The sequence below is a fragment of the Rhinoraja longicauda genome, chromosome 32 (assembly GCF_053455715.1).
Source record: "Rhinoraja longicauda isolate Sanriku21f chromosome 32, sRhiLon1.1, whole genome shotgun sequence".
In the NCBI taxonomy this organism is placed as follows: domain Eukaryota; kingdom Metazoa; phylum Chordata; class Chondrichthyes; order Rajiformes; family Arhynchobatidae; genus Rhinoraja; species Rhinoraja longicauda.
In genome coordinates, this window is record NC_135984.1 from 2676454 (window position 1) to 2820632 (window position 144179).

General features: G+C 43.3%; 1 long non-coding RNA gene across 1 annotated transcript; it reads right to left on the minus strand.

The window, feature by feature from the left end:
- Positions 1 to 14243: 14243 nt before the first annotated feature.
- Positions 14244 to 117208, minus strand: LOC144608731 (uncharacterized). Its single transcript, XR_013549231.1, has 6 exons — positions 117093 to 117208; positions 67866 to 67944; positions 66279 to 66410; positions 64954 to 65049; positions 56748 to 56800; positions 14244 to 14391 (listed from the first exon to the last, which is right to left on the minus strand). It is a non-coding gene; the product is annotated as an uncharacterized LOC144608731 (long non-coding RNA).
- Between the last annotated feature and the right edge of the window lie 26971 nt (positions 117209 to 144179).

Below are 144179 nucleotides of genomic sequence, written 5' to 3' on the forward strand. Positions count from 1 at the left end.
ATACTGGTGTTTTGTTCATGCATCACCTTTCCATTGTTTCTTTTCACCCTGTTAGCATCACTTTAAAAAGGATGCAGATTTGGTATAGATTTACAGAAGTTACAAGTGATGGGGCAGTTAGATAATGAGCAGAGGGTTGTAAAGTTAGAACTATTCTCCTTGGAACCTAGAAGATGAAGAGATGATTTAGTAGAGGATTTCAAGACGATTGGAGGTTAGACAATGGATAGATGATCCGTCACGTGAATCGGTCAGCAAGCAAAGGTCATGAAATTAAAATCATTGGAGGGGAGATGAGGTGAAATGTTTTTACCTGGTGAGTAACTAAGAATGTTTTGTTCCAACTGAAAAGTTAGTAGAAGATGACAATGAAAGTCCAAAATGGAGTTGGACATGAACCTACAATATTACAAAGAAATAGAGGGATATCAAGCAAGGCATAACAGTTGCATTAGAATATAGAGATATGGGCTGAGTGGCCACCATCTATACTGATGGTTTCTTAATCACTGATGCACTTTATTCCTTTTGGTTTCATATATGCATCAGGCTTCTTTCCAAATATAATAATGCTATTCACCTCAATCGGTTCCTGTGGCAGCGAGTTTGACTTTCTAATCACTGTGTCTATCCAATGTGATATTGCCCCAGTACAGAACTGAGACGATGGCAATCTCAACTCAACACAGCATCTCATCCTTCAACCGGTTACACCACAGCCCTCAGGACTCACTAAACTAAAGCTTGGTCTCTATCCTAGCACAGAAGTTCCATTTGGTCTGCTCACCATACTTCTTCTCTGCATCTTTAAATACACTTAATTTCTAACATTATAATGGAAAGTCATTGTGCCAAAACGTTAACTGTTTCCCTCTCCACATGTTTCCTCAGCTGCTGAGTGGTTGCAGCATTTCCCGTTTTATTAGTTTCAATTAAAACTGGTTGACGAGCTAATTTCTTGGTAAACCCATGGGATTTCAAGTAGTTCAATGCTGAGTCTTGAGTATGAAACTGTGTTCCTGGAATCTTCAGGACTTGAATACACTTGCCTACCATTGAAATTGTTCCATCATTTACTACTTTGCATAGAATCTATCACAACTCGACAGCTATGTCTATGAAGCTGCCGGGAGAGGTAGTCCTTGACCAACGGCAGAGCCTGGGCAAGTTGTGACCTGCCTACTCTGGTTCTAACTTTGTGCCTCAGTGTTGTCTACATTCAGAAACGCCCCACTGATTACTTTGGATGGATGTTGGGTGTCATCATGTGATCTCACTGGCTTCACATTCTCAATCTTGGCCCATTCTTGTTGCACCCCATCTTCCCAAAGCCAATCATAACGTGTTCTCTTCATTATCCAATTAGGTATTTTCTCACCCCTAACAAGTAATAAATATTTTTTCATTAAACTTAATAATCATTTTTACCAACCAGATATTAAAACAGGAGATAAAGCTAGAGGGGAAACAAAACTTGTCTTGGTTGACTGGTGTGTGGTTCTATGCTCCCAATTGCCATCTGCTGGTTTAAAGCAGTAAGTACCTTCTGATCAAGGTGACAGCGATGCAAGACTATCTTGCTCATCTGTTGTATTGCCTTTTGATGAAAGGAAGGATGTGGCATTGGAGCAGTATTGATCCCAGGACGGAGACCCTCAGATCAATGTGCAGTTGACATCCTCCTGCTCAGACCACTGTTGGTCTGCAGATTGACGACCAGTCTGATCAGGCCTCTGGGGCTAGAGCGAATTCTAACAAAAGCAAGAAAATGGTCTTTGGCAAATGGTCTCTCTGATCCTTTATTCTCCACTGTCAGGTCCGATTGCCTGAACATGCTGGCAAGATGGTTTGCAGGAGCAGGGAATATGCATACAGGATGGAGCCCATTAATCAAGGTGCAACTGGAAATGGGGTTTTAGAAGCACCATCCCTCTCAATTGTGGGAATGAATCAGATGACTGAGTGTGAGCTGTTCTCAGTGTTGGTCCATGTCTCTCACCGTGTCTGCTGCAGTCTAATCAGCTAGAGGTGAAAAATGGCAATTGAGGGCGACACTGATTACACTTCTCCCCGACTCACTGGAAATTAATAGGTTCCATTTTTCGTTGCATTCCCTCACTGCTCCAAACCATATTGCCAGCATTTCCAGGTAATCAAACCTATGTGTCGACGTTTTACCTGCCCTCATTGTTAAGGAGATTCTGGCCACATTGCAGTAGGTTGTTCCTTTCAGCTGGACTATGCAGTACCACCTGTCCCTCGCACAGCAGTTTGTGCAGAAGCACACATGGTCTGCCAGTCAATCAGACAGTGTTCTGTGTGGAATATCCCTGAGGGAAAAGGAGATGGTGGATGCTATTTCGTGGGTTCCCAAATGGACTGTTAAAGTCACTTGGCAGAAACTTTCATCAGTAGAAGTTTCAAACAAGGACCGTGATATTGCCCTTCCTCTCAGATCCTTCCTGCTCATTGGTCTCAAACACAGGTTGTGGTGGAGATGAGATGATCATCTATCTCACATCCGGAATCTTGGAATCATCTTTGATCAAACCCTCTCCTTCGACAAACACATCAAACACATCACAAAGACAGCCTTCTTCCACCTCAAAAACATTGCCCGTCTCCGTCCATCCCTCTCCTCCACAGCTGCAGAAACCCTCATCCACGCCTTCATCACCTCCCGTCTGGACTACTGCAACAGCCTCCTCTATGGCGCACCCTCAAAAATCATCAGTAAACTTCAATACATTCAAAACTCCGCTGCCCGTCTACTCACCCACACCCCGATCCGTGACCATATCACCCCCGTCCTTTACAAACTCCACTGGCTCCCCATCCCCCAGAGAATCCAGGACAAAATCCTCCTCATAACCTACAAAGCCCTCCATAACCTGGCCCCATCCTACCTGACCGACCTCCTCCACAGGCACACTCCCACCTGCACCCTCCGCTCTGCTGCTGCCAATCTCCTATCCCCCCACATCCGGACCAAACTCAGATCCTGGGGGGACAGGGCTTTCTCCATCGCTGCTCCCACCCTATGGAACTCACTACCCCAAACCGTTAGAGACTCCTCCACACTCACCACATTCAAAACATCGCTGAAGTCTCACCTGTTCAGTACTGCCTTCAACCACTGAAGGTCACCTCACCTTCTGTCTCCTTTCTCTGTTCGTTTACTTATTTACTTATTTATCTATTTATTCATTTCCCTATGTTCTCTAAATCTCTGTAAAGCGTCTTTGAGTATATGAAAAGCGCTATATAAATAAAATGCATTATTATTATTATTATTATTATCTCCTTCCAGATTATGGATTTGTCAAAAAGATCTGGAAAGGGATTTAGTGGTCTGTCAAGATTCATCCCACACAGCTCCATCACGTGACAGTTTGTGCTCTGTGGACTGCTGCAAGAAAGTTAATCAACTTGGTGAATGGTGCATCTTACTGTCTGAAACCTGGCGGCATTTCAAGGCAGGCAGCTGTCTGCAACCAAATGTTGCGAGAAGTCTAGTGCAATGTACTGAGGGACGCACTGAAGCTTGGTACAGTCTTTGCGAAGGCCTCACAATGAAAAGTTTAAGGCTTAGTACTTTTCTGTCATTGCAAACTGAAGAGCTGTGCAAGACCCTGTGCACGAACCTCTCAGGCGTACACCCATGGAATGTAGGTGAAAGAAAAAATAATGTCCTAATGATAAACTGTAAATCTTATAAGGAAATAGAATACATCTTCTATTGTGAATGTTTACATATGAACGTAGAGTATTTTGCAAATTGTATATATTTTGGGGGTAAAAATACAACAAAAATATGCATCCGAGATAAATGTTAATCACTGTGTTTAGAGCAGTCCTTTCACATATAATTCACTAGTAATACGTCAAAGAGGTTCTTACATAGGCTCCTGCCCTTCAGTTTTCAATGATGGAAGTGTTCTAATCCTTAAGCCTATCCTCATGGAGCTAGTACAATAGCTTCATCATGCTTCCATGTGTAATTCAGTGCATAGTCCCACACCTTGGGCTATATTAGTCTGACATGTTTGGTTGCAGACAGATGTTCCGTGCCATGGAACATCAGTTTTAGTGGAAACATCCATTTTGCGTCATTAGTAAAGAGGAACGCAGATAAAAGTGAGAGAGAAAAACATGAGTCAAAGAACGTTGAAGCCAGATGACAATCAAGCGTATTTTAAAAGCCTATAGATTGGAAAAGGATAGAGATGCAGAAAAACATTAAAAAATGCATTTTTAATATGAAGGCATGGATAGTGATTCAATTTTTAGATTCATAATATTATCACCTAGACTACTAATAATGCAGGGACTTCAAGTCTCACGATGACATCCAGTTTAAATCCATTTGTGAGGACAATATACCTTCACGACATTGTTGCAAAAACAAACATGTTCACTAACACTGTCCAGGGAGGTAAACCCATCATCCTAACACAGTCAGACCTACGTCTGATTCCCTTCCCAACAACTTGCTTCATGTTTTTCCTTTTCTTGGGGCCATGATAGATAGGATAGGTTTAGGGGGATATGGACCAAATGCAGGCAGGTGGGACTAGTGTAGTTGGGACATGTTGGCCAGTGTGGTCAAGTTGGGCTGAAGGGCCTGTTTCCACAACGTATCACTCTATGACTCTATGAGGGATGGTGAATAAATGGTGTGTAAAATTAAATGTGTCAATATTGAAAGTAAAACAGAGTTAAACAGTTCAGTTGTTTCTTTGCTAAAATGCGAGTGAACCCACATTTTTGTTCTTGGTAAAAGCACACAATACTCCCAGATTAGATCAAAGCTCAGTCCACTTCAAACCTTTGATTCGAGGAGAAAACGACTCCAGATCAAGGCTTTGCAAAGTACTAAACTTGCATTAAAAATGGTAGCAAGTGAAAATCCTGCAATTTCTTCCCACTTTGTATTTTCGGTTTTGTCAGCTGATTCCAAAACCAAGCTTTAGCTGGAATGCTTATGGAGCAGTGACCAAACCAGCCTGCAAAGCCCAAGTAACCTGATCCTACTTGTGAAATTATTTCTTACTCACTGATTTGTCCTGAATCAAATTTCTTGGCTGGAGATTTGGAACGAAACTGTTCCTATTACTGTAGCATCTCTGGTGAATCAGATCAGAGGAAGACTGTTGGTGGAAATAAAAAAAGGCATCAGCATGCAGGTGGCCTGGTGACACACTAGCATCCAGGAAGATCTAACCATGACAGACATGCATCTCAACAACATCTCCATGACCTCAGACATGCCAAAGTGCTTTAAAGCCAGTAAAGTATTATTAAGTGTTAACTCCCATTATAATGGAGGGGATATAACAGATAAACTATACTCAGCGAGCTCCCACTGGCAGCATGCAGAGAATGGCAAAGGGATATTGGTAAAAGGGTATTGATCGGCCAGAACACCATGCAGAGCTTCCTACTTTACTTCAAAAGAATGCTATGGGATATTTCACATCCACCCGAGAAGACAGACTGTACCTCAGCTGAAGGTCTGATCTTTAAGCTGGCACTATTGACAGGGAGCACGTACTCCTTACATGGTGGTATGTTCGTCTGAATCATATCTGCAAATATGTGCGCTGGAGCCAGCTACCTTACAATGTGGAAGTTAATGGGGATATGGAATGAAACAACATGTAGCTCAGAGACTACATGGAGTCCATGGAGACCAGAGCATTCTGCTTTAAATAAACACCTTTATGTCTTAAAACCATTGTTCTGTCTCTAGTGATTTTGAAACAAGGAAAGACTGTTCTACATTAACCTTATATTTTTGGTTTAAAATTAATGAGGGTGTAGAATGTTTCTTTGGGGTGAACTGTCATATTAATATTCTTTCAAAACGGCTGTGATTCCCTCTGGCTAATAGCTCTGTTCAGTCATCGTGATGTGGGCCCTGTTCTATACTTTCCACTAAGCCCAATGTACAAAAATAAATGGACAGGGCAGTTGATTAATGTTTGACTCTCTGCAAAATGCTAATCTGTTAATTGATCCTTTTTAACAGCTCCATTTAGCTCCTCATCACTCACCCAGTACTCAGACTAAAACACTGCATCCAAACATCCAAGGGATTTAAAGGCACAGTCTCATCTAATGAAGATTTGGGACTTTCACTACGGAGGCAATATATTCACTGATTATTCCCGTTCAACTCTATATCAGGGATCAGGTTATTGATCAATGGCGGGTGAAGAACACTCTGGTTTAGTCCTTATGGGATTCTTGTATTTGAGTCAAAGATTGTGTGTTAATGCCACAATCCCATGATGCAGTACTGGACCGCTACAATATTGGAGGAGCCGTATGGAATCGTATGGCATTTCAAAGAGGAGCAGAGGTATTCACACAGTGCCAAACATTGATCCTACAAACGCCATCCCCAAAATAAGAGGCTGCTTATTTCTACATCTAATTATGCATCACATGTTAGCTCCTGAGTGTTTCAAAGAACCTCTGCCAATGGTGCAGTAAAGCTACTCCACTTCCCCTGCTCTGGCTGAGAGCTGTAAAGAAACTGGCATGGTAGTTGGTTTATACAAATGCCACAAGGGGCGACCGAAGTAGCGGGTATGAAGGATCACACTCTGCCTGGCTGGCTGAGTCAGTGTGGTGCACCACTCACTGTGGCTGAAGTTCCCATCTGAAGGAGGACGAAGGGACAATCAGGGAATGGGAAAGAAAGTGGAAAGTCCCTTGCATTTATTTTGCACTTTTCGCAGTGCCACTGCACATTTTAAAGTATGTCTAAAGTGTTAATGTGGACGCACATTATACATATGTATAGAGATGTAAATATTCTCAGATAATCGATTTTGCAATGCGTTCTTTTGTTTCAGGGGGTTATCCAGTGTGTCAGGGATAAAAATCCTGCCCTTCTAAAAGGCCAGCTCGAAGAATGCACTCACTCCAAATAGACAATAAACAATAGGTGCAGGAGGAGGCCATTCGGCCCTTCGTGCCAGCACCGCCATTCAATGTGATCATGGCTGATCATTCTCAATCAGTACCCCGTTCCTGCCTTCTCCCCATACCCCCTGACTCCGCTATCCTTAAGAGCTCTATCTAGCTCTCTCTTGAATGTATTCAGAGAATTGGCCTCCACTGCCTTCTGAGGCAGAGAATTCCACAGATTCACAACTCTCTGACTGAAAAAGTTTTTCTTCATGTCAGTTCTAAATGGCCTACCCCTTATTCTTAAACTGTGGCCCCTTGTTCTGGACTCCCCCAACATTGGGAACATGTTTCCTGCCTCTAACGTGTCCAACCCCTTAATAATCTTATACGTTTCGATAAGATCTCCTCTCATCCTTCTAAATTCCAGTGTATACAAATAGTGCCTAGATTTTCCTGGTCAATCTGTCCGATGCAAGTTGCTGCCTTAATCATTCCTCACCTTTTAATTACTCAAGGACAACTCTGTAAATTAAAAATAATTCCTTCTGCTAATTCAGTTTTGTTAAGCAAGTCGTGCATTTATTTTTCTCTACGTTCTTTTAGTTCTGGTCACTGCTGCATCCCTGCTCCCTTCACCACATCAGCGAAGGCTTTGCCTCAGCTGTCCACAACACTATCCCTGGCATTTGCCCACTACACCTTTCCAACGCTCTCATTCTCCCCTTAAAACCACTGCCTTTCGACTGATCCTTGGGTCATTTGCCCTGACTCACTGGCCTTTTGCCTGTCCTTGTTCCAGTGGTGCAGCATTACATGCCTTATTAAACCAAAGCTGCTCCACAAATGAATGAGAGTATTGGGTGAAGGAAGATCCATAGAAATGGATGAATAATCCTCTCATCTCATAGCATCCTCTCATTAACACACTTAAAGAAAAATCCAACCTTTATTTCATTGCTTATAGGATCTTTCTGTGTCCTGGTGGCCTGTTATCTTATGAAACAATAATTGCTATATTTGATAAACAAGTAATTAGTTGTGAAGTACTTTGAGATATTCTGAAGGAATGAAGGGTCTATACGTTTCTTTTTCTCTTTACCTTTGATCAACACAAACAGAACATAAAAGCATTAAACTACATATGCTGGAAATCTGAAATTGAACACAAAATGCTGGTAATACTATAATTGCAGCATTATGAAAACATAAGTGACTCACAAAATACTGCCATCAAAGGCTCATTTTCTAGGATGCCTTCCATAGATTGTGTGGAGTTTAGTATCTGGAATTAACCTCACTGTTCATCCAAATGCTCCGCCAAGAATCTCAGCAGCGGGAGTATTTTGCATGGATGGATTATGAGGAGTCAGTATTTCTAACAGAGACTTTGTTAAGCACCAGCCATCTCCTGACTTGCAACATGCAATTTAACAGATTTCACTAAATGTGGATTTACTGGTTCAATTTCCATCTGAGAACATTAAATGGATACCACAAAGGATCTGTCTAACCTAAGTGGAGAGCTTTTTTTTAATTTGCATCCATCAGGAAATGTGAAAGAGGTCTTCTAAACTCTTTTTACCTCTTCATACGGTGGAGTTAATTCGGAGTTGAGTCATGATCTCAGTTCATGGCAGGACAAGCTCACCAAGTCTAAAGAAGGGTCTCGACCCGAACCGTTACCCATTCCTTCTCTCCTGAGATGCTGCCTGAGCTGCTGAGTTACTCCAGCATTTTGTGAATAAATAAGGTCAAATAGTCTGCTCATCTACCAATGTATTTTCCATTCTTTCATCTGTCACTTTGGATTCTTGTCCTACAGGGAACATTGCTCTCTCAGAACAATCCTGGCACTAAGACGTCTTTCCGAGTTGTTTTCTCACCTTATAACCACTATTGCCAATCTAACCTCCAATCAAACTGATCCAATTAAGTGAAGTTAAATATTGTACAATTATCCTGCTGAGTTGCACCAGCTTTTTCTGTCTCTCTTTGGTTTAAACTAGCATCCGCAGTTCCTTCTTACACATTGTGCCATAACCATTTTTTAATTTAGTTATTCTGTGCCAATTTAAGCTCATATTCCTTTACATTTAATGGACTGAGTCGTTAAAAACTCTGAACAGGGGTGGAAGATGGACAATGGCAAATTAGCAGCTGATTATGTGGCCCACAACATCGTCCCTTCTGTACATACATGTCAACGGAGAGGAAAAGCAAACACTTTGCATAATATGTGGCGAGAAATGGAAGCAAAGTTGTGGCCCAACCCATTGCATCTGGTCCACCATCCAATACATCACAGCTGATCTTTCAACTCAACTTGATTTTCCTGTTCTATTTCCATTTTGTTTGATTTCTTTTAGTGCCCAAAAATTATATCTTTCATACGCTTGAATATACTCAACAACTCAGCATCTCAGCCTTGAATAGACACAACAACTGACAAATGTCTATCAGACTGATGCACCACGCATTGCATCATGGTCTTGCCTAGCCATCGTTGCAAACACTCCAAAACCTCATTTCAGAAGGATGGAGAAGTAATGAGAAGGAAATTGATTTAGTACTGCCTTCCACAGCTTTCATTGGTTGCAGATCCATGAAGCTTCAACTACTGGTACTATTTTATCAGCATGGATTCAAGCAGATTTCTATTTACTACTGGGATACATGTACCACTGGACAACATATTTGTCCATCCTCTGAGTTATAAGGAAATGTTGGGCAGGTTAGGACTATATTCCCTGGAACATAGGAGGATGAGGGGTGTTAGAGGTATATAAGATCATAAGGGGAATAGATAGGGTGAATGCACAGAGTATTTTGCCCAGAGTAGGGAAATTAAGACTTAGAGGAGATAGGTTTAAGGTGAAAGGGGAAAGATGTAATAGGAACCTGAGATGCAACTTTCTTCACACAGAGGGTGGTGGGTATATGGAATGAGCTGCCAGAGGAGGTAGTTGAGGCAAGTACTATAGCAACATTTAAAAGATATTTGGACAGGTATATTGATAGGAAAGGTATAGAAAGATATGGGCAAAATGCAGGCAGGTGGGACTAACGGAGTATCTTGCTCGGCAAGGGAAATTTGGAGTAAAGGGTCTATTTCCATGCTACGACTCTAGTGTTTTGCTACTTCAAAGGATCGTTCAAGGACTAGTAGAATCATATAGTATGGGCCATCTTGTCCATGCATGGGTGCTCTTCTTAGACATCACCAAGAATTTCCAATAATTTATAACAATTACTTGGTCTTCAGGGTTACCAGGGATTTCAGTCCCACGTGGTCTCGTGGGAGCACAAACTCAAACCTCCCTGGCTGCAAGGTTCAAAAGACACATGCGCACACCAGCCAAAGGCCACAGTACGCAGGCCAGTTGGAGGTTGCAGTCCATGGCTTAAAAGATCTCAATGTCTTCTCCATGAGAAAGCTCCCAGGGCAGGTAAGGGTCAACTCCACATTGGTGCAGACCTGCCGTTATATGTAGGTCTTGACTGGTTCTATTTCTTGAAGAACATCAGTGACTCAGTTTGTTTTTTTATACGACGATGCAAAGTTTTGTACCTCAGCGGGGGTGCCTGGCCCACTCAGTTACCCCAGCTTTTTGTGTCTGTCTTCGGTTTAAACAAGCATCTGCAGTTCCTCCCGAAGCAACAATTTTGTAGCTACTTTTACACCAGCTATTTACTCAAAGAGTCTTTTAAAGACTTTCTTAATTAAATTAAAATTGTCAAACAACCATGATCATATTAGACTTTACCTTGTGGAGAAACAAAAATACATCTGAAACTAACAAAGGAAATACTGGAAATATTCAACAGAGCCGCTGCATCGATGGTGATGGAAACAAATTCTACTGATCTGAGGTGTATTTACAGCAATTTCTTTATTGCTATTTTTGAATTCACTTTGTCAGCTGACGGGTATGGGATATATAACAACAGCTCCTTGAACACGTTTGAAGTATATTTAACATTTCACCTACTAGGTAGAGTTGAAAACCAATGAACAAGATGGACCTTGTGAGAGACACCTGGCCAGTATCTTGATTCAGTTTTGAGGTTCATGCAAACACAGCAAGCCAGTTTTTCTCCCACCCTGACTCCTGTTCCACTTCTCTCACCTGAACACACTGTAAACTCCTCTAACCCTCCAAGAATAATGTAGTAGGCTCCATCTCTGACCCCTTGCACACTCCTGATTTCTGTCATTCTATCGAATCATGTTCAAGCCGTCAGCTGCCCTCGTGCTAAACTTTGGAACACCTTCCTTTAAACCTTGCTGTCTCTCCACTTTGGTTCCTTCCAGTAAATCATGGTTTTAAATCTATCTCTCACCTGTCCCTTGATGCAGGTTTTGTGTTGATGATGCTCATCAGATTGGATAATCCTCTCCAGCACAATACGTTAACACAGATCATGTCTCAGATCATGTCAACCTGGGCACTGCCTCTTCTCCCCTCTCCCATCAGGCATGAGGCACAGAAGTGTGAAAACACACACCTCCAGGTTCAGGGACAGCTTCTTCCCAGCTGTTATCAGGCAACTGAACCATTCTATCAACAACGAGAGTGCGGTCCTGAGTTACCCTCGACCTCATTGGAGTCGCATTGGAGACTTTCGGATTATCTTTAATTGGACTTTACTGGACTTTAACTTGCACTAAACGTTATTCCCTTTATCCTGCATCTGTACACTGTGGACGGCTTGATTGTGTTCATGCACAGTCTTTTCACTGACTGGATAGCAAGCACCAAAAAAGCTTTTCACTGTACCTCGGTACAATAACAAAAAACTAAACTAAACTAAACTAGATTGTGGAATTTCAATTGAATTATTGGATAGCAATCAATAGTGCAACTCTAGTTATTGTTCCTAACTTCCATTGCCAAGAAGGCAGACTCCAATTGAAGGCACGCTGTGAATATCTTTGATTTAAGTCTCTATAATTCAGCACACATTGAGGTTCAGACCGATCACAAAACGTTTGGTTTCTTGGTCTGCAGGATTACTGGCTTGGACCATATGAATTGCACAAAGAGCAAAGTAGTCTGCCAATATAATGCAGCTCTGTTTGAAAATGAATCACTGGACAAAGAGACCTGCAGGGAACAAAGGGTTATCACGATCATCTTAAACATCGCCATCTTTCTCAATAAAAAATATGACTTTTGCGAAATATGTTTGCGCCCGTTATCGTTACAGAGGATACTTATAGCTACATTAGAGTGGGCTTCAACCACTGGTAGAAGATCAAAAAGCTTACCATTTTCTGAGTTACATCGTTGTATTTTTCTCTTTGTTTTGACGGTCTGTGCGTAGATCCCCGCTGTTGTTAAATGCATGCCCCAGGGAAAGCTAGGAGGTTGTACAGTTATCTCCCTTGGTATAATTCTAAACTATACAACCTACTACCTCAGCCTGGGCTCACACAGTCCTTGGCCCCATCAACTACGGTTGGGTTGAGGAGGAAGTAGCAGTGAGAGAAGGTCAGGGATAGGTCAGGGTGGCGTGGGATGAGGAAGCAAGGGGAAGTTATTGGCCCAATGTCTGGACTTACCGTACATATAGGGTTGCCAACTTCCTCACTCCCAAATACGGGACAAGGTGACCAATGGTGGAGCGGGAGCACGTGGCCGCTGGCTGGGTGAGGTCACGTGGGGCGGTGACGTCATCCTTTGTCCCGTATTTGGGAGGGAGGAAGTTGGCAACCGTACTAATACGGGACAAGGGCGGACCCGTACAGGACAAACTGATTTAGCCCAAAATACGGGATGTCCCGGCTAAAACGGGACAGTTGGCGACCCTACCTACATACCAACACTTTCTAACCGCATGGCTGCATGACGCCCATATACCCTGGGTTAGAGATACATGGAGAAATCCACAGACAGGACATTGTTACACACCGATTAGCAACACATATGGCTTACTAGCACACACACACACACCCTCATCAACGCAGGCATACCACACGTAACTCATACATGTGTCACACTCGCCAAACCAACACATACATCTGCACACGCATAGACCAGTCTGAAGAAGGCTAAATCTTTTTGTGTCTATCTTTGGTACTCAACAAATTCAGTTCAAATTTTAAGAAAAATAGTCATTGACAAACATAGCCATTAATGATCAGAAGTCTCCATGTTAATCACGTAAGTGCTTCTCACCCTTCCCACCTCCCCTGCCGCCCCACCTAATGGACACCTCGTACCCTCACTGATGTTCAGTGGGGGTTATTGTGCAGCCAGCTCTCGGAACCTGCCATGGGCAAGGTGTGGCTCTCACAGCGAATCTGCAAGAGTCGTTTTCACAGTCGTTCCGCTTCTGATTAAACAGCTATCCTAAATTGTGTTTCTCATATGTCCCCATTCATGGCTAATCCCAGATAGAAACCACATTTCACATTGATTCATTAAACTCTATCAAGGGAATTACAGTGTCATTAACCTGAAGCTTTTCAGGATACTCTTTCCGGAGGCAGGAGGGAATGACTGGGTGAAATGGTTAATCTTGGCGGGGAGTTGCCAGCTGGGAGGTCCACATCATCACTGACTCATGGATTGGGACTTCCATAACCCTCGCCCCACCCTGCTGCAAAAAGCTTCATGATTTAAAGTTGGCCCAACTCGCTTCAGATTTGGGGAGGTTTGTCTGGAGCACTAAACCGGTTAGGCAAAATGACCTGTCAACTATAATGTCGTTTTATTTTAACGATCATCATCAAAGGTTGCAACCCATTCCCTCTCCACAAAAATCTCCAACATGCTCTCGTAGAGCTAATGGTGACCAGCACCCTTAACCCCTCGACCCCGCAGGAGAGCTCGGTTACAATATCTAATGTTGACCCGGGGCTCATGTCGATAGCTGGTTGGTTCTTTACCATGTAGACACAGACCTATAGATACGAGCTTGGGAGAGACTTGAAACACAAGTTCGGATCTACGGGTTAGTGGCAGCTGGCTCTGCAATCTCCAGTCCTCCTGGCTTCTCCTCATTCTCTTTCCGACGCCACTCATCTTCTTTCCCTGATCACTGACACCAACCCTCTGCCCATCTTCCACCTCCCTCCGTTTCCTTTTCTCTAATTCGCCTTCCCCCCCCCCCCCCCCCCCCAATTTGTTTCGGCAAAGAAAATACACCTCAGCAATAAATTCCGAAAGCTTAATGTTGAGGTAAACGTACCGTAATCTAGCGTTTTCGTTTCACGTCATGCAATTTTAAATTTACACGTCTCCATATCTCTCAGATGAAAGCAGACCAAAAAAGGACAAAGGAAAAACTTTTGATAGTAAGTATAAAAATACCATTAAACCCAAAACACCAACATTGCAATCTGGCTGCTCTTGTATGTATGCAGGGACGTCTGTTGGCTTCCAGCTTCAGTTCCTGGCATTGGGCGGCGATGCCTCAGGAGATGGCGTGTTGCCTTTCAAGGCCAAACCTCTGGAGTTTGTGGTCCTATGGTATAAGTAACAACAAAAAAAAATTGTAAAAAGGCTTTAATAATAATTGACTGTTTAACTTCCAGGATCAATAACTTGGTATAATTCAGTGCTACAATCCTTCGCGATTTCTAAAACGCAAGTATAAAAAATATCTAATCCTCTGATCTTTGAGATCGAACATTAGATGGCCGTGTGTTTGTATGCAGACAAAATGAAGCTTCTTATTTAAAATTGGTTAAAGCTGAGAGATGAAGCCGCAGAATTAAGTGAAAAGTATGTCCTCATCTGAGTGCAACTGTTATTGGGAGAATTCTGGAGTGTTTGCTTTGTACCAGAGCAGGCTCCTTGGCTGGCTATCCAAGCTCCTTCTGTCTGCCAAGCCTGGACACAGGCTTTGTCTTGCTGTTTTTCACTCTCTCTCACTCTCGCTTTCTCTCTCTCTCTCTCTCTCTCTCTCTCTCTCTCTCTCTCTCTCTCTCTCTCTCTCTCTCTCTCTCTCTCTCTCTCTCTCTCTCTCTCTCTCTCTCTCTTTCTTCTCGCTCTTCCCTCTCTCACTTTCACTCTCTTTCTACCCCTCTCTCTCTCCCCCTCACTTCCCCTCACCCCCGCCTTCATTCTTAGTCCCAGAAAGAAAGAACTTGGATTAAATTTTACCGGAGGTTTTCAGTTTAAGTCTCGCAAACAGACAGACGCCCACTGAATGCAAAATTCCGAAAGGGATCTGAAATGTCCCGCCCGGACGTGGCTGTGACCACTCCCACCCCACCCCACCCCACCCCCACCCCACCCCACCCCACCCCACCACATCTTCGATGGTGAAGCCATGCTCGGAAAACACTCCGTTGAACGCAGAGACAATCGCCTCACCTTTATCCTCGCTTTCCGCCGCGAGGATGTAACGAATGACAATAATACAATCTAATTCACTTCCACAAAATCCAAACACTGGACAACTGTGTGAGAGGAGGGAAGGGATTCAAACAGACGTTCACCACAGCCCTTCGCACTCCCATCTCCCCCCCACCTCCCATTTCTTCAGCAGACGTCCTGCCTCATTGTAAAGCATGCTGCCGTTTGTGACAAGGCCTACCCTGCGACACGGAGAAACACAACCAATGTTGGACGCAGCACTGCCATCGTGCGCCCATACGTCCGCGCATGGGCACACACATGCATGTGCGCAGTCACACACATATGCAAACATATCCACACGCAAGCGTGCTCCAATGTAATTCCACATTGCAGAAAAGAGGGAGGAGAAACAGAGACACAAGCATTGGAGGGTGGTGTGGAGGGGGGAGCAAGGAACTGCTGGAATCCATTCTGTAATCCATAAAGGTCACCCAATAGACTTTTATCCTACGCATGGAATCGGTTTCCCTTGTAATTGAATTCACTGACTTCATAAGCCAGCTGTTTCTTCTTTCCAACTAAAAAAAAAATGGCACTTACAATTATTTTTCCTGCCTGACTGAGGATTAGAACGAGGATGTTTGCCATGGTCTTTCGACAAAAGGTAGCAAAACAAAGAGGAGTAAGAATTGTCATATGATATTGAGGTTAGACATGGACCCCATCCATTCCGATGCTGCCCCAAGCAAGGACCGCAGGCACCAGGCAATGCCTAGGCTCTGCATGTTCTTACGCAAATCAGTGACAGAATCACGGTTAATAGACACCCGGCGGCAGATTGAGCAAAAGATTTGCCGCCTCACAAAGGCTGGAGAATACGCGTACTCTCTCATGCGCGCACACATACACACACATACACCCGCACACCCAAATGCACACACGTACGCACCGACTTTGCTACACGATTATATGTAAACTCTTCTCTCCCTCCAGATCTTAAGCTGTAAATAAGGACGAAAGGTTGGATAGAAAGGAGGTAGAGAGCAAGAGTGAGAGAGCGAGAGTGAGAGAACGAGAGAGCGAGAGAGCAAGAGAGCACGCAAAGGGCTTATTGTGGATCTTGGCACAAATCGTGAAGCTGAACAATCTGAATTTCAAAATCAGATGGTACCCTGTGAATCTTGAATGCAAAGAGAGGACAAAACTGCTTTGAAATGCAGTTCTGGTGCCAAGTAATTTTAACACTTTCGAGTCAAGAGGCCCAGGTTAGGAAAGCAAAAACGATAGGGTGATCAGAGTCTATCATGTTTGCATGCTAGCACCGTGTCAGAGGCAGACAATATGAAGTAACTCTCGTTCTGTAAAGATATTAACAGTTGTCCCGATTTGCACCCATTACTTATCCGTTCAAAACGGAGACTTTCGTCGAGCCTTAAAAATCGAGATCTCCATTCACAGTGTTCACTGCCGTTTTAATAAAACAATGGCGACGGAATACAAAGGGGAAAATGTTTGAAAACGGAAGCGAAAACGAATAGAAATAAACCCTTTGCCCCCCAAAAATATGACCTGGGCACTCTGTGTCCGAGGCACGATTGTCTTTAACTCACCAGGAACGTCCAAACATTCCCAATATTGTTTTACGCTGCACAGTGGGGTGAGAAGCTGGGGTCTTTTTGGAAGAAGGGCCAAGGATTCATTCAGCGATTGTCCAGTCGTGGTCGATGCAAACAGAATAAAAAAGAAGGCTTCTTTACACCAAAATAAATAAGTAAATAAAGCGGATATAGTGAGCCCACACCTTTGAGAAGAAAAAAAAATTTAAATTTGTTTTTTAACGCCAACTGAAACTAACCTTCCCACCCCTCACACCTAAAAGCAAAACCCCCCAAAAAGTCGTCTAGCGTCCCAGAACTGTTGTTCTGGTGTCTGGTTTAACTGCGCATCAAGAGGCAACATCTGTTTGTAAAATCGCCAACACTGAGCCTTTCGATTTTTCTTGGCATGCGTTTTAGAAGCACAGAGCCATGACAGGGAGGAGAGAGTGTACAAGCAGCTCAACAGCACCACAACGCATTTCATAATCCCATTTTTTTCTCAGTCGTTCAGGTTTAACAAGCGGCCTCTTCCTATGAATTAACAGCTGGATTGGAGGCACAGAGATCCAACATACCTTCACCCAGTAAGGACAAGGCAGTTCCTGAAGGAGCTCTTTCTCCCCCTCTCTCTTGCGATGTCAACGACTAATTTTTATTGTATGTGTGTACGCACGGAAGGGGGTGGGGGAGTGTTTGGGTGCGGGGGGGGGGGGAGGGGGGGGTTGTGGCACAGTGGAAGACTGATGCTTCTTTGCACAATCTTTTCGGTACCAACTGAGGAAAAAAAAGGGTGTTTGTGGGGTGCGGCTTGGGGGCGGATAAGGACAGCACAGAATGACTGAAAACTGAAGAGGCTTGCCAACTCTGTGGCCAGAAGCGGGTTGAGATCAAGAGAGGACAATGTGCAACGATAGGAAGAAAGAAAGAGAGAGAGAGAGAGAGAGAGAGAGAGTGGGAGAGGAAAGTGAGGGACCATGATGACATGATAGAGGCAGAGATCGAGCTGGGGAGAGAGAGAGAGCGAGAGAGGGAGTGCGAGAGAGCGAGAGAGGGAGTGCGAGAGAGCGAGAGAGGGAGTGCGAGAGAGGGAGGGAGAGAGAGAGAGAGGGAGAGAGAGAGAGAGAGAGAGAGAGAGAGAGAGAGAGAGAGAGAGAGAGAGAGAGAGAGAGAGAGAGAGAGAGAGAGAGAGAGAGAGAGAGAGAGAGAGAGAGAGAGAGAGAGAGAGAAAGAGAGAGAGTGAGAGAGAGATAAAGAGAAAAAGAAAGAGAGAGAGAAAAGGACGGAGAGAGAAACGAGACTGGGAGATTGAAAGCAACAGAGGGAAAATGGAGAGGTTGTTAGGGAGAAGGAAAGGGGAGAGAGCAGGACAGCAAGGGGAAGATAGGGAGAGAGAGAATGTGAAAAAGCAATGAAGAGATAAATGATGAGGAAAGAGGGTGCAATAGCGAGAGGTAGAGAGAAAAGATGATAATATGAGAGACAATGAAAGGAAGGGCAAGAAAAAACAAAAAAATACATGCGGTGTGCATCAGAGACGGCTTCAATTATTTAAAAAAATACTGGGGAATATTTTTCAATAGATAAAGAAGGATACAGCATATAATTAGACATAAAATATTCTGGGTAAATGAATATCTACTCCTAAAATGCCCTCACACAGAACAAATGCGTACAGAATAACCAGGCATGTTACTATGGAGACTTGTGTAAACTCTTGAGCACAGGCATGAATCTTGGCCTTTCCCCCATTTCCCATCTTGCATTCTGCTCACGGAATACTGCGGCAGCGTTACACCAATCATGGACATTAATCTCCAGCTTCAAATGTGCTGACTGGGAAGGAAGCAGCTCGGGATCATTTTTCAAACTGAAAACCTAATTTGCAGCTTCGCACTGGCAGACAGACAGACAGACAGACACATACACAGTGTTCAAGAAAGTAAATCAAAATAAAGGGCTGTTTAGGCAAAGGGAGAATTCAAATGGAGTACAGTGTGAGACGCACCACCTTTCTCCCTCTCCCCTGCCTTGCCCTCTTCTCCACATATCTGTCTGACTTATCACCTGCGCTCTCTCACCTAATCTTCCAACGCCCAAGTCTGGTGCCAGGCAGATGAGATGTCAGAAGAGCCACCCACCGGCTCTCTTGTAAGAGTGGTGAACATTTTAACAGGCAGGGACAATGGATTGTTCATACCCTTATGGTTTGGTCAGTGGTTTGAAGGCAGCAACAAATCTGAAGGCAACATCAGCCAAGCAAAACCCCAGGCCGAGCAGGATAAGCAAGCTTCAATTAGGTTTTTTTTTCAAGAGAAGACACAGAAACTAGTACTTTCAATTTTGTAGATGCCGTGATTTTGTTTACATTTTCCGTACATTCTTTGCCATCGTCCACATCCCGTGGTGCTTCCAACAGCGTGATTAGCGGAAGGCATTAACATGTTCAGATATCCAATTAAACTTTGCCCACATTATTAGTGATGGGGGTAAATTGAGTATTACTGTTGTGCTCGTGCTAGTGCCAGGGAACGATTCCAGCCTTGAAAACATTGGAACATTCAGAGTAAAATAATACAGGGAAATATTGTCCTTCCTCGTCCTCAACCCATTCCTTCTTCAGTAAACGGAGTACGCTCAAAGATCAAGAATACAATATTGGCCTTGCAACAATTTGGGGTCACTCTGGCCCCCAACTGTGTCTTCCCTCGCCCCATTTAGATTTGCATGTTAGATTAATCTTCATGGTACACAAAAATCGCATCTTTCTCGTTCTGGGATACACAATGCAAGCGCACACATCTATTTCTGAGCAGCCATTCCGTGATTCTGGCCTCAGATCCTGTATTCTGATATCTCCATGCAAAACTGCCTGAAATGGGTTAAAAAAATTTTTTGAAAAGAGAGAAAAAAAAAAGTTGTCTGGAACCGAACTCTTGCCTTCTGTGATTTAACAGCGAAGAGCACAAGACAAGCTGGCTGCATAGCAACCTTAGATTGGCAGGCAGCCAACTCATTTCACTAGCAATTGATTGTGGCACTTAGCCATCAGACCAGGGCCTCAAAGACCAGTACCATCATGCATCTGACATTCACAGCCTGGCCCTCTGCCAAAGATAAATTCTCTATTAAAAGAGAGAGAGAGAGAGAGAGAGAGAGAGAGAGGGAGAACAAGAGATGGAGAGCTGCTAAATGCTGATTTAAAATGAAAGATAATACCTGGCCAGGCAGCATCGAGAGGTCTGCGCTGTCTCTCTCTACATGACTGTATCTTTCGCTTTTCACTTGTCAGCCTGCTTCACATGACTTCAGTTTTGTCAGTATGTACCCTGGCAAATAAACCACGAGACTAAGCATTCGACGGCGCTCTGCTATTCACTGTTCCCTAACCTTAGTTAACTCTCCACCCACTTTTCTGGCTCAAGCCCTTTGCAAGCCAGAGGAAGCAGGGTGCTGAGTGCAAATGCTGATCACCTACGGCACATAGTGGCCTCTGAACTTTCCTCCCCGCTCATTAAATGGATTTTTTAAAGCTGCATTAGTACTTCTAGTTGATTCTCCGATTGGGGAACCTGATTAAGGTCCGATTCTCTTGTGAGCGTAGAGTTTCTGATTCAAAATATAAATCTCCAGTTTAGATTTACAATGAAATCAATCAACGCAGTCATATTTCCACACCTTCTTGCATGTTTTAACAGATGGTTAATCCTGTTAGCCATGTCATTGATCCTTTCATTAATTCACATTTTGTTGCCCCTACATCATTAACATTTAGTAAATTTATATCCTCTTCTCTAATAATCTTTTCAAAAGGGGCAGCTTTGTTGCGTGTAAAGAGGTATTTGCTTCACTAACAATGTTTCTTCTCAAACACAAAGGCAGTTGTAATCAGTCACCATGTCCTTGCACTGTCATTGTTGGCAACTCTTCTTTCTCCAAAACCAAAATCACTCTCCCATAATCAGGTGTAGGAAAATAACTGCAGGTGCTGCTTCAAATTGAAGGTAGACACAAAATGCTGGAGTAACTCAGCGGGTCAGGCAGCATCTCGGGAGAGAAGGAATGGGTGACGTTTCGGGACCCAAAATGTCACCCATTCCTTCTCTCCCGAGATGCTGCCTGACCCGCTGAGTTACTCCAGCATTTTGTGTCTACCTCCCATAATTAGTGTCCCTTCAAATAAAAAAGGAAAAAAGTCAGCAGAACGTAGTTATATATTGATGTGAGTGCGAGCCTGATTGGGAATCACAGTGAGTGTGACAGTGTGCTTGTCTGTGTGTAATCTGAATGTAAAAGTAAGCGTGACGTAGGTCAGAGTGAGCCCAGTATGTGGGTGAGCTGAGTCTGCAAGTGATCACGATGCGGTCAGTGTGAGTGTTGCGTGTGGCAGTCTGGGATGAGTGAGCACAAGCTGATTGTGAGAATAATTCTGACATGGGTGTGAGCTGAGTGTGTGCGATTCAGTGTTTGCTTGTGTGTGTGGGAACCTAAAATACAGGATAAACGTCAATGGATGCACTTAATGTGGATCGTCAGAAAGCATTTGATAATTCCAGTCCGTCAGTTTTAAAAAGATCCCGGAAATGCAGGAAAATGAGTGAATTGGGGTCGTAGGAAAAGAATAGGCCGTGACTATGACCATGTGCAAAGGTCAGCTTTGGGCCAACTTCTCAATGCAATAATTAAAGGACAAAAAAAATAAAAAAATTGCTTGTGTACTGACAAAACCAAAGCAAATAGGTTGCATTTCCATTTGGAATAAGACAAAGACCATTCTAAATGGTGGAAAGTTAGAACCCATGGAGGTTCAAAGAAACCAGAGGGTCTCTTACAAGAATCACCAGTATCAGCAGAAAATATTGAGTAAGACTAAATTATTCCATCTTGCAGATTGAAGTACATGTGGGTAGGTCATGATACCGTTTTATGAAGATTGGGCAAGACACCTTAAGAAGGGCAAAAAGTCCTTGAAGATGTTGCCTAGGGGTAACAGATAACCTGGGATCCATGGGCTAAATTACAAGCAGAAATTACAGAAGCTAAGTTGATTTCCCTCGAATTTAGTAAACTGAGGCATCATTTGATTCAAATTTTCAACATCTTAATGACAAAAGGTGGGGTCAATGGAAATAAACTATCTCCAACAGTTGCTGTGGCTGGAACTAAGGAGATTTAAACCAAAATTAGAACCACACTTTACAGAAGTGATATTTGAAAATACTTCAATATACAGAGATGAGGGGAGCAGAGAATTGGAACTTTCTTCTGCAAATAGCAAATTATACCAGCTCATCGGTATGCAAAAGCCCCGTGGAAACACTTTGAAGACAGGTCAGAAGGGGTGATGGATTCTTCTTGGTATCCCCGGGACAAATATTGGTCCCTCAAAACAATCATTGTTATTTTTCTGACCATGAGCCATGATCACATTGAATGGCGGTGCAGGCTCGAAGGGCCGAATGCACCTATTTTCTATGTTTCTATGAGAGCTGGCTACCGCAACTAGATGATTGAGGTCAGTAGAGGTATGGGAACTTCACAAACTACTTTTCCCTCTGAGTCACTTATCATCCAGACCTAGACAGATACTGCCGAACATCTCAGGGTCACAATTCTGAGTCTTCCTACCTGCCAGCACAGTGAGATGACTTTCACCACGCGGGCCACAGTTGTTTATGAATAAGAACCCCAACCTTCCCATTGCTAAGCAAGGAAGAGCAATAAATATTGGACCTTGCCTTTGATAACTACATCTCATGTCAGCGGTGGACTCTGATGCATAAAACCTTAGGTCAATAGGAATCATCAACTAATGGAGAGCACTGGGATAAACGTAACATTGACGAATAGGTAGGTCTGGTTTTCATTTCACAACTATTGATTCCTGTGAGTACAAAAAAGCTCCATGTGGGATGATATATTGAGGGAATACTGCATTGTTGGGATTCCAGGGGTAAAAAATCCATCTTCAGTCACATACATTTAAATGTGTAAGAAGGAACTGCAGATGCTGGTTTAAACCGAAGATAGACACAAAAAGCTGGAGTAACTCAGCGGGACAGGCAGCATCTCTGGAGAGAAGAAACGAGTGAACGTTTCGGGTCAAGACCCTTCTTCAGATTTAAATGTTCTGCACAGGAGCAAATGGAGCTAGATTAAGGCCAAATTTATACCCACTGTAATTTAACTTCCCTCTACTTGATAGGTGTATGCAAAAACCACATGGGACCATTTTGAAGACAGGACAGAGGGATTGATAGATTCTGCTTGGTATTCTTGGAACAAATATTGATCCTCAAAACAATAAATTATCCCATCATTGTCATTTTGTTATCCATGGGTTTTGGCTGGTGCATTTTTATCAGTGAGTGCACATCTAAGTACTTAATAGACTGAAAATTACCTTGACGTGATCTGACATTGACAAAAGTGTTACATAAACAGAAACTGTGCTTTTATTATAAAAGGATAACAATTATGACTGTGACCCACTACAAAATTGTTTCATTTTAGCATACATTGTGATATGACAGTCCCTCATGGACAGCTAATCCAGAGGATTAAAATGTTTGGGATGCACAGTGAGTTGGTTTAGATTCACAACTGGTTTGTACATTGAAGACAGAGGATTGCGGTGGAAGGGTGTTATTCCGGTTGGAGGTTTGTGACCAGTGGTGTTCCACAAAGATCAGTACTGGGATATCTGTTTGTGATTTATATATAATGATTTAGACAAAATTGTAAATGGTTGCTTAGTAAGTTTGTAGATAAAGATCATTTACTGACGTGGATGGAGCAATGGCAGATGGAGTTTAATCTGAGCAAGTGTGAGGTGTTGCAATTTGGGAGGGGAAATGTCAGGGGAAAATAGACAGTTAATAACAAGACCCTGAATAGCTTTGATATTCCAAGGGATCATGCAGTCCAAGCTTATAGCTCCCTGAATGTAGCAACACAAGTAGGTAGAGTGGTAAAGAAGGCATATGTATACTTGGCTTCATCGTTCAGGACATTGATTATAAGAGTCAGGAAGTCACATTGCATTTTCATAAAGCTTTTGGAGCATTGAATGCAATTCTGGCCATCCCATTACAGAAAGGACATAGAGGCTCTGGAGAGGGTGCAGATGTCATTTACCAGGATGCTGCCTGGATTAGAGGGTATTAACTATGTCGAGGTTGGATAAATTTGGACTGTTTTTCTCTATAGCACTGGAGGTTGAGGGGATTCACACTGATAGAAGAATAATAAAAGTAAGAGAGACATAGACAGTCAGAGCTTTTTCCCCAGGGTGAGAATGGCAAAGGCTCAAGGGCATAGTTTTAAAGTCAGGGGGGAACATTTACGGATGTGCGGGGCAAATGTTTTGCTTGGTGGATGGTGAATGGATAGAGCTCTTAAGGATAGCGGAGTCAGGGGGTATGGGGAGAAGGCAGGAACGGGGTACTGATTGAGAATGATCAGCCACGATCACATTGAATGGCGGTGCTGGCTCGAAGGGCCGAATAGCCTCCTCCTGCACCTATTGTCTATTGTCTATTGGTGGATGCCTGCAACACTTTGCCAGGGTGGTGGTGGAAGCTGATAGGATAGTAATGCTTAAGAGGCTGGCACTTGAATATGCAGGGAATGAAGGGGTATAGATCACGAGCAGGCAGAATGTATTAGTTTAATTTGGCATTGTGTTGGGCACATATATCATAGACCGAATGGCTGTTTCCAAAGTGTACTGTTTTATATTCCATGTGTGACTTGCTTTATTATTAGTTTAAACCTTAAACATCCATGTGGATCCTTCTTCATGCATTTTAAAGAATGAAATGAAGATTCACATTTCTACAGGTTAATGCACTGTACTGCATTGGGAATGTTGACCTTGGGCTATGTACTGAAGTTTCTAAAGTGTGACTTGAGCCCCAAATCTCCTCAACTTGAAGAGGAAGTATGGCCCACTGAGCCACAATGACACAATGATGGTTTCATTAATGGATTGGAGGAGGGCCATGGTGAGGTGTAGAGATGGCATCGAATATCTTTGATCCTCACGGCCTCTGGAATCCTTTCCGGCTCCATTCACCCGTGTGGGACTCAATCAAAAAGATTGAACAATACCGCAAACTGTACTCATGAAGCAATGATTAAAAGCAGTTGCAGAATCCAAAAGCTGGATTAGTGCCCTCCCAGAATCCATCTGGTCTGGTTTAATGCACTGAAAAAGCTCTCCAGAACATCGCTAATGTGCTACATTGGTTTACGACTTCATGTTTCTGGACATGAAGAGCAACAGATAGAATGATGGGGTGCAGAGAATGAGATTTCCAATGATGCTCCTCCAAGGGCGGCACGGTAGCGCAGCGGTAGAGTTGCTGCTTTACAGCGAATGCAGCGCCGGAGACTCAGGTTCGATCCTGACTACGGGTGCTGCACTGTAAGGAGTTTGTACGTTCTCCCCGTGACCTGCGTGGGTTTTCTCCGAGATCTTCAGTTTCCTCCCACACTCCAAAGACGTGCAGGTATGTAGGTTAATTGGCTGGGCAAATGTAAAAATTGTCCCTAGTAGGTGTAGGATAGTGTTAATGTGCGGGGATCGCTGGGCGGCACGGACTTGGAGGGCCGAAAAGGCCTGTTTCCGGCTGTATATATATGATATGATATGATATATGATCTCAAATATCTGTGCAAGCAGTGAAGGAGCAGAACAACACTGGACCTCATGGTTGCTGGGCTGTGCTCAAAAGACAAGCAGAAGGATAGTCATCCAGGAATTATTGTAATATGCCCTAGTTTGAGATCTAGTACCTCATCTCAGACCCCTCGGCTGTCATACAGTCTTACAGTGTGGAAACAGGCCTTTCGGCCCAACTTGCCCACACAATCAGTCATTGTAAATTGGACAAGAATCTGCCCTTCATTCGTGACCGTACCATGGCCACTGAGGCCTGTGGATGTCGATCCAAAGAAAGGTAATTCACCTAAATCTTCCATTTGGAATCAATGCCTAATAAAAGGTTGTGGTTGATCCATGCACATTTGTCAATTCTAAAACTGTCAGCTCTTTGTTGTCCAATTTATTCCAACAATTTCCAAGAACTTGGCAGGTTAACTCTGCAAAGTCTCTTCAAAGACAATCAGAAAACACTCATGTGGAATTTGATGGGACCATTCTTGACACACGTCTCAGTGCCAACCTGTGCACACGGTAGACCCTCACTACTTAGCTGGAGCCCATTCAATCCATCAAACCTCGGCCAGCTCTTTGAGAAAGCTGTCTCAGCATCTCTCCATCTTTCACCTGCCCCCAAGAAAAGCTACCTTCTGGGTTAAGTTTTTCCTCATCCATCATAATATAGACAATAGGTGCAGGAGGAGGCCATTTGGCCCTTCGAGCCAGCACCGCCATTCAATGTGATCATGGCTGATCATTCTCAATCAGTACCCCGTTCCTGCCTTCTCCCCATACCCCTGACTCCGCTGTCCTTAAGAGCTCTATCTACCTCTCTCTTGAATGCATTCAGAGAATTGGCCTCCACTGCCTTCTGAGGCAGAGAATTCCACAGATTCACAACTCTCTGACTGAAAAAGTTTTTCCTCATCTCCGTTCTAAATGGCCTACCCCTTATTCTTAAACTGTGGCCCCTTGTTCTGGATTCCCCCAACATTGGGAACATGTTTCCTGCCTCTAACGTGTCCAACCCCTTAATAATCTTATACGTTTCGATAAGATCTCCTCTCATCCTTCTAAATTCCAGTGTATACAAGCCTAGTCGCTCCAGTCTTTCAACATATGATAATCCCGCCATTCCGGGAATATCTTCTCATATGGCGTACAATTATTGCTGAAATGCACTCCAATTAAGTTCTTTGGTATGCTTACCGCGATACAGGACATTTATAATGCAATCTACATTTGCTTTATTTCTTCCTAAAATGTAACTTTTCATCCTAAGATAAACAGAAATAAATTTTGAAAATTACAACATTTTAAATGACGACCATTCCTACTTTCACCCATTGGTTTCTGGTAGGAGAGAGAACAGGGCTTATATCTCATCTACTTCACGAGCTAACTCGTGCTATTGCCACAAACCCTCATGAGAGTGTGGCGAAACCCCTGGAATTCTCATTACCTGCAAAACAAACAGTGCATTTGGGAGAGGAGGAAAACATTAAAGCGCAGTAATTAATGATGACTCCAAGTACCTTTTTGCTGTCCTCCTTACCCTAGATGGAGTAATAATACGGGCCTGTAGCGTCCATGGCCAAATGGAAGTGTCAGGTTGCGTTGAGATTCTTTACACCATCAACACTCCAGCCTAAGTCAGAAAGCTCAGCAGGTCAGCATATGATCCTATCTGACACTTCATCACAGTGATGAAGAGATTTGGAGGGAAGCCCAGTTCATAATTTAAGTGAAGTGTTAAGCCATGTCTTTTCATACTATACAGATGGTGCAAAGGATGCCACCACACAAAGTCTCCAAGAGTTCTAGTTTGCATTTACCCCTCAAGCTGGATGACCTGCTCCTTTAGTCCACCACTTATTGTGGAATCTTGCTTTGTGCAACCAATTACATTTCCCACGATGCAATATGGACCATTCTTCAAAAGTACTTCATTGCCTGTTAAATACTTTGACACATTCTAAAGCTATGGAAATGCTCGTTTTCCCATTTGATATCCGCTTGCTTCATTCTGAGACTGATACCATGCGAAACACCAATTAATAACTTGCAGGAACTTTAATTTCCTGGTGATAAATTATCAACTACAAAATCCGCAGGAGTTAGAACGTTTAGCACGGAGAAATGGAGAAATCATTCTGTGTTTCTTTTGTCTCACCCTGACCTGTACGATCTTCTAAAATCCCAGAAGAAAAGAGCTGGAAACTATCATCTTCATTTTTCACGTTAATTCGTTTGAATGTGTAAATCATGTATTAGGAAAGTTCAACACAAAACACACATACCCCTAGTAATTCAGGGACAGTTTAATTACAATGCTGCATTAACCAGCATGATATAATTTGTGGGCATCACAGTGGTGCAGCTGGTAAAGCTGCTGCCTCCCAGTGACAGAGACTCGGTTCGATCCTGACCTCGGGTACTACCTATGTGAAGTTTACACGTTCCCCCCTGTGACTAGGTGGGTTTCCTCCAGGTGCTCTGGTTTCATCTTTCATCCCAATGAGGTGCAGGTTTGTAGGTCAAATGACCTCTGTAAAATTGCCCCTAATGTGTGGGGAGTGGTTAACATAGAGCTGGTGAGAACGGGGATCGATGGTCAGCGAGACTTGGTGGACGGAAGAGCCTGTTTCCAATGCCGAATCTCTAAATTAAACTAAACTCAACAGACAGAAATTAAAATCAGCATCCATAAATGGGCTGAATGATAATGGTCTGAAGAAGGGGCTCGACCCGAAACGTCAGTCTGAAGAAGGGGCTCGACCCAAGACGTCAGTCTGAAGTAGGGTCTCGACCCGAAACGTCGCCCATTCCTTCTATCCAGAGATGCTGCCTGGCCCGCTGACTTACTCCAGCATTTTGTGTCTATCTTAAAAGATAATGGCAACGGTAATGGAATAATGCAACAAAGGATGAAATTCCATTCAACTTCTTGTACCTTTTTAAAGGATTTTCTAACAGGCAGCAAAATGGCTTCTCCAGGAAAGGAGAGGCCATTTTCAGGCATAGGGGACAATGAATGAATGGTCAGTGGCTGATCCACACCTTGGGCCAAATTTGATTTCTGAGATTATCAGGAGTTTGGGAATTCAGACATTCATTTCAGTATCATTGAGCCAAACGGCATAATAAAAAATATCCAAACTTCCCATTCATGATCGCTATTGCGTAACCTGGAAATATTATTGATCTTTTGTCCTCTGCCACATGTTCACTGCCCAGTTCTCTTGGAATGAGGGTAAGATGCCACATGACAAGACAAACCAGTATGCTTTGAAATAACAACGCACATTTTTACGACACTTTAACAGTGTAAAAAGTCACCAAGGCACTTCAAAGCAACAGAATCAGACAAAAATTTACACCGAATTACATAAGAATATAATAGGGCAGATGATCAAAAGTTTGATCAAAGGGGCAGGGTTTAAGGAGTGTCTCGGAGTGGCATGGAAACCGAAAGGTTTAAGAAGGGATTTTCAGAGCACAGGGTGGTAGCAGCTGCAGGCACGACAGGGGAAGAGATAAACTGAAAGATAGAAAGGAAAGCAGAGTTTGTGGGGGTTAACCCCCCCTTGCCCCCAACCCCCCATCACCCAAGCCTATTCTTTCATGTTCGCAAAAATTGAAAGGAGTACAAAGCTGACACGAACTGTCTGTTACCATGAGCAGCCAGAATCGTGGCACCTTCAGGATTAGTGACTGCATTCATGGTTACACAAAGCTAATGTAAAAAGTGCATGATATATGGATTGGTGTCTGGGGGAAATTTTCCGCGAATTCCAATCTCGGTAGGTGGAGATCAAAGTGGGAAAGCATTCACCACACTATCCTTCTGAAACTGGCTGTCTTTCTTCTCGATTTTCTTACTTCCCACACTTTGCTGATAATGCAGGAGGACTTTAGTTCTTTACGGTATTTCTCTTCAGTTCATGTACACCCCCCCACTAACTCTTCCTCCTTCCTCCCTACATTTACTGCCCACACTCTTGCCTATTCAGTCCCAACCACTAGAATGTGTGGGTGTTCTTATATCACAGCAACCTTTCCCTCCCTCCCACTGATTGCAGATGCTTCATTTCAAGAACACTGGCATTTAACTGCTTCTGCACTACTTGCTGTCTTCCACACAGTCCAATATTCTCCCCTTTGCATTAAGTTGCAGCTGTTGGAGCATTATTCTGCACCCAACGCTGCTACTTGGTAGAGCATGACGTTCAACTGTCTTGAGTAGGAAGGAACTGCAGATGCCGGTTTACACTGAAGATGGACACAAAATGCTGAAGTATCTTAGCGGGACAGGCAGCATCTCTGGAGAGAAGGAATGGGTGATGTTTCGGGTCAAGACCCTTCCTCGGACGGTCTTCACAGGTTATAGATGCCAAGGCATTGTTGTGAAGAACCTTGGGCTTTTGTCCAAGGGAAATAGCCTGGCCATTATGTCTGAGGTACGAAACCTCTTTAACCTGAGAGGGGTGAATTGTGTTAAAGCTGTACTCCAGAGGGCCACGGATGCTTGATCATTGAGTATATTCAAGGTAAGGAACAATAGTTCTTTGGACACCATGCGGATTAAGTGGGAATGTGAAGAGAATCGCAGATAAGCCAAAGTCATATTGAATATTAGTAAGGCTTCCGGGGCCTTCGCCTGCTTCTATTCTTTTTTGTTCTAAATTGCGAGTTTTTCCTCATGTTCTAACCAATATGTATTCTCCAACCAACATCATTAAAAAATTGTTCGTTGATAATTACTCCATTTATGGTTCTGGGAGCTTGCTGCAAATTGTCTGCTTCGTTTCCCCTTTTACAACAATAAATCTAATTCAAAATGTACTTTGTGGGTTATAAAGGACTTACAACACTCTGACTTTGCAAAACATAAGCTTTGAAGTCTTTCCAGCGTCTCTTTGTTGTATATAATCTACCCACTGATACTGGGTTTGGGTTTTGCTCGGGTTTTCCACGTGACTCTGGACCGCACATACAAGTCCCCGACCTGTACACTATTTCAAAGAATCCGTGTCAGTGCAAAGATTTGTCCTGCGTTATGGTATTTGTCCAGTGGTTTAATTCAGGTTAGTTTTGGGGACAGAGCATTGAAATAGGCCCTTCAACGCACTGAATCCACATGGACCGTCCAGGCCCACTCACGTTAGTTCATTATTATTCCTCATATTTACAAGATTGTTAGACGATTCTATTCTCCTCTCTGTCCCTACATCTTTCTGGGAAGAAAAGATGACTGAGGTGAGAATGGGAATGGGAATGGAAATGGACAGATGAATGGATTGGGATAGAAAAGTTGGGAAAGAAGAATCATATTATCAGTGAAGAGAGCAATGATGGAGGTGATTTGGTGCATTGTCTCTGTGGGATAGCACTTTGAACGAACAATTCAATTGGTACCACAGACCTTGCTCTCTCTTTACATCCCTGCACATTTTTACCTTTGTCCAATGTTTTTACATTGATCATACTTCCATTACCCTCACAATAAACACATCTCCTTGGGTTCTTTTACCAATAAATTAAATCTGCATTTTGTGATCTGCAACCAGAAGCTAGAGGGATGAGATGGCACTGGCTGGGATTGAGGTTAAGGAGAAATTCAAGATATGGCACAGAGAAAGATGGAAAAAATGTTGAAGCAGGAAGGGTTGAGCGGGAACAGAAAGGGAAAAGCAAAAGCATTAGTCACACAAAATATATGATTAATCATTTGGTCATCAGGCCCAAAATATTGAAAAATAAATTTTTATTCAATGAAGAATGGTTTCTATGGTCAGCTTATTTCGTAACAATTATGAAAAAATAATTGCACTCAATTTGAAGCACAATTATCTTTTAACATTTCACTCCATGTTTTGCATTAATTGTGTTCCCTGGTATTACTGCAAATTCTCCTGGTATTGGGTTTCAGCTTAGAACAATCTGCTGTGTGTTCTCCTCCAAAGCCACAAGATTAGAGGCTCACTCATCAATGGTGGCTTTTTCTCAACGTCAGTGAAGGGTCAGCAGTGGCTAATTCTGTGGAAAACGAGTCAACCTTACTCCAGCAAATGAAAACTTCCAATACCGTTGCTCTATTTGTCTTTCCAAAGCTAATATTTGATGATTTTCCTCTCTTCTTCCATTGATTTATTACATCAGATCTTTAAATATTACTAGTTAGGTCCCATTGTGTTCAATTGTGGGCACTACATGGCAGGGAGATGCAAGGGGTTAGAGAAGGCATCTGCAAATGTTAAGGGGGAATTCTGGGGTGATGGATTTCAGAAACAGAGAGGCTGATGATGGAGGGAAAACAGGCCCTTCAGCCCAACATGCCCACGCCGGCCACAATGTCCCATCTACACTTCCCGTCACACCTGCCTGCAATTGGCCCATAACCCTCTAAATCGCTCCTATCCATATACATGTCTAAACCTTTCATAATCATTGTGATCGTACCTGCCTCAACTAACTCCTCCAGCAGCTTGTTCCATACACCTACCTCCCTTTGTGTTAAAAAGTTGCCCTCAGGGTCCTATTAAATCTCCCCCCCCCCCCCCCCCCCATCACCTTAAACCTATGTCCTCCTATTCTCGATTCCCCCGCTCTGGTAAAAGACTGTGCATTTACCCTACCTATTCCTCTCATTATCATGTACACCTCTATAATGTCACCCCTCATCCTCCTGTGCTCCAAGGAATAAAGTCCTAGCCTGCTCAACCTCTCTCTAAAATTCTCCGAAGAAAAGTTGATATTAAGAAGAGATCTAATAGTCTCCAAAGTTATGAAGGGTTTTGCCAAAAAAAAGAGAAACTGTTTCCAGCAAGTAGTCACAGACATGAAGTTAATGTAACCAGTACAAGTATATACAACCAGCACAGGTAGCGTTTGCTAAGTTCCTTCCCCTGCTGTATGGTTCAAGATCTTCTCTATTGAATTTGAAGCCTTGTGCAGGAGTCGATACATGAGCACCAGATGTGTTTTAGTCTTTTGCCTGTACTTAATGCTTAGAGTCATGGAATCTTGAGTGGTGAAATGTTAAAAATTTATGGCACAGAGGGATATCTGTATCCACATTGGCTACAAAAGAGCTATTGAGACTAATGCGCTTTCCAGCTCTCAGTCCAAAACCTTGTAGGTTATGGGGTTATGGCATGGAAACCTCTATAACCTACAAGGCCTGGCACAGCATTTCGTGGTCACGATCTAAAAAGAGACTGATGGAGAAAGTCACTGGTTGGAGGGGCATTTGCAGGTGAAAAGGAATTGTCTCCTCAAATCCATTGCCCTGCACACCATGCCAGAACACCATCGGCTGCTCAATCAGGAGCAGACCGCAGGGCCAAAAGAAAACACAAACTCCAGCCCGAACACCCATTATTGGAACTCAAACAAAATCAGCAATGCTTTAATTTGCTAATTACAGGTTTGTTAATTCAGTTTGGAAAAAACCCAGCTGAAAAACAAAAGCTCCAAAAATGTTGAGTTTGATAAGCTGAGCTTGTTGGTTTGAGGAGCAACCCTGACCTCCCATTTCCTTACCTACAAACGCCACAGGGCACAGCGGTTTGGTTGCAAGGGATTCATGTCGCAAGTGATTCAGAGATGACTAATGCATTCAAATCATTTTTCCTGAAGCTCCAGCCAAGCGTGAAAGAATTTATTTCTTTAGCTTTTTTTTCTATTGCCTCAGCCTGTTTAATTTGAGTCAAATCTCTGCTGCCAACTACCCATTACACATTTTCTTCATTCACGAGCCATCTGAACAATAAGCTGAATGAGCTGTTACATTAACTGCAGCACAATCAATGCGGAAACCTCTGGGGTTTGAAACCCGTCCCCCTTGCACGAAGAGGAGAAATAGCTGTTCCACCACAACTTAGAAAATAAACGATAGAGTAATTTGACGAAGAGTTACGCATAAGAAATTTGACCAATTTTATCAAATGGTTCTATCCTCTGAATGAAAAATAATTCCATGCACAACTTCCTCTGGTCAAACCAGATTGAATCGGTGGATCAAACCAATTTTTTTCAGTGTTATTCAATGCAACGCTAGAAAGCAGATCAATAAAGCATTATCGGACTTGGATCATTTTCTAACCAAATAGTTTACGGAAATAATTCAAAGTTATACTACTTCCCCGACTCTGGCACTCTGAAGTGTTTTACAACCAATAAAATGCCATTGTAGTGTTGTCACGGTTATAACAAGTGGAAATGGATGCCCATCCCATGCACAGCAAAGTCCTGTAAGCAGCAACTTCATAATTGTATTAATATTAGCTGAGAGATAAATATTGGCCGGGGCACCAGGAAGACCTTCCCTGCTCTCTTCAAAATAAGCCCATACACCGTGTGCATAAGCTTGAGAAGGTTTAACGCTTCATATGAAATGCAGCATCTCTGACAGCATAATACGTCTTTGGTATTGCTGAGCTCTGTAACTTCCCCTCTGCAGGTCTAAAATCACCAGTTTTTTTACTGCTGTGAAGTAAAAGACAATAGACAATAGGTGCAGGAGTAGGCCATTCGGCCCTTCGAGCCAGCACCGCCATTCAATGTGATCATGGCTGATCATTCTCAATCAGTACCCCGTTCCTGCTTTCTCCCCATACCCCCTGACTCCACTATCCTTAAGAGCTCTATCTAGCTCTCTCTTGAATGTATTCAGAGAATTGGCCTCCACTGCCCTCTGAGGCAGAGAATTCCACAGATTCACAACTCTCTGACTAAAAAAGTTTTTCCTCATCTCTGTTCTAAATGGCCTACCCCTTATTCTTAAACTGTGGCCCCTGGTTCTGGACTCCCCCAACATTGGGAACATGTTTCCTGCCTTTAACATGTCCAACCCCTTAATAATCTTTCTTAAGATTTCTGAAGAAATTGTTAAAAGACTTGAATTTAAAAGTGTGAAAACGATTTGATCGTTTCATTGCTTTTTAATAGTTTATGAAAGTTTTTAATGTCTCCAAATGTCAGGGTTTGTGTTTTTTGCCTGTCATCTACGCTCCTCTCCTCTGATTGATGAGTGAGGTTAAATCTGGCTGACCAATTGTGGCAATAATGTCAGACAAGGTCTCGTCACCACGCAAGGCCTTGCTATTTAAAAATGGGTGACTGTGGACTATGGCAGACCCAATAAACTGAAGTCCTTTACACACCACGTAAATCAGCAGAGAGCTGGGGACTGACAGTAAGTCCTGGACCAGCGGAGGAAGTGAGTGGGCAAAACTGTGGTCAATGGTTTCAATTTAATCAAACATGTGATCATCCTCTTTAGATCTGAAAAGGATACAACAAAGTCCTTTCTGGATGATGAAGTAGGAGAGGTTCAAAGAGACCAAGGCATTTTTAGTCTTGAAATCTCATGGTCGTTGAAATTTCAAAAGACAGGCTAATGATATGCTGGATTTATATCATTGGGTCCAGAATACAAGTGAGTAGAAGAGATGCTTCAGCTACACTCAACCCAATTTGACCACACTTGGAGTATCATAAACAGTTGGGCACTTTGGCCTTAAGAACACACCATGTATTTTCCAGAATAGATCCCAAGAGTTAAGTTGCCAAGAGACATTACACAAATTAAATTTGTATCGCTGGAATTTAGGTTAAGGGTCATTTAATTAAGGTTGGCCTTTTAATTAATGGCAACAGATAGTGTTGAACTCGAGGAAAACGTTCCATCGATTCTGGAATCTGGACCTGGAGAGCATTGGCTAATAATTAGAGTTAGGCTTTTGGGGAGAGGTTAGAAAATACCCAAATCGCAGTGGGAAGAACGCATTTAGAACTCTTTTCCACATGTGTTGGCATTTAATTGCCAGACTTGTGAGATTGACAGACTTTTGTTAATAAAAGTTAAAGGATTTGGAGCAAATGTGGGATTATGGAGTGAGACTACAAAACAGTCACGATGCCACTCAATGTTGAAACGGGTTTAAGGATGGAAAGAATCTACTCAGGGTCCTCGGCTCCTTTGGTAATTCTGACCTTTCTATTTTTCCTCTGATTTATAATTAGTAGAACCAGTGATGCCTTCAATTTGCATGGGGAATCAGCTGCTGACTTGCATGACAGAACCTTTGAAAATAATACAGGAAATCATGCAAAGGGAATGATGTACATCTTACAGCTACAACAATTTGGATTTCAATACGTCCCCTATCCTTGCTAAAGAAGTCAGGAGTCATTGAGTCATCGTGTTTTACGGAACAAAAAGAGGCACTGTAACCCAACTTGCCCATGCCGAAGGTACTTCACAATTCTGTTAGGAGACAAAAACTGACTCAGAGACAAGATGGTGTAAGAATCCTTTGGGAACTGTACCAAAAGAAACTTATGGCTATAATGCAGAACACTGTACCTTTAGGTACTGTACTCTAATAGCCTGTGCAATCAGGAATAATAACCCAACACACTCTAGCTCACACTCTAGGAATCGCGCCCTACTGACGATCTGTGATATATGTCACTGTGTCCTGCCAATCTATGCCTTCAGAAACAGAATCCCTTTGAGGCACAAAGCCTTAGGGGGGGGGGGGGGAGTATTGGGAAGGAAAACAAACATATCTTCAATTTGAAAACCACACAAATCTGGGAAAATTTGAGAGGTGCTGCAATGACCCATGGATGTGTAGGAGGCTGACAGTGACTCCAGTCTGAGTCACTTCTACACAAACACATTTCTTTTATAAAATAGTTGTTCTGCTACCACCAGCTTCCTCTTCCTTTTCCTCTTTAAGGAGAATTCAATCATTTCTGGGCACTGAATCACGTCCTGTCTTGCTTGAGCAAGGGATGTATATAAAAGGGCCATTACCATCATTTCAGGATAAATTTGGCCAAAATGTAGCTTGTGCCGGGAAGGCTTGCTATGTTCTAAATACATTCCTTCTCCTGTGGTGATGTTGTGGTATGTGTGACTTCTCCCTTCATCAATCACTGCCAGCTAATAATATTGAAATATCTCAACGTTTTCAGCAGGTTCGCAAAGATAGAATAAAACAATAAACAGCTAAGATGGCAACTGAAATTGTGGGTAAAACCAAGCAGGGTTAGAAAGCATCGGTGCATTTATCAGCATTTTCTGCTTTTGTTTTAAATTTCCAACATCTGGGGTCTTTTTCCCTGATTTTCAATGTACAGCTGAGGCCTGAGGAATTAGAGTGAAGATATCTGACAACTTCAAACACCAGCAGGACTCCTGGGTTATTGGTACCAAAAAAACATTGGCCTGGGTTTCTATCTCTTCAATCCCGCACCTCGGACTTGGGTAGAAACCTCTTGTGGAGGGTGTTGAATCTCTGGGATTCTCTGCCATGGTGGCCGGTGGAAGCTGGAACCCTAATACTTTAAAGAAGTATTTAAAGTGGTGGTCCGTAAGTATTTAATAGATGGTGGGAAACATGAGTATGGAGAAACACTCAGTGCTGCAATGTCAGAGGTGCGATCTTACAGGTGAAGCCTCAACCAAGACTTCCATCTGCCCTCAGGTGACGGGTAAAGATACTTCACCACTCCTGATCATTGTGCCTCTCTCAAGCATTAATATTGGACACAGATTGCTTGGTTGTTTATCTCAGTGCTGTGTGAGGGAACCTGGTGTGTACAAACTGGCTAACAGATTTATTACATCAGAACAGTGGTTGGATGGAACTGTTTGGATGGAAGGTTGTTTGGAATGTCAAGGTTAGAAAGCCAATACAGAAATACAAGTCTTTATTTAAGAACATTGTGAGCATGAGTAGACCTTGAAGAACTGAATACACCAGATGGTATAAGCCAGCATGTTGAACCAGACTACCATTTTGCTTAAGAATGGCTGCCTTCATTAAAGGGTCTGAAGAAGGGTCTCGACCCAAAACACCACCTATCCATGTTCTCCAGTGTTGCCGCCTGACCTGCTGAGTTTCTCTAGCACTTTGTGTCCTTCAAGGGTCTGTTGTTAATTCCTCTCGTCTGGGGACTTGAGCCATGGATGAAACACTGATTAGAAATGTGGGATGTTGTTGTTTGTGAGAATGATAGGAGATGGATATCCAAGGTGTGAAAGTAGAAGACTGGGTCCCCTCTGTAAGAACAGGCATTGGGAGAATGGTGGGAAATGTGACTATGAGTCACTTCCATCTATCTGTGGAATGTGTAGAACTATTTGTTGAGGTGTACAGCTAGACTAATAATGAAGAGAAAGACACAGTGATGCACAGTGGTCGAGTTGCTGCCTCACAGCACCAGAGACCCAGGTTAGATCTGACTATATGGTGCTGTCTGTATGGAGTATGCACGTTCTCCCTGTGACTGCATGGGTTTTCTCCAGGTGCTCTGGTTTCCTCCCCCATTCCACAGAGGAGCAGATTTGTAGGTTAATTGGCTTCTGTAAATTGGCCCTTTAGTGCAGGATAGAACTAGTGTACGGGTGACCGATGGTCATGTGGTCTGGGTGGGCCGAGGGACCTGTTTCAATACTATATCTCTAAACTAAACTCGAAACATATGAAAGAAAAATTTAGAAATATTAAATGAAAGAAGAAAAAAGTTAGAAACATAGTTTGGGCATTGTAAGAAAATAAGCAAATTATGGATGGAATGGAAGCAAAAAAAAACCCATACATTTTTAAAATGTAGGGACAGTATCATAAGATTCGTGAATCAATAATATGCCAAATATATTGTATTTGTTGTAATTATTGATGAGGGTTATTAGATGCTTGTATTGATGTTTATTTAGATAGTGTACTGCACACAGTTTAGTGGTTCAAATGCATGGAAGTAAATTTGTAATGGCACCAACCATAGAAATGTCAAGTACAGCTTGCGGGCAAGGTGAGAAGACTAACGGACTGAGTACATTAGTATTTGGTTATTATACATTTCTCTTTGCAAACAATTAATTATTGCATAATTTAATATTTAATAGTGATCTGATGGTATAATTTGCTGAATGTAGATAGTGGATGAATAGTATGTGATTATCAATTTTTAAATGGAATACAGTGCAGCAAGCATAAATGTACTGAGAAGAGTTGGTGTACTATGCGATGACCTCGATGCACTGCTGTATCAGGCAGTGCTATTTGGTTGAAGAATAACAGCTAGGTTTAGTCAGACATAGTGTTTACAGCAATACCAAAGAAGCCTACACACTCTCCAGTCAAGATAGACCCAAAATGCTGCAGTAACTCAGCAGGACAGGCAGCATCTCTGGAGAGAAGGAATGGGTGACATCCCGCTGAGTTACTCCAGCATTTTGTGTCTATCTTCGGCATCTGCAGTTCCTTCCTGCATACTCTCCAGTCAATCCTGCTGGGGGCACATGTGTGACAGTGGATGAGAAGAGGGTGAATTCTCGGTGTCTACCATCGCAAGTGAGGCTGGTCTTTACGTCAAGGTGCTATCCTATCCTCTCCACTTGGTGCCACATTCCCGCAGCGAGTCTGGATGCCGACAGGAAAAACTGAGAAAAAAGATTCTATTTCCAAATTACTTGGCAGCAAGATAGACACAAAATGTTGGAGTGCCTCAGCGGGACAGGCAGCATCTCTGGAGAGAAGGAATGGGTGACGTTTTTGGTCGAGACAGATGCTGCCTGTCCCGCTGAGTTACTCCAGCATTTTGTGCCTATCTTCGGTTAAACCAGTGTCTGCAGTTCCTTCTTACGCCGGTAAAAACAAGCAAATAGTCTGGATTATATTCATCTAAATTAACGGTCTGTATCAATCACAGTAAGTCATACAATTCCTTATTTTAAAGTGAGAGTAATATTGTTCAACCTAATAGTATTATAACATAGTTGCTGCATAGAACATGTCTTTCTGAGGGTTCTGTGCTCAGATTTCTGCATTATACACTAGTTGTGTCGAATTAAGTTATTTTTTTAGAGATTTGATATAATTTTCTTGCTTTTATATACTTATATACTTATTTATAAAGGCCTAACTAACCCATGTGCTTTATAAGTACATTCTCAATCTGTTTTGTTATCTTCTAGGATTTGATTTGAATTGAATTGAATAAATTTTATTAGCCAAGTATGTACACATACAAGGAATTTGCCTTGGTGCTTTGCTCGCAAGTAACAACACGACATACAGTAAACAATAATTTATACTTATTATCACATTGACCCTCTTATTTCCTTTTTCACCTCTCCTCTGCGTCACTTTGTTACCGTGTGTAACCTTGAACTGCAGCTTTTACATGTAAATTGGTGATCATTTTCCAATGTCTCGCTTTATTCTTCCAAACACGTTATGATGCTTTTCTCTGCTCACGTTCCACCTGCTATAAATGTCCATCCGTTTCACCAGTCTGTCTTTATCCTTTGGAAGACATCATCATTGCTTAATCTAACTTCCAAATTTTGCATCACTAAATATTGAAACAGTGCACCCAAGTCCAAGTCAGTCATACAGCGTGAAAACAGGCCCTTTGGCCCAACCACCACACACCGACCAAGGAAAACTGTGGCTTCAGCGTGGTCCCGCAGAACACCACTGTTCTTCTTCCTTTAACTTGAAAAACAAATATTTGCCACTTCTCTTTGTATTCTGTCCCCATGCCAATTTCTTATCCATATGCCGGTATTACTTTTATTCTCTAACCTTTAACTGTACTGACAATGTACTAATATGATATTTTATTACAAACTTTTTGGAACTCCATATACATCACATCAACTATATTGCCCTCATCAATCCTCTCTGCAACCTCATTACAAAAAAACAATCATTAGTTCAGGACCATTTGTGCAATTAACAAATCTGTGCTGGCTTTCTTCTATCTAATCACACTTCTCCACCTTTTCACCTTAAGGTCACAGAATACATTTGTGGTATCAATAAAGACATTTTGCACTGTCAAGATTTAATTGCAGTGTTATGGACAAAATCTGCAAACTCATAGCTAGTTATAGAGTCATAGAGTCATCTAGTGTGGATACAGGCCCTTCGGCCCAACTTGCCCACACCGACCAACATGTCTCATCTACGCTCATCCCAAAAGTGTTGTGACATCATTGTTCCAGGAGAGTGGGAGACCAACTTCCTTGTTTGCAGCAATGAAACTTTGCATTCTAATTTATGAAGCATGCCATACACTTTTAAACATTATTTTACAACTACTGATATAAATAAATTATTTGTCAAAATTGATTAATATGTTTTTGACTGGACCAACATGGCAGTGTGTGAATTTGAAAATCCGGGAGAAATACTCCAAAGATAGACACATAATGTTGCATTAATTCAGTGGGACAGGCAGCATCTCTGGAGAGAAGGAGTGGGTGACATTTCGGGTTGAGACCCTTCTTCGGACTGTGAAATACTCCAGTTACCTGAATCGATGAAAGAGATTCAGGCATGTAGCAGAAATGCTTGCAGGCTATATGCTTTTTAATTCATCGAGACTGCTGCAATACTCTCTCCAACCTCGCACCCTCTGTGAACTTGAACTCATCAAAACCTCAGCTACCTAATCTTAACTGGCATCAAATCTCATCCATTCATCTCCCCATGTACACTGACCTGTATAGGCTCAGCATGCGGCAATGCCTCAGTCTCAAAATTCTCATCTCTGTCTACAAATCCCTCCAAGCCCCGGTTCTCCCAACCCTTCCCTTCAAGGCTGCTGCATCGACCAGTTCTGGCCTCTCACATCTCTCCTCTTTCACTTAAATATTTGAGGCCATGTCTTTAGCTGCCCAGCCCTAACCTTTTGAATTCCCACCTTCTCTCGCCCTCTGCTAAAATCTCTCAGCTTCCCATTCGACCCTTCTTAACTCTGCCCGATCATCATCTGTCTCAATTTTTTCAAGAATTACACAAAATGTTTGGGGATTCGTTAGAACTAGAGAAAGCACGTGGTTGTTGCTGTGAATCTGGTTTCTGATGGGTCATCATAGCCCTTGAGCATGGATATAAACACAGTGGCAGGCGTCAGTACTCATGTCAGGATTCAAAGATGATTGGTGGCACAACAAGCAGGTTTAATGGATTAATGGATACATACTGTACCCGTCAAGATCAGAACTAACATTCAACCATAAACCACTTAAAATTCTGAAAATTTCGTTCAGAATGATCTTGGTAGCCCTCAATTCGAGCAATACAACTTGTTTTCAATTAGAGCAGGGTTTACTCAACAACACAAGCAAGTAGCAGAAGGAGTAGGCTACTGGGCCCCTCTAGTCTGCTCTGCCATTCACTATGATCAGGACTGCTTTACTCTGACCTCAAATCCTCTTCTGTGCCAGTTCCCTGCAACGCTCAATTCCTTGATCTTTCAAATATTTATTTATCTCCACCTTAGATATATCTAATGATCTAGCCTCTGCCACCCTCAGGGGCAATGAATTCCAGAGATTTACCCCCCTCTGAGAATTTTTTTAAGCACCTCAGTTTTAAAAGATGGGTTGCATTATAAATGTAGCTATATTCCCAGTAATGGAAACATATCAACTTATACACTATCAAGAAGCATTGGGATCTTGTATGTTTGAATGAGATCACTTTTCATTCACCTTTCTCTTGACCCATTCTTATTGCTATGTACTGGCAACGTTTCTTGATTCCTTCCCAGTCCTGCTTTTGGGTCTTGATTGACCCAAAACCTCAACTTCTACGGTTTGCCTCCACAGATGTTGTTTGAACCACTGAGTTCTTACAGTGTTCTGCTTTTCTTCACTGGACGACAGACCTCACTTTACCTTGGTCCAAACATAGACTAATTCTAGAGATAAGTGACATTCCTTGATATCAAGGCAGCATTTGACCAATGGTGGTATAGCAAGCCCTAGTAAAATTGGAGATAGTGAGCTGGAGTCACCAAGATGAGGTCAATTATCTCATCTCCAGCAGAAGTTCTTCAAAGCAATGACTGGGCCCAAGCATCATCAACTGCTATGCTAATAATCTGTCCTCCATCAATTCACAACGTATAGTTGTATTTTCATCGCCCCTAATTATGCTACACGTAGCAAAACCTGGACAACCATTGCTGAAGTGTATTTTACAAACAGAACCGCAACAACTAATTAGACTTTGACTTGATCTCACACACCCATGACGTGAATCACCTGGAAAATCAAAGTAAAAGCAAATCCATGGAAGTACCATGGGCTCAATGTCCTTGTCCTGACGCACATCATTAGAACTTTATTATATCTGCCCTTGATTTACCATCAAGGGTTTAAATTTCAGAAATTCCACAATCCAATACTATAGAAACACTTTCATTGCAAGTAACTCAGCAGGTCAGGCAGCATCTCAGGAGAGAAGGAATGGGCGACGTTTCGGGTCGAGACCCTTCTTCAGACTGAAGATTTTGTGAATAAATACCTTCGATTTGTACCAGCATCTGCAGTTATTTTCTTACACTTTCATTGCATGAGGTGCAGTGGCTCAAAAAGATGCCTCAACGCCATCTTATCAAAGACAGGTAGGGATAGATAATAACTGGTGATCTGGTTGGTATAAATGCACAGCTTGGGCAGCTTACAACCCAGCAGTATGAATTTGATTTCTCTAACTTCGAGTAACCCTTGGATTCCATGTCTGTCCATCCCTCCCTCATCCTAGTTCTCTGACTAGTTCCACTATCTTCCTGATTAAACATTACTGATTGTATGCCTCGTTGTCATCTCACCCTCAGCTAACAATGTACCAATGTACCATACCAGCTAACTATGTACCATGTACTAACAATGTACTCAGCTAACATGGTATCAATGTACCATGTACCAAACAATGTTTCGGGTCGAGACTCTTCTTCCGACTGAAGAAAGTCTTCAGGTCTGAAGAAGGGTCTCGGCCCAAAACGTCACCCATTCCTTCTCTCCAGAGATGCTGCCTGTCCCACTGAGTTACTCCAGCTTTTTGTGTCTATCAATGTTTGCAGTTTCTTTAGCAATACGCATGACCAAGAAATATATGCGTTAAAAGAAAATGATCAAACCTATTAGCTGTTTATCAGGCTAATAGTTGTCCCCGTCATGTGGTAGGCCTGAAGGTTAATCGTCAAGGCTCTGAAACCTCACGGGAATCCTGATGGAAATGCAGTGTTTTGTGAGTCAATTGAAACAGCACCAGCTTAATTCAGCTAAAGAAATAGCACTGCTCTTAAATTATAATTTTAGCTCCAACCATATTCCCAAGTGGCTGGATGTAGTTGGAGGTACACAATTTGGGATCTTGTCATGCATAGGGAGTGACACATTTCCGGTGCTGGATACAGTAACAAGCATCAGCCAGACCTTGTGGGCCCCGCATCACATGTACATTGTATGATATCCAAAAATAGATAAACTTCAAAATATGGAACAATATTTAACTTGGTTGTGAACTCAATGAATAAGGAAGGGAGGAGACAAGATCACTGCTGGATTTCTGCTTCTGTCACTACTTTCATGTTCCTCATAAAGAAGCCCAGTGTGCAGGTCCCGCACTCTTGGTTTGGACACCAACCTGCATATCCCCCTCTACATTAACCATAAACACAGAGAATTATTGTGTTCGTTGCAGCTTCCTTTTCAAAATGTGGGTTTATGCACATAAAATAGCCACTGATCCAATAAAAGTTCAAGGGAAATATATTCACCCATTGATTATTACGTCAACCTACCACAAGGGGAGGTTCGGTAGAAATGCAAAAGTTGTAGTACAGATACAAGGCCTTTCCCTGTATTGCAACAATTCTGTATGCTGGAGTAAAAGGGATACCAGTCAAACACGAGGGAGAAAGCAATCGGAGAAAGCTAACAGGAAGAGATGAAGACAAACACAAAATGTTGGAGTAACTCAGCGGGTCAGGCAGCATCGCTGGAGAGAAGGAATAGGTGACATTTTGGGTCGAGATCCTTCATCAGACTGACAATCGGGGAGAGGGAGTCTAGAGATAAGGAAGGGTAAGGTGTGAAAACGACAGATCAAAGCAGACGATGCTAAGAAAATTTAGAATGGTTAATTGTTAGCAACAAGGCATACAATTAGTAACGTTAATCAAAAGGACAGTGAAACTAGTCTGAGAACAACGGTGGGGGAAGGATGGAGAAAGAGGGAAAGCAAGGGATACTTGAAGTTAGAGAAATCAATATTCATACCACTGGGTTGTAAGCTGCCCAAGTGAAATAGGAGGTGCTGCTCCTCCAATTTGCGTTGGGGACAAGTTGAGGAGGGCTCGTGCCAAAGAAGACTACCAGTGCCGACTTGTTGGATTAAATGGTTCAGATCTCTGTCGTTAGAGAATATGACTGCACGGGACACTCCCCTGGAGATCATTGCTCAAAGCAATGGGCTGACTGCACACAGGAACCCTGAGTCACCACTGAACTAGGAACCCAAAGTTCCACTGACTAACACACAAAAAATCTATTTGCATTTAGATCATTTTACAATTAGACAAGACAGTCAAGACCTCTGTCCCTCATAGAGATGGCAATGCAACCAATCAGAGTACAATCCTTTCATTGGCATGAAGCCAGCAGCAATCAGCAGCAATCAGCAGTAGCAGCAGCAGCAAGCAGCAGCAAGCAGCACCAAGCTGTGTTGCTTGGGAAGTAGTGTGTGGGGATTGTGTGGGGATAGTAAGGAGTAAGACCTGTGTGATCTCCCGGACTAGTTTCGATCGCCTAGCTTGGGGTCGGAGAGGAATTTCCCGGATTTTTTCCCAAATTGGCCTGGGTTTTTTATCCGGTTTTTCGCCTCTCCCAGGAGATCACACAGTTCTTTTGGGTGGGCGGTTGGAGCGGTTGGAGTAGCGGCCGGGCGGTAGGTTTAGTAACCGAGCGCGGGGCTTTGTTTGGAGAGTATGACTGCCAGGGCAGTTTTTTGTTCTGGGTGTCAGATGTGGGGAATCTGGGAGTCTGATAGTCTTCCAGACATCCACATCTGCGCCAGGTGTGACGAGATGGGGCTCCTAAGGGACCGTATTAGGAACCTGGAGCGGCAGATTGATGACCTCCGTCTGATCAGGGAGAGTGAGGAGGTTATAGATAGGAGTTACAGGGAGGTGGTCACTCCTAGACCACGGGAGGTAGACAAGTGGGTCACTGTTAGGGGGGGCAAGGAACAGAGGCAGGGACTAGGGAGTACCCCGGTGGCTGTACCCCTTGGAAATAAGTACTCCTGTTTAAGTACTGTTGGGGGGGACAGCCTACCTGGGGGCAACAACGGTGCCCGGGCCTCTGGCAAGGAGTCCGTCCCTGTTGCTCAGAAGGGTAGGGAAAGGAAGAGGAGAGCAGTAGTAATAGGGGACTCTACAGTGAGGGGGTCAGATAGGCGTTTCTGTGGACGCAGTCGGGAGACCCGGATGGTGGTTTGCCTCCCTGGTGCCGGTGTCCGGGATGTGTCTGAGCGTGTCCAGGATATCCTGAAAGGGGAGGGAGAGGAGCCAGAGGTCGTGGTACATATAGGTACCAACAATATAGGTAGGATAAGGGAAGAGGTTCTGAAAGGAGAATTCAGGGGGCTAGGAAGAGAGTTAAAAAAAAGGACTTCCAAAGTAATAATCTCAGGCTTACTGCCTGTGCCACGCGATAGTGAGAATAGGAATGGAGTGAGGTGGAGGATAAATACGTGGCTGAGGAACTGGTGCAGGGAGCAGGGTTTCAAGTTTCTGGATCATTGGGACCTCTTCTGGGGGAAGTATGACCTGTACAAAAAGGACGGGTTGCATCTGAACCCGAGGGGAACCAATATCCTGGCGGGGAGATTTGCTAAAATAACTGCGGAGACTTTAAACTAGTACGGTTGGGGGGAGGGACTCAAACACAGATAGCTAATAGGCAGTGTGTGAGGCAGGAGGCAGAAAAGGGAAACACTCAGACCCAATATGTAGGAGAGAAAGAAGGGAAAAGAAATAAACTGAGAATAAGAAATGATGGGTCCCTTAAATGTGTATATTTTAATGCTAGGAGCATTGTAAGAAAGGTGGATGAGCTTAGAGCCTGGATTGACATCTGGAAGTATGATGTTGTGGCGATCAGTGAAACATGGTTGCAGGAGGGTTGCGATTGGCAATTAAATATTCCAGGATTTCATTGTTTCAGATGTGATAGAATCGGAGGGGCAAGAGGTGGGGGTGTTGCATTGCTTGTCAGGGAGGATATCACAGCAGTGCTTTGGCAGGACAGACTAGAAGGCTCGATTAAGGAGGCTGTTTGGGTGGAACTCAGAAATGAGAAAGGTTTAGCAACACTTATAGGGGTGTATTATAGACCGCCAAATAGGGAACGAGAATTGGAAGAGCAAATATGTAAGGAGATAGCAGATATTAGTAGTAAGCACAGAGTGGTGATTGTGGGTGATTTCAATTTTCCGTATATAGACTGGGAATCACATTCTGTTAAAGGGCTGGATGGTTTGGAGTTTGTAAAATGTGTGCAGGATAGTTTTTTGCAGCAATACGTAGAGGTGCCTACCAGAGAAGGGGCAGTGTTGGACCTCCTGTTAGGAAATGAGATGGGTCAGGTGACGGAGGTATGTGTTGAGGAGCACTTTGGGTCTAGTGATCATAATGCCATTAGTTTCAATATCATTATGGAGAAGGTCAAATCTGGACCAAGGGTTGAGATTTTGGATTGGAGAAAGGCTAATTTTGAGGAGATGAGAAAGGATTTAAAAGGAGTGAAATGGAAATTGTTGTTTTATGAAAAGGATATAATAGAGAAATGGAGGATATTTAAAGGTGAAATTTTGAGAGTACAGAGTCTTTATGTCCCTGTTCGGTGGAAAGGAAAGAATAATAATTTGAAAGAGCCGTGGTTTTCCAGGGAAATTGGACACTTGGTTCGGAAAAAGAGGGAGATATACAATAAATATAAGCGGCAGGGAGTAAATGAGGTTCTTGGGGAATATAAAGAATGTAAAAGGAATCTTAAAAAGGAAATTAGAAAAGCGAAAAAAAGATATGAGGCTGCTTTGGCAAGTAATGTAAAAGTAAACCCCAAGGGGTTCTACAGATATGTCAATAGCAAAAGGATAGTGAGGGATAAAATTGGTCCATTAGAGAGTCAGAGTGGACAGCAATGTGCTGAGCCGGAAGAAATGGGGGAGATATTAAACAATTTATTTTCTTCGGTATTTACCGAGGAGAAGGATATTGAATTATGTGAGGTAAGCGAAACAAGTAGAGTAGTGATGGAAATTAGGAGGATTAAAGAAGAGGAGGTACGGACACTTTTGAAGAATATAAAAGTGGATAAGTCTCCAGGTCCTGATAGGATATTCCCTAGGACATTGAGGGAAGTTAGTGCAGAAATAGCAGGGGCTATGACGGAAATATTTCAAACGTCATTAGAAACAGGGATGGTGCCGGAAGATTGGCGCATTGCGCATGTTGTGCCTTTGTTTAAAAAAGGTTCTAAAAGTAAACCTAGCAATTATAGACCTATTAGTTTGACGTCTGTGGTGGGAAAATTAATGGAAAAGATACTTAGGGACAATATATATAATTATTTGGATAATCAAGGCCTGATTAGAAACAGTCAACATGGATTTGTGCCTGGAAGGTCATGTTTGACTAATCTTCTTGAATTTTTTGAAGAGGTTACCAGGGAAATTGATAAGGGCAAGGCTGTGGATGTTGTCTATATGGACTTCAGTAAGGCATTTGACAAGGTTCCACATGGAAGGTTGATTAAGAAGGTTAAATCGTTGGGTATTAATAGTGAGGTTGCAAGATGGATTCAACAATGGCTGAATGGGAGATACCAGAGGGTAACGGTTGACAATTGTATGTCAGGTTGGAGGCCAGTGTCTAGTGGAGTGCCCCAAGGATCTGTGTTGGGTCCACTGTTGTTTGTCATTTACATTAATGATCTGGATGATGGTGTGGCAAATTGGATTAGTAAATATGCAGATGATACTAAGATAGGTGGAGTAGTTGATAGTGAGGTAGATTTTCAAAGTCTACAGAGAGACTTGGGCCTTTTGGAAGGGTGGGCTGAAAGATGGCAGATGGAGTTTAATGCTGATAAGTGTGAGGTGCTGCATTTTGGTAGGACAAATCAAAATAGGACGTACAGGGTAAATGGTAGGGAATTGAGGAATGCAGTGGAACAGAGGGATCTGGGAATAACTGTGCATTGTTCCCTGAAGGTGGAATCTCATGTGGATAGGGTGGTGAAGAAGGCGTTTGGTATGCTTGCCTTTATAAATCAGAGCATCGAGTATAGAAGTTGGGATGTAATGTTGAAATTGTACAGGGCATTGGTGAGGCCGAATCTGGAGTATGGTGTGCAGTTCTGGTCGCCAAATTATAGGGAGGATGTCGACAAAATGGAGAGGGTACAGAGGAGATTTACTAGAATGTTGCCTGGGTTTCAGCACTTAGGCTACAGAGAGAGGTTGAACAGGTTGGGTCTTTATTCTTTGGAGCGTAGAAGGTTGAGGGGGGACTTGATAGAGGTTTTTTAAATTTTGAGAGGGACGGACAGAGTTGACGTGGGTAGGCTTTTCCCTTTGAGAGTGGGGAAGATTCCAACAAGGGGACATAGCTTCAGAATTGAGGGACAAAGGTTTAGGGGTAACATGAGGGGGAACTTCTTTACTCAGAGGGTTGTGGCTGTATGGAATGGGCTTCCGGTGGAATTGGTGGAGGCTGGCTCGATTTTATTATTTAAGAGTAAATTGGATAGGTATATGGATAGGAGGGGATTGGAGGGTTATGGTCTGAGTGCAGGTAGATGAGACTAGGTCAGGGAGAATGGTCGGCGTGGACTGGTAGGGCCGGACAGGCCTGTTTCCATGCTGTAGTTGTTATATGTTATATGTTATATGAAGCCACCAACTCTGAAGCTAAAGTCCATTTGATAACTAGATGCCGGCTGGGTAAGATGTTTACTCTTTGAAGTGAATCACTGCACTGTCACCAAGCCATCAGTTCAAAGGAATCAGAGAGGCTGCACTCCCCGAACTGCAAGCAATCCAATGACCCTTTCCTACTCTTCTTCATTGGCAGAGGACCCAGTTTTAAAAATAAAACTTTGTTCTTGAGATCTGGGAGATACTATCAGAGACATTTATTGCCTGTCCTTGGTTACCATGGTAAGTTAGCAGTGGTGGACCTTCCGCGGTGCAATTTCTTTCAAAAGTAAAAGCCTGTTCCTCTGAAACTTTATTACCCGTACCATCCTCTCTCCTACATCCTGTTCAATCATCAGCCCTGTGGTCACTGACCCTTCATTAGGTCCCAGCTCAGGAACATCTCAATTTAAAAATTCTAATCTGTGTGTTTAAATCTCTCCACAGCTGTTTAATAACTTATCTCTGGAATTTCTTGCAGCCCTACAATCTTTCTACAATCTATGAACTACTGCAATCTGGCCTTTTGCCCATTCTTCTATTTTAATTACTGTACCATTGGCAGCTGTGCCTGCGTTTCCCTTTGCCCCCAGCTCTGTGTTGTCCTCAAGTCTTTGGTTATCCTGTCTTGCTGCTTGAAGGCTTCAGGGGTATCGACCCCTTTGTTTCCCCATCCAACTGGGATTTGGAGTGATAATGGGATATTGGGTTAGCCGTGTTTGTTCAGGGTTAGCCGTGTCTACGGTTGCCAACTTCCTCACTCCCAAATAAGGGACAAAGGGTGACGTCACCGCCCTGCGCCCCATGTGACCTCACCCAGCCAGCGGCCACGTGCTCCCGGCCCGGGCGGCCGCCATTGGTGGAGCGGGAGCACGTGACCACTGGCTGGGTGAGGTCACGTGGGGCGGTGACGTCACCCTTATTTGGGAGTGAGGAAGTTGGCAACCCTACTAATACGGGACAAGGGCGGTCCCGTACGGGCCAAACTAATTTAGCCCAAAATAGGGGATGTCCCGGCTAATACGGGACAGTTGGCAACCCTAGCCGTGCCCATTCAATCTCACACTGTCTGCACGGGAATAAAGCGCAGGACACAGACCCACACCATTACCTCCACGTCTCCCTCTCCTCCTCACGCCACAAACAATATACACGACTCTTGCTCTCACCAGTGCATAAAGCAGCACTCAGAAGGTCATGAAATGTTCCTGGTTCCCTAATGTGAAAGGTTCATGCAGTGACTTTACTGTTGCCACAAATCCGGAATTAAAGCTCAAATCTTCATGACCTTTCAGGTTATGAGCAGGGTCCTAACCTCCTGCCTCTTGGAATCATGAAACGATGGATCACTGCTTTTAAATTCTGTTTGTTGCAGCTGTGGTTGTTTTATTTTCCCTCCTTGCTCTCTTTTCCCTGTGGGTTGTAGTCTGTGCAAGAAGGCAGCTCTCCAACTGGTGCACACCCAATCACGCTCAAATATCACCAGCGCCAGACAACCAATCGCAGAGAATCGCACAGCTATTCTCACTGGCAAAGGCTGGCCTCACAACTAACCAATTAACACACGCAGGGGAAGGGCTAAAAATTGTTCAGCCTCAACGTTCCTGCTGCGCGTATTATTTGCATGAAATTTGACAAGCTTTGTTCATTATCTTAACCTGCTGCAGTTCACAAACAAAGGTGGGGTGTAGAGAACAGTCCAGAACGTTACTGCAGAGCACACAAAAAATTGTAACACCACGTAAAAATGCTGGAGATATCCAGGCTGAATATTTCCTCCTCCCACACTGCAGGAACATTGAGGTTAATGGTGACAAACACAGAGCCATTTGTTTAACCACTGCACAGGCCTGTGTCTCTGTTCTGCATACTCAATTAGCTTGCAATTATTTGATGTTATTTCTTGCCTTTGGCCCGGCATATATCAACAAGCAGAATGTACACGAGCAGCAAGGTTGATTGCTGGAGGAGCAGCACAGTGTTGCAGCAAGAGGAGCAGCTGCCTCGCAGAGCCAGCGACACAGGTTCGATCCTGACCACTGATGTTATCTGTCCGGGGTTTGCATGTTCTTCCTGTTTCCTCCTTCATCCCAACATTGCACAGGATTTATAGATTAATTGGCCACCCTCAACTATTCCTGGTGTGTAACCAAGCAGGGAGGAGTTGATGAGAATGTAGGGAGAATAGTTTACGGAGTATATTAGCCAGAAGAGGCGGCATAGAATGGGCTAGAATGACCTCCTTTTACACCCGGATGAAATATGCAAAATGGAACGTATCAAATGAAAGAAAGACTTTAATTTGTATGGTGCCTTTCTCAAGAGATCCCAAAGCACTTTTCCTACATTGCAATTTGGTTAAAGTTATACCGAAACAAAGTGGCCAGTTTGAATTAAGCAACATCTGATAAATGGAACTGTGATAATGATTGCTAACGCACTTACATCCTCATGATGAGGGACAATTATAAAGATTATAATCATTTTGGCCTAAAAGTTTATATCCACTTGAAAGGTCACAGAGGTCTGGTTTTAACATCTTATCTGAAAGATTAACGCAATAATCTCTCAGTGCTGCACCAGGCTGCTATCCTCAAGTTTACAGTGAACTTTCTGGAGTGGGAGTTGAACCCATGCATATCTGAATCAAGAAGCGAGCTTGACCACGAGTCAGCACCTTACATTGCTCAGTATGAGGCAATGCAGTTTATCAAGTCTGTGATGCTCCATTAGTGAGCTTTCTCATTCCCCCCACCTTCACTACATTCCCCTAAAGTCCTTCAAACCATTGACTTTTCCAAGTATATATTCAGTACTCTTGATCTATTGCACATGTTTCCATTGGCCTTTCAGGATGTGCGCTCCAGGTCATAACAATACATTGTGTTAAAAAAAAACCCACTGTATCTTACATACGTTTCCTTGACCTGATTACACGCAAGCTCACTGCGCCCCATTTATTTTCCTATCTAAACAATGATAAGCATGTAAGTTGCCTTCATGACGTGCCACATAAACTGTACCACAGCACATAAGTATTTCAGCCTCCCTCCCCTTGAATTACTTGCCGCTCCTCTTGAATTCATATCATTATGTATACCGACTCTTTGATCTAAGTCCAACTGAAAAAGAAATCTTTTACATGCAATGATAAATGACTTTAAGGGGTTGGCACCTACTCTCCCTCAGTCCCAACAAAACCTTCACCTCTGCACGTAATCTGGATGCAGTTTTTCAGACTGTTCTTTCAATACGTTTAAAGATCTCTTACGCTGTTGTGTAGGTTTCAATTGATATCATAAAAAGTTCATAATGGATGAAAGGGTATGGGATAAGAAAACAGAAAGGGAAAGACTGTAGAAAAAGAACAGGGAGGGTGGCAGAAGTAGGCAGAGAAAGCGAGTCAGAATAAACTATGCAAATATACAAATAGAAAAGGTGGCAGATCAAAGCAAGAAGAGACAGCAGAGAATTATTTGAAATTGATTTAGATTTTTTTTAGATTTAGAGATACAGCGCAGAAACAGGCCCTTCGGCCCACCGGGTCCACGCCGCCCAGCGATCCCCGCACACTAACACCCACTACGGACAATTTTTACATTTGCCCAGCCAATTAACCTACATACCTGTATGTCTTTGGAGTGTGGGAGGAAACCGAATATCTCGGAGAAAACCCACGCAGGTCACGGGGAGAACGTACAAACTCCGTACAAACGGCACCCGTAGTCAGGATCGAACCTGAGTCTCCGGCGCTGCATTCGCTGTAAGGCAGCAACTCTACCACTGCGCCACCGTGCCACCCCTTGGAGAGCAATGGGAGAGCAGCATGGACTAAAACAGATGACAGAGCAGGGAAGAGAGAGGGAGAGTGGGAAAGAGAGAGAAGTAGAGTCATCTGCCTGGAAATTCATGCCCAGCAGGTAGCGCTAAACCCATTACATAGCAGCAAAGGCACTTTCCATTCCGCTTTCAAAACCCACGTCTATTGAAAGTAATGACTAACCAGACACAAATAGGTGTCCAAAGAGATTTGGAGCCCAGAAGGAGACCCGTGTCCAGCTCTGGATCAGTTCTAAGTAAAGCTATTCATCAAATTCCATTCGCTTTTTGCTTTAGAAAACTTTTGTCCACTTATGAAATCTCTTGCTTCCACCATGCTGCCAGAGGAGGTACTTGAGGCAGGTACTATAACAGCATTTAAAAGACACTTGGACAGGTGCATGGATAGGAAATGTTTAGACGGATATGGGAGTATGCAGGCAAATGAGGGCAAATGGGATTAGCTTGGGTGAGAAATCTTGGTTGGCATTAATGAGTTGGGCCGAAGGGCCTGTTTCCGTGCCTTATGACCATGATGCAGTTGCTTGCCCGAGGATATTACATATCTAACAGTTCCCTTTACATTAAAAGAAATAAAGCAGAACTTGAAAAGAAAGAGAGACAAAGAGGGAAAAAGGCAAAAAGAGAGAAGTAGGAAATAAAAACAAAGAAAGAAAAACAAAATCATGAAAATGAGAAAGATGGATTGATCCAAGACACCGGAAGTGAGAGGTGGCACTTAGACACAGATGACAGAAGTAAGAGAATTGTACTGAAAATATTTATCTTACTTGAGGTTTTAAACTTTTGACCTCCATTTCTGTGCTTCTAGACTAAAGGTTGATCACACTACACTACATCTGCACAGTCTGCTCCATTTCCTGCATTTCAAAATTTGCACTTTCACATCCATTGCTTTACACTGATCTAGTTTCGCAGTGATGTTCTTTCACCACATGAGCATTCAGTGGGAGATAAGGCTGCACTTTAAAACATCAAGCTTGGTATTGCCTGGGTGAAAGAGTCACATCAGAGGTCAAGCTGGGGATAACAAGGAAGGAAGAAAGGTCAGGAGCTGGAAGCCCAGCACCATGGCTTAGCCCTGGACTCTGCCTGCCACATCCGGTTGCCAACTTCCTCATTCCCAAATAAGGGACAAAGGGTGACGTCACCGCCCCGCGCCCCACATGACCTCACCCAGCCAGCGGCCACGTGTTCCCGCTCCACCAATGGCGGCTGCCCGGGCCTGTCTAAAGGGGCTGTTCGCAAGTTGCAGCTCGTCCAAAACGCCGCTGCCATAATCTTAACAAAAGCTAAAAAATTTGAAGACATTACACCAATTCTCAGATCTCTACACTGGCTACCAGTCTGTCAGAGAATTGAATTCAAAGTACTCCTAATTGTCTACAAATCACTAAATGGTCTTGGACCAAAATACATATCAGACCTTCTCTCGGCTTACATTCCAGCTGGACCTCTTGGGTCAGCTGGGACCAGTCTATTAAACACTCCAAGAGTAAAAACAAAGCACAGTGAAGCAGCTTTTAGTCACTCTGCTTCGTGCATCTGGAATAAACTCCCCGAAGAACTCAAACAGGCCCAAACTCTAAATATATTCAAAACTAGACTTAAAACCTTCATCTTCTGCAGTGTCTATGACTAGCACTTTGATTCTTGTTACTCGATATATCTTACTTTTGGTCTATTCTTATTACTTTTTGCATTTTATTACTTTTTATCTAATTCTATTACTCTATCGTTCGCTCGTGTGTCAGACGACGTTAGATCGATGTTGGCTTGTGTTGTCGTCCAACATGTTGACAGAATTGGTCGCCCAACGCGTCACAGAGTGCATCGTGTCGTCTTTTCCAGGGGAGGCTTCTGTCATCATCCCCCATTACTCTATTAATCTTACTTATAACTATTATTTATTTATCTCATTACTCTTATTATTTGTATTTTCCAACCTTTTCTCCTTGTTCTGTATTTTTATGCTCTGTGTAAAGCACTTTGAATTGCCATTGCTGTATGAAATGTGCTATATAAATAAACTTGCCTTGTCTTGCCTTGTATCATCGAAGTCAATGGCAGTTAATGTTGATGAATTAAATGATGGGTTAAAGTTAGCCCTCCTCAAATTAAAGAAGGGTCTCGGCATGAAACATTGTTTTACATTTCCCTCCATGATGGTGCTTGACCTACTGAGTCCCACCAGATTTTTGGGCTGAATGGAACTAAGTTAATTTTAATCCAACATTTAATTTGTCTGTCGGAACGTGGAGATTGGTAAATGTCGCACCCCCCTTTCCCTACTACCCGACACCTGTGTTTTGACTTCAACATAGACAAAAACTGCTCATTTGAATCGTCCAATACTATCAAATATTGGCTGGCAGATGTGCAAGTTTAGAGGCAAAGGAACCAGCCAGGAAAAAATTCTTAATGTGGCAGGTAGGGAGAACAAAGATCATAAGGTCAAAAGGAATAGTAGAATTAAGCCATTCAGCCCATCAAGTCTACTCCGCCATTCAATTATAGCTGATCTATCTCTCCCTTCTAACCCCATTCTCCTGCCTTCTCCCCATAACCTCTGACACCTGTACTATTCAAGACTACCTTAACAATATCCACTGATTTGGCCTCCACAGCCTTCTGTGGCAAAGTAGGGTCATGAGGCAGGGGCGGGAGAGTGGGTTTAATTGCATTATGAAGAAGGGAGCCAATATGGACAACATGTGTCTTTCTGTACTGTCATATTTTACAGCTTTATCAGTGTTTTGTTTCAGTGATTTGTTTCATGATCTGCATGTAAAGGGCAGTGGAAACAATTTCAATTATTATTTTTTTTTTTAATTGGATAAATGACAGAATGAAAAGAGTTTGCAGAGCAAAGGGGAGAGGACAGTCACCAATTCTATCACCCCATCAAAGTACATAATGATGGACCAAAAGGTCCCTTTTAGCATTTATCATGCAACACATTGAATGGCGGTGCTGGCTCGAAGGGCCGAATGGCCTCCTCCTATTGTCTATTGTCTATAACACCAAATCAAACCCAATTTCTATTCCACGATTAGATTGTTCCAACCTGTGCAATGGAATATAAAACCAATGTTTGTTTATTTCAATATTTTTTGACAGAAGCCCAGATTTAATTTTTTTATAAACATTGTTCATATTGTCCCAGAGTTTCGAGGTGACACCAGGAATTCTATGCCATGCTAAGGAAGACTTGATAGTGCAGACAATTTCCAGATTAATAATGCCTTCACCAGTTGCAGAACTGATCTTGCGTATTCAACTCTGTGCAGTGTTAAAATAGTATTGCAGAATTGAGTTCATAAGAGGTGATTTAATCAATGACTTTATAATGAATAAAGCAATTTAATAGGATGATGTATTGAAACCATTCCCATGTTTGGAGAGTCCAGAACAAGACTAATTTATCAATGTGATGCCAAAATCTTTTCTTCCCCACAGAGAGGAGTCTAGAACTCAGTTTTCCATGTGGACTCTGAGAGATAAATGTGAAATTTTCAAGGGCATTGATAGATTTTTAGGATGGACAGGTACCAAGGCATATGGAACAAGGACTGGTAACTGAAGTTGAGATACAGTTCAGACATTTACCTACCAAAAAGCCATCGCACACTCAAAGAAGTTAATGACCTCCTCCAGAAAGATTACCTGTAAAATAATGTGTGAGATTTGATTAATTTGCTATTCACCAGTGCAGTCTTCTGAAGAAGAAAACATTCCGATTGTGAGATGTATTCCTTCTCAAAGTCACATTTAGCGAAATCCTTCCTCAACAATGAACCCCACTGGGGTCTGCTATCCTAGGGGGAGTTTGTAGGATGTGTGAGTGGCCATCAAAGTCTCCAATGAGAAGAAAGAAAGCAGCGAGGATAGATTGCTGGCTGCATATTCACCAGGCACAATGACCTCCATAAGGCATGTAGTACACTCAGATGCTGTGGGCTGATGAGTGCACATGGGAGAGCAAACGGGTGCAAGGACTTTACACTAACAAGCACACTAGAGCACTGAACAAGAGCATGCTATTATAGCGACATCCAACTCATCACAGCAACAGGCAAATAGTTGTATCTTTGGTGACCCTCTGACTATCCTTGATCGGACTTTGCTGGCTTTACCTTGCTTTAAACATTATTCCCTTATCATGTATCTGTCTGTACACTATAAATGGCTCAACTGTAATCATGTATTGTCTTTCCGCTGTCTGGTCATCCTGCAACAAAAGCTCTCCACTGTACTTCAGTACACGTGACAATAAACTAAACTGAACTGATTGTGTACCCCTGCAGGAAAAAAACTGCAGATGCTGGTTTAAACCGAAGGTGGACACAAAATGCTGGAGTAACTCAGCGGGTCAGGCAGCATCTCTGGAGAGAAGGAATGGATGCTGTTTTGGTCGAGACCCTTCCTCAGAGTGATGTCAGGGGACCCCTCCCCCGACATCAGTCTGAAGAAGGGTTTCGACCCGAAATGTCACCCATTCCTTCTCTCCCAAGATGCTGCCTGACCCGCTGAATTACTCCTGCATTCTGTGTCCCCCCGGTAGCTCAGTTATATCTTCAAACTCTGCAGAAACCAATGGAAACCTTTAACACGAATCAGCAAGTTGAATTAGGGCACGTTTCCATAAATAGCCCAGTTTTACAGCTTGCCTGATCTAACCCCCATTTGGATATAACTACCTATTTTACATCAATTCAACATTACCTCCGCTTGACTTCAATGGTAAAAGTGGATTAAAATGACTACCCTGAGAAACAACTGCACCAGCTGAATCTTCGTTGATTCATTACTGAATATGTGTGATCGGCTGGAATGATGGGAGCAAGCAGATTGGTAACTACAGGGAAGATTAACTGTTCTTCCTGCCAGGCACACACTGGGAATGCAACATGGACAATGTTGCCAACACAGCATTTTTGTTCTATAAACATTCATGACAGTATCTCATATGTTGTAAATTTCCCCGGTGTGGGACGAATGAAGGAATATATTATTATATTATATATACTATATATTATTATTTTTATGTTGGAATATTAATTTCCCAGTATACTTTGCTTGTATGCACCATGAGTGCCAAGGCACAAAATCCCTTCCAGTACAGCCAGTGTCAATAACAAATCAGATTATTCCATAATTGCATAACATTGAAAGCACCATCGCCCGCTAGCCAAGAAGGAGCAGGATCTTCAAGTTTATTTATTCTCCAGGATGTGATGCCTGCAATCATCTTTAATTCTTAACATTGACCTCTAACTTTAGATAGCTCCCTCTGTCCCTCTCTTCCCCTCCCCCTTCCCAGTTCTCCCACTGTCTTCATGTCTCCAACTACATCCTTTCTTTATCTCACCCCCTCCCCTGACATCAGTCTGAAGAAGAGTCTCGACGCGAAACGTCACCCATTCCTTCTCTCCAGAGATGCTGCCTGACCCGCTGAGTTACTCCAGCATTTTGTGATACCGTTAGTTCTTAAGAAGGTGGTGCTGTGCATTTTTGAACTCTTGCCGTCCATTTGATGAATGTACTCCCAGAACACTGAAAGAAAATTAATCGGGAGTGCGAGGATATTGAACCCGAAGGGATGGCTGATTTACCACTGAGTGAGACTTATTTGGATGTGTTCTTGTGCAGTTGCTGCTCCTGTCCGTCTTGGTGAAGAAGGATTATAGATTTAGAGGAACCCTCTGCAAGTGGTTGTTATGCATCCTGTAGACAGAATAAATCAGAGCTATATCGTGACAGTAACAATTCCGTCGGGCCACGGAGGGAATGGGATGCCACATTGATTGTACCTTTTCCTTCCATATAATGGCCAGACGAGGGGGTAACATAATATTCTGGCTGCAACATGAGAAAACCCAGGAAAGAAACTGCAGATGCTGGATACAATCGAAGGTAGACACAAAATGCTGGAGTAACAGCGGTAGAGTTGCTGCTTTACAGCGAATGCAGCGCCGGAGACTCAGGTTCGATCCTGACTACGGGTGCTGCACTGTAAGGAGTTTGTACGTTCTCCCCGTGACCTGCGTGGGTTTTCTCCGAGATCTTCGGTTTCCTCCCACACTCCAAAGACGTACAGGTTTGTAGGTTAATTGGCTGGGTAAATGTAAAAAATTGTCCCTAGTGGGTGTAGGATAGTGTTAATGTACGGGGATCACTGGGTGGCACGGACTTGGAGGGCCGAAAGGGCCTGTTTCCGGCTGTATATATATGATATGATAACTCAGCGGGTCAGGCAGAATCTCGGGAGAGAAGACGAAAACTTCAGATAAAGTCTGAAGAGGGGAGATGCTGCCTGAGTTACTCCAGCATCTTGTGTCTACATGAGAAAACCTCTTCATTCCCCTCATTCCTTTACTGTTTAGTTTGACTTGTAACCGCTGGTTACCAAATACTTTGCCAAAAGAAACAGTTCCTGGCTCCGCAGTATATCACAACTCTCCATGATAGGCTCCTCTTCAATTCCATTTGATGGGCAAAGGTATTTGGCTCATGGGATGGATCCATCCAACCTGCCCTCAAGTATGCAGCAGGTTCCTCCAAACTCAGTGCCCGCATATCCCCACGCCTCCACTTCACCAACCATGTTACCCTTATGTTATGTTATCCTCATGTTACCCTTCCAGCTACAGGGTACCATAAACTGAAGAACATACGTGAACCGGCGACACGGTGGCGCAGCGGTAGAGTTGCTGCCTTACAGCGAATGCAGCGCCGGAGACTCAGGTTCGATCCTGACTATGGGCGCCGTCTGTACGGAGTTTGTACGTTCTCCCCGTCACCTGTGTGGGTTTTCTCCGAGATCTTCGGTTTCCTCCCACACTCCAAAGACTTACAGATTTGTAGGTTAATTGACTGGGTAAAATGTAAAAATTGTCCCTAGTGTGTGTAGGATAGTGTTAATGTGCGGGGATTGCTGGGCGGCGCGGACTCGGTGGGCCGAAGGGCCTGTTTCCGCGCTGTATCTCTAAATCTAAAATCCAAATCTAAACCAGCATGGGGATATATTATCATCTAAACTGACCTACAAGCAGAGGACCCTGTGTGTGCATATTTGGAAATGACTAATAATGGTAGGGCAATGCGTGACCGCAGAACCGACCAAATTCCCTCTACTAACACTCTACCCCACCTAGCGGAGCTGGTCCTTACCCTCAACAACCTTTCCTTTGACTCCTCTCACTTCCTCCGAGTCCAAGGCGTAGCTATGGGCACCCGCATGGGCCCCAGCTATGCCTGCCTCTTTGTAGGTTACGTTGAACAATCCCTGTTCCACGCGTACACTGGCTCTATCCCCGAACTCTATCTCTGTTACATTGATGACTGCATCGGTGCTACCTCCTGCACCCATGCAGAACCCATGGACATCATCAACGTCACCACCAATTTTCACCCTACACTCAAATTTACATGGACCATCTCCAACACCTCCCTCCCCTTTCCTGATCTCACCGTCTCCATCACAGGAAATAGACTATTGATTGACGTCTATTACAAACCCACTGACTCCCACAACTATCTCGACTACTCTTCTTCCCACCCTGCTTCCTGCAAAGACTCTATCCCCTACTCCCAATTCCTCCATCTACGCCGCATCTATGCCCAGGATGAGGTGTTCCATACTAGAACATTCGAGATGTCCTCATTCTTTAGGCAACGGGGGTTCCCCTCTCCCATTATAGATGAGGCCCTCATTCATGTCTCCTCGGTACCCCGCAGCTCCGCCCATGCTCCCCCTCCCCCTAGTCGCAACAGAGATAGAGTCCCCCTTGTCCTCACCTTCCACCTCATCAGCCGTCGCATACAACACATAATCCTCCGAAATTTCCACCATCTCCAACGGGATCCCACCATTTTTTTTGTTTTTATTTTTCTCGATTTAGAGATACAGCGCAGAAACAGGCCCTTCGGCCCACCGGGTCCGCGCCGCCCAGCGATCCCCGCACACGAACACCATCCTACACCCACTAGGGACAATTTTTACATTTGCCCAACCAATTAACCTACATACCTGTACGTCTTTGGAGCGTGGGAGGAAACCGAAGATCTCGGAGAAAACCCACGCAGGTCACAGGGAGAACGTACAAACTCCGTACAGACGGCGCCCATAGTCAGGATCGAACCTGAGTCTCCGGCGCTGCATTCGCTGTAACGCAGTAACTCTACCGCTGCACCACCGTGCCGCCCATAGCCACATTTTCCCATCTCCACCCCTTTCCGCCTTCCGCAGAGACCGTTCCCTCCGCAACTCCCTGGTTAACTCATACCTTTGGTTTAAACCAGCATCTGCAGTTCATTCTTACACAAAAATGGTAGGGCAATCTGATAAGGCAGGGTGTGGGATATTTATAGGAAGGAACTGCAGATGCTGGATTACATTGAAGTTAGACATAAAATGCAAGAATAGCTCAGCGGGATAGCGAGCATCTCTGGAGATCCAACTCCATGGATGCTGCCTGTCCCGCTGAGTTACACCAGCATTTTGCATCTATCTTCAGGGTCTGGGATACTTCACTCTGCATAAAGGGCTTGAAGTACAGCATATCATTGTTTTGTATAATGACTATGGGGAGGTAGGCATGTTTGTAATAATTGACATTTTTGAATTAAGTTAGTTAAATTAAATGGTTTTTACCCAATAATATTTGATTTTTTAAAAAGTATTTAGATTTTTTTTCATGGATCTTTAATTTTTTAACAATATAATTAACTTTTAATAGTCTTGGAATACGTTTGGGAAATTTGCAAATGATGGAGATACAAACATCCCATCCCATTTGGGTGTCAGAGGTTATGGGGAGAAAGCAGGAGAATGGGGTTAGAAGGGAGAGATAGATCAGCCATGATTGATTGGTAGAGGTATCTTGATGGGCCGAATGGCCAAATTCTGCTCCTATCACTTCTGATATTATGATCCCTTTTTATGACCTAACTGCCAGTCAAATGATTTCTGGAGGTGGGGGGGGGGGGGGGAGGGTTTGCATTTTCTGGATGAATCTACTGCCCTTGCTGAATGGATGCCAACTTCAGTCACGTTGTTAGTCCTGTGTGTGAGGGAATGGTGAGTGAGGTTCGTGAAGTGGAGGTGTGGGGATATGCGGGGCATTGAGTTTGGAGGAACCCGCTGCATACCGAGGGCAGGTTTGATGGAACCATTCCATGGGCCAAATACACTTGTCCATCAAATGGAATTGAAGAGGAGCCTATCATGGAGAGTTTTGATATACTAAGGAGCCAGGAACTGTTTATTTTGGCAAGTATTTGGTAACCAGCAGTTACAAGTCAAACTAAACAGTAAAGGAATGAGGGGAATGAAGTGGTTTTGGTATGTTGCAGCTGGAACGTACCGTCTCAAGGTGCTGTTGAAACAAATTTAACAGCAGCTTAAACAAAACACATTGATTTCTTCGGTTTGGCAGGTATGCAGAGTTCTCATAACCACTCAAAACACTTCAGAAGAGAATTTGTGTCATCTGCTTTCCTTCCATTAATGGAGGGCAGAATACGATGGCTGTCTTCAGGGTCCACAGTTTGGGCTGAGAGTCTACAATTGCACTGCAGTTTGACGATAATTTCCCATTGTTAGAGAACATTTGTGCTTTGACCTATTGACATTTTGGTGCTGCCGATGACACATCAATGTACTTGGTTTTGTGTATCTGTACAGGAATAATTTGTCAAGTTAGGGTGAAAATGCTGTAACGTGTGACGAATCGAGTAGCTCTTTTAAAGAGTCAACATGCTTACAGCAGACAGGGTGGCACAGTGGTAGAGTTGCTGCCTTATAGCACCAGAGACCCAGGTTTGATCCTGACTACAGGCGCTGTTTGGACGGAGTTTGTACGTTCACCCCGTGACCGTGTGGGTTTTCTCCGGGTGCTCCGGTTTCCTCGCACATTCCAAAGACGTGCAGGTTTGTAGGTTAATTGGCCTCAGTAAAAATTGTAAATTGTCCTCAGTGTGTAGGGCAGTGCTACTGTACGGGGTGATCGCTGGTCAGCATGAACTCGGTGGTGAAGGGCCTGTTTTTGCACTGTATCTCCAAGGACTAAAGACAGGCTGATCAGTTTCTGTGTTCTGCGATAATATGATTTTTTGGAAAAGGAAATGTACGATACTATTTAAACGCATATTTCTGGGAATTTAACCATACTGATAATTCTTTTGTCACGATGGCTACTGCTCCACTGAATTGGCCACATTTAGCCTGAATAGCTATTATAACATTTGGCCTTTGTTTTTTACCTCTCCCCACAACATCTGGGAAAAAAGATATTGGCCATTGGAAAACTAAACATGGTAGGCAGCTGGTTTGCCCAGAGACTGACGGAGATTAAAGTGAGCAGCTCCTTCTCCTACATCCACAATCAACATAATCTGATTGTGCCTTTTGGGGAGTGAAATGTTCCCTGATACTTCACAGAAGTCTCATTCAAAACAAGAGCCAGTGTCACTTTTGGAAGCCTTGGGGCAAGTGAGCAAAGGTTTGCCAAAAGAGACAGGTTTTGAGAGCAAAATAAAAAATTAGATTGTGGTTGGGTAGTTCATGAGGTTTTGGGAAAGATCCCCAGAATTCAGGTCCTAGGTAGCAAAAGGTACAGGTGTCAGGGCATGTACACAGAAGAGATGAGAATTAGAGGAGCTGAATGGTGGTAGATGTTTGTCACACTGGAGAAGCTTGCATCGATTGGAAGAAGACTCTGAATGGATTTGAAACCACGCAAGACTAGGACGTAATATAAATTAATGAGGCTCAGTTTGAGTTCAATCCCATAGTCTTGGAAAAGGATGTCTGGTGAGGAGGGGTCTGGTGAGGAGGGGCACTGTGAGGAGGGCTTTGAGCTTACAAGTCCACAAACATGGATGAGAACTTTCGCTGAGATAGAGATGGTTCTTAGAAATAAGCTGGCTTACAGGTAAAGTGGGACTGTAAAATTATCGTGCAAGAAAGTAGGACACGGGATTACGAAGAGTCTGTTTCAGCCTCAGGCAGTGACCACAAAGATGGATAGACTCAATGAAATGGGAGCCCAATGGTGGAAGCATCTGTTCCTGCAGAAACTGATCATTCTTTGAGCTGCGGTAGACACAAAATAATGGAATAACTCAGCAGGTCAAGCAGCATCTCGGGAGAGAAGGAATAGGTGACGTTTCGGGTCGAGACCCTTCTTCAGACTGATGTCAGGGGAGGGGGCGGGACAAAGATAGGATGTAGTAGGAGACAGGAAGACTAGTGGGAGAACTGGGAAGGGGGAGGGGAAAGAGAGGGAAAGCAGGGACTACTTGAAGTTAGGAAAGTCAATGTTCATATCGCTGGGGTGTAAACTACCAAAGCGAAATATGAGGTGCTGTTCCTCCAATTTGCGCTGGGCCTCACTCTGACAATGGAGAAGGCCCAGGACAGAAAGGTCAGATTGGGAATGGGAGGAGGAGTTGAAGTGCTGAGCCACCGGGAGATCAGTTCGACCTTATTTTTTAATTGATGTTGCAAAGTTTAAGGTTGTCAGTGGATTTTCAAAAAGTCACTGCCAATTTTGAACGATATACTGGCGATTTTGTCACACCATCTCTCACCTCCATCCACCCTACCCTGTTAAACCATTTATTTTAACCTCCAATATTTTCATCCTTTAATTTAAAATGGTCAAGGAAAGTAGCAAAACGTTTCTTTATGCCTGGACACTGTGGCAATTCTGGAGTGTTGACACCTAGAGTGATGACTTTGTTCAGGCATGGAATCTGAATATGGTCCAAATGAAAATACCTGTTGTTTTATAGCAAAATAAAATAAGACTTACCATCACTACCACTCAGCACATTTCCATATTTTTGTAGATGGTTTGGCTTATCCTTTGACATTCTGAGAAGAATCAGCACTGCACAAGTTCGAGTGTCTAAAGAAATAGATAGGAAAATCAGAACTACGAAATAGGAAAAGTTGTTTAATTTATTTTCTAATGAAATTCTTCCTCTTTCAGGTAGATGTTGATCCCTGAGGTGGTGTATTTTTTATGACTGTTGACATTCCTCTGGTACGTTGCCCAGACCATCTGTCTTCATGTAATGACATAGAACGTACAGTCTAGAAATGGGTCACAATGTTATTCCACAAAAGCTCTTCATCAAACCTATTCAGCAATTTGCCGTTCTGCCTATTTATCTTGTATGCATTGGGCAGTGAGTTTGTGTCTGGGGGATAAATGAAACTAGCACAGCAAAGAAATTAAGGCCTGGGCTGATCAGCCATGATGGCATTGAACAACACGACAGGTTTGAAAAGCCAGGTCTGCTCTGGTTCCTATTTTCTTGTGACCCATGAGAACGCATCTTCAACCTCTTAGGCCCTCTGTCGTTCTCACATGACCCCTAATCCTAGGTGACCAGGATAGGGTGGAATACAGAGCCCCTGTGAGTCTGGGGCATTGCAGGAGGCCCAGTGTCATCACATATGCCGAGCGATGGTAGTGACTGAGTGACAGGCTTCCAATCGTTCAGATTGAATCCGTCTCCATTGCCTAGGAAACCAGACACCAAAACCCACTAGCCTGCCCACAGTGCACTAGGAGAAGGTGAGCTGTCAATGTCCAGCAACACCAGGCTGATGGTGGAAGATTCTCAAACTTTTCTGGGAGTGTTCCAGGGGATCTAACGCAGGAAACTAACTTTGGGCAGCCTTGCTCCCTGGGACCAGGGTGGGGACCGGATGGTGAGGGAAGGGCAGTCAGCAACTATTGCTATTCTGAAGAGGGTAAGGGCTAGCAATGAGGGAAGGTGGCCTTATTCTGAGGGAGACAGCAAGCAGTTCGCAGCTGGAGATTAGGGGGAGAGAGCAAGAGAATTGAAAGAGAAAGGGAAGGGGAAAATGCTAAGAGGGAATTGGGTGAGTGAAGTTGAAGAGAGTGAAGAGAGAAGGAAACCAAGGGACGGCATAGACTGTGGGGAAAAGTTAGTAAGTGGACATGGTTAAGAGACTGTCAGAGAAGTTACTGAGGCATGGGAGAGAGAGAGAGAGAAAGAAAAAGAGAGAGAGGAGAGAGAAAGAGAGATAGAGGTAGAGATAGAGAGATACATTTGATCTGAATCTATGCAGCAGATGTTGTCCAGTCATTTTGGATCTCCTTACCAATGGACGAGGTCTTTGGTTTGTCAATGCTGTGTGCTGACAGGTGCTCAACAATCTCCCACATGGCAAAATAGCACCTTCCAATCTTCAAGGTCAGAGTGGAAGCAAGTCATCTTTGATCCCGAGGGACTGCTGAAGCAAAAGAGAAGAAATGCTTCTGTGATAACCATTGCAATCTTCTCACCATCCTCTGTGAAATAAACTTCCTCTTGAATTGGTTAATGGCTTTATTCATGCGGATCGTGCACCCGTGGGCTTTGGCTGTGCATCCTCCCCACATGCAAGCAGTTATGGTTGTGAAGGCAATGCTGTTGGATTATTGAATCCGTGCGTATTTATATGCAAATGGCTCAAAACATGGAATTTTCCAACATGTGGTTGAGAGGAGGAATGGTTTCCCCACCCAATCCCAATGGTGCAGAAGCCCTTGCTGGTCGCAAAACTGGGAACACACCGCAGTTTCTTAAAACTATAATGTCAGCCCATAGATGTCCCCCTAGTGTAAACAAAATACACCAATCCATCATGTATGGCCTCGTGTTTAGGGAAACAGATAGACTGAGAATTTTGGAGAAGCAACATTTGGTAAAAGTATGTCAAACGCCAATGAGAGAAAAGTGATGTTTTATAAACGTGAGTAAGGAGGCATTCACTGATGGGATCAGTGAGGAAAGCGTGGTTTGCATTTCTGTAGCTCCTTTCATGACCTCAGCCAATGAAATAGTTTGGAAATATGGTCGCTGTTGTAATGGTGGAAACATGGCTGCCAATCTGCACGCAGCAGAGACCCCCTGACGGCATCGTGAAACTGATTGATGTTTGCAACAGTGGAACGGGAGATGTTCTGCTGGAGGGATCAGTATTGGCCACACAGAATTCAACCCCCCTTGCTCAAAATGGAATCTTTTACCACCATATGAATGAAAAGAATCAACAACACATCTGGAGGACATCACCACTGACAGAACAGGTTTCTCAGCACTGCACCAAGACTGTGGCCTGGATTATGCACTCAAGTTTCTGGAGAGATGACCTGTTGCCGAATAATACGTATTGCCCAACGACCAATCAGGAAGGAAGGTAACTATCTAAGAGCCCATTTTAACAGAGAGTCATATTATGCTTTACTTTAATGATAGCTCTCTCTGTCTCTTCTATTGAACTGTTGTATCAGATAAAGCTCCTAATCATTTTCCAATTAACCTGCATAATAGTTACAGACTTAATGTCGCGGCGTATGGGGGGGGATACCACTAGTCACGAGCTTCCAGATTCTTCATTCTGCCTTCCTTTCATCCATTGCTCATTCCCACCAACAGACACAAAGCTCTCCAATCCTTTGGCCTCACACACTCCTTCTGTCTTTTCATCTCTGGCCTTTGTCCAAGTGGATGATTGACATTATCAGCTCATCCTTCAGAAAATTGCTCCAAATATTTCTCTCCTACCATTTTATATTATATAATAATGCTTCAAATATCATCCCTCTATATGCCATAGCCTATTGACTTTGTCCTTGCTTCTCACATTGTCCTATCCAATTTGACAATGTAGAATTGACCTCCTGTGGTACATTAATAATCTTACCTACATCCTGACGGAATCCTCTCTTCATCTTTGTCATCGTTCCTCAAACTCCCTCTTCTCCTCTGGTCTTCCTCTGAAGCTGTCAACAACATCACACATTAATGACAACATCAATGGGTGCCTCATGTGTTCAGAGCCTGATCTTACATCAGAGTAATGGACACCATTCAGCCCTTCACATCTCTTCCACCGTTCATTTAATGGACTTGCCAAACAGAAGGCCGTGGAGGCCAAGTCAATGGATATTTTCAAAGGTAGAGATTGATAGCTTCTTAATTGGTAAGGGTGTCAAGTGTAATGGGGGGAAGGCAGAAGAATGGGGTTGAGAGGGAAAGATCGATCAGTCATAATTGGATGGCGGAGAAAACGTGATGGGCCGATTGGCCTAATTCTACTCCTAGAACCTATGAACCTACGAATTGATTCCAATACCATGTGATTCCTATGAATCATATTGCTGCAACACAAAAAGGTCATTTAACCCATGATAATGCATCTGTGCATTTTTATACAGTAACACATTGTATTATTCCATTACATACAGTAGGATTAAAATATAATATGCAATGTTCAGTATTATTATACAATATATTGGGTATCAATGTACATAGCTTCTTATCTTATGTATAAAATAAAGTCTCAGAGCAACTTGGCATTACTGTGTGTGTGGTTTCATAACGTAGAAAGGGTCAGTATTAATCAGTCCATTTTATTGACGTTGGACCAAGTTGGAACAGTAGAGAATGAGCAGCACGACACATTGAACAATGGATTCCAACGTTCCAAGATTGCATTCCATGTCGTGAGTCCAGATAGGAGTTGCTTACAATGAACGTCACTGCGCCCTTTCCCAGCTGTTTCAGCTAGATTCAAAACACCAGAATGTACTGTACAAGCAGTCAATCAGTACAAAATAAATTCTATTGTAGATTACAGTGGCTCAAAATAGAGCTCGACAGATATAATCATTTGGCTGCTACCTGAAGGGGCAAGATGGATGCCAGTTTACCCACTTTCTTTTCTCTTTATGTTTAACTGTGAGGCTGATCCATGTAATCTACACAGATAAACACAAAATGCTGGAGTAATTCAGCGGGGCATCTGAGAGAAGAAATGGGTGACGTTTCGGGGCGAGATCCTTCGAGGAAGAAGTCTGAAGAGGGTCTCAACCCAAAACGTCACCCATTCCTCCTTCTCTCCAGAGATGCTGCCTGTCCCGCTGAGTTACTCCAGCATTTTGTGTCTATCTTTGGTGTAAACCAGCAGATGTAGTTCCTTCCTACACATTATCTGTTTGTTGGCTATGAAGGCTGGCAATGGACAATAGACAATAGACAATAGGTGCAGGAGGAGGCCATTCAGCCTTCGAGCCAGCACCGCCATTCAATGTGATCATGGCTGATCATTCTCAATCAGTACCCCGTTCCTGCCTTATCCCCATACCCCCTGACTCCGCTATCCTTAAGAGCTCTATCTAGCTCTCTCTGATGCATTCAGAGAATTGGCCTCCACTGCCTTCTGATGCAGAGAATTCCACAGATTCACAACTCTCTGACTGAAAAAGTTTTTCCTCATCTCAGTTCTAAATGGCCTACCCCTTATTCTTAAACCGTGGCCCCTTGTTCTGGACTCCCCCAACATTGGGAACATGTTTCCTGCCTCTAACGTGTCCAACCCCTTAATAATCTTATACATTTCGATAAGATCTCCTCTCATCCTTCTAAATTCCAGTGTATACATGCCTAATCGCTCCAGTCTTTCAACATCTGACAGTCCCGCCATTCCGGGAATTAACCGGGACATGCATGGGACTTGCAGATGTTGGTTTGTCATCTTTCAGTCTGTAACCCAGTGATGCTTTTCCAGAGGGCAATTTTGGGGCAACAACAATGTGGGACTCATGTAGAGGTCCATACCCTGCATAGATCCACATATCCTTCCAAATAGGACATTAGGGTGAATGAGCTGGGTCGTACTTGACAATTGTATGGCACTATGGGTCACTATTGCTGATATCAGCTTTGAATTAAATCTCGTTAGTTTTATTTAAAAGTGAATTAAAATGCACAAATGTCAGGGTGGGGTTTTAACTCATGGTCTTTCTGACTTGCATTATACTGCAATCAACGTACTCCTATAAATGAGGCAATTAAAAATTGAAAAGCTTATTAACATCCATTTCTGTCTTGCAGCATTTTAAAGTTGTATTATATCCTTTTGCTCCTGATGAAAACACTAGCTCTACAAATAGGTTTTCAGCTTTATGAAACCTTGTTGCAAATCCTCTCCAAAAATCCATCCTCACCTTCTGGATGTAAACGCTCTTTCCTCATTATCTCTCTAACTAATCCAACTAATTATCTTAAATTCGTGTGCCTGGTTTTTGACCCTTTTGTAGGGAACTCAGTCCTTCCCATTTACTCAATGGTCGCTCAGAATTTCATACCAAAGATATATTGATCAGAATTGCATGTCAGAATGTGGACTACTTGCATGTTATAAATTAAACTATAGCCAATCCAAATTCAAAAATGGAGAACCTGGGATAGGTTTATATCTGAGTCCCTTTAAGACTATTTATGTACGGGAGAGGAGTTAACATGGAGTTTTAGGTTGATCAAAGGGGCCTCTGTTACGTGCGGGTCTGGGAGAACTGTGTCTTGCTATAAACTTTAGAGGGAAGTAAAATTGAATGTGTAGGAAGGAACTGCAGATAATGGTTTACACCAAAGATAGATACAAAATGCTGGAGTAACTCAGCGGAACAGGCAGCATCTCTAGAGAGAAGGAATGGGTGACGTTTCAGGTCTGGACCCTTTCTCGGACCTAAAATTCCTAAAATGGTTCCTAAAATGGAATGGAGTTACAAATAGGCCCAGTGTGGGTAAATGGCAGATTTTATCTTTCGAGACGGTCAAATGGGTCTTTGTAAAAGTCTTTGACTGAGCCTTAGTTTCTATTTTCAGATTTATTTAAAGCCCAAATTTAAATTCTCAAAGTGCCACAATGTGATCTGGACTCACATTGTTACCGGATTATTACCGAAGCCTCTGGATTACTAGTTCGGCCACATAACCAACAAGCCACTGCACCCTGAGCCAGCTAGTCTTTAAGCGTGCAGCTGATTTGGGGCAATCAACTGGTTCATATCCATCTGGGTTGTCGACGGCGCGGGGGAAGGCATCTAGTGGATAGGGAGGCTGGCACACTGCGGCTTGTGTAGGATGCGAAGAGCCCTTTCAGTTGGGTATCATATTGTGGAGCGTGCGCATGAGCTTCCGATTGTGACTCAACACCTAAGGGAAGGCTGGCAATCAGCAAAAAAAGAGATGGTCTTAATCTTCCTTCCTCACCCAACCCCCTTCCCAGCTCCAGGGACAAAAGGGGGGGGCTGAGACGAGCCTCGTCTCTGACTCATTGTCCACCAGACGTTACACACAGGACCTGGCCCGGGACTGACTACCCGCCTCATCGGAAGGGACCCAGTCCCCTGGCACAGAGTGGGCAGGAGGAAGAGGCGGAAAAAACACATCAAAAAATAAATCTGATAAAAGGCTTTCTCTGTTGTCCTCTCCTAAAGAGAATTCAACAGCAGCATGATTATCGGCAAGGGTATGAGCACAGATAGAACCTGCTCTCAGAAGCCAGAAACAAAATGAAACCCATCGCAAGATTTATTAATGAATCGTTTAAGCATTTGACTGTATTCACTTTAAAAAATAACATTTTTTTTTAAGTGTCTCCCAGATTAACACTGACAAGACCTTCAACAGAAATCCTCCCGACAACAAACGCATAAACTACGTTTAAAAAAAAAAAAGGAACTCAGATCACAAACCTCCTCTTTTTTCTTTTCCCGGTTTCTGTATTCTCGGTGGCGGATTCAGGGCAAATGACTCCCAACAATAAGCGCTTGTTCAGCTGGATGGCAGCAGCTGGGAACTGACTGCATCTGACCTGTGTGCCAACGCTGGTGGTGCCAACTGCATGACATCACCAGGCTTCCCCCCACCCCCCTCGCCCCACTCCCTCCTCCCCCCCCCCACTCTTCCAGGCAGACAGTGGCTTGTGCTCATCGATAATCACACCAAGGATGGTCACTCCCTGGGCAACTTTGTGCAACCCAAGAGGATAAAAGAAACCTTTCTTTTGATTTTAAATGGCATTTCTTCTCTCTTTTTTTGTCTTTAATCTACCGATGAAACCTCGGCTTAAATTGAGGACCTGGTGCTATTTCGTTTTATATGGTGCTGATTCAGACCATTCGGCCCTATGGTTTCTGTTGTATTTGTGATTTTTAAAGTTTATTTCGTTTTAATTCTGGAAAATACTTCATCTTAAAGAGACACTTCCTTCCAGGAAAAAAATGCCCAGCAAAATAATGTATTTTAAAGTATGTTACAACTCAACTTCAAATCTTTGACCTCACTTCCCTGCCTGTTTTTTTTCCAATTCCTTCTCAGGATAAGAGTGTTGTTGGCAAAGCAGAAATTTTTCACCTGATAAGCTCACAGTGGCCCACCTTCTTAGAGTGAAAGGAAAAGGCCATTCTGCCCATTAAGGTGATACAGACTCCCTGAAAGTTAATGAATCTACTTCCCTGCTGTGGGAATTTTCTTTCCCGAACTGCTGCAGTCCAAGTTACCAGGAATCCAGAGCTAAGCCGGATGTCACCAATGGTAATTAAGGTCATGATACATAAAATTTTGAAAAGAATAATATGCAGAAGGAGGTAATTTGACCTATTGCCTCTCTAGCTTTTCCTCTTCCAGCACATATCCGTAGCCTTACAGAACAAGGTTCTTCAAGTAAACATTCGAGTATCCTTTAAACACGCTCATGGTTTCTGTTTCTACCACTGTTTCTAGCCAGAGTTCCAGATCATCTCTACCCTTTGGATGAAAACACCCTTTCGTCTTCTCTTCTCCTGCCCTACTAATACATTAAATCCATCTGCTTGGTTTATGACCCCTTGTTAAAGGAACACAATCTATTTACACTTAAGCTCTTCATCATTTCATACATCTCAATTTTGTCTCCCCTCAGCTGCCTTTATAAATAACCCTAGTTTATCCAATCTTGAGCCAAAGCTAAGATCAAAGCAAAAATATTCCAGTCCTGGCAACATGCTCAATAGTCCCTCAATACCTCTCCAATGCATTTATATCTTTCCTGTAATGTGGTGTCCAGAACAGCATAGAATACAGGAGCTATGATTCGACTAGTGTTCGGTACATTCCCAGCAGAATCTTCTTGCTTTTAAACTCTATCCCTCAGCTAATCAAGGAAACCTCTCAGCAAACTGGATAAGAAATATAGTCCCAATGAATGGTACCCTGCCACTTTAACATACATGTCTCCCACCACGTGTGCAGCATAGCTGCAGTGCATATCACTGCAAGATGCAATACAAGAACAAGCCAAAGCTCTTTCAACAGCACCTCCCAGTTAAAGACAAGGAGAACAGGTGCACAGGAACACCATCATCTCCAAAGCTGCCTCCATGTCATATTCCATTCTGATATGGGCAACGTTTCACCGTAGCTGGGCCAAAACTCTAGATCAGTTTCTAAAACAGAGCTGAGGGGGCATTGGCACTACATGGACTCCAGCAGCTTAAGAAGATGGTTCATTACCATCTTCTTGGGGAAAACAAAGTTGGCTTTATGACTGCCTTATCAATGATGCCTACCATCCGACAATGGGATAATAATCAACTTAAAAATCCAATAAGAACTTTATGGACATCAGACAGTGAACATCTGCTGGAGAAATGCTCATAATATCAACCAGCCCACTACAGCAGGCAGGAAGATATTTTGGCTCAGATTAGTTCTGAGAGGGGGAACTGGAGGATCATGAGTGGGAAACAGACTTGCTGGACTCATTGGCTTTTTCTCATGACATCACAGTCATTTGATGAATTAACAGGCAAAATTTGCAAGGCTACGCAATGTTAATGAGAGTCTGATTGGACTATGGACTTTTAGGCTGGGGATCTATACCAGGAAACTCCCAACACAGTCCTCTTTGCTCAGTAGCTGGTAAAATAATGAAGAAGCTCTCCCAAATCCAGAAATGAGCAACTAGAATCAAATCTGAGCAATAATTAAGCATTTAGATGTTTGATAATCAGTGAAAGTGGATACGTTTATTTGTACTGAGACGAGAGAACGTGGGATTATTTGAGAAGGAAAATTTAATGGGGAGTTGTATCAAGTTTCAAAATTGGTACATGGATAGGTCAGGTTTGGAGGGATAGTGACCAAACGCGGGCAGGTGGGACTAGTGTAGCTGGGACATGTTGGCCGGTGGGGGCAAGTTGGGCTGAAGGGCCTGTTTCCACGCTGTATCACTACGACTCGAAGTTGTTTAAAATTAGAAAAAAAGATGACAAAATGCTGAGGTAACTAAGCAGGTCAGGCAGCATCTCTGGAGAATATGGAAGGCCACGTTATAGGTCAGGACCTTACTTTAGACTGTTCTTCAGAAAGTTAGAAGGTGTTTTAATTGAATAAAAAAGAGAATTATACAGTGCTTGTCAAGTTACCTCAATGACACACCAAAGTGCTTCACAACTAATGATGTACTTTATGATATGGGCACAATGGGCTTCCTCCTTCTGCACTCTAAATCTTTAATGTGTGCCCTGCCATCTGATTATGTGGAAATGCAAATGCAAATACCCTTCCTGATACCTAAACTGTACGAGAAAGTGGGAGGAAAGTGCTATCTCTATCACAAACTTGACCAATCATCAGAAAGGCAGTTAGTTCAGAGTACATCATTCTCACAATCTCGCCCATTATACTTCTCCAATTAGCAGCAAGAACTAATCAAGGTACATTGGCAGGAGGCTCCCAAATTCATTGAGGAAGTGTGTAGGAAGGAACTGCAGATGCTCGTTATACACTAAAGATGGACACAAAATGCTAGAGTAACTTAGCGGGCCAGGCAGCATCTCTGGAGAGAAGGAATGGGTGTCGTTTCGGGTGGAGAACCGTCTTCAGACTGAGAATCAGGGGAGAGGGAGTCTAGGGACATGGAAGGGAAAGGTGTGAAAACAACAGATCAAAGCAGATAATGGTAAGGAAATGTAGAATGGTTCATTACTGAGGAAGTGATGTGTAAAGTGCAGAAACCAAAGGGTGAGGGATGCTGGAATAAAGGGGAGCAGAAAGGGAAGATTAAACGTAGATCAAAAATAAATCTTGTGATTTGATGTTCCCAATTTTCCCCTTCCAGTAAGGGACAGCTTCTGCATTCGTTATAAAAGTGGAATAGAACCGTGCGCTGGGCGGTGGGATGGAGTTGACCATGGGCTGTCTCAGGTCATTGAATCTGTTCATTCTGTCTGCATCAAAAGCCTGCACAGGAAAAGCCACCATCAGCCACGCAGAGCCCCAAAATCACTTCAACGCATTTGCAAAATGGAGGCAATGGCAGAGTAACAGACTGTGTAAAGGTATGGTAATTCGTTGGCTGACAGATTGGCCACACAAGAACAAAATAATTCTCAGCAGACCAGTCCCATCGACAAAACAAAACAGTTGTGTCTCTTGAGCAAGCAACTGTTTGGCAGGGGTCTTGGGGAGAGGCGGGTAAGTGCATCGTACACACCAAACCTCAGAGAAAGATCGTTTGACAAACAGCTCCTTAGCGTGCCAGGGCAAAGCTCATTATCCAACACATTTTCTCCAACCAGGAGTGTGTTGACTTGGAGAACCCACTCTATATTCCTGCTGAAAGGAGCACAGACTATTCAACCATACAGGCATCAACAATTGACGTCCTGCCTGATTTGCCTCAAAAACATTTAAAACTAGGTAGCGGGAGCAATGAAGATAGTCAGATCATCGGAGATACCGGCATCTTCTCTAATATGTGACTAGCATCAGTTCAATCTGATATTGAAGCAATACCCAGAAACTATGTCAAGTGTGATATCGACACTTTGGAACCATCGGAACAATCGCCATAGAAATACAGAATCTGTTATCACACATATATTAGCAGGCTCCACTAATCTGAATATTTCATCAAATATTTTCTTTTCTTTTCTTTTAATTGAGGAATCAAAAATACAATCATCAAACTTCACCTTCGTAAACTCAACAGGAAAGACTAAAGGATTATGTGAGACATAATTTTTAAAAAAAATGTAATTTACTTACACTGCATCGAAATAAATTGTTTCAGTTTTTTGAAAAAGAAATTCAAAATAAAAAGTCAATAATAGGTTGAAGAGAGCAATCATCAGCAGAGTCTCCAGCATTCCTCTGACCTCCTGATGCGTACCTGGTCACCTGGGGTCAGGCACAGCATCAAACATGACTGCGAGCTGCCAATTTCTGACGCACAATTGAGATTATTTAGAAAACTGGGTCAGGCTATCAGTGAGATGATTGAATGTGCAGGCCTCTCCGCCTTCCCCTCTCCTCCAAGGTACACACCAAATGCTAGAGTAACAGCGGGCCAGGCAGCATCTCTGGAGAGAAGGAATGGGTGACGTTTCCGGTGGAGACCCTTCTTCAGACTGAGAGTCAGGGGAGAGGGAGACTAGAGATATGGAAGGGTAAGGTGTGAAAACAACAGATCAAAGCAGATAATGGTAAGGAAATTTAGGATCAGTCTGAAGAACAGTCTACCCTTCAGTTCACTGACCTAAACTACATCCCATCTGACAATGCTTCAATTTAACAGTGCAAATTAAAATTCAAAACTTCGCAATCCTCTATACCTCTCTAACCTTTGATATTAGAACCTCTCTAATCTTCATCCTAAGAGATTAATGTACGACTCCAATTCTATCGTCTTGTATATTTCCCACCATCGAGACTGCGTCGTAGGCTCACTGAACTCTCAGCTCTGACTTTCACTCCTTGAACCTCTCCTTCCCTTAAAATTAGCTGATTTAAAACCTCCTCCCTAGCCAGACCTTTGATCACCTGAGTTAAAATATCCTTCTTGGCTTTGCGCCAATGACGTTTCTGTGAAGTACTTTGGGAAGTTCACCAAATGCGCAACAAAAATGGTTCTCATGTCTAATTGACACCCCCCCAACCATGTATTTAAGTTCTTTTTTGAAAATTTCTATCGAATTTTCCCCTGAGGTGAAATTCCCCAGGGGAAGGTGCAAATTATAGTCTCAAGCAAAACAGCTTCTAATAACATCAAGTTCACTCAGTAAAACATTAGATTACTTACCCAAACACCACATTTGCAAATGTGAAAGGGAGCATCAAATATCCCTGGACAAATATATTTCTACAGATGAAAACTTCTAGTGGTCACTGAACATTTAGACAATAGACAATAGATGCAGGAGGAGGCCATTCGGCCCTTCGAGCCAGCACTGCCATTCAATGTGATCATGGCTGATCATTCTCAATCAGTACCCCGTTCCTGCCTTCTCCCCTTACCCCTTGACTCCGCTATCCTTAAGAGCTCTATCTATTTAATGGCACAGTGCTGAAGAAAAAGCTGAGACATCAGAACAGTGAGTGAGGAAGATAAAATTAGAGGGGGGGAGAGAGAGAAAGAGAGGATAGTGAGAGACAGAGAAAGAGAGGATAGAGAAAGGGAGGATAGTGAGAGAAAGAGAATAGAGAAAGAGGATAGAGAAAGAGAGAGAAAAGAGAGAGAGAGAGAGAGAGAGAGAGAGAGAGAGAGAGAGAGAGAGAGAGAGAGAGAGAGAGAGAGAGAGAGAGAGAGAGAGAGGGAAAAGAGAAAGAGGGAGAGAAGGGGAGAAAAGAGAGAGAGTGATAGAGATTTCTAAAAAAATAATCGAGGCAGAACAGGTTAAAAGGCCAGGAACAGAGAGAGGGGCAGGGGCAGGGAGAGGGGCAGGGGCAGGGAGAGGGGCAGGGAGAGTGAGACCGAACAGGGAAATCCTCAGCTGGCATTTATAGTCAGCTGCCACCTGTACTGCAAGTACCTGGGTTATGTTCTACCACAATATGCATCAACGAAAACAAATTCAGGTCAATTTATTCACAAAATGCTGGAGTAACTCAGCAGGTCAGGCAGCATCTCGGGAGAGAAGGAATGGGTGACGTTTCGGGTCGAGACCCTTCTATTTAATGGCACAGTGCTGATGAAAAAGCTGAGACATCAGAACAGTGAGGAAGATAAAACAAGAGGAGGGGAGAGAGACAAATTCAGGTCACTTCTCCTTCCATACCTTAAAAACTTAAATCTGAGATTATCAACAATGAAGATTGGAGTCCAAAGTTCCACCACAGTTGCTCAGTGGGTAGGAAGGAGCAGGACCCCTCAGTAGTAGGAGCTGCTGATGAATTGAGAGTGGCTCCCTTTAAACTGAAGGAACATGCGACACGCATTTGAATCATGGCATTGTATGCAGTTCATACTTTATGCAAATAAATGAACTGCGTACAATGCCATAACTCAAATAAGTGGGTCACGTTCACCTTTGAAACAATAGGATCAGTGGTGGAGGTTTAGACTTATTTTTAAATGAAAGATTAAAAAGGAGGAAACAGACTGAAGTTATTTAAATTTCAAACGTAAAAATATATGGCATTTTCCTCGACATTAGATGTTGAATAACCTTCCCAAGGCCTTGTGTGACATTCCAAATTAAAATTTCTGGGGTGGGAAACATTAGCTAAATTCAAAAAGCATCTTTTCTAACATGGATCCAGGCCTTTTGGACTGTGATTATATTCCTCATCCAGTCTTTCGTCAATAATCAGAACTTCATCTTCATTGACATCCAGTGAATCTCCAGTTGCACATTTCCATTCCCCTGACTTGTCTAAAATTGGGAAAGGAAAGCAACTTACAATATTCCAAAAGCAACCTAACAAAGGTCTTCTCATATTTCTGTATGATGTAGAAGGAAGCCATTCAGCCCATCAAGTCTAAGCCAGCTAAGAGAGCATTTCTTTCAACCCTCATTTTTCACTGTGATCTAAATCAACTCCCACTTATTCCACTGCCACCACCTTCATGTGGAGTAACGTGGTAACCTGGATTTCTTTAGTATGTGGACGGAACTATGAGTACAAGGGGAAACACACGCTATTGCAAAAGAACTGGATGAAGGGTCTCGACACGAAACGTCACCATTCCTTCTCTCCAGAGATGCTGCCTGTCCCACTGAGTTACTCCAGCTTTTTGTGTCTATCACTGGATCTGTGCAGCAGTAGCAGTATTTGACGTGCATCTGTGTCACCTTGTATTCATTCCACTTACCTTTTTTGCTTTTGGTCTTTTATCCAACTAGATTCAGATCCCAGGAGTTGGTTTGCCCTTGCTGTGGCCAGTATACTCTAAATGTCTACATCTCCACGATGATTGATCATCTTGATTGAATGATACTTTAATGTCACATATGACATGCCTCAGTGAAATTCTTTGCTTCGCCTACCTTACACAAAGTATGCAAAGAGTCGCCACATAGAAAATAGGTGCAGGAGGAGGCCATTTGGCCCTTCGAGCCAGCACCGCCATTCATTGTGATCATGGCTGATCATCCACAGTCAGCAACCCATGCTTGACTTCTCCCCATTTCCCTTGATTCCACTAGAGCTCTGTCTAACCCTCTTTTAAATTCATCCAGTGAATTGACTTCTACTGCCTTCTGTGGCAGAGAATTCCACAAATTCACAACTCTCTGGGTGAAAAAGGTTTATTCTCATCTCAGTTTTAAATGGCCTCCCCTTTATTCTTAGACTGTGGCCCCTGATTCTGGACTCCCCCAACATTGGGAACATTTTTCCTGCATCTAGCTTATAGGGCACCGATAAAGTTACAAGTCTTAAACTCCTGGACCGGGGAATCTTATTTTGGAAAACAAATCGTGGGGTGACATCGCATCGACAAAGGTGGATGTTTGAAAGAACTTTCCAAGTAGCTCTTCTTTTAACATAACCCAGCAATTCTTTCCCTTCTCAGTTATACATTGCAATTCCCCTTTGAAAGCTGTTGTTAAATCTACTTCAATTGGCATGTGAGTTGATCAGTAAATATAAAACCCACCAAATGTTTCAGCAACTGAATGAGGCTGAACCAAATCAACCTCTCATGGAGACCCATGCCAAGAAATCTAAGGATCCTTTACCAAGCTTCTCGGATGCATGACATGGGGTGAGTGTCTCTTGATGACCCAGTTATCCTCAATCTAAGGGTCATTCCTCTCTCTATATATATATATATATATTAAAGGCCCACACTAATTTGACCTTGGAGCTCACTGGGTTCTGGACTGGAGGTACATTAGCAACACACTCCTATTTTTAAGTGATGACAGATCGCTGAATTCCCTGACTCTGCATCCAGTTGATCTGACTGAGATGCACTTGGACACACTGCTGCTGCCAGCATTTGATCCCTGTAGTGTTTCTATTCTTAAACCCTGTCTCGCCAGCCTCAGCAACAGAATACAGCCTATTATTAGAATGCAGATTAACAGATAACATGAAAGAAGATGCCTGCACTTCTATAAATCGGGTAAAAGACCTTTAATAAAAGGGTGACACTGCTTTCTCAATTTAAATTTTTTGTTGTGAAGTTTAACCAAGATTATTTCAGAAAGGCTAAATGATTACTATTAATATAATTAAAGACGGATGAACAGATACCTGGGAATGAATCACAGACTGGAATGTAATTGAAGATTTAAGAGGTTTATATGTAAAAAAACAGATAAAAGTAATGGAGTCACAGAGACATACAGGCAAGGGAACAAGCCCTTTGGCCCAACTCATCCATGCTGACCGAGATACTCCATCTGAGCTAGTTCCATCTGCCTGTGTTTGGCCCATATCCCTCTAAACCTGTAACTGTCCAAGAGTCTTTTAAATGTCGTTATTGTATCGGCCTCAACTACTTCCTCTGGCAACTCGTTCCATATATTCACGCTCTCTTTGAAAAAGTTGTCCCTGAGGTTACTATTGTATCCTTGCCCCTCACTTTAAGGTTATGCCCTCTTGTTCTTGACTCTCTTACCCTGGGAAAAAGAGACTGTGTTTTGGAAAAGATTCTGCATTCAGGAAAAAGACTCAAAACCCATTCAAAACCCAGGACACTCAGAAATTATAAATCAGAATTTAATTGATGGGTTTAATTAATTTTGTACAGAAAACAGATATTCAAGAGTGAGTTCCAGGTTTGAATCCTCACCCTGCAGAGGACTGGATGATCTATGTATGTCGAATAAGAGATATCTGGTAGAGTGTTAAAGTGTGAAATCTATTTGAGGTGTTTGGATAGAAAACATAGAAAATAGGTGCAGGAGGAGGCCTTTTGGCCCTTCGAACCAGCACCGCCATTCATTGTGATCATGGCTGATCATCCACAATCAGTAACCCGTGCCTGCCTTCTCCCCATATCCCTTGATTCCGCTAGCCCCTAGAGCTCTATCTAACTCAATGTTTCATCATAGAACAGGAGTGAGTTGCAGGCTGAAAACCAAATGATGGATTCTGGTAGTTTAGGTATGGGATGACAGACATGGAGCGTACATTTTTCACGTATATCAAAGAAATTGATGCCAGTGCCAGCAGGTTGTGTGCATTCCATTACATCAATCTAGTGCCTCGTACAAGCACTTGCTCTTCGATGCAGAGTAAAGAATGCTTCTCTCAAACTCAATGTCTCCTGTGTCAACCTCACGAGAGCTCCCTCTGCTGTACCACTTGGATATTTTTCCACTCCTGCCATCACGTATTTCTGACCATTTTGAGAGGTGTTTGCCAATTACTGGTATTTGTCGGAGGGAACTGCAGATGCTGGTTTACACCAAAGATGGGCACAAAAAGCTGGAGTAACTCAGCAGGTCAGGCAGCATTTCTGGAGAAAAGGAATAGGTGACGTTTCGGGTTGAGACTCTTCTTCTCTCTCCATCCCTCCCCCACCCTGGTCATCGTGCTAGTTTCACTGTCGTCCTGTTGAGTTTCACTGTCGGTATAACGCGTTGTCACCTACCCCCACAGCCAACAATGGACCATTGTGAGCTCCACCTTTCCTTGACCATCATTGCTTTTTGCATATTTTTTATTCATTTATTTTATTTACCTTCTATATCTCTCGTTTCCTTTCTCCTGACTCTCAGTCTGAAGAAGGGTCTCGACCCGAATCGTCACCTATTCATTTTCTCCGGAGATGCTGCCTGACCCGCTGAGTTACTCCAGCTTTTTGTGTCTATCGACTGGTATTTGTAATATTCAGTTGGCCAGTGTGTCAAAGAGGAAATGGCCAGTTCATTCCAGCAGTTTGTTTATTTATTCAGAGTTTGGGATGTCCTCATGACTGTCAAGGTTCATATTTAATGCCTGTCCCTGATTGCCCTTGAGGCGGTGGTGGTGAGCTAAGTTCTTGAACTGGTGCAGTCCTTTGTTGCAGCCAGTCCACAATGACGACTGGTGGGGAGGCCCAGGATTTAGACACAGTAACGATGAAGGACTGCTAATAAATGACCAAGTCAGGTTGGTGTGCAACTTGGAAAGGAAAATGCAAGGGGCAGAGTCCCAGTGCTCCCCAAACCCTGTCTTTGGTTAGAGAGTCATAGTCTAAGCTAAGGTAGACACAAAATGCTGGAGCAACTCAGCGGGTCAGACAGCATCTCGGGAGAGAAGGAATGGGTGGCGTTTCAGGTCGAGACTCTTCTGAATAAGGGTCTCGACCTGAAATGTCACCCATTCCTCTCTCCCGAGATGCTGCCTGTCCCGCTGAGTTACTCCAGCATTTTGTGTCAACCTTCGATTTAAACCGGTATCTGCAGTTTTCTTCCTACACATAGTCTAAGCTACTCCCATTTGCACATGTTTAGTCCATATCCCTCTGAAACTTTCCTATCCATGCACCTGTCCAAGTGTCTTTTAAATGCTGTTATGATAGCTGCCTCAACTACCTCATATGGCAGCTCCTCCTATATGCCCACCACACTCTGTGATAAAGTTGCCCCTCAGGTTCCTATTAAATCTTGCCCCTCCCATCTTAAAAATATGTCCTCTTGTTTTGATTCCCCTACCCTGGATAAATGTCAATGGGCATTCACCCTATCTATTCCTCTCATGATTTTACATACCTCTATAAGCCTCCTGCGCTCTCTGGAATATAGTCCTGCCCTGCCCAACCTCTCCCTACAGCTCAGGCCCTGCCTGTGGAGCATGCAGAGGTTGCAGGTTTAGGAGATGCTGTCAGATTAGACAAATGAGCAGCAGCAGTGCATTTTGCAGATAGTCTGGACTGCAGCAATTGTGAACAGATGATGGAGAGAATGTAAATTTAGCGTGGTGGATGGGATACCAGTCAAGCAGACTACTCAGTCCTGAAGGCATTCAGCCTCTTAAGTGTTGCTGGGGCCAGACGTGGTAAATTGGGGGCATTCATCACACTCCGACCATGTGCCTTGTAGATGATGGAAGGGCCAGGCATGTCAGAAGGTGAATCACTCACCACAGGATACCCAGCTTCTGAATTGCTCTTGTATTCACGGTATTTACGTGGCTAGTTCACTTGAGTTTCTACTGGATAGACTCGGCTTGTACTCGCTGGAATTTAGAAGATTGAGGGGGGATCTTATAGAAACTTACAAAATTCTTAAGGGGTTGGACAGGCAAGATGCAGGAAGATTGTTCCCAATGTTGGGGAAGTCGAGAACAAGGGGTCACAGTTTAAGGATAAGGGGGAAGTCTTTTAGGACCGAGATGAGAAAGTTTTTTTTCCACACAGAGAGTGGTGAATCTGTGGAATTCTCTGCCACAGAAGGTAGTTGAGGCCAGTTCATTGGCTATATTTAAGAGGGAGTTAGATGTGGCCCTTGTGGCTAAAGGGATCAGGGGGTATGGAGAGAAGGCAGGTACGGGATACTGAGTTGGATGATCAGCCATGATCATATTGAATGGCGGTGCAGGCTCGAAGGGCCGAATGGCCTACTCCTGCACCTATTTTCTATGTTTCTATGTTTCTAACCCTGACTCCCAGGATGTTAACAGTGCAATCAGCAATGAACAAACATCTCCACTTCTGATCTGACAATGGGGGGAAGGTCCTTGATGAAATTGCTGAAGATAGTTGGGCCTCTGTTGCCTGAGGAACTCCTACAGTGATGCACTGGGACTGCAACGATCCATCTCCAACAGCCACAACTATCTCCCTTTGTGCAGGCAATTATTCCAACTGTTGGAGATTTTTTCTCTTTGATGTAATTTACTTCAATGTACCAGCACGCCATGATACCACCAGTGGTCAAGTGCTACCTTGATGTCAAGGACAACTACTCTCACCTCTCACAAATTCCGCTCTTTTCGGCCACATTTGGAGCAAGGTTGTGAAGAGGTTTGGAGAGGAGTGAACCTGGTAAAATACCATTTGGGATTCGATGAGCAGGTTATTGGAGATTATGTACGGCTTAGAGTCACAGAGTTATAGAGTGATACAGTGTGGAAACAGGCCCTTCGGCCCAACGTGCCCACACCGGCCAACATGTCCAAGCTACGGTCGGTCCATATCCCTCCAAACGTCCTATCCATGTACCTGCCCAACTGATTCTTAAATGTTGGGATAGTCCCTACCTCAACTACCTCCTCTGGCAGCTTGTTCCATACACCCACCACCCTTTGTGTGAAAAAGGTTACCCCTCAGATTCCTATTAAATCGTTTCCCCTTCACCTTAAACCTATGTCGTCTGGTCTTCACCTCACCTACTCTGGGCAAGGTTTGGTAACATTGAAACTTCTACCACTTTGCTGTAGAATAGATGTAAACTGCTTAGGTGATAGTTATTGTGAATGGATTTGACCAGCTTTAGACCTATGGAGAATTCACAGCTCTGAAACAGGTTATTCCCATTTGTACCACATTTTATCCACGATATAAGTATCTTCCGAGCCACCCACCAATCCTACTTTACATCACCTTCTCAATGTGTCATTCAGTTCCATTGTGTTTATTCAACTTTTCCTTAAATACGTTTGCTTCACTCTGTTCAGCTGCTTTTGTGGTAACCAAGTTCCACATTTTCCACGCTTTCTGAGTTGGGAGGCTTCTCCCGAGAGTGCTATTAGATTTATTAGAGCTGTCATATATTTATGACCCCAGTTCCCCTCAATCATCAGCACGGGGATCAGGAACAGGAACACGAGTAGGCCCAACAGCTCTTCAAGCATCATCCGATCTTGGCCTCAACTCCATTTCCTGTCCAATCCCTGTAACCTTTAACTCTCCTGAGGTGCAGAAATCTTCCTGCTTCAGCCTCTGGCACCCTGAGATAGAGAATTCCAATATTTCACAACTCATTAACCGTTCGATCCCTTATTCTGAAACTGCTTGCGGTGTCTGGATACCCCACATACCAAAAGATCCTCTCAGCATCTCGCCTATCAAGCGCCTCACAATCTCCTCTAGTCCAATACAATAACCTCTCATTCTTCTAAACTCTAATGAGTGGAGGACTAATCAGCTTTGCTTTTTTTTCTGAAAGAACTCTGGCCTTGTTTGTTTTCCAACTTCCTCTAAACTGTCTTTTGTGCAAGTATATTCCTCCACAAGTACTTTCTCTCTGGCCTAGCCTTTTGATGGTTACAACCTCTTACTCCTACATTCCTTCCACAAAACCCTGCAATTTTTTTTTTCAATTGCCTTTTGAATCTGCTTCCACCAGCCTTTCAAATGGCACATAATATTTCCTGTCATCTTCCTTCAGCTTCAACTGCCTTTCTTTGATGGCTGCATAGATCAGACTTTAAGAGACTGTGATAGTCACAGTACAGCTCAAATTAGACCTTAGCATCTGAGTGATTTGCCAATCAATTGGTCATCAGATTCACGGAGGCTGCAGAAAGGCTGCTTTGAACAATGGAGAAGTTTACTTGTGCTCTTGAGTGCAGCAGTCTGTGATTAGGTTTAAGGTTTTCAGTGTTCTTCTGTGCCAACCTTAACCCAAAATCAAATTCAGATTCTCTTTGATTAATGGTGATGATGAGCCATCTATATAGGAAAAAAGACACAAAGTGCTGGAGTAACTGTGTTTCTGGAGAACATGGGCAGGTGACAGTTCGGGTCAGGACCCTTTAGTTTTAGTTTAGTTTAGTTTCGAGATACAGCGCAGAAACAGGCCGTTCGGCCCACTGAGTCCGCGCCGACCAGCGATCCCCGCACACTAACGCTATCCTATACACACTAGGGACAATTTACAATTATACCAAGCCAATTAACCAACAAATCTGTACGTCTTTGGAGTGTGGGAAGAAACCGGAGATCCCGGAGAAACCCCACACAGGACACGGAGAACATACAAACTGGGTACAGACAGCACCCATAGTCAGGATCAAACCTGGGTCTCTAGTGCTGTGAGGTAACAACTCCACCACCGAGCCACCTCAGACCCTTCTTCAGACTGATTGAAGACATATGCCTACATAGAAATAGACAATAGACAATAGACAATAGGTGCAGGAGTAGGCCATTCAGCCCTTCGAGCCAGCACCGCCATTCAATGCGATCATGGCTGATCACTCTCAATCAGTACCCCGTTCCTGCCTTCTCCCCATACCCCCTCACTCCGCTATCCTTAAGAGCTCTATCCAGCTCTCTCTTGACAGCATCCAACGAACTGGCCTCCACTGCCTTCATTTAGCACTTTTTCTGACCACAATAACACGTTGCATTTTACGGCCACGTACCAAAAATATTGGGAACAAAGCCCGTTCTTATCTAACATCTGCTAAACCGCAAGCGCTTGAGGATCGTGGTAAACAGAAAACAAAAATCAACAGTCAAAAAACAAACAACTACAGATGCTCGAAATATGATGTACAAATAAAAAATGCTGAAAATACTCAGCAGGTTCTGGTGAAGGTTCATCAGTCTACAATGTTAACTGTTTCTCTCTTCATTGATGGAGGTTAACACTGACTATTTCATAAGTGATAGGAGCAGACTTAGGCCATTCAGCCCATCAAATCTACACCACCATTCAAACTTGGTTGATCTATCTTTCCCTCTCAACTCCATTCTCCTGCTTTCTCCTCATAACCCCTGACACCCGTACTAATCAAGAATCTATCTTTCTCTGCCTTAAAAATATCCATTGACTTGGTCTCCACAGCCTTCTGTGGAAGCTTCTGGTATTCCTGTTGTTTTCTGTTTTAATTACAAAAATCACCAGACTTGCTTTTACCTGAATGTGCCTTTATCAAAACTACTCGAGATAAAATTCCAAATAATGTTATCAGGAGTGTTATCCAATATTATATTTCACAATGTGAAAGAAAGCAAAATTTCTATCTGGAATCGAAATTTGCAATCAGCAATAAACAACTTGCTCTTTAAATGTATTAAAAACGTTGTGTCTATCTTTGGATCCAAAATTGACTTGGTGATAATAATAATAATAATACATCACATTTATATAGCGCTTTTCATATACTCAAAGACGCTTTACAGGGATTTAGAGAACATAGGGAAGTGAATAAATAGATAAATAAGTAAACGAACAGAGAAAGGAGACAGAAGGTGAGGTGACCTTCAGTGGTTGAAGGCCGTACTGAATAGGTGAGACTTCAGTGATGTTTTGAATGTGGTGAGTGTGGAGGAGTCTCTGACGGTTTGAGGTAGTGAGTTCCATAGGGTGGGAGCAGCGATGGAGAAAGCCCTGTCCCCCCAGGATCTGAGTTTGGTCCAGATGTGGGGGGATAGGAGATTGGCAGTAGCAGAGCGGAGGGTGCAGGTGGGAGTGTGCCTGTGGAGGAGGTCGGTCAGGTAGGATGGGGCCAGGTTATGGAGGGCTTTGTAGGTCATGAGGAGGATTTTGTACTGGATTCTCTGGGGGATGGGGAGCCAGTGGAGTTTGTAAAGGACGGGGGTGATATGGTCACGGATCGGGGTGTGGGTGAGCAGACGGGCAGCGGAGTTTTGAATGTATTGAAGTTTACTGATGATTTTTGAGGGTGCGCCATAGAGGAGGCTGTTGCAGTAGTCCAGACGGGAGGTGATGAAGGCGTGGATGAGGGTTTCTGCAGCTGTGGAGGAGAGGCATGGACGGAGACGGGCAATGTTTTTGAGGTGGAAGAAGGCTGTCTTTGTGATGTGTTTGATGTGTTTGTCGAAGGAGAGGGTTTGATCAAAGATGATACCAAGATTCCGGATGTGAGGGGAGGTGGATACTGGGAGACCATCAATATTGAGGATGAAGTTTTGGGTGGATTTGGTGAGCGTTTTTGGACCAATGATGATGATTTCAGATTTGTTGCAGTTGAGTTTGAGGAAATTTGATTGAAGCCAAGATTTTATTTCAGTGATGCAGTTTGTCAGTGTAGAGTGTGTGGTGGTGGAGATTGACTTGGTGGAGATGAGGAGCTGGATATCATCGTATGATAGGAGGCAGGGGATAGCTGGTGGGGGGGGGGGCAGCTATTTTTCTGTCTAGAAGTCTGCAATCAGTGGTGTACCACACGAATGCGTGTTGGGATCTTTGTTTTTTGCTGCAGATATAAATAACTTGGATGAAAATTCTATGGTCTGATAAGTAAGTTTGCTGATGAAGATTGGCGAAGTTACAGATTGTGAGGAAGATTGCCTAAGGATACGGTGAGACATAAATCAGCTGGAAAGTTAGGGGGGGGGTGGTGGTGGCGGAAGGAATTTAATCCATATCAGTGTGAACAACTAAAGTGTGTTTGTGTCGCCCAATACTGGCTGGACATACACAGTGATTAATAGGGACCTTAGAACTGTTGATGTACAGAGGAACAGTGGGGTGCAAGTTCCAAGAAGATCACGACACAAGTAGACAGGGCAGTGAAAGTATTTAGCTTGCTTGCCTTCACAGGCAGTGGTACTGAATATAAGAGTTAAGATATCATGTTGCAGCTGCACAAGACGTTGATCAGGTTACTCTTGGAATACTGTGTGCAGTTCTCACCACACTCTATAATAAGGATGTAGTAGTGTTGGAACAAGTGCACTTAAGATTCACCAGGATGCTGCATGGAATGATGTGCTTTAATTAGGAGAGATTGGATAGCTGAGATTGTCCTCTCAGTGCAGGAGGTTGACGGGTGACCTCAGAGGTTTATAAAATTCTGAGGTATAAATATGATAGGTAGTCACAGTCCCCCCCCCCCCCCCCCCCCCCAAGACCAGTGGAATCTAAAACTAGAGGATGTTGGTTCAAGATAAGAAGGGAAATATTTAAAGGAGACTCAAGAGGCAAGTTTTTCACACAGAGGGTGGTGGGGTTTGGAACAAGCTGCCGGAGGTATTTAGACAGATATATGGATGGGGAAGGAATAGAAGGAAATGGGTCAGATGCAAGAAAATGGGATTAGCATAGATTGGCCGTATAGATGAAGGACTTGTTTCTGTGCTGTACGACTCTATAACACTATGACTCAACTGTGAATGAAGAACCTGGGGAAATCAGTGAGGAGAAGTCCAAGGGGTCACGATGAGTGATTTGAAATCATGGATTATCACCATGAATAGCAAGCTACGTTCCCCCTACATTTTCTTACTAAACGGCAAAAAATGAAATTGAGTGAAAGCTGTACACGATCAACAAGGTTAGTAATATCACTTTCAAGCATCTAATTTTCTTGTTTATATCTTTTATCTGTTCATGAATTGTAAGTTTCAAGGCAAACAGATAAAAGATAAGGAGATAAGATAATTAGATAACTGGGATTTTGCACATATCTTCCGTCAACATCTCCTCTGCGAGGCAGCAGAGCCCTCATAGAGTCATACAGCACTGAAACAGGCCCTTTGGCCCACCCAGTCCATGCTGACCATCAAACACCCATTTACACTAATGTTCATTAGTTCAGCAGGCAGTGAAGAAAGCCAATGGAATGTTTGCTTTCATAACAAGAGGAGTTGAGTATAGGAGCAAAGAGGTCCTTCTGCAGTTGTACAGGGCCCTAGTGAGACCGCACCTTGAGTACTGTGTGCAGTTTTGGTCTCCAAATTTGAGGAAGGATATTTTTGCTATTGAGGGCGTGCAGCGTAGGTTCACTAGGTTAATTCCCGGAATGGCAGGACTGTCGTATGTTGAAAGACTGGAGCGACTAGGCTTGTATACACTGGAATTTAGAAGGATGGGAGGGGATCTTATTGAAACATATAAGATTATTAAGGGATTGGATACGTTAAAGGCAGGAAACATGTTCCCAATGTTGGGGGAGTCCAGAACTAGGGGACATGGTTTAAGAATAAGGGGTAGGCCATTTAGAACGGAGATGAGGAAAAACTTTTTCAGTCAGAGTTGTAAATCTGTGGAATTCTGTGCGATTCATGGACATCACCAGTTGCTGGGTGTCTTCTCTGGTGATGCTCTGCCAGGCCTGTATTGCAGCCATCTTTAGCTTATGCTTGTTTTGGGGGTTAGTCCTCTTCAGTTTTCTATTCAGCATATAAAAGGCATGCTCAATTGGGTTCAGATCGGGTGATTGACTTGGCCACTCAAGAATTGACCATTTTTTAGCTTTGAAAAACTCCTTTGTTGCTTTAGCAGTATGTTTGGGATCATTGTCTTGCTGTAGAATGAACCGCTGGCCAATGAGTTTTGAGGCATTTGTTTGAACATGAACAGATAGGATGTGTCTATGCACTTCAGAATTCATTATGCTACTACCATCGGCAGTTTTATCATCTATGAAGATAAGTGAGCCAATATCTTCAGCAGCCATACATGCCCAGGCCATAACACCCCCACCACCATGTTTCACAGATGAGGTGGTATGCTTTGGATCTTAGGCAGTTCCTTCTCTCCTCCATACTTTGCTCTTGCCATCACTCTGATATAAGTTAATCTTCGTCTCATCTGTCCACAAGACCTTTTTCCAGAACTGTGGTTGCTCTTTCATGTACTTCTTGGCAAACTGTAACCTGGCCATCCAATTTTTGCAGCTAACCAGTGGTTTGCATCTTGCAGTGCAGCCTCTGTATTTCTGTTCATGAAGTCTTCTGCGGACAGCGGTCATTGACAAATCCACACCTGAAGAGTGTTTCTGATCAGTCGGAGAAGTGTTTGGGGATTTTTCTTTATTATAGAGAGAATTCTTCCGTCATCAGCTGTGGAGGTCTTCCTTGGCCTGCCAGTCCCTTTGCGATTAGTAAGCTCACCAGTGCTCTCTTTCTTCTCAATGATGTTCCAAACAGTTGATTTTGGTAAACCGAAGGATTGGCTGATATCTCTAACAGTTTTATTCTTGTTTCTCAGTCTCATAATGGCTTCTTTGACTTTCATTGGCACAACTTTGGTCCTCATGTTGATAAACGGCAATAAAAGTTTCCAAAGGTGATGGAAAGACTGGAGGAAAGACTAGGTGCTGAGAGCTCTCTTATACCTGCATTAAAGAGGCATTTAAATACACCTGAGCAATTACAAACACCTGTGAAGCCATGTATCCCAAACATTATGGGGCCCTGAAATGGGGGGACTATGTATAACCACAGCTGTAATTTCTACATGGTGAAATCAAAATGTATAAAAATACCCTTTAATAAAATCTGACAATATGCACTTTAACCACATGTGATTTTTTTCTATTACAAATGTCAAATTGTGGAGTACACAGGCAAATAAATGAAGATGGGTCTTTGTTCCAAACATTATGGAGGGGACTGTACATGCTGGCAACCTACAGCGGCCAATCAATCTACCCAACCCTTACATTGAAAGCAAGACATTGTTATTCCTGACTCCAGCCTCCATTCTGAGATTTCTTGGCAGCCCTAACCTCGTTCAGACTGAAAGAGAGAGGAGACAGCACTGCCAACCTTAACCTTCTTTTGTGTAGGAAGGAACTGCAGATGCTGGTTTAAACCGAAGATAGACACAAAATGCTGGAGATCCTGAAGAAGAGTCTCGACACGAAACATCACCCATTCCTGCTCTCCAGAGATGCTGCCTGACCCGCTGAGTTACTCCAGCATTTTGTGTGTACCTTAACTTTCCTTTCCCTGGGATGCCCAATGCCAACACCAACTGCTTCTCAACCACACATGCTAACCATCTGCAACCTAGAAGCTCAAACTTCTGCCTGGCACTTGAAGGGTTAACTGAGCCAGGGACTCGATTATTGCCTGAGAATAGTTACTCAAGAAAGGGAGAAGTACAGTTAATTCCCAACCAAAATCTGTGCCTCAAAGGCTGCCCATAATAGGACTCCCCTGTGTGTTCAGATACTCTAGTGAGGTCCATTCTCCTGCTGTGCCAAGTGAACTTACCCAGTGACATAGCTACAACAGCCAGGGCTTTCTGCCAGACAGGCTGTTCATTACTAGGCAGACCGCTGATCCGGCCTCCTTTACTCTCAGGGGATTGGGGGAGGGGTGGGGTGGGTGGGGAGGAGTGGGGGAGGCAGTGTTGCAAGAAAATGGCATTGCACAATACCTAGCAATGCATTTTTTTTTTGCAACGATTCTTTATGCTTACTGCTTAATGGTTTACTTACATCTATCTGTGGGTCGTCCCGTGTTCCAGATGCATCTTACAAAGAAGGTAGAAAGAAAGGGTTGTCTTGTTTAACAGAGATTTCTCCCTCCCTCAGCAATCTGCATTTTTTCCTCTTTCCGAACACAGTCAAGCACAAAGATTCATTGTTTTCCCTTTAGTGTGCCTCGCATGCCCCTTGCTAGCAAGGTCAACTGTACCAGGTATCTGGTTTTAATTAAGTAACAGTCAGCACTGGACTACCTTGACATTCTATACGACATGGTTGTTCAGTGAAACGAGTCTGTGTACACACTGTCATACTCACACACTAACACTCAGGCACTCACACACTCCCACAGTTAGACACCATATCCATACATACATGCACATTCACACTCTCTAGCGCACACATACACTCACATACACTCACATGCGTACCATAACATGCTCAATCTAACACACTAATGCACTCATTCTCACATTCAATTCATATATAAACATTCTCACACTCATTCTGAATACACTTATACTCTAGTATACAATTACATTCACTCAAACTCACCAACTCATACACACATTCACGCAAGTACTCGTTCATACACACCCTCACACAAAACACGCACCAGCCTGAAGAAGGATCCCAACCCTAAATGTTGTCTGTCCATTTCCCCATCACACCTGCTGCCTGACCTGCTGAGTTCCTCCAGCAGATGTTTGATTTTTGCCCAACCTTACATTCCCTTGCGTTAACTTAGGCTAATTCTTCTAACTAGCGAGTAAGAATGTTATTGTTCCGTTGCTGGCACGCATGACAATTAATCACTCTTAACACTAACTGTGAAGAATTTACTTGTCTCACATCTCTCTCTCTCTCACCTTCTGCCTCATGATACATACGTTATCTGATGTAACATCACTGTTTGAAAAGTATGATGTCAAATTGTTATGAAGATATTTCACACCAATTATTTTCCGTGTTCTATTTTACTATTTTTGATATAAACTGTCACGTCCATCTTCATATTTGAGGCTGCAATGACACATCCTGATCATTGGAGGTGCTGCACAGTCTCTTTTGAGTGGAGGGGCACGTCGAATACAGCTTGCATTATCCAGGTGGCCACCAAAGCAGCTCAGTTTAGTTCATTGTCACGTGTACAGGGGTACAGTAAAAAGCTTTTGTTGCGTGCTAACCATTCGGCAGAAAGACAAGGTAGACACAAGATGCTGGAGTAACCCAGCAGGTCAGGCAGCATCTCTGGAGAGAAGGAATGGGTGATGTTTCGGGTCGAGACCTTTCTTCAGACTAAAGAAGGTCTTCAGGTCTGAAGAATGGTTTCGACCCAAAACGTCACCCATTCCTTCTCTCCAGAGATGCTCCCTATCCGGCTAAGCTACCTATACAGGACTATAATGCTTATTAACACTTATTGTGTTCTGCAATTCCAAAAGAGTATAACACCAAACAAACACAATTATAACAATTATAACAATGAGACCCAGGAATACTTTACTGAGTAACACAAGGCATGGCATTATATAGAATGGATAGGAATTTCACTGAAGAACTTGGAGATGCAAACTACAATGCTACAGTGTCCCTACTAGTAATTAATTGTGGCAAATGAACAAATATCATCCTCTTTATAAGTGCTGTCAGATGAATTTTCAAGAGTGGAAATAATTTGGAAAAGAAACATTGCAATTCCAACATATTTTATGGCCTACAAGTACTTTTTAAAATCCAAAGAATTATGGTGGGCATCCAGTGCAGAAGTTGCTAAGGATTGCAAAAAGAGAGTGGTGAATAAATATTGACAGGGACACTGGGAACATTTCCCTGGTCTTCTTCCAAAATGGTAGGTTTGTCTGGTCGTGGTCTCAGTTTAACATCGCCTTTGAAAGACACCATCTCTCGGCATACTGTTCACTCTCAGCGTTGCACCGGTACTGTTAGCCTAGATTACATGCTTAAGAATTAATCTTTAGCCTTTCTGACTTGAAGATGGTATCAGTAACAAAATTGTGAGATCCCTTTATCCAATACTTGTGAGATCCCTTTATCCAATACTTTAACAGAGCCATTAAATAATCACATTATAAATTCAAATAATGATCCTGCTTCTCCATTTACACCTCCTTTCCACCATTTTTTTTTGTTTTCTTAATGTATTCCGTTATCGACCTTCTTGTGCCTTGCAGCATCATTTGATTTATCATCCAATGTGCTGCATTCAACCCTAGCTATATTTTCTCTTTAATAATTAGTGCTAAGAACAATTTTATACAGGTGAATTTTTATCTGGACTCAGACTGTCTTTGTCTCGTCAGTTCAGGCAGCTCACCTGGACTCTTTCTTCACACATAAAGGCCTGGAATGTTATGATAGTCTGCAGAAGTATTAATCCTACACAGAACAGCCACCTAGCTCGCAAGAAGGGATTAAGAAAACACCAAAGAGAGACCAATTACCATTCAAAAAGACTGCAGGCATAATGACCTTGCCCAGTGATTATTATCTTCAACCCAAAACCTCAAGGAAGTTTGGGAGGTATTTCCCAACACTATTGGTTTTTATCCTCTTATTTTTTTTCTTATTATCATCATATCATATCATATATATACAGCCGGAAACAGGCCTTTTCGGCCCTCCAAGTCCGTGCCGCCCAGCGATCCCCGCACATTAACACTATCCTACACCCACTAGGGACAATTTTTACATTTACCCAGCCAATTAACCTACATACCTGTACGTCTTTGGAGTGTGGGAGGAAACCGAAGATCTCGGAGAAAACCCACGCAGGTCACGGGGAGAACGTACAAACTCCTTACAGTGCAGCACTCGTAGTCAGGATCGAACCTGAGTCTCCGGCGCTGCATTCGCTGTAAAGCAGCAACTCTACCGCTGCGCTACCGTGCCGCCCACATATATCTCCTTTTCTGACGGCAATGAGTCCCGTTGTAATGAAGTCCCAGTCTAAGTACCTCTTAGATTGATAGACTTTATTGATAAAGGGCATGAAGGGATATAAAAGTGAGGAAAGGTGACGGAACTAGGTGACTGTTCAGTAATAATTGAATTGTGAAACAGGCTCAAGGGACTGAATGGCCTTATCCTGTTCCTATGTTTCACATTCACTGCATTCCATGCCTAAATCTAGATAGTGATTCTCTCATTATATATAACAGCACAATCCAGCAGCATTTAAATGAATGGTGGGTACCGGAGGCTGAGGGAAGACCTGAGAGAAGTATATAAAATTATGAGAGGCATAGATAGGGTAGACAGTCAGAACCTTTGTTCTCTGGGTGGAAATGTTAAAGACCAGAGAGCAGGATTGTAAGGTGGGAGGGACAAAGTTTAAAGGAGGTGCGCACGACAGAAAAGAGGTGGCGGGGGCCTCGAATGCACTGCCAGGAGTGGTGTGGAGGCAGATACGATAGTTGCTTTTAAGAGGTTTTTAGTTAGGCACATACATATGCAGTGAATGGAGGGATATGGATCACGTGCATTTAGAGGAGATAAATTTAACTTGGCATCATGTTCAGCAGGGTCCTGTTCTATGTTCACACATGGCTAAATGACCCTTTCCTAATCCAAAGTTGCTCAGATCATGGATTTTTGTGAAACAGGATCCAAACATGGAGACTGCAGATCTCTATAGCTTAGTTCAACGCCCTGCAGTGCATGCACATTTACCTTCTGAGCCACTGTGCATATTTTGTAACAAGGCCAAGTGGGTTTTCTCAGTATATTCATTCTTTTCATTTGAAGCATGAAATGACCTTAGTCACATGTTGTCAGTAAACATGCTTCAACAAGCCCATCTGATTCAGGTCACATTAACAAAGTCTACAAATCCTTCAGATGATATGAAACAGGGGGGGGGGGGGGAACAGGGAATAAAGTAAGTTTTGACATTTTCCCTTCCCTTACCTTCATAACAAAGTGAGCAATTTTTAAAGATTCACATTTTATGTACGTGAATTAGAGTTTCCTCAACAGCTTGAAAATGATAACGAGGGAATGCCATGGGGGCTAGTGGAATCAAGGGATATGGGGAGAAGTTGGGCACAGGTTACTGATTGTGGATGATCAGCAATGATCACAATGAATGGCGGTGCTGGCTCGAAGGGCCGAATGGCCTCCTCCTGCATCTATTTTCTATGTTTCTAGACTTTCAATGCCTACTTTGGGGAATCTGAAACTGGGCATGATTTGGTAATAAAAGCACAGCATGGAAATGATTGGTCATTATTCCAATCCAGCTCTCAATAGCTTCTCATTCTCCATTCTTTCAAAATTTGATCCTATTTACAGGATGAAAGTGCTGGAGTAACTCCGAGGATCAGGCAGCATCTCTGGGGACATGGATAGTGACGTTTTGGGTCGGGACCCTTCTTCAGATTCAGATCCCATTCAAAGTTGTGCTAACGTTCCCTTAACTCACCGTCCCATCCACTCATTACCCTCTGAGCTCAATAACTCTCAACTGGTCCTAAAGTAACAATGCCTTCATTTTAAAATTCCTATTTCCATTTTCCAACCTCTTCAGAACTTCACCCCTCCCCAGTGCTGCCAACCATCCTGAATGCTCAGCACATCTCCTGCTCTGGTGTACACAAAATGCTGGAGTAACTAGGCGCCCCCTCCCCTGACGTCAGTCTGAAGGGTCTCGACCTGAAACGTCACCCATTCCTTCTCTCCCGAGATGCTGCCTGAACCGCCGAGTTACTCCAGCATTTTGTGTCTACCTTCGAATTTAAACCAGCATCTGCAGGTTTTTTTTCCCTGTTCTGGTTTCTTGTGCGTTCCTGATTTTCATGGTTTCATCATAGATGGCCTTTCCTTCAGTCATGTTTTATCTGATGAGGCATCTGTGAAGTGCCTTGGGATGTTTACAATGGAAAGGGAGATTATATCAGTCAAAATGCAAAAAATAAATCACTACAGATGCTATAAATCAAGTTGAGGTTGAACCCATGAAGGAACAAGGGAAAGATTTGTTGATCTGCCCTGTACGTGACTGGTTGAGATTCATGGATATGATTGGAAAATGAGTAGAGGGATACAATGTTAAGGGGAAATGGACAGAACATGGGGATGAGGGATATGGTGAGGTTGGATTATGGCAAGGTTGTGGTATGGAGGGTTAGCGTGAGGTGGTGAGAAAGTTGAATTGAGGACATGGCGAGAAACTTAATTTGCAGGATGTGATGAGAAGAGTTAGGGTTGGAGGATATAGTTTGAAGGTGGCAGTGAGTGACATGGTAAGGAGGTTGGGTTGAGGAATAGCATAATCAAATTAAACTAATCCCTACAACCTGCATGTAATCCACATCCCTCCATTCCTTGCAGATATATATGCTTATCTAAAAGACTCTTAAACACCACTACCATATTTGTTTCCACCACCACCCATGGCAGCCACCGACCTCTCTCTGTGTAAAATATCTTAGCCCACACATCTCCTTTAAACTTTCCTCCTCTCACCAAAAGGCTACGAGTTCTAGTATTTGACCTTTCCATCTTGGGAAAAAGATTATTACTGTCTATCCAATCTATACCTCTCATAATTTTATAGACTTCCATCAGGTCTCCGCTCAGCCTCTGATATCCCAGAGAAATCAATCCAAGTTTGCCCAACATCTCCTTATAGCGCCTTCTAATCCAAGCGTATCCTTCTGCATCCTCTCCAAATCCTCCATCCTGTCACCGGGCAACCAGGACTGCACACAACACTGTAAAGGTGGCCTAACCCAAGTTGTATAGGGCCCTAGTGAGACCGCACCTGTGGTGTCAGGATAAAGCCATTGCAGAAATTCCACAAGAATTTTACCAGAACTAAGAGAGAACTTGGGAAGATTGAACAAGCTGGAATGTCCTTCTTCATAAAAAGAACAGGACAGGTGGTTATGGAGAAGATGTGGAGAAGGTCCCCTTTGTGTGGGTACCTGACACCTGAACGTAGTTAAGATGAATTTCTTTATCCAGCGATCAGTGAGAATGTGATATGGCAGAATGTGCTGGAGGCCAACATCGTGGATGCGTTTAAGGGAAAAGGTGAATTAACACGAATCTGGAAGGATTTGGAGGATGTATTGAGAGAGTAAAATGAATTGGCTTGGGACAAAGTCAGAATGGAGGGTCTTGCCACCAGGGGCTGAGGGCAGCTTCAGGGCTGCATCCGCCTTGTTTCTCAGCTGGAAAACTTGAAACCAGGATCACATTGGGTGCATTCTAGTGCCTCCTGATGGATAGCAATAAGAATAGCCTCAGAATAGGTCTCGTGTGTCACAGCACAGACACACGCCATGCTTCCTAAAATATCTCCACTCGTGTTAATGGCCCACAGTGGCAAACAAGGAACATCTCCCAGTGCTGCAGAATGATTTGACTTAATCCCCCAGAGATGAAGAGCTGATGAGATTAACAGTTATACACAAATATTGTCTTTACAAAGAAGGCCAACGACAGGGAAAGGGGTTGAGAGAAATGGTACCCTTTGCTGGGGGAATCAAGAACAAGGAGCACAATCTTAAAATTAGAGCCAGGTTATTCAGGTTGATGTGAAAAAGAGTTATTTGTGAAAAGGAAGGTAAAATCTGAGGCAGATAAGGCATTACAATTATGGCTGCAAGCCAAAGTTGAGGTGCAGATCAGCTATAATCTAACCAAATGATACAACAAGTTTAAAGTTCATTAGTTCATAGGATATAGGAGCAGAATTAGGCCATTCGGCCCATCAAGTCTACTCCACCATTCAATCATGGCTGATCTATCTCTCCCTCTCAACCCCATTTTCCTGCCTTCTCCCCATAACCCCGAAAACTTTAAAGGAATGAATGCACCCATTTTTTTCTATGAAAGCAACTGTTTAAGATGGATTGGACTCAAGGCTTGATCGTACTACACTAAATCAATAGTTTACTCTGTAATTCTCCATCTGCAGGAGTGGTGGTAAAGAATCAATCAGCGTCTTCAAAGGGAATTGGAAAGGCACTTGAGAAAGAATGATTTGCTCAACCATGGGGATAAGAGCAAGGGTGTGGGATTGATGGGGTTGCTTTATTACGAGCCAGGGTACCTGATAGATAGGGTTGCCAACTGTCCCGTATTAGCTAAATTTGGGTTAAATTAGTTTGTCCCGAACGGGACCGCCCTTGTCCCGTATTAGTAGGGTTGCCAACTTCCTCGCTCCTAAATAAGGGACAAAGGGTGACGTCACCGCCCCGCGCCCCACGTCACCTCACCCAGCCAGTGGCCACGTGCTCCCGCTCCACCAATGGCGGCCGCCCGGGCCGGGAGGCGGGTTGCATAGCAACTGGCTGGGTGAGGTCAAGTGGGGCGCGCGAGGCGATGACATCACCTTGTCCTGTATTTGGGAGTGAGGAAGTTGGCAACTCTACTTATAGTCCAAATGTTTCCTTCTATACTATAGCAATTTATTCTGTGCACTTGGCTCTGAATTTTGTTTAGCATCAAGGGGATGGAGATCCCTCTTTATATAGTGTGTGGAAGCCAGTAAAAGCTTCTCTAGCGTTGCATGGTAATAACTATAAAGGAGGACTTCATGGAATGGAAGGATATAAAAATGGCCTGCCAGTTAGCCTGTGAATAACTGGTACAGTTCTCTGTGAAAATAAAGTCCTTTGGCAGTGACTGAAAGCAGTGAGAACACAGCTATGCTACAATAGAGCAGGAGAGGGCGCTCAACAGGCAAGCTGCCAAGGCATTACGGAGAGCATTGTCAAACCAGACCACACGAGAGGTGGGAGTAATATGGCTGATGTGGTCCCTTCAGCTCGCTCCATTATCAATATGATGGCATACCTGCTACCTCAACCTCACCTTCATTCCAAAATACCTTGACAGGTACTGGAAGGTAGAAGCGAAATCGTAGGATGAACAAAACATGATCCCATGATCCAACCTAATATTTCGTCAGAACTGAGAAGAGTTAGAAATGAAATAGGTTTTAAGTTGAAGAGAAAGGGAAGGGTGTGGAGAAAGAACGAGCACATTCTCACGGCCAACCTGCCCGTTTACCTCTCCTTCACTGTCATCTAGGTTCTCAATCACTCCTTCTAGCAAAACAACGATTTACATGGTCTCCACTGCATCGGGAACCAAATACTGATTAGGTGACCACTTTATAGGACATTGCTTTGCAGTTCATTTGTTTCCTGCTGCCTGTCACTTTAATTCTCTATCCTACTCCCACTTTGTCACTTTTGTGTTTTGGCCTACTGCAATTTTCCAACAAAGCAGATGAAGAAACCACAATTCATCTTTTCATTTGGCACGACAATGTTGAAGGCAGACTGAATTCAACAAATCCAGCCTCCGTATCACATTTCCAGCATTCAACACCTCTACCTCTGGTATTTCAAAAGTCATTCATCTCCTCCATTTTACACCCACTCTGAGATCCCTTTACCACGCTCCCTAAATCACCATTGGTGCGTTAACCCTGCCATAGACCCTACACTCCATTTATCCCCTTATCCCTACAACCTTAAACCCATTTCATTTCTAACATTTCCCTGTTCCGAAGAAGAACGAAAACTTTAACCCATAAGACCAACCCAGGACGTAAATTCTGTGCCTTCTTCCTCAGGTGCTACCCGACCTGCTGAGTGTCTCCACCAATTTTCCATTTGCTGTCAGGCTTTTCTGCGCAGTGGTGCCATGAGGAGCTGTGGGAGCTGGAACTATCTTCCCAGTGATCATGAAGTGTACACCTCCTGCCAGGAGTGCCACAATTCACAGCTTAATGCATGTTTAATTTATTTAATATTAGTTTAAACTAAAAGAAACAAAACTCAACTCACAGTTTAATGCATGTAACGGTGTATAAAATGCATTAGGAGAGACTTGACCAATTCAGTGATTTTCTTTGGGAGATCGGTGAGCAATTTATATGTTTGGAAAGAATTTAGAGCCGAGGTTCCAAAATAGTTTTGCAGAAAATAAACAAATCTTTCAGGCCAACTATTTGAGTTGTTGCCATTCTAATTGCTTCCCCCTCCTTCCCCAATGGAGATGGAGCAGCTGGTGTTACTGGCTCACTGTTCCAGGGATTCAGGATCAATCCCGACCTCGTGTTCTGCTTATGTCCAGTTGGCACGTTCTTTCCATGACCATATGAGTTTCCTCTGGATGTTCTAGTTTCCTCCCATCCCAAAGACGCAATGGTATGTTAACTGGCAATTGCAAATTACTCCTTAGTATAGATTTATGCCAACAGAAAAACCCAGGTTAATTACTATGGACGTGTGGGAGAGAATAGATCGCAGGGGTACAGAAGAAGGGGAGCGAGACTAGAACTCATGATGTCACTTCCCTAGGAAATGCCATGGACACGATGGGTTGAATGGCCTCCTTTACATTGTTATTATATATCACCCAAGCTGCTTCACAGTTTGGTAAGAAATAAAACTTGATACCGAGGTATATAAAGATAATATGGAACAGGTAGACTCAAGTTTGGTCAAAGGAGGATTCTAAAGGAGGGAAGAGGTGAAGAGATTTGGGTAAGTTTCAGTGTGTAGGAGAGGAACTGCAGATGCTGGTTTACACAGAAGATAGACACAAAATGCTGGAGTAACTCAACGAGTCAGGCAGCATCTCTGGAGAAAGGGAAGAGATGACGTTTCAGGTCGAGACCATTCTTCAGGTAGGTTTTAGCTCAGTCTAAGAGAGGCAATGGGAAGGGTGATGGAGTGGCTGATTAGGGAATGGACTACACCATTAATGATAAATAATTGGTAAATAAGAGAAAACCCTTTTGTCTCTGGTTTACAAAGTCAGAAAGTATAGGATTTAAAGTAGTCTCCTGTCGGCCCCAGTGGGTACACATTGGTGCTAAGCTCACAGTTGACCTCTGATGGACACCGAGCCCATAAAACTCACCATATGGAATTAACCAATCTACAAGCTGGTGTGAAGAAGAATCCTTACCAGTTCCCAGTTATTTTGTGCATCCTGATCAATCGCTGCAAAGGTAAAGTGTATAACTAGGTATAATAAATCCACCAATTTAAAAATGTTTCACATGTGTGTATTCCTGGTTAAGCCGTTCATTGAAAAGAATGAATCATGTCTTCTTTAAGGATTAGTTCAAATTTACTTTGGCACATAATGGGATGACTGATTCCTTGGAGCTAAATCCTCCCGAGTGTGCTTTGTCAGGTGGAATAATGGGCTCATCTCTATAGATGGGATTTCAGTCAGTGTGTAAAGTAGCCCAGTGTTAGTGATACTAGTAATCTACAGATCAGGACTGATAACCTGGAATGCATGAGCTCCCATCATGGTAGATGGAACGTATAAATTCCCATTTAGCTTAGTTTTAGTTTAGAGATGAAGGGCGGAAACAGGCCCTTTGGCCCACTGAGTCCTTGCTGACCAGTGATCATCTCAGACACTCGCACACACTAGGAACAATTTACAATTTTTAACCAAAGCCAATTAATCTACATACCATGTACGTCTTTGAAGTGTGGGAGGAAACTGGAGAACCCACACAGTCACCGGGAGAGCGTACAAACTCTGTACAGACAGCACCTGTAGTCAGGTCAAACCCAGTGTCTGGTGCTGTAAGGCAGCAACTCTACTGCTGCACCACCGTGTCGCCCATGCCGTTAATTGCATAAATAAATATGGATTATTATGGTAGCATCAGGATGGTGTCCATTGCTTCCAGAGTTTGATATACACCTATCCTTAAGTGGGGATGAAAATCCATTCTCCTTAGCTTGCCTGGGCCATTTGCAAGTCCAGACTCACGACAATTTGGTTGGTTCCTAATAGCTGTCTGAAATGATGCAGTAAGCCACTCAAAACTGCTTGGTATTGGGGGGATATTCTCATCATGTGGAGTGCGACAGACTCTCTCAAGGCCACCTGGGGACAAACAACACACGCTGCCTTGCCAGCAATGCTCACGTTCAGTGTTATTGGGTTTTGTTTTAAACAAAAGCTTTGGTTATTGCAAGAAGCTTGGGCTTTGCATCATTATCTACAGGGATTAGAATCATTAATTATAGGAATGGCTTTGGCCCATTATCCACATGTGTGGCAGGGGTTATTAACATTCCGGATTGGGGCCATTTGCCAAGGATGTGACGTAGGGCTATTATGCACAGATGTGTGGCTCTGAGGTTATTATATACAATGGGAGCTCTGGGCTGTTATCCAGAGATGAGGCTTAGGATCACCATCTACAGGTGTGGCATGGGATCAACATGCAGAAAATAAACCAGTGCCTGTGCAGCTAAATGGATGGTGGATGTTCTGGGTCAAGATCTTGCATTGGAACCGAGGGTGTAGAGGAAAGAAAACCAGTATATAGATGTCAGAGGAAAGGATGAGATAGAGGCTGGTTGGTGATAAATGGAACCAGATTAGGTGGGGGATGATGGGTTGACGGAACCAGGTGATGGCGAAGATTAGTTTAGTTTAGAGATACAGTGTGGAAACAGGCTCTTCGGCCCACCGAGTCCACGCTGACCTGCGATCCCCGCACACTGACACTATCCTACGCACACTAAGGACAATGTTACATTTATACCAAGCCATTTAACCTACAAACCTGTACGTCTTGGAGTGTGGGAGGAAACTGGAGATCCCGCAGAAAACCCATGCACGTCACAGGGAGAACTTGCAAACTCTGAACAGACAGCACCCGCAGTCAGGATCAAACCCAGGTCTCTGGCGTTGTGAGGCAGCAACGCTACCGCTGCACCACCTGTGCCACCCTTAATCATCTGTGGTTGATTTGTTCTGTGGGGATAGGAAAGGTTAATCAAGGGAGAGGAACTGCATGTGAAGAGATGTGTGGGTGATAGGTCTGATAGAAAAGGTGAACAAAGGGAGAGAGACCTCCAGTGGACTGGTGGGGGCGGGTTAAATGAAATTGGAAGGTTCAATGTTCCTGCCGTTGTAGGTTCCAAGCAGCAATGAGCAACGGACAATGAGTCTGAAGAAGGGTCTCGACCCAAAACGTCACCCATTCCTTCTCTCCTGAGATGCTGCCTGACCTGCTGAGTTACTCCAGCTTTTTGTGAAATAAAAAGCAATGAGGTCCTGGCTCATTATCCACAGACGAGGTGGGTGCATCATCCACTGGGATGGGTCTGTGGCCATTACGCACAGATCTGCCTTGGGGTCATCATTCACAGATGTGGGGCTTGCTGTGGTCATTAATTACAAGCATTGCTTGGGATAATTATAAACCTAAGTGCTTCCGGTAATTATCCACAAGTGTATAGGGGCCATTATTCACATTTGTTGTTGGGATCATTATCCACAGGTGTCACCTGAGCCCATTCTGTACAGCTGAGACTTGACATCATTATCTAGAAATTCTAAAAGTGCGTAGTATTATTTCTACACAGAATTAGTCAAAGGCAGACCGCTCAGCCCCATTGCTCAATGTTGGTGCTAATGCTCCATAATTGACTCCTCGCACACTGTTCAGCCACTCCATCAGTTGGATCCCTCATGCAAGCATTCACCCTTCCCTCAAGTGCACCAATACTCAACCACAGAGGATGGTGGGTGTATGGAACGAGCTGCCAGAGGAGGTGGTTGAGGCAGGGACTATCCCAACATTTAGGAAACAGTTAGGACAGGTTTGGAGGGATATGGATCAAACGCGGGCAGGTGGGGCTAGTGTAGGTGGGACTAGTGTAGGTGGGACTAGTGCAGGTGGGGCTAGTGCAGGTGGGGCTAGTGCAGGTGGGGCTAGTGCAGGTGGGGCTAGTGCAGGTGGGGCTAGTGCAGGTGGGGCTAGTGCAGGTGGGGCTAGTGCAGGTGGGGCTAGTGCAGGTGGGGCTAGTGCAGGTGGGGCTAGTGCAGGTGGGGCTAGTGCAGGTGGGGCTAGTGCAGGTGGGACTAGTGCAGGTGGGACTAGTGCAGGTGGGACTAGTGCAGGTGGGACTAGTGCAGGTGGGACTAGTGCAGGTGGGACTAGTGTAGGTGGGACATGTTGGCTGGTGTGGGCAAGTTGGGCCGAAGGGCCTGTTTCTACGCAGTATCACTCTATGACTCTATGTGGGAGCAAATTCCACATTCTCTGAAACTTGGTAAAAAGGGATTCCTGCTAATACCCTACCTGACATTTTAGTGACCAGAAGTTACTCCAAAATTTTGTGTCTTTTTTTAAAAAAAACCCGTATCCCCGCTCCTACGTGTTAGTGACCATCTGATATTTCCCACCACGTGTCCTGGACTCAGCCACACGTGTAAACATGTTCTCCACATCAGACCTGTCAGAATTTTAAAGGCTCATCCTTACCTTTCTAGATAGAGAAGAGGGAAAGATGGAGAGAAGTTGGGTGAGATTTGCTCAGCTCTTCCCAGCTGTTGCATCCTCTCAATTCTGCTAACATTTTCCAAATTGTTATTCACTTCTCCACTGCGCTGACATGTTTAAAAAAAAAAAAGATTAGAGCTACATGGTACACTCCATGCATGGTCGTAAGAGTTTAACATTACAAATCCTTTGTGTTCTATTTATCCAGCTATGTTCTTTATTTGGTCTCTTTATGCCTGTGTTAATTTGTTTTCATCATTATGTAACTGCATCCCTAGATATCTATGGACAATTTGCTTATCAAAGTGAGCCTTCTCTAAATCTATTTATTTTGGCAATCATCAGCCAGCTCTGTAAGTCTGTCTGTGGCTTTCTGGACTTCATGGGCATTTGCCACATTATTAGCCATAGTCTCAGAAAGGTTTCTTTAATTTTCAGCACCAACCTCTGGAATGGAGGAAAAAGACCAGTTAATGTTTTGGGTATGGGCTCTAAATCTGAATTGAAACTCTAACTTTCTCATGGGCATACACACACCCACAGACGCGCACACACACACACACACACACACAGATACACACACCCACCCACATATACACAGATATTTTCTTCCAAAGACACCATCCATCTACATAGCATCTTCGGCCTGCAAATTAAAAACTCATAAATTCATGAAAATAGCCTACCTGACATTTTCATAAAATCTAGGAGCAGAATGAGGCCATCCAGCCCATTAATTCTACTCCGCCATTCAATCATGGCTGATCTATCTTTCCCTCTCAACCCCATTCTCCTGCCATCGCCCTATAACCACTGACACCCGTACTAATGAAGAATCTGTCGATCTCTGACCTGTCAACCTGTAGTTGAAGAAGGAGCCATGGCCTTCATGTGGGGTGTATTTGGCTGTGGACACGTGTGCATGGCTGGGCACTTGGTGGCTTTGCAACATCATGCTGAATCTACACTGGCTCAACGGCCATACCTTTCACAAAGACAAACGCTTGTACCGTTATGTAGAAGCATTTGGCACGAACACGTGAAATAATCATGCAACCTTTACCTGAAAATAAGACGTCTTAGTCCACGTCTTTGATGATTCAGCAGATGAAAGCTGACTTTGTATTCAAGTGCAGGGATGAAGGCCTTGGCAGTCAGTCTCCCTTTTCATAAACTGGACTAAATCACCAATTAAGTTGAACTTTTCCAATTACCTTAGGTTTTATTGTTCCCAGTGATAATCACAGTTAATTAGAAACTTCAATCGCAACAACTTATTGAGTAAAAATAAGAAAAATAAAAAAGAATACCACACATCTCTGTCCCCCATACAGCCGGCAAGCTCCTCTGTCCTACACACTAGGGACAATTTAATAACTTTATCTAAGCCTATTAACCTACAAACTCGTACATCTTTGGAGTGTGGGGGAGAATCCAGAGCAAGCCCATGCAGTCACAGGGAGAACATACAAACTCCGTACAGACAGCACTGTAATCAGGATCAAACCCAGGTGTCTGGCGCCGCAAGGCAGCAATTCTACCGCTGCGCCTCCGTGCTGCCCGAGGAATTTAACACTGTGGGAATAAGAAATGTAAGCAGCTGAAAGCCACAAGGCACAAGATGGTGGCTCAGGCACACGTGGCTGTGGTATTGAGTCTGGGTCAGAACATGGCTCGTAGAGCTATTGAGCGGCAGGAGTCACAGAGGGGGAGCTCTGTGTGAGAACAGTATAAAGTCTGCTTTCACCTTCACTTCTTCTTTACTTCCCGTTTCCCAGTATCAGATGTCAGAGCGTGTGGCTTTTCCCAGACAGTTTGGAGCACGTCCCCTGATGCAGCAACCTTGCCTAATCCCCAGCCGTTTGGGGGAGGTTACACTTTGAGGTTCAACACGCAGAACAAAGGAAAAGGTTATGGGGGATTAAAAAGGAAATAGCATTCTGCTTCATGTAACCCATCAACAGATTTCCAGCATCAGTATTACTTTGCTTTTCAATAGTTAGCAACTAGTCTCACTATCATATTAACTCTGTTATAGGAATGTTACTGATTGAACAGTCATGCAGCACAGAAACAGGCTCTTCAAACAACCACATCAATGCTGACCATTAAGTACCCAACCATACAAATCTTATTTACCAGCACTTGGTCGGTAGAGTTCTGTGTCTTGACAATTCAAGTGCTCATCTAAAAACTTCATAACTTCCATCAGAGCACCTGCCTCTGCCAGCCACTCATAGAGTGTGTTCCAGATTTCAATCACATTCTGGATGAAAATAATTCTTCCTTATATCTCCTCTGAACTCTTAGCCTTACCCTAAACCTATGTAGTCTTGTTTTACCTACACACCACAGGATAAACACCTGCTCATCAAATGCCAACTTTGTTTCAACCAAATGCCATATTCGTGCACTCTTTCCACAAATAAACTGAAACCTTTGGACTAGATTCAATCTCAAACTTTCTCCTGTCATTTTTTCTATGTAAGACGACAGGTTAGATAGCATTTTATAACTCGTACCCAAGGATCCATTAATGCCCATGTACTTCATTTGAAACTTTTGATTTGGTTCCAGCCTTCATCTCCCAGAAGGTTTCTTCTACTTCTCTATAAAAACACATCGCTTAAATTTAAGACTGCAACTCACTTCCAACATCTGTTGTTTGATTTGCACCCCTACGCCACAGTAATTACCCGAATAGAAGCCATTCTTTGATACACTCTTGGGTTTCTGTTATTTTAGACATATTTAAAGGGAACCATTCTGAAATACTAGATTTCAATATTTAACGTGTTCCTGAGTGTGCACCTGACCCTTGGTTAGATTCCAACCATAAAGGTACACTTGAGTATTTTTAATTCTATGTATGAACCACTTGAACTTCTCGAATAGATTCCAACCTCTAACCACAATCTGGGTATGGTATTTAAACAAAAAAGCACTTGGACAGCTTTTTTTAAAATGAATTCCAGCTTTTACCTAACTCCACTTTTAGTCATTCCACATGTAAACCACTGGAATTGTTTCAATCAGGTTTCAGTCTTTAACTCACACAGGTAGCCATTATTCCACATTAATTATGTTAAATATATTTTTGTTCCTGCTTTTTGGTCCAAACATATACCAACCATCTTTATTATTTTATTTCACTGCAAAACAAAACATCAATGGTTCTACCAATGTCCTTGTTTGAATGGACCGGAAATCTTTTTTGGAAGCCTCTCCTTTATCATGGTGTATCTAATTGCTTCAAATATATTATAGCTGTATAATTGTGTCAAGCTCTTCCTCAAATGGACATTTTCTTTTCTATATTTTTTCCGCTGTTAAAAGTATTTGCTGTATAGCGGCCCTTGAAGTCAATCATTCTCGACTGGTTCTTCTTGCTCTTTGATTTGCAAGGATCTTTCATCAGACTCCATGTCATCTGTTTGCAGCTTGATAAAAGCTTCCTTGGAGTGAAAAAAAAGGCAAAGTAATCCTCAGTCTGTTGCCATGACAGCAGACATCTTTTGCTTCCATTCAGCCAGTGGGTAAGGCCCTGCTGCTACTCCTGTGCTGTGAACTAAATCCTGCACGTTGATTAAATTAGTTTCCTCAGAAGTAAAAGTGTTAATTAAAGTATTAGTCTGGGCTGATTAATTCCTCAGGGTGAGGAGTTTCAGACCCTGTGTAATCTTTGACATGGTCATAAAACCCCAGCTTATTCGGCATTTGTTATCAATTCAAATTAGTGCTAATAAATGTGTGAAAGTGTTTAAGTCAAGGCATGGTGGAACACAAATCCCTTTCCAAGGTCTTTGATATTTTTCTGCTAATGTATTTTCCTAATTCCTTATCTTTCACTTCCTGGAGATCGAAATTTGTTGGGGGGCGGTTGTAGACAATTCATAAACTCGAAACACAGCCTCTCTTTCCAATTATATACTCCTCCGGGGTATCATCCCTGCAATGCCATTACCATGTTTAGTACAATCTCATAATTAAAAATGACTGCAACATCTTGTCAGTTGTAATCATTTTTTCTCCCTCTGTCCTTCTCCTGAAGGCACGGACTCTGAGCTAGGCTATAATTCATGGGCACCAGCCAGCATCTGATATCTCCTGCTTGTGTGAACCTTGGCAACACATTTCACCGCAGGGGCATCACAGTTAATCCCAACCCGTTAATCACTGCCTCAATGAGAGAACGTAACTCAATGGCAGGCATATCATTTTTACTTGCTTGCAAAATCTGGAATAGATTATTTGCAAACCGATACACAACCCAGCATCATGGTTTATGCACCAATGATTAAAAATCTATGGTTATCTTTGATAGCAAGAAGACCTTGTATGTTTCTAAGATAGACACAAAATGCTGGAACAACTCAGCATCTCCAAAGAAAAATAGGTGACGTTTTGGGTCTTCTTCTTCAGTGACAATAAAGTATTCGTTCATTCATTCATTCATTGTCTGAGGTAGGGTTCCGATCCGAAACATCATCTATTCTTTTTCTTCTGAGATGCCACCTGATCAGCTGAGTTACTCCAGCATTTTGTGTCTGTCTTTGGTATAAAGCAGCATCAGCAGTTCTTTCCAACACACCTTGTATGTTTCTACCACCTTGAATAAGCAAAGGTTTTTCACAGCTTCGGAATTATAGAAATATAGAATTTGTACATAATGGACACTCTTAAACATCAAAGGGATAAGTAAACAGATGTTAGATTGTGTGGATATATATTGGTTAGGATAATGGGGAACTCACCTGCTCTTTGAGTAGCACCACAATAATTCGACCAAGAGGACAAACACAGTACCAGTTTAATAATTCATCAAAGAGGCAGCACCTCTAACAGTGCAATGCTCTCGCAGAGTTGTACTACTACCGCAGATGAGATTTTACACTTGATTATCCAGTTTGGGTCTTCCAGCCAACTTAAAACACAAGTGTACTAATCACCGAGTTATGTCTGACACCTGTACATAATGCTCAATAAAGAGTACTTTTGGAAAATCCATCAAAGAGTTCTTTTTTTAATGAAAACATCTCTTAAACTCATTGACTAAAGATTTCATTGAGTCATACAGCAGGGAAACAGGCCTTTCAGCTCCTTGGGACCATACCAACCATCCACGCTCTACAACCATTAAACATCCATCCACGCTCTACAACCATACACTCAACCTATTTTATTCTCTGCACATTCCCATTAATCTTCTCCAGATTCTACCACTTATCTACACACCAGGGGCAATTTATAGTGGCCAATCAACCTACCAATTTGCACGTCTTTAGGATATGGGAGGATATTAGAACACCTGGAGGAAACACAAATAGTTACGAAGAAAAAGTGTAAACTCCATACAAACTGAAGGTTTGGGTTGACCCAGATCACTGGATCAGTGATGCTGCAACTCCACCAGCCGCACCATTTTGCCACCTAAACACATCGACATAAGTTAACGTGGCAAAAGTGCCTTATTGTTAATTCTTTCTTCTGAAGGATTTTCTGAAGGTTGTTAAATGTTTGTTTTGGCTGCTCGATATTTAATAATTAAACAAAACATTTATGAAGTCCTCTTTAGAGACCACTCTGCCCGGGGAGAATGAACAACATTCCAGCATCTGGGAGTAGATGAATAATGATCACGTAATCTGAAACAAACCATTGGGTTTGCAGTATTTTTGAAAATGTCGAGACCGCAAGAAACAATTTTTTGTAAGACAAGGGGTTTGAGGGGTAAGGAACCACAGCATGTACGACGGGGTTAAGGCACAGATAAACCATGAGTTCAATGTGCACAACAAGGGTGGCAAGGTGGCGCAGCGGTAGAGTGGCTGCCTTACAGCGCCAGAGACCCGGGTTCGGTCCTGTCTACGGGTGGAGTCTGTAAAGAGTTTGTACGTTCTCCCCGTGATCGAGTGGGTATTCTCCGGGTGCTCCGGTTTCCTCCCACATTCCAAAGATGTACAGGTTTGTAGATTAATTGGCTTCTGTAAATTGTCGCTAGTGTGTAGGGTAGAAGTAGTGTATGGGTGATTGTTGGCCGGCACGGACTTGGTAGCCGAAGGGCCTGTCTCCGCGCTGTATCTCAAAAGTAAACTCGGCACGGTAGCGCAGCGGTAGAGTTGCTGCTTTACAGCGAATGCAGCGCCGGAGACTCAGGTTCGATCCTGACTACGGGTGCTGCACTGTAAGGAGTTTGTACGTTCTCCCCGTGACCTGCGTGGGTTTACTCCGAGATCTTCGGTTTCCTCCCACACTCCAAAGACGTACAGGTATGTAGGTTAATTGGCTGGGTAAAATGTAAAAAATTGTCCCTAGTGGGTGTAGGATAGTGTTAATGTGTGGGGATCACTGGGCGGCACGGACTTGGAGGGCCGAAAAGGCCTATTTCCGGCTGTATATATATGATATGATATGATATGATAAACTAGGCAAGGGGCTGAATACTAAATGGTGAAATGAAGAGTAACGAGTGTAATTTTCTCTCTACTAATACAGGCAGTAAATAAAAATGCTCATGTTAAAATGTTCATACCCTCCCCAGCAATGCACAATACAGGCCAGGGAAGGAATATACCACCAGGTCCTTTAAAGCTTCCCACCATTCAAAGTGATCAAGGCTGATCTACTCAAGCCTTATCTCTTTGTGCCATTTCCACATAGCCCTTAATTTCTCTCCCCTTTCAAAAATATACCTCCTAGTTAAACCTTTCTAGAGTTCTCACCTCCACACCCATGTGGGGTAGAGAAATCCACTGAGTCTCTGGGAGAACAAATTCCTATGCATCTCAGTTTTCAATGACTGCTCCTGACATTGTGCCTTCCAGATCCACCATTGCGACTTGCCGCTCAGTTATTCAGCATTGGAAGGCTATGTACCCATGGTACCCATGTACCTATGCTCCAAAGGATGGGAAGTATGGCCCAGCTTCAATCCAATTCAATCCAGATGTCATTGGAAAGTGGTTAATGGGGAGAATCACCACCCATAACTATGTCCAATCGTGGTGCTTTCCATGATGTATGAATGTGCAAAACAAACCCTGAACTTGGGGCTCCCTTCAATACCAATTTGGCGTATCGACTCAATGAGTCAATTTGTTTAGAAAATTTGTTTTTATCGCCTATCACAAACTTGCTCGGCAAGTCAATTATATCTGTTAGACTATTATAGCCAAGATATTCAGAGCACCTCTTATTTCCAGAAGGTGCATTGACAATGTTTCTGAAAGAACTGAATAATAAACTTGATTGATCTCACTCTATGTACTGAAACTATCGCCCAAGTATGCCTGGAAATTGCACGGAACATCATTAAGTATCAAGGACAAAGATAATTAGACGATTCATTCTATTGACACCGTTTTAACGTCGCTGCCAGCTAGAGAGCAAGGATTCCCCCTGCTGGCTTCCCCAAAGAATGAGTCCAAATCATTAAACCAGCTATTTATTGATTCCACTGACAGCAGCTCACAGAAATTTTCCAAGGGTACCATGGTAACGGACTGCGACACAGGCCCATTCTAATCAGGAATCTGATCTGCTAAATTAAAGCCCCACAAAGTTTGAAAGGAAAGCCGACTGATTTTCTTGGTATTGAAACTAATCATCTTCACTCCAGGTTCCATAATGATCAGGTGGGCAAGTATACGCAAGCAATTGTGGGTGATACCTTAAAACCATGGAATTAAAGTTGATCGTTAGCGAACCTGACAAATCCACACTTTGAACCGTTGACCCAGATAACCAGAGTTTAATATATTTCATCTAATTTCATTTTAAAAATACATTCTTAACATGATTCTTCACAGCAATTTACTGTGTGCAAGGCATGTTGTTAATGCTCTCAAAAACTAGGTGGCTCGAAAGAATAGATTTTTGTTTAGGGGCAAAGGAAACCTACATTTGTCTCTTACTTGTGTTGTTAGTACAAACATATTAGGTATAAGTTGATACCCTCTATATTTGGCCTGGCGTCTTCTGACATTAAAGATAAATCATCAGGAAAACTGGTTTGAGCAAACCCAGGGGAAAATTTACTTGCTATTTAAAAGATAAATCAAATGTTCCTTTTTGTTTCTTTGAGAACTTTTATTAATGATTGTAAAATATTGGTGACTGGCTGTGTGAGTTTTGTTTTATTCAAAGGATAAGGATTGCGCCTCTTGGGCACTGCTGAATGGAGTTTTGTGTCGACCAAATTCATGGTCAGGTGACACACAAAAGCCAAGGATATCCACTCCTGCAAAGCAATACTGAACCAACGAGTGGGTGGCACAGTGGTGCAGCGGTAGAGTTGCTGCCTGACAGCACAGAGGCTAGGTATCAATCCTGACTACGGATGCTGTCTGTATGGTGTTTGCACGTTCTCCCTGTGACAGTTCCTCCCAGAGCTCCAGTTTCCTCCCACACCCCAAAGACCTGCAGCTTTGTAGGTTAATTGGTCTCTGTAAATTGTCCCTAGTGTGTCGGATAGAACTAGTGTAAGGGGTGATTGTTGGTCGGCACGGACTCTATGGGCCGAAGGGCCTGTTTCTTCGCTATTTCTCGAAACAAAACTAAACAAATAATTAATGTTACTGAGATTGGGTATATTCTCCCCTTAATTTCCACATTTATTTAATTTCAAAGTTAACTCCACCAGCTGCCGTGTTGGGAATTGAATTCATATCTTTGGATCGAGGCTCCAGAACCTAGCTTACCAATTATTGGACCAGCCAAAGGTGGCTTTAGAGTTATGATATTATAATGATTATTTTAATAACCTGTGTAAAGGGCCCAACACAACTGATCTGGAACCACACTTGAATCTCACCAGCTGGGGAATTTATATTTAAAGAATTAAACAAATCTGGAATTTGAAAGCTCGAACCAGTGAAGGTTATCATGAAACTCCAGGATCGTCATAAAAATCCACCTGGTTCACTGACGCACTTCAGAAAAGGCAATCGGCATTCCTGAGCCACATTGTTGTGACTCTTAACTGAAATGACCTAGCAAGCTATGAAGCAATTTAGATAGGCAATAAATGCTGGTCTCGCCAGCGATGCCTACATCCTGTGAACAAATACATTGAAAAGCCAAGAACCATCTATTCATATAATAAATAGGATGTTGACTTTTCACTGAGAGTGGGGAGTTTGGTGCATTGTTTGAACAGATGTGTCAGAACAAACCCATGGCAGAAGTGTAGATTGTTGAGAATTGGAGGAGAGGGGTCATCCCATCTAAATGAACAATCTAAATTAAAATAGTGCATCTTAATATGGCCTACGTCAACTCAGTTCAGAGACCAGTTCTGAATCTGGCAAGATCATCATCTCTGAACGGTAGGTTTCTTTAATGGAAATTAGGGAGCAGTCTGTATAAACAAAAAATACGTCACTTGATTTTTATTGAGAAATCAAGGTTGGCCATGCAAGACACATGCCAAAGGTTGAAAAGTAAAAGAGAGGAAATCATTTAAATCATAAGTCCTGATTAGGTGATGTCAAGCCTGGGTTTTGCATTCTTACATTTATAGCGTGGAATTATGCACTGCCTTTCACCACTTGAGACATTGCAATATTTTTAAAAGTCAATAAAATAACCACTGAAATGTAATCAATCATGTTATGAAAGAAATCCAACAGCCAATTTTCACAAAACAAACTCCCGTAATCAGCTGGGATTCTCTGCCTTATTATCTTCTCAGAAGAAAAACCTACAGAGATGAGCACTTTTTGTAATTTTATCGGTGCCTTTGTTGCAACTCTTTTGTGTACTTTGTACGCAAAAACAAAGACTTTCATTGTACGCAGGTACACGTGATAAAGTGTCATCATCATTTCAGGTGACGTTTAGGATCAGGATTCTTCTTCAGACCTGCCTGAAGAAGAGTTCCGACCCAAAATGTCTCCTTCCCATTCCCCACAGATGCTGCCTGACTCGCTTAGTGCCTCCAGCACTTTGTGCTTTGCTCAAGTATTCAGCATCTGCAGCTCCTTATGTTCCCATTGAGTACAGAGTTGGGACATCATGTTACAATTGTGCAAGTCATTGGCGAGACCAGACTGGAGCCTTATGTGCAGTTCTGGCTGCCAGCATAGGAAGAATGTCATTCAGATCGAAAGAGGGCAGAAAAATTTCACAAGGAGCCTTTGACTTACAAGGAGAGGCTGGATAGGATAGATCTTTTTTTCCCCTGCTTCACCTTTTTGAGGTATATCAAATCAGGACAGACACGTAGAAAAGGTCACAGTCTTTTTCTCACCATAAGGGAGTCGAAAACTAGTGGGCATTGTTTTAAGATGAGAGGTTTAAAAGAGTCCTGAGGGGCAAGTTTTCCACACAGAGAGTGGTGAGTATATGGAACGAACTGCCAGAGGAAGCTGTACAGGTGGAACAATTACAATGTTTAATAGACACTTAGACAGGTATCTGGTTAGGAAAGGTTAGAGGGATATGGGCCAAACGTAGGCAAATAGGAGTAGCTAAGGCCGACAACCAGGTTGACATGGGTGAGCTGGGTCAAAGAGTCTGCTTCTGTGCTGCATAACTCTATGATTCATTGTTAAAGCTAGCAATATTTAATTGTTTATGCAAAACATTGCTTCATGCTTAACAGCCCCTGTAAAATGTGCCCAAGGATAGAAATAAGTTTTTTTCACCATGGAGACATTTCCCAGGACTCTCGCTGTTATCAGCCATAGCTTTGTGGGGAATTCTTTCATCTCCAAGTCTGAAGGCTGTGGGCTTGAGTCTAACAACAAAGACAATTCCGGTTGATGCTTTAAAAGCAAAAGTGAGAATGCTCCTTTGTTGGAGGTGCCATCTTTCAGATGACACATTAAACTGTCAGACAGATATAAAAGATCCCCTGCACCTCTGGTAAAGCAAAGCAACGATGTAATCCCCTGGGTGCTAATATTTTACCCACAGTCCCCGTCACTCAAAGAGGCTTTGCGATTTTGTTTTGTGCAAAATTAGCTACTGGTCTTCCATTATTAAAGCAAAACCAAAATGTCAAGAAGAATTGTTTCTACTGTACAGCACTCTTGGACATTTTGTGTAGGCGATATAAATACAAGCATTTACTTATTAAAGGATATGTTTATAACAGACATGCTCAATAACGCAAAAAGATGCTTAATTTGCATTGTGGAAAATTGCACCAGTTTATCTCTATCAAGTTTGGCATTGCCTTCATTGAAGCAGCAAACCTTGCAATGCTGAGGGGGACTGAGAGTCTCTGCCAGTCATTTCAAAGTGTGCTTCAAATAGGCACTCTCCTTTGCTTGTTTCCATAGCTCTCAGAATTTCTCCTTTTCAAGTCTGTATGCAAATCCTCTTTGAAGTTGCTCCTGAATCTGCTTCCAACACTGTTTTAGGCAGAAAACTGCAGATCACAACACTTCTCTCTATTTTAACCCAAAGCCTAAACGATGAGAATCGCACATCGATATCACTGCTCAGGGGAATCAAAATCACCAATTAATAATAAGAAAACAGTTGACTCACAATGCCAATCATCCTGCTGCAGAAGATTCTTCTGTCATCAATGATCTTCTGTATTCTCAGCGGATTTTGATTTTCATCTGGATTTTCTGAGAAAACTCCATTCCGTTGTGCATTCTAACAAGAAAATAAAAAAGAATCAAGTTATTGACATCAGTGAGTTTTAGCTAACAAGAAATCCAATGATCGGGTGCATTCCAAGTGCTAGGTCTACCAACTGAGGATGGACTTGGACAGTTGTGTGAGTGGGCGGATGCATGGCAGATGCAGTTTAATGTGGATAAGTGTAAGGTTATCCACTTTGGTGGTAAGAGTAGGAAGGCAGATTATTATCTGAATGGTGTCAAATTAGGAAAAGGGGACGTACAACGAGATCTGGGTGCCCTAGTGCATCAGTCACTGAAAGGAAGCATGCAGGTACAGCAGGCAGTGAAGAAAGCCAATGGAATGTTGGCCTTCATAACAAGAGGAGTTGAGTATAGGAGCAAAGAGGTCCTTCTGCAGTTGTACAGGGCCCTAAGGAGACCGCACCTGGAGTACTGTGTACAGTTTTGGTCTCCAAATTTGAGGAAGGATATTCTTGCTATTGAGGGCGTTCAGCGTAGGTTTACTAGGTTAATTCCCAGAATGGCGGGACTGTCATATGTTGAAAGACTGGAGCGACTAGGCTTGTATACACTGGAATTTAGAAGGATGAGAGGGGACATATATCGAAACATTATCGAAACATATAGGATTATTAAGGGGTTGGACACGTTAGAGGCAGGAAACATGTTCCCAATGTTGGGGGAGTCCAGAACCAGGGCCACAGTTTAAGAATAAGGGGTAGGCCATTTAGAACGGAGATGAGGAAAAACATTTTCAGTCAGAGAGTTGTAAATCTGTGGAATTCACTGCCTCAGAAGGCAGTGGAGGCCAATTCTCTGAATGCATTCAAGAAAGAGCGAGATAGACCTGTTAAGGATAGCGGAGTCAGGGGGTATGGGGAGAAGGCAGGAACGGGGTACTGATTGAGAATGATCAGCCATGATCACATTGAATGGTGGTGCTGGCTCGAAGGGCCGAATAGCCTACTCCTGCACCTATTGTCTATCGTCTATTGAGTGGTGTGTGAAACTTTGGGCTGATATATTTGGATGGGGCATTCCTGGTGTTTCAGTCACCTTCTGTCTCCAAGTCGCCCCACCCCCCCGCTCCCACCACTGGATGGTCAACTCATCCACTCTCAACTGGATGATACGTGACTGTCAGTGAAACTGCCTTTTCTCCCATGTCCACTGGTCTCATGCATTGCAAACAAAGCTTTTGGAAACTATAATATTATTTAATACTCAAGTAATTTTATTCCAGGGTGCTCACGCACAAGAGTAGAGATTAGTCTTTAACTTGTGGAGATTCCAGGACAATCTCAGAGAATTGGCAGTCTCAAAAAAATTCTTCATAGCATTTTGGAAATAACAAGAAGTGCTTTTGAAACTGGATATTGTGCTGAATTAATAACTCCACTATGGTCTCGACCATGCCCAGATCAGACATTGACATTCCTGACCCAGTTTCAGTGCTTGATTTTATTCTCAGTGGATCATTAGAGTAATGGAAGTTCTGACAGAATTAGCAAGCTGGCTTGGGCAGTTGGCTGAGAGGTGTGCTAACTGGCCCAGGGACTGAAGAGGCCACATCATCATCACTTCTGCTGTGGTCAACAAACTCAGCGCAGCGCTGGAATTAATCCTGGATTCATCATACTTTGGTCAGGTTATACAGTGGATGTCCTAGTCATGTGAATGTATGGGAACACCAGCTGAATCGAACAACTAGGGTTGCCAACTTCATCACACCCAAATACGGGACAAGATTATGTCACCGCCCCGCGCCCCACGTGACCTCACCCAGCCAGCGGTCTCATGCTCCCACTCCACCAATGGCGGCCTCCCGGCCCGGGCGGACGCCATTGGTGGAGCGGGAGCACGTGGCCGCTGGCTGGGTGAGGTCACATGGGGCGCGGGGAGGTGACGTCGCCCTTTGTCCCTTATTTGGGAGTGAGGAAGTTGGCAACCCTACTAATACGGGACAAGGGCAGTCCCATACGGGACAAACCAATTTAGCCCAATGGATGTCCCGGCTAATACGGGACATTTGGCAACCCTAAATACAACATTGGAAATGCTGCAGCGCTGTAGTCCTACAGACCTTATCGTCTGACTTCTTATCTTGCTATCCCTTCATCCCCACCTGCAGGAACATTTTTTCCCACAGCTATTAGAAGCTGACTGTAACTAATTCAGGAAAAAGAAAACCTGGACAGTTAGTGAGACAGCTTTGGTCCATTCCCTTTCTCCAATACAGTCATGACAACAGTCCTAAATTTATTCCGGGACACCCAGACATTATGGAGGTTTGCTATACGCTCTGATGATTAGAATAACTAAAGAGTGATGTTTGATATGGAGTTTAGATAGAGAGAAAATCATAGAAATGCCACTCAGAGCCCTCAGCATGTTGCACAGCAAGAGGTCACTTAATGGCTTCCCTTGTATGTACATCAACCTCCCATTGCACTGGGAAACACAGTCAATTATTCATATTTTCTTGGCTAAGAGAGTCAAAAATATCTCAACCATATTTAAAAATAATATTCCTTAGGAAGTGATACATAAACCCAGTTACCTCAGCAAGCTTTACTTCAGCAAGCCTCCAACCACACAGCCAAAGATCAGGTGGCTTTTGGGAACTTTGGGCATTTGCTTCTTGCTGCCTAAAACCAAGTTTCTTTGGAATTGAATAAAGGGTTTGCGGTGCAAGTTGAAGAGTTTATTACCCACTGTCAATATCACTGGATATCAAAAATCTCTCAACGGCCAACATATATTTAAGTGTTTCCTCTTGCTAAATGCCAATGTTCCACCATTTAGTAAAATATATACAGATGTATAATAACTTGCTTTCAATTTCTGTAGGAATACATAAATATTAAACTCTCCCCAGTTATTCAACCAGTGTATTTGCACAGAATTGGTTTGCAAGTCTTTATTTATGTATTTGACGAAGTAACTAGGATGTTCCAGACACCTTTCTCTGAAATGAAGGATTGTGGTGGTATGAAAAGTGGCTTGATGGATTCACAAATGTTCTTCAGAATTCTCCTCTCACCCTTGCATGTATTTTCTGTGTCCTCTCTTTCTCTCTCTCTCTATCTATCTATCTCTCTCTCTCTCTCTCTCTTTCACTGGAATTTAAACTTTTCTGTTGACGATGGACCAGAGAATGTCCCACATCTGATAGAATGGAGATTCCTTAATGTTAAATCCATTGAACACATCTGGGTTTTCTTCACTCTGTGGTAAGTTGAGGTGAAGAGGTCTAATTGAGTTAGCTTGTGCATTTCCAAAGAATCAAGTGAAGAATAAGGAAGGATATTTTTAAAGCAGAAAGGTGCTATGATACAATAGACAATAGGTGCAGGAGTAGGCCAATCGGCCCATCGTGCCAGCACCACCATTCAATGTAATCATGGCTGATCATTCACAACCAGTACCCCATTCCTGCCTTCTCCCCATACCCCCTGACTCCGCTATCCTTAAGAGTTCAATCTAGCTCTCTCTTGAAAACATCCAGAGAATTGGCCTCCACTGCCTTCTGAGGCAGAGAATTCCACAGAATTACAACTCTCTGACTGAAAAAGTTTTTTCTCATCGCCGTTCTAAATGGTCTACCCCTTATTTTTAAACTGTGGGCCCTGGTTCTGGACTCCCCCAACATTGGGAACATGTTTCCTGCCTCTAACGTATCCAATCAATTGACAATAGACAATAGGTGCAGGAGTAGGCCATTCGGCTCTATCTAGCTCTCTCTTGAATGCATTCAGAGAATTGGCCTCCACTGCCTTCTGAGGCAGAGAATTCCACAGATTCACAACTCTCTGACTGAAAAAGTTTTTCCTCATCTCCGTTCTAAATGGCCGACCCCTTATTCTTAAACTGTGGCCCCTTGTTCTGGACTCCCCCAACAGTGGGAACATGTTTCCTGCCTCTAACGTGTCCAACTCCTTAATAATCTTATACGTTTCGATAAGATCCCCTCCCATCCTTCTAAATTCCAGTGTATACAAGCATAGTCGCTCCAGTCTTTCAACATATGGCAGTCCTGCCATTCCGGGAATTAATCTAGTAAACCTACGCTGCACTCCCTCAATAGCAAGAATGTCCTTCCTCAAATTTGGAGACCAAAACTGCACACAGTACTCCAGGTCGCACTCGGGCCCTGTACAACTGCAGAAGGACCTCTTTGCTCCTATACTCAACTCCTCTTGTCATAAAGGCCAACATTCCATTAGCTTTCTTCACTACATCTGAAATACACCACCACAAGGTTACAGCAGATTCAGTAGGCCATTCAAGGGAATGTATGATAGGAACATTGTGGGCCAGAGAAACATTGTGGGCCAAATGGCTCCTTGCACTGTATTACTCTATGATTCTGTAGAGCTGTGGTTACCCGGGTTGATAAAGGAAAGTAACCAAACCTTATGGTTTAAGAATATCCATTGACTGATACTCAGCCTATGTTGAATTAGCTGGGTATTTCAGTTGGGTTCAACAGCTGAGCATTCAGCATCTTTGCACCTGAGAGGAGGGAAATAAAACTCAGTCAGGATTGCCGCACCTGATGTCTATCCCAGTGGAATGTGCGAGCTTGTGCAAGACGTGGCATAGTGGCGTAGCGGTAGAGTTGCTGCCACAGATGCTGTCTGTATTTGTACGTTCTCTCCATGACCACACGGGCTTTCTCCGGGTGCTCCGGTTTCCTTTCACACTCCAAAGAAGTGCAGGTTTGTAGGTTGATGGGCTTCCGTAAATTGCCCCTAGTGTGTTGGATGGGTTAGCATAGAACTAGTGCATGGAAGATCTCTGGCGGCGTGGACTTGATGGGCTGAAGAACCTATTTCCACACTGTATCTCTAAACTAAACTAAGGTGAGTGCGAGATGTTATTTTGGATTGGAATACAATGGACATCTTGGAAAGAGGAAAAAACAGAAAATATGGAGAAAGGATAAAATAAACTGAACTTGGAAGCTAAATCTGTCAAAGCTGTGCTATGCTAACTAGTAATCATGCGAGACTCAATCCCTGCATGGAATTTAGTACATGCACAATTAAGAGAAGTAACTATTACTTCTAACTCACTGCACTGAGTAGCTCCTTCAGTGACAGACTCCTTCACCCCAAGTGCGTGAAGAAGAGATATAGGAGGTCCTTCCTTCCCGCTGCTGTGAGACTGCACAACCAGCACTGCTCCCAGCAGACGAGTCAACAATAACAGTTAAGAACACACGGAAAACTGGTGACAATTTATGTATCTTCTATTTATAATGAATGATCTCTTGCTCTCTTGCTATCCACTTTGCTGCTGTAACACTGTAAATTTCCCTGGTGTGGGACGAATAAAGGAATATATTATTATTATTATTAACCAGCCCACCCAACCACCCCTTCTGCAGCTTGTTAGGTCAATGCACCAGGTGAGTACTGCCTTGAGAATCTCAACTTTGATTACTGGTGTGTTAAAAGTTGGTTCATTGTAATGGAGATAATTGCAAGAATGCAATGAGTTAGTTTGCCAAGGTGCCATGCATCACTATTTATCCTACAACCAACAGCATTACAACAGTTTACTTAGGATCAGTCAAACTGTGGGAGCTTGCTGAGCACAATGTGTTGACTTGAAATCTAACGTTACAACAGTGACCACTTTTCAGAAAATAATTCATTGGCTGTAAAGTACATTGGAACATACCATGGGCACAAAGATCGTTATAAAATTGAAAGCATTTTAATAATTGGTATCAAAAGAATTTCATCCTTCGGATAACAGCATATTCAACGCTTTATTATTAACTGAAACACCGCTGAAAGAGGCCATTTAGCCAATCATCTTTGCTCTGGCCCTCCGCAAATTGGTCAATACTTTCCACTTTGTTTTTAAAAGTTACTATTGAATTTGCTTTCACCACCATTTAGGATATATTCTATACCATAACAACTTGCACAGAAGAATTCTCCTCATTTGCCCTCCTATCTTTTTTCCCCCAATACCCTGAAGGTCACTTGATATAATTTCAAACAAATGCAGCTTATAACTCTTCCTGATTTAATCAAATCATCTTTTCTAGGCATCAGTGTTGAGCATCGAGGAGTCATTGAGCTATTCATGACCTGTAGGGGCTTTATTTTTCTGGTCCATTTCTCTTGTGTTTACTGGGATAATTGCATACAGATGGAACAGTTTGATGTATTATGCACGAGGCACACAAAGTGAAAACACAAGTCTTAGCCACAGGGAGACTCAGCAGGGTGGGATGGAAGCACTGGAATTTTGTTAGGAATCCAACCATCCTTCAAGGATGAACTATTCCTCTAATTAAAGAAATAGGGCACGGCAGCGTGTTTGATTCGATTGTGGAGACCTGAGATTCCAGTGAGCAGGCTGGACTGGCTTTGAGGCTGTGCAGGGTGGGAGATCAGGTGAAGGCAGAGGTTCAAGTGGATAACCTTTTGTTCATCACAGAGGTGGCACCTCCTACAGGGACTGTCAGGAATTACAACCACTATGACTCCCAAATAAATGATGTTCTGCTCATCTCCCAACATCAACTTTTACCAAAAATTAGATTTTACCTGGGGTTTTTTTTCAAGACGCAAAAACATTAGTAATAACGCCAATTTGAGACCCCTGCAGAAAATGAAAAAAATGGTCAAAAAGACATATGAAGCAAACACTGGAATGAGACTATAGACACAAAATGCTGGAGTAACTCAGCGGATCAGGTAGCATCTCTGAAGAAAAGGAATAGGTGACATTTCAGGTCGAGAGCTGCAGTTTCTGAAGGTACCTCATTCACTTAATAGTGTACATCTCCTAACACGGTGCTGTGATATTCAGAAAGCAACAACACAAACTTTGGCTGCCATGGAGAAGGTGGGAGGGAGGAAGGGGGTGCAAGGGAGAGGGAGACTTTTTCACATTTAATAAAAGGGACATGCAAGTCTCGGTCATTAAGGAATGTGCTCAGATAAATGTTTTACACACTGGATTTGGCGGAGTGGACAGTAGACATGCCAAGCTCACCATGACTGCCGGCTACAATAATCTTCACCATCTCCACGTGGCAGAGCAACATAAAGAGAAATGTTATGTCCATGGGAGATAAGTCACGGTAATCTGTGCACCACTGTCGTCGTACGGATGTCCTTGTTCTTTAAGTGAGATGCCGCTCATCGAGAAATGCAGAAATGTTGTAGACAGCCATTTAAATCATTGGAGCAAGAATTTGTTCATTCATAATTAATAACGCTGTAAAGCACGGCCTGGGGGATTTGGATGTGCCATCTTGGCCCCTACCTAATTATTGGTGAATTATGAAGGTGATAATGATTGAAGTGTAGAGAATATCAATTGAGACTCTGATTTTAGTTTATTTTAGTTTATTTTAGTTTTGCAGGCTTCTTAGAAGTAACATCTATGTAGATTCCTTTCTTTCTGATGAAGTTCTGTTACAGCTCATGCCAACAATGCTTTCTTCTGCTCAGCTGCAACATGTGGCTGTTGATGCTTTGCAATGCTGTGTACCTGGTAGTCTTCTTCCTCCTCCTGCTCCTCTTCTTCCCAATGTTCTGAGTCTACCACATGGACCCCACCGCAGAGCTCTGGATCTCTTTGTTGCTCTGTCTCTGACACCAGCTACTTCTGCAGTTAAAAGGTTGTAGAGCATGCAGTAATAACAACAGCGCCTCCCCATCTACATGGTCTGTGTTACGCCGCTCTCTCAGTTGAGTTGATCTTGAGGAGACAATAATGTTTTCCATGACTTTGCTGGTACTTGTGCATCTCTTGAGTTGCTGTGCTGGAGTGTGCACTAGTGTGAGCAGCCAGGGAAATAGAGGGGACCCTGGGTCCCGAAGAACAATGATAGACAAAAATGCTGGAGTGTCTCAGCGGGTCAGAGAGCATCTCTGGAGGAAAGGAATAGGTGACGTTTCAGGTTGAGACCCTTCTTCAAGGTCAGTTTATTGTCACATGTACCAATTAAAGTACAGTGAAATTCAGATTGCCATACAGCCATACCAATAAAGAACAACAAGACACACAAATAAATCCAGAATCTCAGTGGGGGAGCAGCGAGAGAGGATGATGCAGAACTCTCGTCGGAGAGAGGAGGTAGAACTTCTTCAAAGTAGGCCTACCTTGAGGAGATATCACAGTGGAGCAGATAAAATGTGTAGGAAGGAAGTGCAGATGTTGATACCGAAGATAAGACACAGAAATGCTGGAGTAACTCAGGGGGTCAGACAGCATCTCTGGAGAAAAGGAATAGGTGACTGACCCCAAAAGCAATGTTGGCTGGTGAAAACATTCAATGCAGACTGTCCCAACATGAAAGAACCATGCTTTTGGAAACAAATCATACATCTTTGGAAAAATCTTCTTGGGATCCAAAACAATCTTCTCATTAAGGAAGTGATTTTTTTTATTGATGAAAAGATCTGGATTCCAGATGGAAGCCCCTTTATTCCATGAGTGCAGCAATAGTTACCCTCATTGGTGGGAAACAACTAATGCTGGCACGGACATATTTCTTCCTCGCTAAAGTTAAAATGAAATGACTTTTAGTGAATAGAGTGAGTCGGCGATTTCTCTCGTGCAGCAGTGAATAAGACATTGGGAAACATGGCTGATTTCTGTTGTAGACATTTGGAAAGTTGCTGTGGAATGGGGGCCAACAGTCAAGGTGATCTTCAATGTGTTTTAACCTCCATAGAGAGCACGGTACATGAATGTGAGAAAGGCCCAGAAAATGTCACATTTCTCAGTGAATACAGCTCTGGAGAACCTGAGCATGCGAATGCACTGTTCGTCTGAGGTTTACTGATGATGTGGCGCCTCTGAAGACTCTTTAAGAGAAGATTCTTCACTAAACTTTGCTTCCTGCCCCAAATCCCTGACCCATTCCAACTGGACAGCTTTAGCCATAACAACCTCTCCAGTAATGGAGTGTTGACAGTCATGTCACAACTTGGGAACATATGGAATGAGCACTTCAGCTAATAAATGCTGGTTAAAAAAAAACTCCCTGTTATTTTAAGCACAGTCTTATTTATGGAAGCACCTGACCAGTCGGCAGTCACCTCTAAGGCTGCCTAGACTGGTTTAGTTATTAGTTTAGAGATACAGCGTGGAATCAGGCCCTTCAGCCCGCCGAGTCCATGCCAACCAGCGATCACGCATACACTAGTTCTATCCTACACACTAGGGACAATTTACAGAAGCCAATTAACCCACAAACCTGCATATCTTTGGGAGAAAATGGATCGTGTAGCTTCCATTTTTTTTGGCACTGATTGTGCGAAAGTTTGAGAGAAAACCGGAGCACCCAAAGAAAACCCACACGGTCACGGGAAGAACGTACAAACTCCATACAGACAGCACTCGGGGTCAGGATCGAATCTGGGTCTCTGGCGCTAGTTCTGCTGAGTTCTCCAAGAGGGTCATAGCTCGTACCTTTGAGCTTCAATTTACGTTGGTATGGGTGGAAATGGGTGCTGTGTACATAATGACATTGTTAAGTGTGCATTTGATGCCAGGGTAAGGTCCGGTATGGCTCACGGAAGAGCTTGATGCAATTTTGAGATTGGCATGATTTCACTTCAAAATAGATTGGGTGCAATCTATCCCAGGTAAAATCAAATTTTAGCACAATTAGTGCCTAAAAAAGTGGAAGCTACACAGTCCATTTTCGAAACTCCAGTTTTTATGTCATGTCCTTACCTCAGCAGAACACCCAAAGGCACTTCACAGGAGTCGTGTAAAGAAACATCACACTGAGCCATGTCAAATGTGTATAACATTGTGAGCGCTTTTGACAGAGTGAAAAATTCTTTCCTCCAAAGAGTTCAAAGAGTGATTCCGTTTTGCAACACATCACCTGATCGTGTTGGTCAAGGAGGGGGACTCTAGGAGCATCTCCAAGAACCAAGGGAGATGGAGATGAGAAGGTTCAGAATTTGGTACTTAGGCAGTTTTTGTGGTCACAAATGAAAAGAAAATAAAGCGTGCATTTGAGAGTAATGTGAATAGGGGAGTGGAGTTGAATAAATATTACAGTAACAACCAGGAATATTTATATTGTGGCGGTACTACACACTGGAGGTGTCTTATTAAAGATAAGACACAAAATGCTGGAGTAACTCAATGGAACAAGCAGCATCTCTGGAGAGAAGGAATGGGTGATGTTTCGGATCGAGACCCTTCTTCTGATGCTCCAGAGATGCTGCCCGTCTCGCTGAGTTACTCCAGCATTTTGCATCTATCTTCGGTTTAAACCAGCATCTGCAGTTCCTTCCTACACAGATGTCTTACTAAGTTGCATTACAGAACCACAGGACCTGACAAATAACAGGAGGGAAGAGCAACTTGCCACAAAAATACATCTAATCTAGAAACTTTTCTCTCAGCAAAAACACATTCCCCTTTAAATTATTAAACCAACCTTTTGTTTTTGATAAAGATCAAATTTCCAGCATTGTCTTAAAGTCTCCAGGAATTCAAGTTTGTCTCTGGAAATCTACTGCCAGGGCAAGTATCACAAAAGCATTTGAAACAAAAAGATATATCTTTTTCATATAAATGAAGCCCGTGATTAGGAATTCATGCAACCAGAGTTGGCAACTCTGATTAGGGAGTGAGTGAGTTCAAATCCTGGCCCTGTTGTCCTTTTGAACCCAATAGCCCAGGGGCTGAGCAGCAGTCAGCATGATTACTGAGAGCACGCCTTTGTTGCACAACACAAAGCTGAAAGGAGATAGCAGAAGAGGTGGGAGGCAGCAGGAGGTTGAGAAGGTGGCGAGACTGTGCACAAAAAATAACATGAGAAAAGTTTCATAGATTCCATCTAACTCAAGATTGATTGCCTTAAGGTCAAGTTGCCAACATTGACTGGAAACATTTCCACAGGTTTCCTGCCATGACTTTATGTCTCCTGGCTGGCCTGTCCAGCTTTGACTGTAAGGTGCTTTGGAAGTTCCTGAGTTTGTCAAAGGTGCTTTATAATTGCATGTCATCTTAAGCTTGACATTTACTGATACCTCTGAATCCACAGATAGGATATATTCAACCTAATGGAAATACTGAATTAAATTTCATACATGGTTCCAAGGTACACAACAATCCAACATCCAATAGCAAAATGCAAGTATATAATGATAAATATTATATTTAATTGTTAACAAAGAGCAGGAGATATGGTGCAGTTCAAACCCTTCACGATTCCCTCAGAGTCACACACCAACCAGACTGGAATAAACATTGTTCCCAGGCCAGAATCTTATTTCCTCCCTATCAATAGTGTAGGAGTCTCTTCATCATACCGACTACACTGTTTAAGGAGGGATATTATCACCACAGGATGAGCAATATTTGCCAGCCTTACCAGCACTGCCAACATCCAGTGAAGGACTTTTCTAAAATGATATTCAGAAATCAAATCATAGCGCTTTACAGATACACTGTGTGACATACTGACCACAGTGACTGAAGACCTCCACCCAATAATGAATGCCCATGGCCCTCACTGAAGGATATCAGGCCCTTGTTCCTGCAAATTCATGTTGAGTAGTAGATTTAAAAGTTGATCATTAGTTTTATAAACCAATTAAATTACACTCATTCTGACACACTTTCTAATTGGACAGTTTAAGGAGGACCATGGGTTCTCAAACTCAAGCAATATGGAGCTTGAGGTGGCTTAGCTGTTGGGGTCTGGTTTTGCAATGGATTGATGGATGCCTGACACTGTTTGTCATCTCATGTGGCGAACTTTGATTCATTTAATTCCTTCCTGCAGGAATCTGAGCTGTTCTGACTAGAAAAGAAGTCTCGTCAAACCAGAAGGAAGAGCTTGATAGTCTAGCTCAAAAGGAACTCTTGGATTAATTCGAAGAGAGACACAAAGTGCTGGAGTAACTCAGCGGCTCAGACAGCATCTCTGGAGAAAAGGATTAGGTGGCGTTTCGGGTCGAGACCCTTCATCAGATCTTGGATTAATTTAATTGTTTTAGGGTAACCAAAAAAAGTATCACTAATCTTCACTTCATTATGATTTCTTTTTAAACTTTGCCAGGCAATTAATTATGTGGCTAGAATGCAAGAGGATATCGTGATGTACAAGACTTGTGTAGCTCAGCTTGGAAGGAATGAAGAGCCTTTTCCGATATTCTTCATAAGTTTGCATATGGTTGATGCATTTTTCATCTCAAGAAAACCAGTATTAAATATATATATAAACCACTCTTACACTCAAATAACGCACTCTTCAAGTACCTACCACCCAATTACTTCAATGTTATAAGCCTTCGCTTGCTCAGACATCTGTAATAGTTAGAATGTGTAGGAAGGAACTGCAAATGCTGGTTTAAACCGAAGATAGACACAAAATGCTGGAGTAACTCAGCGGGACATGCAGCATCTCCAGAGATGCTGCCTGGCCCCTGAGATAATGTGTAATAGGTACAAAGCAGATTGCAACCTGTGACCCACTGGCAGAGTTTAGATATTCTATATGTAAGCTGCTCTTATCTCCTCATTGAATAAAACCGTAGGGATATGTGGAAGCAGATGAGGGATGTGAATGAGGAGAGGCACAAAGCTTATAGAATCATTACATTAAAGACATTTGTGTGACCTCTTCTAAAATTGGCCAATTTCAATCCCCATGCATGTCCCTGCCCCCTATTTTTAGTCATTCATTTCCTAACAGTGTAAAGTTGTTATGCAATGTTTACACTGTTCTAATGTGCAAACACCACAGTGACTTGAAATGGCAGATGTGACCTTTATATTTGAGAACCTTTAAATAGCATTTACATTGAACGGACTGATAGTTATCATTAAGAACACATTGAAAGCCAGATGTCTGCTCAATTACAGCTATTATATTATTGAGTGCCCTAACTATTTACCTTTCTGCAACACCACATCTACTACTCTGACTCATGTTCAAATGATCCCAAAACTGGAACTACTTACAGGTTTTCCCACTGCTCCCACATTTAATACTCGGACTTGATGCCCCGAATTAATTTTAATTTGCCTTGTGTTCTTTCCAGCACTTTTCACCCTTGTTGACGATTTCCACGAGGAATTTTACATTTCATTCTTAAACAGGAAAGCAGATGTGCTCATTGGCATTCATATATCATATAAGCACACCAATCCACATGCAAACTTTGGAAACATACACCTCATACATGCATTTAGAGCACATGGGCATGGCACTCTACAGGCACGCACGCCATGGACTTCTACAGATAATGTGAATACATTCACAGACACACCAAAAACAGCAAGTTATGTCCATGCACATGCACGCACGCACACACAAGCTCGCTTACATATAAACTAATAAGAACAAGCAAATGCTTGTTTCAGATGCAGATGCACTAGCAAAGGCCCAACCCCAACAAAACGTACAAAGATACAATGTGCTGGTGTAACTCAGCAGATCTTGCTAACCTGCTGAGTTACTCCAGCACTTTGTCTCTTTTTTTTTTTGCAAACCAGCACCTGCATTTCCTTGTTTCTACAAAAAAAAACAGGTGTACTTTCCAGTTTTCCAAGTACTGGGACTATTTGTTTTACATAAATCTATGCTCATCATAACACAATCTGAATTAATATTCCTTGGGATTTTTTAATCTCCCTTTCAGCTTGACCTTGTACTCATCTAATCCATACTTTGTCAGAGAAATACCTTCCATCCCATTCTCAAAGCTAGTTTATTCGGTTTTAGAAAGTTAATTTCTTACTTTCCTTATATCTGTGAAATGTGGTCTGCCATGATCTCTTTTCAATAGCAAATGGCATTTATGTAGCATCCTCAAGGTAGTGACAATATCTTAAGGCAGTAATGTCGAACAAATTGATGCCAAGCTACATAAGGAGATATTCGTTCAGGTGGCATAAAGCTTTGATCAAAGGGATATGTTTTAAGAAGTCATGTTCTGGAGGTGAATGAGGTTTGTGGAAGGGATCCAGGACCAAGCGTTTGGGAGGTAAGAAAATTGAGAATGCGTAAGAGGCTAGAATTGCATGGAGATCTTGGAGTGCTGGAGGAGGTTTCAGAAACAGGAAGGAAGAAAATAAGGGAAGAATAGGGCCATTGATAGGGCAGCAATGTACATCAACAGGCACATTATTAAGTATTGTATCCTCCATCATGGAGAGCAAGAGTTGATAAAGATATTGTACAGGACCATGAAAGCCAGTTCAGATGGTTCATTCAACAGTCCTTACCGTCTCTTTTTACACATTCCTTTTCCCTATATGCGGTAACCATAATGTGTGGTGCCTGTCTTGTTCTGAGCATGACTTTCTCTCCCCACTGAAGGTTTTCTTCAACCACATCCCGTAGAGTTCAGTGATAAAGTTTCATTGTCCTATTTTACAGGTGGCAATGCTGGTTGGATCTAATCTTGTAGGTTTTATCGTAAGACCTCTTACTACTAGCAAATCACCCACTCAAAATGTCCTCAGCCAACACTGGCAAATCTAGTTGGCAAATGTCAATGAATGCTGCCAAAATGTTCTAAGAAGGGACCCTTCTTCAGTCTGAAGAAGGGTCTCGACCCGAAACGTCACCCATTCCTTCTCTCCCGAGATGCTGCCTCACCTGCTGAGTTACTCCAGCATTTTGTGAATAAACAGGTTGATACATGTCTTTCAAAGTGATTGATACACAACAGAAGTCCTAAACAGCTAGGATGATTCTTAAGTCTGTGATGGTCCATTAATGTGACTATTGATATGCCATCTTAAAAAAAGGTTCACCGTGTCCACCCAGGATTGGCTACTCCTGAGAAAACATAAAATATTACATAAATCCACCATTAGAGTATGGAGCTCTCAGTTATAAATACTGGTCAATGTGGGCAAGGTTGCATTACACTGATTCCATTATCTTACCTGAAGAAGATAAAGTGACACCCACACCTGGTTGTATTCAAGCAATAGATCCATAAGGGGAAGCACTGTCCTGCAGCCCACAATGTGATAAGATTTCAGTTGACTCAGTCCGAGCTACAGGGAGAGGTTGAGCAGGCTGGGACTATTCCTTGGAGTGCAGGAGGATGAGGGGTGATCATAGAGAAGTGTATAAAAGCATGAGAGGAGTAGATTGGGTAGATGCTCAGAATAGGGGAAATCGTGGACCAGAGGGCATAGATTTACGATGAAGAGGAAAAGACTGATTAGGGACTGAGGGGTAACATTTTCACACAAAGGGTGATGGCTGCATGGAATGAGCTGCCAGAGGAGGTTGTTGAGGCAGGGACTATCCCGACGTTTAAGAAACAGTTAGAAACATAGAACAATAGGTGCAGGAGTAGGCCATTCTGCCCTTCGAGCCAGCACCGCCATTCAATATGATCATGGCTGAGCATCTAAAATCAGTACCCCGTTCCTGCTTTTTCCCCCATATCCCCTTGATAGTTAGACAGGTACAGGGGCAGGACTGGTTTGGAAAGATATGCGCCAAACACAGGCAGGTGGGACTAGTGTAGCTGTGAGATGTTGGCTGGTGTGGGCAGGTTGGGCCGAAGGGCCTGTTTCCACACTGTATCCCTTGTCCCCCTCATTAAAATCCAAAAAGATTCCTGCTAAACCGCTTGTTGCAAAATCCTGTGGTGATATTCCATAGTCTTGGATGACTTCCCTGAGAGTGTGCAACATGTATCAAAGATTTGTAGAAACTTCTTAAAAAGGGAGCCGAGGTAAACTTCACAGGAACTACAAAATGAAGGTGAACTTTCCTACAATGTCAGAATGGTTCAGTTGCAGGTTGAATGACAGTGAGGGTTTGTACATGTTGCCTTTCCAAGCTTACAAGTGGTCATGTTCCCACACTGCAGGACATATATATTTTAGAGATGAAACTAGTTAGTTCTTATCCCAAACAAGCAGAAAGTGGCTTAGGTTTTTCAGTGCAAAATATAATGTTGTGAATTCAACCATTCTTCATTAGAAAGAAAAAAGAAAATACTTACATTTGTTCAGGCCTTTCGTAGCCTCAGAATGTTGCAAATCACCTTACAGCCAATGAACTATGTTTCTCAGGTACAATCTCATTGCTAAACTGCACACACCAAGCACTGTGATGGCACCATGACCGCATTGAATGGCGGTGCTGGCTCGAAGGGCTGAATGGCCTACTCCTGCACCTATTGTCTATTGTCTATTGTCAGTCAGTATGTTTTAGGTGTATATTTGGTCAGGATGCCCAGGAAAACATGACAGCTCAACTTCAAAATGGTGCCATGGGATCTTCAGCCATGTTGCAGCAGGTTCCCCCATGGTTTCATCTCTCATCCAAAGGCAGCACCTCCAACTGTTTAGCACCTGAGTAGTGCTGCACGTCTCAGGAGAATCGGCGTCTCAATTGCCAAGAGTGTGACTTGAGCTTATAACAAAGATGAACAGACTGCCAACTGAGCTGCTGCCAACAATGGCATTGATGCACTTGTATTAATTTCACACAGAAAGAAGTAACTTAGTTTCTATCATGCGTTAAAAAACATCAGGTCATCCTGAAGCCTTCCAGCCAAAAGTACATGCTGGAAGTGCTTTGAGAAGAAGTGGCCATCTGTACTTACATTTAGCCGGCGTGGCAGCTAATATGTAAACAAGAAAGATAGACGAGGCCAATTGAGAGATGAGAGTTAGCCAGTACTCTTCCCACTTTAGCTTCAAACAGTGGTGGAGGATGGACTGACCTTCCACTCATGAAGTGAAGAATGGGCATTCAGACTCATCCTAAATTGCCATCGATGACCAAGCATCTGATACCTGACACAGGTGAGCTATGAACAACAAGAGAACATCCCTGCGGTTACTTAAAACAAGTGAATGGGGGAGAGAAGAGACAGTGACCACAGTTTTATCCCCAACTGCAAAAGCATATTGTCCCTTCTTGAGAACAAAACAGGGGTTTATCACCTGTTACTTAAAATCTTCTCACTGATTCAAGTTTTCCCTAATACTTTTGATTATTGCTACGCCCTTATTTCCATGTGGACTGTTCTAAAGCTCTTGCACAATTCAGCCATGCACACTCACAAACCAAGGTGATCATTTCTACTTTGGACGAAGGTGTAAAACAGGTGGATGTGAAGTCAATGGAAATGAAAACTGATGGGCATGCACCAGGCAGCTGGGCAATATCAACCAGTTTGCACTGTCACCCTCAGTTAAAATTGCCCTTTTAACTACACACACACATAAACAAAATCTCAATTTCTGCATGCGTACATACACATATACATTATTGGCCTTTGGCCACTCAAAGTATTCCTACATACACATGCATTCATCATTTTCATGCAAACACCATTTTGCCCCCTATTCCCTGAGTACACACCCCAAACCAGATCTTAGTTCAAGCATAGTTTTGGCTTGTTGGGGATTGTAGAAGTAAAGTTTTCTGCTATATTCCCTCACAAAGACAAATCCTCCGTTGTGCACGTTAGCCCTCATGAGCACACGCACACGCGCACACACACCTCTTCAAATACACCCGACAGTTGTCTCTTTACCTGACAGGTGTGTACAATATTCTCTGATTATGTCTACATGCATGGAAAGAAGACTGCAGCAGCATGAACAATGTTGTAACTCAGATAATGTTTTAAAATACGGACGATTATTTATTTCAGTAAAAGGCCCCACGGCTGACCTTTCCTCCTACTTCTACTCGGGCAGTGCAGCAGCCCACTTGGCCAACAGGATCAGTTTATCCACATTTAGTCAACATTTCCTGACATTTTTCCCACTTAACCCCCAAACTGCACTAAAGGTTGAAGCGACAGACACACCTCACCATGGGCAAATCATCACAAACAGTTTAATACATTTTTATCTCATCCATATTTACACTGCCTCAAAAGAGCAGCAATCTATGAAGCAGAATTTAATTAACATCGCTGACATTTTCATGGATTAATTATGATTTTACCAGCAAATTATTTTTATGTAGCACCTTTAACGCAACAAAATCCACCAAGCCACATCACAGAAGTGATATGAAACAACTGCACGATAGAAGGTAATTTTAGGATTGAGGAACAAACCTGGAATAATGAGTGAACTTTTAAGGAGGAGGGATGAAAGTCTGAGAGGTGGAGGAGTCAAGGTGGAGCGAGTCAATATTATAAATATGGAAGTGGGCAGATATGATGATGGAGCAGGCACATGACTGAACATTCATCTTGACAAGTACATTTAACATCTCCAAACTAATTTTTTTAATTGCATACCAATTTAAAGAAACATAATGAAAGGAGAAAGCATTCACTCCCTCAAATGTGCGCTTCAATTAGATCTTGGATAGCTATCTTAATTCCATTTACCCACCTTGGATGTGTAACCCTTTAATAACCCGACCAAACAACCAGACATCAATTGACTTCCAGAATCAACATCGTTTTCGGGGAAGAGTTGCATTTTTCCACAACGCTTCAATTTCAAAATGCGCAAGATTCTCAGGTACCCATCCCATTTCCCCTACTTTCTCTTGTGTAAGAACACGCTGACTCGCACACGTACAGGCAAATTAGTAGGATCAGTTGTGAACAATAAAAACATTTCATCAAACTTTATTTTGCCTTGAAAAATTCACGGCAGAACAGAAATTGCAGCTCCTCGAGATGTGCACACCTTTCCTTCCTTTTTTCTCTCTCTGTCTCTCTCTGTCTCTCTCTCTCTCTCTCTCTCTCTCTCTCTCTCTCTCTCTCTCTCTCTCTCTCTCTCTCTCTCTCTCTCCTCTCTCGCTCTCTTTCTCCACACACCCAGTCGCCCGCAGAGCCAAACTCACGTTCAAACAACAAATATCTTTGCAGCTGAGTTTCCGCACAGTTTCCGCCCAGACAACCGCGGAATCTGGGCAGAATTAAATATTCTGGCGCAAAAACGCCGTGAGATTTCTAGCTTGCGATGCACCCACAGACACTTTAGGACTACCTGCGATCTTCCACGCCCGCTTCAAAAGTATTTTTTGCTACAGTAATTATTCCCGCCCTCCTCCCGAGCTCCCGACCTACATGCTTAAGACAGTTTCTCTGAAGAACTCGTTGCCGCTGACAGATGCAAGGACCTTCTACGGTACAGATCACATTTTAATGCGGCAAAGCAGCAAGTCCTTCAGAAAAGACACAAACTAAGCTCTCATTTTCATTCCTAAATTTAAGATTGCATCAGCCGTCTATTTATCATAACAGTGTGGGGTGATCGCACGGCAGACCCTGATGTCTTTTCCTTCTATAACGTACAGGCAGACCCACATATACCATCAATGTATACAGGGCGCAAGCACACACATTCACACGCGCACACGCACACATTCTCAAATATATACAGACACACACACACACACAGACACTCACATATAGACACTCTCTCAGCACCCCCTCCAACCTCTCTCTTCGGACCACTGACAAGGATGGCACTTGAGAGTCGCAAGGGAGAAACGAAAAAGATGCGAGACAAAAGGGAGGACAGGGGCTTTGACTGCAGCAGCTCAACCCTGAGCCTCCCCTCCCACTGTGACACTTGCATTCCAGAGTGAGACTGCCCTCACAAGGCTGGACAAAGGCATTTATTACACAGATGAATTTGTTGTAAGATTGCAATGGCTCTCACCTTTGGCAGAGTTGGGGGTTTTTTTTTTGCCGTATTAATTGTAGAGTCCTGCCGAGCAACCTCCCTAGTCCTCTCAAAATATAAACAAAAGAAAAATTCAAATCGCCGGTCGCATGCGATAGCTTCGAGTCTGGACAAACGCCTACTAACTTTACATGCACTCTCTTTCTGCCTCTCTCTCTGCCTCCCTCTCTCTCTCTCTCTCTCTCTCTCTCTCTCTCTCTCTCTCTCTCTCTCTCTCTCTCTCATTCTCTGTCGTTCCTTCGAATGCCGTCTTGAAATACTCATCACATCTGTTAGTTGGAGGACTTTCAGCATCAAGTTCAGTGTGCTCAAATATCTGAAGCAAGCATACACCTGCACACATCTGCAATCCAGCAGCTCACACCCGTTATGTCACAACCAACAATTAGTCAGCAAAAGCATAACATCCCCGCACGAGGAAAGGGGTGAAAGTAATGGAGCACCTGAGATACGTACAGACCATCAGCGGACTTTCAGTGACTCAGACCTTTCTTGAGATTAATTATGAGATGTCAATGTACAAGGCAAGAGAGGAGATGGAGTGGGGATGAGGAACGGAGGTGACGATAGGGAGAGAAAATGTGGGTGGGGAGAGGAAATGGGATAGGAGTGAGATAATGAGGGAAACAAATGTGATGGGGACACAGAATGCATAAGGAGAACATTTGGATGGGGTGAGGTGATGGGAATAATGTGAGGGAATATTGTGGGGGTTGGAGATGGGGGGGGAGGACTGCTGTTGGAGGGAAAAGGGAAGGGGTTGTAGAACATGGTAGGAAGTGGAAGTATGGAGGGGGGAGACAATCCTGGAGGAGATCGCGGATGAGGCGAAGGAGGAAAAACTAAAGGGGTAGGGGAGAAGGAGAGGGAATGGAGGGGATGGGGGAAATATAGATAGAGCATGAGTTAGGCAGATTGAATCAGTGTTGAATGAAGAGATGCATGTAAGCTCCCTTGTCAATAGAGCAAGGATAATGACAGGGTTACACCCGGAATTTTTTTGATATGTCTGAGAGCAATTCTAATTGAACAGCTGGCTGGTGGTCAAGCTTTAAGTGCTGCTCAAGATGCAGCCCAAGTCGAAGTAGTTTATAATTTCCATGAATATAAAATACTCAATGCAGTCCTTGTGTGCCGGGCCTGAAGGGCTCGCCCAAAATCTTTCATCCCTTGGATTAATTTACGAATAAGGTTTGAAATTACAAATATCACTCGTCACCAAAACTTGCAGGCAGTAACAAACTGTTATAAACTAAAGCAAGTCCTGAGTGTGGAATTTTTCATATCAAGGAGTTTCTTTTAGTATTTATGTCAACTGTGGATTACCTGGAACCGGGCACAATGCTGCTGGGTATTATTTAATGCAAAACAAACAAAAAGAGGGTTTTTTTCCCCCCCAAGAGTTGCTTCCTGCATTGTTGAGACATTTTATCTATTCAAAGTGCAGAAATCTGTTGCTGTAAATGCTTAGAGTGCACACACAACACACAGAAACATAGGCAAGAATACAATAGCACATTTCCACATATACAGAAACACAACAGTGAGACACAGACACAGCAAACACAAAAACATGCAAAAGTGCACGAAAATCTTGATTTTAAATTTTCCATGTTTATGTGCAGTAAACCTCTGCAAACCAACTATAGGCAGACAATAACATTCAAATTCATTCCACACAAAGCCTTCATTAGCTTCAAGGATTTTATCCCTCTCTCCTTCCTCGTGCATTCTTCTATCCTTCCTTTCTGCCTTCCTCCTTCCTCCCTTTCTCCCTCTCCTCTGCCCATTGAATCATTCTTGTTCTCCCAGTCCCTTTGCTTTGGCCACACAACTCCCCAGCGCTGAGCGAACTCATCCATCAAGGCCTTGCCTTCAATTAAAGGCACCGCAATGAGATCGATGAGATGCAATAAGAAAAAGCTTTGCATTTCTGTACTTTATTAATTCGCTGACTAGCTCCAGCCATGAACGTGACACCAGAGATTAAACATTCAGGCGAAAGAGAGAGAGAGAGAGAGAGAGAGAGAGAGAGAGAGCTGGGTTGGGGGAGGAGGGAGGGCGGTGCTGGAGGTTAAACAAAGAGACGTACTTGAAAGAAAACAAGAACTCTGCAATGTTGGGGGGGAGGCGGAGAGAGAGAGAGAGAGAGAGAGAGAGAGAGAGAGAGAGAGAGAGAGAGAGAGAGAGAGAGAGAGAGAGAGAGAGAGAGAGAGAGAGAGAGAGAGAGAGAGAGAGAGAGAGACCACGTCTCCTTCTGAGCTCCATGAACCAGCCCTCCCCTCCCCAATTGCTGATTTATTTAATGTGAAGCTCCACCTCACCCCCCACCCTCCCCCCCTCCCATCGACCAAACACCCCTGGGCTCGTCTGACAGTCGCGAAAATGAAACTTGCAGGCAACGCAACGCAAAAAAAAAAAAAAAAAATCCATCTGGGTGTAATTTATTTTTATCCCTCAACATCAATGTCAAGTTCCTTGATAACACGATCAATAACCTCCGCTCAGACACCCCACCCCCTCCCTGCACAAACACACTTCCTCACCCCCCGCGGGGGAGGTCAGCCTTCACATGACCAATGTGCCAGACCAGAGGGGGTTTGGAGAACCAAACTATATATATATACGTATATATATATGTAAGCGGAATGCGTGTCGCCGGCTCGCCCGTCTGTATTTACACTTAGCAGCAGGGCTCATATTTCACTCTCAGTATTTTCGAGGCCAGAGTGCTTGTGGCAGGGATGGATGGGGTCAGAGGGCCAGCCTCGGGCAACCCACACCTTCCTTCCAAACACAACCCGACCTGCCTTTGTCTTCATTGTTTGGGGATGGGGCATCGCCAATGAGAAGTGCACACTGCTTGATATTATCCCACTGTGTAGGAAGCAACTGCAGATGCTGGTTTACACCGAAGGCAGGCACAAAATGCTGGGGTAACACAGCGGGACAGGCAGCATCTCTGGAGAGAAGGAATGGGTGAAGGTTTCGGGGTCGAGTCCCTTCCTCAGACCCGAAACGTCACCCATTCCTTCTCTCCAGAGATGCTGCCTGACCCGCTGAGTTACCCCAGCATTTTGTGTCTGTCTTCTTTGTTATTATCCCCTTCTCTTTAATTATCCGCCCTCCAGTCTATCTCTCTCCATCGCCTTCCACCCCCTCATCTACCTCTCTCCATCCTCTCCTCTCCTGACCCCTCGCTCTTCCGCTGCTTCTACGCCCACGAACCTAAAGGTATTTTCCTGCTCTGTTCCTCCACTCTCATTATCTCACTCCCTTCCTCTCTCCTGCTCTATTCTAACCATTCCTATTCTTTATCGCCTTCCAGGCCTGATATTTCTCTGTTGTACCCATCTCACTGGCTGCTCTGTTCCATTTGACCTGATCTTTGGTATTGACATTCTTCCCCCCCCCCCCCCCCCCCCCCATGTCCTTCCAAGCCATCTCCCTGCTACTCTCCCCTTCCCTCGTTTTCTTTTTCTCCCTCCACCCCTCAACCTTCTGCCTTTGTCTCTCCCTTCCCCTTTTTTGCCCCTTTTTTGCCCCCTTTCATGCCCCCTTTCTCCCCCAAACCACTCGCACAATTTCCAAGCCCTTCGTTTGATGCGCTGTGACTGTTGAAGAGTGTTTCATTGCCATGTGTCACAGGCGGAACAGTGAAAGGCTTACTTGCAATTAAATTTAAAAAAATTGTTGTCTGGTGGAAAATACCACGTTTGTATATTTTTTTTTAAACGATGTGATAATTATGTCTTTAGAGAGAAATGAAGCCGAGGCGGGCAGCAGCAGCAGCAGGGTCTTCCTCGGTGACCTGCAATGATTTTGTGTTCAGGAGGATGGAGCTGGCTGAACTGTAGCAACGCAACACCGCATCGCTGCGGAACACTGAGGCTCAAGCGCGCAAGAGAGGAATAAAGGTCGTTGTCCCGATAGGAATGTGCTCCAGATTTATCATCCTGCCGCTTCTGTGAGATAGGAGGTGGGTCCGGGGATCCGATGTGACACGGAAATTGAAAAATAAAAAATAAAAATTTTAAAAGACTTTAGTGCTCAACTGCTCAACTGCTGAAGGGGAAAGCGTTGCAACCAGACCATCTGGTACAGCTCCTCTCCTCTGCACTCTAGCCTCAGATCAGCCTCTCGTAATTTTCTTGCTGGGCGAGTCTCTCAGCTTCTCCCTCTCTCCCGTGGACAAAGGCTAACAGGCGCTGCATTCATCCGGAGAATCAAGTTTATGTGAGAACTGCCTCATCTCCTGACCCCGTATTTGCATTTGAATCGCTGCTAAAATGCGAAAGTGAAAAGCTGTTCTCACTGGGCGAGGGACAACATCAAGAAGAGCCTCAGACAAGGATCTCAATACTCTGGGACCCTAACTGTCTGCCTCTGGTATTTAGCAGGTCTAATCCTTTAGCCGTAAGCAAACACTTATAGGCTCTCCAACTTTGCGTCTGCAGCTCCCAACTCTACACCCTTCCCCCAACCCTTGTCAACCAGCCAATATCATGCCTCTAATTTTCTGCGCTGTAACATTAACACAAAAGAGTGGGAAGCCTCCAGGGGCCATTTCATTCACATCCTGCTCCTGACAGGAATCCCACGCACAACTAACCTGGACCAAGTGGTCTAGCAAACACATAGTTCATCACAGGTGCACCCTGAGGCCCCCACTGTGTGGCCAACCCTCTGCCAGGGAGTGCCCCTCTCACACCACAAGCCCCCCACTGTGTGGCCAACCCGCTGCCAGGGAGTGCCCCTCTCACACCACAAGCCCCCCACTGTGTGGCCAACCCGCTGCCAGGGAGTGCCCCTCTCTCACACCATGAACCCCCCACTGTGTGGCCAACCCGCTGCCAGGGAGTGCCCCTTTCTCACACCTTGAGCCCTCACTGTATGGCCAACCCTCTGCCAGGGAGTGCCCCTCTCTCACACCTTGAGCCCGCCACTGTGTGGCCAACATACTGCCAGGGAGGGAGTGCCCCTCTCTCACACCATGAGTCCCCCACTGTGTGGCCAACCCTCTGCCAGGGAGTGCCCCTCTCTCACACCTCTTCCTCACTCCATAGAAAACCTAAAAGTCTGGTTGAAAGATCTTTCTTTGTTTGACACATCTGTGCCCTCCCCCCCTCACCTCATCTTCTCTGCTTCTGAGAACTAACCTGTATTTCTCTCTTTCCCACATCCAACAAAGGATCCCCAATCTGAAATGTCACCCATTTCTCCTTCCACGGATGCTGCCTGACTTACTGACTTTCCAGCATTTTCTGTTTTTATTTCATCCTCACTTCATTGCTTTCACGTCTCCTTGTTTGCACGTTGATGTTTTCTCACTCACACACGACAAGCCTTACTTTCTCTTCCACACTCTAACTCTTGATCCCACTCTCTCCTGCATGCGCTCACATCTGTTGTGATTCTCATTTTCAGTTCTCAAGCTCACACTCCCACTAATATTCACAATCTATCTCACTTCAGCATACTCTCACAGCTCTGTGCAACCTGAAACACACATCCTTTTATGTAAACACATTACCACACACACACCCTCCCTTCACGTTCACACACTCTACTTCTCCATTTCATACACAACCGCATGTTATCTCATGCACGCATTGACATGCACCGATTACAGATATTGTTAAACCCTACGGGCAGTATGGACGCATTGGCATACGCCGATCACAGATATCCCTCGTACTTCACAAAACAATGATACTCTCTCTCTCTCTCTCTCTCTCTCTCTCTCTCTCTCTCTCTCTCTCTCTCTCTCTCTCTCTCTCTCTCTCTCTCTCTCTAACACTCTCTCTCTCCCCCTCTAACACTCTCTCTCTCTCTCTCTTCTCTCTCTCTCTCTCTCCCCCTCTAACACTCTCTCTCCCCCTCTAACACTCTCTCTCTCCCCCTCTAACACTCTCTCTCTCCCCCTCTATATCTCTCTCTCTCTCTCTCTCTCTCTCTCTCTCTCTCTCTCTCTCTCTCTCTCTCTCTCTCTCTCTCTCTCTCTGTCTCTCTCTCTCTCCATAGTCGTTTTTGTATTTGCTCTGCCCTGTGAGGAGCATGTAAAAGGTCACCAGCCATATTTATATCTCCGTACGCAAGCAAAATCTGATTTCCTCCAATTCTTCACCTTTGTCTGCTGGCCAACCAGCATCAAACTGAAACAACAGAACAAAGTCTATTTGGTTCGAACACAAACATAAATTTCCTGAACTTTTGACAAATGGGTGTTAAATAAGGATGTAAGACAATGAATCCTTCAGCAACCTGAGGTACAGTTTGGAGACCAAAGATTACTCTCATTGGCAATGATTACTGTAATATCCCCCAGCTCCGCAACCCCCCACCTCATCTCAGTCTGGCCTCCTTTGCATCTCAAATTTTAATCAACAGCATTCCTGGCTGACTCTTCAGGTATCTCAGCTGCAAGCTCTTGAAAAAGTACCCCACTCCCCAAAACACCACACCATTTTCCCTCCTACCTTAAAATATTTCTGTTTGACTTTGCTTAGAGTCATAACCCGAGTATCTCATATGGTCCAGAATAATTTTACATGTTAATGCACTGATGAAGTAGCTTGCAAAATGTTGAAATCTAAACCAGATTATTCTAATCATTATCTCAGCGCTGTTTAGGAGATCTTGCTGCACACACAATGGTTATAATGTTTGCCACCATATCACGGCAATTATTCTTCAAAAAATATGTCATTGGTTAGGAGGCACTCAGGGATTTCCTGAAGTCACGATAAGTTTCCTAGAAACACATGTCTATTTGTTCTTCATCATATTTATGAACTAAAGAAAGAGAATTCGTTTTAGGCCATTTTTAATTCATTTAAAACAGCCCTTGCTGCAGATTCTAGCCAGATTTAATTTAAGCGGCACTGAATCTTGTGGATGTTAAAGAGTGTAGCGTGAAAACATTCCATGCAAATTTTGATTTTTTTTTTTAGAAATGAGCTTGCGACTCCAGTACCTATGAATACATAATCCATCTTTAAGTTAAAACGCTCAGAGTGTTTTTTAGATATTCATTTAGTGCACGAAGAGAAAATGCATGATTTATGCTGGAGCCTAACCCGAAAGCACTTGCTGTCTTTATGCTTCTCATTCATTACAGAGACAGAAGGCTGAGCAGGTCAGACACAGACAATGAATTTCAATAGCCTGTCACAAAGGCCATCCCATAATGCCAAAAGGAATTTTCTGAAGAAAGATCTTTGCCACCCAGATATATGGTCTGCTATCTGATCATCCTTTCAGCTGTTTACAGATTTTGCCTCCCTCTTGGTAACCTTGAGGAATGAGCGAGACAATTAAACAGGTT